Raw genomic sequence first — 143,557 nt, 5'->3', positions numbered from 1 at the left:
AAAATCCTCACCTTGAAGCCACCGGGATCCCATATGGGCGCTGGTTCTAATCCTGGCAGCTCCACTTCCCATCCAGCTCCCTGCTTGTGGCCTGGGAAAGCAGTCGAGGACGGCCCAAGGCCTTGCAACCCTGCACCCACGTGGGAGACCCGGAAGAAGTTCCTGGATCCTGGCTTCGGATTGGCATAGTATCGGCTGTTGCGCTCACTTGGGGAGTGAATCATCGGACAGAAGATCTTCCTCTCTGTCTCTCCTCCTCTCTGACTTTCCAATAAATAAATAAATAAAATCTTTTTTAAAAAAAGAAAATAAATAGATATAAAGGAAAGGAAGACAGTACCTTGACTTAAAGGAAAACCAGAATGAAAGAAAAAGTTTTATGTTTGTTTTATTTTTAAGGAGAGAATTATGTTCTGAGAAGAAACAGGAAAATTGGACAAGAGTCAAGAAAGAACAAGGAGGACACAGCATTGTGGCATGTCGATTAAGCTACCACCTGTAATGCGAGCATTCCATACAAAGAGTGCTAGTTTAAGTCCCAACTGCTTCACTTTTGATTCAGCTCCCTCCTAATATGCCTAGGAAAGCAGCTGAAGATGGCCCAAATATTGGAATTCTGTCACGCATGTGAGAGACTGGGATGAAACTCCTGATTCCTGGCTTTGGGTGAAGTTTCTAGTCCAAGCTGCTCCACTTTCAATCCACCTCCATGCTAATGGCCTGGGAAAGCAGTGGAGAATGACTCAAGCCCTTGGACCCCTGCACCTGCCTGGGAAACCTAGAAAAGACTACTGGTTCCTGGCTTTAGATGGGCTCTGCTTTGGCCATTGCAACCATCTGGGGAGTACACCAGTGTATGGAGAATCTCTCTATTTCTCTTTCTCTCTGTAACTGCCTTTCCAATGAAAATAAATAAATCTTGAATCTGGTGTAGTAGCCTAGTAGCTACGTCCTTGCTTGCACATGCCAGGATCCCATATGGGTGCCATTTCATGTCCTGGCGGCACCTCTTCTCATCCCTCTCCCTCTTTGTGGCATGGGAAAGCAATGGAGGATGGTCCAAGGCCTTGGGACCCTGTACCCTGGAAGGAGTTCCTGGCTTGGACTCAGCTCCGGCTGTTGCAGCCACTTGCAGAGTGAACCAGCTGATGGAAGATTTTCCTCTCTGTCTCTGCTTCTCTCTGTAATTCTGACTTTCCAATAAAAAATTAAATAAACAAATATTTTTTCAAAAACAGAAAAATATTTATCTTTAAAAATTTAATCAGTAAGCATATTGGCCAAGTTTAATGCCAGACCTGAGAGAGCAGGTGAGCATCTCAGGAAAGAATTGAGAGCCAAATAAATAAATCTTAGAAAGAAAGAGATAAAAGAAGAAAGGAAAGAAAAAAGGAAGAAAGGAAGGAAAGATAGGTAGTTTAAGGTCCTGGGCCTAGAAGAGAAGGGGAAGTCTCTGTTCTGAAATTTAAATTGGAAGCGGAGGTGTGGAGGAGTGGGAACTTGAAGAAGTGGAAGCAAATGACTCAGGCTCCTCAGACAGCGGGACTTGCCAACAGAAGAGGGATTGTCTCTGTCTGAGGTTGGAGAATTTGTAAGCAAGGTCTGGAAATGTTGGAAGTCTCTGCACAGCTCAGGAGAGACGTGATAAACAGCCGAAGAATGACCAAATGAGATGTTTACAAGAAAGAACCTCTTTCAGCTAGAATCCAGCGATGTCCCATCTGGGCCTTGACAAAGCAGGTAGCTAATAGAGGAGAAACAGAGCCAGGAAATGTGTAAAGGCCCTGGGAGAGAGGGAGGAGGGGTGAGCAGAAAAACAGACTTCATGAGCGGTCTGGAGGGAGAGCCCGCAGATGGAGCAAATGGCCAGGGGAGTGGTGGGGAAGAAGATGAAAGGCGAGTTCTGGGCATAGATTTGATAAGACTTTGGGTATCAGGATAAGAAATGGCTGCTCTGTTGACAAGTAATGGAGAGATAGTAAAGGTTTTTGAACAAACAAATGACAGCACGTCAGAGGATTAACCTAGGTCCGTAGAATAAATGCAATGGCCAGGTTTGAATGAGGTAAAGTCCTATCCACTGGAATGGTGGCAGCAAAAGAAAGCAAGGGACCAGCACTCTGATGCCTTTTGAACACATTTCTCATTATTTCTCTTGAGTTTCGCTTACAAATCCTTGGCTCTTTTCAAACAAAAATGATATGTCATGATGCCAACACTTGGGATTTTCCTGGTAGAGTAAAATTTCCATTGTGTGTGCTTGGTAGAGGAAGATAATAAGAAAGGCTCGCTGTATTAATTCATTTCATATGCTCTTTTTTTTTTTTAACTTGTTGGCCAGATCTTTTTAAAAATTTACTCATTTTTTATTGGAAAGTAAGATTTAAGGAGAAGGAGAGGAAGATCTTCTGACCACTGGTTCACTCCCCAAGTAGTCATGACGGCTTGAGCTGAGCCGATCTGAAGCCAGGAGCCAGGAGCTTCCTCTAGGTCTCCCACGTGGGTGCAGGGTCCCAAGAGTTTGGGCTATCCTGGACTGCTTTCCCAGGCTACAAGCAGAGAGCTGGAAGGGAAATGGAGCAGGCAGGATATGAACCAGTGCCCACATGGGATCCTGGTGCGTACAAGGCAAGGACTTTAGCTGCTAGGCTAGCACTCTAGGCCCTCATTTCATATACTCTTTCAGACTTGGGTTTCAGGATCTCTGAAAGTCCCCTAAGACATTTCATTCTTTTCTGATCCAAATTCTTCACGTTGGGATTCATCTGACAAGGGAGGCAGAGCCACAGAGGTTTTTTGTTTTTGTTTTTTAATTTTATTTTGATGATGTTTACACAGTTGATTAGGGTGGGAAGGGTCCAAGACTAGGGGAAAGCAGGTGAGACCACTATTTCCACAACTTTGTGATCTTCTTCCTATATCTGGGGGGAGGGAAGAGACAAGGGGAGAACACACCTAGCTTTCCAGCTGTCTCAGTACCCAAGAATGGGGAACGGCCACCCGACGTCATCTCAGGCTCCCTGATGTGGAGCATGCTCTGAGAGTTCTGCTCAAGGGTTTTGAGTAGTTCTGATATGCTATCGATCTTACAGATCCAAGGATGAGGAAATCCTTCCAAGGTCCATTGGAAGGCACATTCCACGCCAAAGTCTCCGTTCGCCCGGACATTTGGGCCTCACTGAGGCAGAGCCCTGAGTCTGCAATCAGGAGCCCTGTGTCCTTGCTGTACTTCTGGGAGAGCTATTTTCCTAACCAGATGTTCCAAAAATTGTAGGGGTTCAGTTTCCTCTGAGGATTCAGAAGACGATCCCAAGTTTCATAACTGCTTCCTCTGGGCTTCTTGAAGGTGGAAAAAGCAACCGGTCAGGTTCTGCCCTCCAGTTCCTGCTTTTATCAGGAGCTGGGAACATGAATGAACATTAACTGTATCTGGTACATAACAGGGTATCTATCTGGAACAAAGAATTCCCGATAACTTCATTCAATCCTAATCAGACTCACGCCCTGCCGAGGGAAGGCCGCATCTCGAAGCTCCTCACGCCTCCCTGTTCTCCACAACCCCTTTATTCTCTGTACTCTCCCCCTCCAGCCAATTCTCTGGGCAACTAAATTCCACTGACTTCAAGGGGTCTAGCACACATTCAAAATACAAACATCCTTTGAAAGAAAAAAAAAAAGAAAGCAAGAAATACCCTACGGTTCCAACTTCAGTGAAATTATAAGAGAGATTCCTTCGTTGTGTTTTTTTTCCCTTAGTTGTTGAAACATCAGCAGAGGAGAGAGCCAGGTTTCATCTACACATCCAAATAACAGCTGATCTCACCTCCCATCTCACTTTCCTCCCCTCATCAGCAAAGAGACAGAAGCTTGGCAACTGAAACCTGCACACATATTTCTAAAGCCCCAAGATGCCTTGCATTTCTCCGTGACTCCATGGCCCAGGGTGGAAGCCATGCCAGAGCCCACTACCTGCCAGATTTGTTTAGGTTCTTTATCTAAAGCACCTGCCATTTGGCAGTGGCAGTGCAGGTTGCTGTTGGCTGCCAGTTGTACCACTTTGGGGACGTACTAGTGTCACAGAAAAGGCCATACTTTTCCCAGACAACCACTAGTCAATGACTGGGCACAGTGTGAATATTAGAAAGGGCCTGCCTATGGCTTCTGCCCACTCTGGCACTCTCTTCACAGAACAGTGTTTGTTCCTGAGCTCTCCGCTGGACACTTTGCAACACTGACGAATAAGCATCATGACTTGTGGTTCTGTATGTCAACTTGTGCTTCCTAAGACCGTTCCCTTCAAAGGTATTATCTTTGCACCACTATCTAAAGGTTTTTCTCTGTCTGTTTTTTATTTTTCTTTAACTTCCACAGCCAACCAGCCTCTTGCACAGCTAATTTTGTGTGCCAGACCGCATGAATTGATACAGATGGTTCCAGAAGTAGCTTGAAAATATAAGCATTAGGGGCCTGACGCGGTAGCGTAGTGGTTAAAGTCCTTGCGTTGAATGCGCCAGGATCCCATATGGGCACCGATTCTAATCCCAGCAGCCCTGCTTCCCAACCAGCTGCCTGCTTGTGGCCTGGGAAAGCAGTAGAGGATGGCCCAAAGCTTTGGGACCCTGTACCCGCATGGGATCCCGGAGGAAGCATATGAGAAATTTATTTGTATCCCCACATTTGTTGCAATTCAATTCACAATAACTAAGATATGAATGTTTATCAATTAATGCCTAAATATCCAACAATAGATTATTAGATTAAGAAAATGTGGCATATGTACATGATGGAATACTACTAAGCCATAAAATATAAAGAAACCTTATCTTTTTCCACAGTTTGGGACCAACTTTTGCAGTTTGAGATCATTATGCTTGGTGAAATGAGCCAGTTTCAAAGATAAATAATGTATGTTTCCTCTGATATGTGGCAGCTAATATAAGGCACACACACACAAAATAGGAATGAAATGATAATTTTGAGATACGGTTGTCATTTTTAACCCATGTTTAGACTTCTGTGGAACTGTGGTCTTCCTGCTTTTTACTTTCTGAATATTATGATTAATGGAAAATTAAGCCTGTTAGTGTAGATTAAAATTACCTGGTTTGCAGTAACTGATGGAAAAGTGGGACAGACTGGACTAGTCGGCTATACATGCCGGCAAGCACGGGAACCAGGGCAGGGGCAGGCCTGGTGGGGGTTATTGTGGGTTGCTCTGATTAGGCTGCAGCTCCCACTGGTTTATGTGAGGACCGAGAATGTGCTCAGCAGAATCAGGCTGCACTGCAACACCCATTGGTTCCAGTGGAAGACAGGGTTGAAAACAGAACTGACCCAGAAATTGCAACCACCAGCTGATTGGGGCGATGGACTGTGCCGGGCCCTATACTTGCAAGTACACACAAGAATCTGGTCTGGGATCACCTCAGACGAATTTTCTTTGGGGATCTCCCCAACTGAACTGTCGAACTCAGAACCCTAACCATGAAGAGAAGTGCAGATTCCATGGTCTGTCATGGAGTGCAAGTGTCAGAGCTGAGCCTCCTTAGAGACTCAGACGGAGCAGTGGACAGCATAACCAGGTGCACATGGAAGATATGGCAGTCCATCGGAACCTGCAGAGGATACCTGGCACCACAACAGAGGACAGAACAAGTCAGTCAACTACCCCAGCAAAGAGCTGGCAGTGAAACACTGGGCAAACAAAGACTCTAAGGTGGACTATGTCAGCCAGTGGATTCTGCAGTGACTTTTTCATGCTTGGAATGGTGAGATTGGCAGCAATTCATAACTGCTGAACTATCAAAACCACTTGAGCAAGACCCTCAGAGAATGCCCCACATCTGGGACCTGGGATGGGTGCGAGGCTGGGTAGAGCTTCTCTCTTTGTCTCCCCCTTTGCCCCAGATACAGAAAAAAAAATGTGGGAATAATAGTCTTACCCACTTTCCTGTAGCCCTTGAACCTTTGTGCCATAATTAACTATGTAAAGATTGTCAAAAATAAAGAAAAAAAAAGTTTTCTCATAACCTTGCAGGGAATAATTTAAATTGAAACTGTGTGATTCTTGCTCTCCAGTTTGTTCAGTTTACATAAATAAGTTCTAAAAAAATAAAATTTGGACCCCCGAAAAGCAAAAAAAACAAACAAACAAAAAACTGATGGAAAGGAGAGGTAAGGAGGGATAAGGGGGGGAGCAGGGGAGTGAAGGAAATGTGGTTATCTTCTTGGAACGGTACCTATGGAATGCATAAGAACTGTTATCTTTATATTCATAATAAAAAAGAACTCCCCCCCCCCAGATAGGCACAGATAGTCTCTATGACAAAATAGTGGTCCAGTTGCTAAAAACGTCACTGACAGCAAAGTAAGAGGATGATTCTGTGGCACAAGGATTCAGACATGTGGGGCAGGCTGAGCAACTCAATGGACACAGGAACAATGGAATTGGCTGGCTGTTATTAAGTTGCATTAAATCCTGTCAAGAGATAATGGAAAGCTGAGAGCAGTTAACACTGAAAATTAGCAGTGGAGACCGGAGGGCTCTTTGATGGCTTATACAAAGGCCCTTCTTTACAACAGCAAAAATACTGAAGACCAAACTCTGGACTTCATAGGTGCAGATCTGCAATCAGGGTTAGGACTCAAATTGGGAACAACTGGGACTGCGACACATGAAAGGGTGGCTGTCCTCAAAGATCTGGGCTCCCTACACGTCTCTGGATCCTCAGAGCCTTAGGAGGGACACTGCTCCCTGTTGAGAGCCAGCATGCCTTCCACGTGAGAAGACATAGTCTCCCCACCCAGGATCTCCTGGCGGACAGTTTCTTCTTAATCAGGATTAAGCCCGGCACAGTTCAGCAAGAACATGCTGGGCCTGATAAAGAGGCAAAGGAAGTCTATCCCTAGAGAGTCTGCGAGAATTCATTCACATGTCATGATAAGAGTTGGGGAGTACATATGAGATTGGACTTTGAAGATACCTAATCAGGGACCTGGAACACAAGAACAAATAAGGGAGACTATTTTGACTTGTGGGCACAGACATTCACTTTCTGGTAGGGACATGCCCTGGTGACTCCTACAAGCTTGAAGGAAAAGATAACCTCTGCTGAGTGAAGGCTAAATGTTTGAATTGTCATAGCAGGTGGGAAGGATTTGGTGCCTGAGTGAAGTGGGCATATTAGAGTCGATTCTAAGGTGTCAGAGCCCCACTAAAGGATGGTCAATAGTAGGCCCAAGGAAACCCTATTTTCCAAGGCTATTTTAATGCACTGGGGAGAGAAGTACCGAGCAGCTGAGAGGTGGCTTGCTGTGTGCTGCAAGCCATAGCTAACAGGGGAAGTCGCTGTCCCAACCACAGCTCCCTTATTACAACAGGAACGATGGAATCCTAAAGCAATGGAGGCTAACGGCAGCGTCTCACTGCCAGAAGCGTGAGGATGGAATTACAGTGATTGTAGCAACCAGAAAAATCACAGTGATAACCAAGGAGTTCTGACTCAGAGGGAGAATATAGTTACCAGAACCTGGCATGTCTTGGGGGCAAAAATCACTGGGTCGTTACAACAAGGAGGCTGTTGAGTTTAAAAAATCAAAAAATGCAGGAATAGATGGGCAGAACCTGATGATGGAGGTCATAGTTTAAAATATATATAGTAATATATTTATACATTATATGATATATATTATATATTTATATACATCATATACACACATACTTATATGTTTAAGATATATTTATTTTTATCGGAAAGGCAGATTTTACACACACACACACACACAGAGCAAGATCTTCCATTTGCTACTCCCCAAATTGTTGCAATGGCCAGAGATGAGCTGATCTGAAGCCAGGAGCTTCTTCCAGGTCTCCAAGATCTGGAAGGTCTTCCAAGGCCTTGGGCCATTTTCTGCTGCTTTACCAAGCCATAAGTAGCGAGCTGGATCAGAAACAGAGCAGCCAGGACACAAACTGGCACCTGTATGGAATCCAAGAGCTTGCAAAGTGAGGATTTATCCAATTGAGCCATTGCACCAGGCCTACCTAGTACTGTTTTATGCATTTTATCTAGAATTAAAGCCCTAGGATTATAGTGAAGGAGATTAATTGTGGAATAATTTAAATCTTCAGTCATTCAAATTTAATTCCTTTGGAAACAAGTTCCAATGTCTCTTCAGTAAAATAGATTTTGCACAGGGCAAGCGAGGTGGCATTCAGGATGATTTTCCACCAGCAGTGCTGGCATCCCATATGGGTACTAGTTTGTATCCCGGCTACTCCATTCTTTATATATATATGTATGTATGTATATATATTATATATAAACTTTTTTCCATTTTTTTCTTCACTTTTGACAATCTTTACATAGTTAATTATGGCACAAAGGTTCAAGGGCTACAGGAAAGTGGGTAAGCCTATTATTTCCACATTGTTTTTTTCCTGTATCTGGGGTAAAGTGGGAGACAGAGAAGCCCCACCCAGTCTCCCACCCATCCCAGGTGTGGCTACTCCATTCTTGATCCAGTTCCCTGATTATTACCTGGGAAAGCAATAGAGAATGGTTCAAGCCCTTGTGTTCCTGTACCCATGTGGGAGACCCAGAAGCAGTTCCTGGTTCTTGACTTTGGATCTCTGACCATCTTGGCAATTAAAGGTGTGGACCAGCAATGAAAGATCTCTGTCTCTGTAAATTTGCCTTTCAAATAAAAATAAATAAATTTTTAAAAAATAGGCTTTGCATAGGAAGGGTCTAATTCCTTGCTGAATGCTACGAACAAGGAAATCAAGTGATGGATTCTTTCATTCTTCCTTTCTTCATTTATTTGAAATGCAGAGTTAGTAGGAGGAAGAGAAATTTTCCATCCAACGGTTCACTCCCCAAATGGCCACAACAGCTCATGCTGAGCCAGGCTGAAACCAGGAGCTTGGAAACTCCATTTGGTTTTCCATGTAGGTGCCAGATGCCCAAACACTTGGGCTGTCCTCCACTGCTTTTCCAGGTGCATTAGCAAGGAACTGGATCAGAGGTTGGGCAGCCAGGACTCAAACCAGGTCTAATGTGGGATATAGCCCCTTTACCTGCTGTGCCACAATGCCAGCCCTCTAGTGCCTCTCACGTTCTGCATCTCATCTGGAAGAATCATGGGGTCGGCGAATGGTGGAGCAGCTGCTTCCCTAGCAGAACATGTTTTTCTTTCCTGGGCTGTGAAAGAGAATGGTTTCTGTCAACTGAATAAGGAAAAGTTGGTCAATCCACCAAGTAAGAAACCACAGAAAACACACAACTTTCTCACCCCAGCTAACCAACGACTTCTTCCTCTTTCCTGGGGAGTGGCTAGTTTATCCTGGTACATGCTAGAAACCCTACAATGGCACATTGTGCTTGGTCTTTGCAAGCTGTCATTATTTGATTTTATTTCAAAATGATTTTCTCTTTGACTGCAAAGATGAACTAGATAAATTCATATATGCAGGTAAGCAGGCATAAACATACACACTGTGTAATTTAAAAATTGTTATATACAAGGTTCTTTTTTTTCCCCTCATGGAAAGCAGCTGTATTGAGATAGAATCAATAGGCAGTGACCTGCACCATCGTGAAGTGTACAATTTGATATTTTGACTTATGTACACGATCGTCTATGAAATTCTCAGCACAATCAACTCTAATGAGAATATCCATCCACCAGAGAACTTGAAACTATTGGGAGAGGATACAGAGCCGATCTGTTCTGCCTGAGGTTTGACTTCTTATCAGCCCACAAATTTATACTCTGAGAATGAGACAAGATGAGTCATTCACAAAAAATTTTTGCAACAAAGACAGACAGAGGAAAAAACAGTTTCCCACCTACTTGGCAGGTGCTCAATAGCTCATTAACTTCAATCGTGTCACCACCCTGTCACTTTTCTTTCTTCCTTTGTACTCAGTGCTCAATTAGACTGTGGAAGACTAGGAAACAAGTCCCTCGGGCATCCCTGGCCAGCCTCAGCCTCCATGTGTGGATCAGGAGGGACTTCCTGTCCCCTGCTCCCTAACAGGCCTGGTCTTCCACAGACCATCCTCAGCCCCTCCCAGGGCTAGGAGGCCTGAATTCCTCCCCTCGCTCAGTTTTGCCTGCAGTCTAAGAGAAAGAGGGATTTATCCTGCAGGCCTAAAGCCCATCACCTTATCTGAATCCTCGCTCTTCTCTACTGCTCAGCTGTATGGAGCACACACCTGCCGGGTTCCAGGCACTGCACTGGGCTCTTGGACTATGGCAGAAGTCAAACCCAGTGGTAACAGCTGCTTTTGTAAGCTCACGTTGGAGTGAAAGTGGGAAACTAAATGCTGCCTCCCGAGGTAAGTAACATTTGTGTGACTTTCCTTTAACAGCTGGCACCTCACAGCTGCTCTCCCATGTCTGTTCCTTCCCTTAACCGTTGCCATATTTTGTGTCCATTGCTTCCAAAGTCCCTTGTCCCTCTCCTACCCTAGAGCTCAGTCCTCCTTTTATTGACCATCTCTTGTGCCTCTGTTCCCGGCTTTTCACGTTCTTTTCCTCGTTGGGTTTCCCTGTCTCTGCTGTGTCTTCTCCGTGTCCTCTGCACGTGGGAAAGGTCTTGCTTTTTCTCTCCCCTGCCCTCTCCTCCTTCAGTGCCCCCTTCCCTCTCTACTTCCTTGGCCACTTCCAAAACCAGAGAATATTCAAGTCCCTTCTTCACACACTGATCTCTCATTCAGGCACCAAGCCTGTTTTTCCAACCGCTTCCAGGATTTCTGCACGTGTGCTTCCTAGCTTCACTCGGGATGCAGAGACCAGGCATGAGCTCCCTAGGATATCAGCTCTTCTTCCCTGCAGTCAATCGCGCCACTCCTCCCTTGCCTTCTCTACCCCATCTTGGAGGACTCAAGCTCACCAGGATTGGGGGATGCCAGCCCTTGCTAGCTACTAAGAAGAACCCGTCAGCTACTCAGAGGAAGCTATACATTAAAATGAATAGTTACAAAGCAAGTTTATGGGAATTTGTGAGGATGATCTCAACCTTTGGCAAAGAAGCTCAGAAAGTGGCATTGGACTTCAAAGGAAGGCTTATCACTGCTGGGTGGAAGCCTTAGGACAAGGAAGGAATGTGCATGACATGAAGGTGGTCTGAGGGGGAGTGGGGGGCGCCTGAGAAAGAGGACCGAAGCAGCAGAAAGAATGGGGAGATGGATCTAGACCTAACTGTTGACTCTGTATCCTGGGCATAGCCCACTCAGACAGGGTTTTGCTTCCATCAGTGAATTGATGAGGAAGAACAATGCGGAACGGCAGAAACTCAAGGTCACGGCAAATAGGAGCCTAAAAAGATACATGCACAAACAAATATCCTGGACCAAGAAAAGACTATGAGATTAATGAAATTTGGTAAAGTGTGGTCTTTATTTCTTCTATTTCTTTTTATTTATTTGTGAAGCAGTTAGGAGACAGAGAAAGATAGAGATCACCCATTCGCTGGTTCACTACCCAATGCCTACAGCCAGGGCCGGGTCTAACTGAAGTTAGGAACCCAGAGTCCCAGCCAGGTATCCCACATGGGTGGCAGGGACTCGAGTACTTGAGTCAGCACCTGTGGCCTCCCTGGGTATATACTGGCAGAAAGCTTGAACAGAAGCAGAAGCAGGACTCAAACCTAGCTTCTCTAGTATAGGATGCATGTCTTGCAAAGTTCAGCTTAGCCACTGTGCCTCCATGTATACCCCGGATAAAGTGTGGCCTTTATTAATAATAATGTATCACTATTGGTTCATTCATTGTGATAAATGTGCCACAACAGCATAAGGTATCCATTGTGAATCAGGACCTGATGCAATAGCCTAGTGGCTAAACACCTCACCATGCATGCTCCTGGATTCCTTGTGGGCTTCAGTTCATGTCCCAGTGGTCCCACTTTCCATCCAGCTCCCTGCTTGTGGCCTGGGAAAGCAGCCGAGGACGGCCCAAAGCCTTGGGACCCTGCACCTGCTTGGGAGACCCGGAAGAAACTCCTGGCTCCTGGCTTCAGATTGGCTCAGCTCCGGCTGTTGCGGCCACTTGGGGAGTGAATCATTTGATGGAAGGTCTTCATTTCTGTCTATCCTCTCTGTATATCTGCCTTTCCACTAAAAATAAATAAATATATTTTTTTAAAGTGTGGAACAGTGGATGGAATGAAGGAGGAGGAGGAGACATAGGAGGAGAAAGAGAAGGAAAAGAGAAAAGTGGAGTTCAGGCCAGGTGGAGCTGATGGGGTGGTTGGGGCTGGCTCTCAGGGGACCCTGACATGTAAGCACCACCCACCTTGGCTGGCTCTCACTCTCACATACGCCCCATGCTTATGGTGCCACCTGGTGCCCAGCCTTTGAACCTCCAAAACTGCGAGTTAAGCAAACTCTTTTCCTTTATAAGTTCTTCAACCATAGGTATTTCATATATAATAGTAACAGCAACAGAGAAATATCAGAAACAGTCCCAAAAATGCACAGAGAAAATATTCAGCTCTACACAGAAATGAATAGATGCAAATTAGAAGAACTACAAGATGGCCAGCACTGTGGTTTACCAGACGAAGCCCCCTCGTGCGTTGTCTACATCTGCTGTGAACACCTGTTCAAATCCTGACTGCCCTACTTCTGATCCAACTCCCTGTAATACACTTAGCAAAGCAGTAGAGGAAGGCTCAGGTACTTGGGAACACTGCATTCTTGTGGGAGACCTGGAAGAAGCTCCTGGCTCCTGGCTTCTACCTGGCCTAGTTTTGGAGAGTAAACCAGCAGATGGAAGATTTCTCTGTGTGTAACTCTGTCTTTTAAATAAATGAATAGGTCATCTTAAACATTTTTTAAAGACTTATTTTTTTATTGCAAAGTCAGATATACACAGAGAGGAGGAGAGACAGAGAAGATCTTCCGTCTGATGATTCACTCCCCAAGTGATCACAACAGCTGGTGCTGTGCTGATCCGAAGGCCAGGAGCCCAGATCCTCCTCCAGGTCTCCCACATAGGTGCAGGGTCCCAAGGCTTAGGGCCGTCCTCGGCTGCTTTCCCAGGCCACAAGAAGGGAGCTGAATGGGAAGTGGGGCTGCTGGGGTTAGAACCGGCACCCGTATGGGATCCCAGTGCATTCAAGGCAAGGACTTTAGCTGCTAGGCCACGGTGCTGGGCCCCCCATGTAACATCTTAAGTTTTTTTTAAAGATTTTTTTTTTAATTGGAAAGAGTTGCAGAAAGAAAGATCTTCCATCTATTGGTGCACTCCACAAGGGGCCACAATGACCGGAGCTGAGGCAATCGGAAGCCAGGAGCCTGGAGCTTCTTCCATGGCTCCTACAAGGTTTTGGGCCATCCTCTGCTACTTTCCGAGGTCACAAGCAGGGAGCTGGAAAGGAAACGGAGCATCCAGAACAGGAATCAGCACTCATATGGGATCCTGATGCTTGAAGGGGGAGGATGAGCCAATTAAGCCATTCAGCCAGACCTAATAAATTCTTTTTTTTTTTTTTAATAAACCACAAGGTATCATCTTTCTGCCTATCACATTGGCAAAATATTTAAGGTTTAAGTTTCTGGAGTTTGAAAACTATAAGAAAAATATTTATATATACATTCTCAAAGATTCTTGGTAGGAATGAAAATCAGTACAAACTTTTTGGAGAACAACTGTCATCTAAAATACAGATATCCTTGGAGTTAACAATAATCCTAATACTAGTGCATCATACGCATGTACTTTTAAAATTTTTAAACTATTTATTTTTATCTGAAAGGCAAATTTGCAGAGAGAGAAGGAGAAACAGATCTTCAACCCAATGGTTCATTCCTTCAATTGCCACAATAGCAGGATCTGGGAGCTTTATCTTGGTCTCCCACGTGAGTACAAGGGGCCCAAGGATTTGGGTCATCCTCTGCTGCCCTCCCAGGCACATTAGGTGGGAGTTGGATTGGAAGTAGAGCAGCTGGAATTTGAACGGGCACCCACATGTGATGCCAGCACCACAGGCAGAGGCTTAGCATACTATGCCATGACGCTGACCCCATGAATATAAATGTAAGGCATGTGTGTGTGTGTGTATACACATATATATGAATATATATTTCTTCTGGGATATTTTCTAACAACAAAAATGTATAGGTTCAATCAAGAGAAAATAAATAAACCATACTATATTCATACTATAGATGGCATAAGGAAGGAAGTAGAGTTACATGTGTCAAAATAAAAAGATCTCCAAACATAGATCACTGAGTTTAAGGAAGAGACAGAAAGGAGACAAGCACAGACCCGTTTGCATAATAAAATCTCACTTAGGCAATTAAACATATGCACCCACTTACTTACAGGACCAACTATAGAGTTTGTCGCCCATTGCAGAACAAGATGCGAGGCTCTTATTCAAAAGTTGGTCATTTTGAGAGTCACTGACAACAGAGGGCCAGAGTAAGAGCCTGGGGCCTGTTGGAGTGAGGGCTGCTACTCAGCTCACACGCCCAGGGAGCTGGTCCCCTGCACAGCACTCCGCATGGAGTTCACGCTTGTCCCTTCACCTGCTCACTCAGACTTACCTATAACCCCAAGTTATACCCATAACCTCCAAGTTAATACACCCGGAGCTTTCACCACCATCCAAGGTCATGCACAGAGGAACAGAAAGATTTGAGACTCAAGACTGGCGGTGGTCAGACAAGGCAAGATCCTGCCTTGTTGTTTCAGCTCTCACCCCATCATACACACTTCTTGTAGTCCGTGTAGTGGAGGTTTTTCATGTTTTTCAGAGAAGGGAAGCAATTTCCATGTTTCAAGTGCTGAAATGCTGCCTCCCACAGCTAGGACCGGGATGGGTCATACAGAGCCCACACCAGTGTGAAGTCAGCTTCGCTCAGGCGTGAGTTAGAGCGCTGCTAGGTTGTAACTTCACTGTGAGTGAGCCAATCTTCGAACGGAACCGTGCTTAAAACAGCTACGGTATTGATCTGTTGAAAATGTGGAAATCAGACACTCGTAAGAACTTAACCCTGAATTTCCCACCGGAGCAATGATTCTGTGTTTGCTAATTCAGTGTTTGTGACAACTTTACAGAGCATAATGACCGGAATTAAAACAAAACAACACAACAACAACACAAACCCTGTGTGTGTGTGGGGGGGGGTGTTGTACAGACACTTGTCTGTGCTGTGTATATATGTACTATCTGAATATTTTCTTGCTGTAAGTATACGCTTATCTTTTTCAAAACGTAATTATTTACTCAAAAGGCAAAGTGACAGGAAGGGAGACAACACAGGGACGGAGAGAGGAGAGAGAGCTCTTCCATGTGCTGAATCCCTCTCCGAGTACCAACAACAGGCAGGAGCTCCACCCCGGTCTCTCACACGGAGGGCGGGAGCCCAGGCACCTCCGCCGTCATCTACTGGATCCCAGGCACAGCAGCAAGAAACTGGATCTAAATGTGGAGGAACCGGGACTTGAACCAGTTACCCAGATGAGACCAATTCCATAATCCTACCTTTATTTTCTTTTTTTTTTCCTACCTTTATTTTCTGAAAGTAAATTTAAAACCACGTTATTTCTTAAATTCCTCTCCTCTTTTCATTTTCTAGTACTGCATTAAATTATATCCTTATCACCTCAAACCAGAATTATCACAACCATCCATCCTTCCTTCTGAGCCTTTCTCTAAACTTTCTGGAAAATTCCTGCCAGATAAATTGTTCGAAAACATCACTGTCATATGTCATTTTCCCCCACAGGAAAGTCTCTAGAGTTCACCTATTCAGGGAAATTTCACTCTCACATTCTCTCATAAACCTTACCTCTTGGGCCCAGTGCAGTAGCCTAGTGGCTGAAGTCTTTGCCTTGCATGTACCAGGATCTCACATAGACGCCGACCCCATATGGATTCTAATGGCACCGCTTCCCATCCAGCTCCCTGCTTGTGGCCTGGGAAAGCAGTCGACGTCGGCCCAAAGCCTTGGGATCCTGTACCCGCCTGGAAGACCCGGAAGAAGCTCCTGACTCCTGGCCTTCAATTCAGCTTATTTCCACCGTTGTGGCCGCTTAGAGAATGAATCAATGGATGGAAGATTTTCCTCTCTGTCTCTCCTTCTCTCTACATGTCTGACTTTCCAATAAAAATAAATAATAAATAATTCTTGAAAAAAAAAAAAACAACTTACCTCCCTCTTCCTGACTCAGTTCCGAATCTTTGCCTATTCCCACTTCATCTGCCCGGCCACACCTGCTCTTACATTCCAGCCTTTGCCTGCCGCCTCTGAATCCGGGTCACACTTCTGTGTCTATTCAAATCTTACGCATTCGCTAATCTCACTGCTTCAATGGAATACCTAAGTTATTCTATAACTTTCCCACCTCTGAATTCCTACAGAGCTAAACCACACTGTTAGCATTTTATTCTTATGATATTTTAAATGTCTAATTATTCTGTGTATGTTTATTTAGAAAAGTGGTTACACTTACTGTGATGATTTCAAGTGCTATTTTAATTACTTTACAAATATTACTCACTTCATTTGCATAATGATCTTTTGAGGCAAGTAATATTTCACTTCTATTTTTTTTTTAAAGATTTATTTTTATTTTTATTGGAAAGTCAGATATACAGAGAGGAGGAGAGACAGAGAGGAAGAGCTTCCATTGGTTGATTCACTCCCCAAGTGGCCACAATAGCCAGAACTGAGCCAATCCAAAGACAGGAACCTTGAGCCTCTTCCGGGGCTCCCATGCGGGTGCAGGGTCCCAAGGCTTTGGGCCATCCTCGACTGCTTTCCCGGGCCACAGGCAGGGAGCTGGATGGGAAGTGGGAGTCCCAGGATTAGAACCAGTGCCCATATAGATTCCCAGCACGCTCAAGACGAGGACTTTAGCCACTAGGCTACTGTGCCAGGCCCATTTCACCCCTATTCTGAATGAGAATGGTGAAGTGCAAAAAACTCAATGCCAAAGTTGATACAACAAGGAATAGAACTCATACTCTGACAGTCTGACTCTAGAATCACGTTCTGGACTAAACGCAAGACTGCCTGCTCAGTCGTTACATGGGATCTTTGAGGAGGGGATTCCTCTCCCCTTCCTTCTCCTGAGAGTCCCATTGCACGCACAGGGGCATCTGATCGGGGTGGCAGCATCGGGATGCCTTGCCTGCGTCCCATTCCTGGCTCTGGCCCCTGCAAGCAGCTTCCTGCTGCTGTAGACCTTGGAAGGCAGTGTTGACGGCCACTTACAGGGGAGAAAGGGATTGAGTTCCAACTGCAGGCATTTGGTGAGTAAGCCAACAGATGGCAGTGCTATGTCTCTGCCTGCCTCATGAGTAAACACACACACACACACACACACACACACACACACACAGGTTTAAAGAAAGACTTATCAACTGCCTGGAGTTCTCTTGGCCTCCTTTTAATGGGAGGCTGACACTTACGGACCTGGGAATGGCCTTGGGAATGGACCTGGGACTGGGGAGTTGGACATGAGCTAAGCAAGGGTCCCTGAACTTGCTAGCTGCCTTCCTTCTCTCTGAACACCCACTCCACATCCTTCTGCAGAGAGAAGCCAGGCCAGGCGAGGCCAAGCCCTCCAAGAACTCCAGTCTTTCCCCCTGGCTTTCCTCTCATTGGCTGAATGCCAAGAGCTCAGTGCGAGCGAGTTCTACAGCCACAAGAGGGCAGGGTGGAGCTAAACTCCTCCACAAGGAGTCACAGAGACACCAACGGCAGCAGCCTGGTTCTGGCCGCTCTGCCAAGGTGCCCACGCTCCACCTCGTGAAGTCAGTCCTGGGTTTCACTACTGGCAATACTACTTACCTAATAAATCGAGTGCCAGGATCCCATAGGGACACAGGTTCATGTCCTGGCTGTTTCACTTCCCATCCAGCAACCTGCTTGTAGCCTTTGAAAGCAGCACAGGATGGCCCAATGCCTTGGAACCTTGCAGCCACATGGCAGCTCCAGAGAGGTTCCTGGCTTCGGATTGACAAACTGGGAAATAAGTCAGTGATAGAAAGTCTTTTCCTTTCTCTGTGTAAATCTGTCTTTCCAATAAAAATAAGTTAAAAAAAAAACTTTTTAAGAGATACAGATCTGCCTACTGGTTCACTCCTAAAGTGGCTGCAATGACCAGAGCTGAGCTCACTTGGAGCCAGGAGCCTGGAGCTTCTTCTGGGGCTCCCACGTGAGTGCAGGGTTCCAAGGTTTTGAGCCATCCTCAACTGCTTTCCCAGGCTGCGAGCAGGGAGCTGGATGGGAAGCAGGGCTACAAAGCAGGAATACAAATACACCTATATAGGATGCCAGCACTTGCAAAGTAGGATTTAGCCACTGAGTCATAATACCAGGCACCAAAATAAATAAATATTTTTGAAAAATAGTTATGGAGAAAGTATCCTCTATCTGATGGCTCACCCTCCAAAAGCTCACAATAGCAGGTCTGGGGCAGGCTGAAACCAGGGTCCAGAATCTTCTTCTGAGTGTCCCATGAGGTTCAAGGACATAAGCACTTGGGCCACTCTGCTGTTTTTCCAAGCACATTAACAGGGAGCTAGATTGGAAATGGAGCAGCCAGGACTCAAATCTGTGTCCATATGGGATGCTGTCTCACAGGTGGCAGACTAACAATGCCACAACATCGACCCTGAAGCTTTCTTTAAGAAAAGTACTATTTTAGGTGCCTGGTGCAATAACGTAGTGTTTAAAGTCCTAGTGTTGATTGCGCCGGGATCCCATATGGGCACCAGTTCCATTCCTGGCAGCCCTGCTTCCTGTCCAGCTCCCTGCTTGTGGCCTGGGAAAGCAGTCGAGGACAGCCCAAAGCCTTGGGACCCTGCACCCGCATGGGAGACCTGGAAGAGCTCCTGGCTCCTGGCTTTGGATTGGCTCAGCTCCAGCCGTTGCAGTCAACTGGGGGGTGAACCATCAGATCTTCCTCTCTGTCTCTCCTCCTCTCTGTATATCTGACTTTCCAATAAAAATAAATCTTTACAAAAAGAAAATTATTATTTTTCCTTCTTAAATTTTATTTTTATTGGAAAGGCATACTTACAGAGAAAACGATTCATCCAGTGGCTCACTCCCAAGATGCCCACCTTGGCTGGAGCTGAGCTGTTCTGAAGCCAGGAGCTTCTAGGTCTCCCACGCAGGTGCAGGGTCCCAAGGCTTTGGACAATCCTTTGTTGCTTTCCCAGGCCACAGGCAGGGAGCTGGATGGGAAGTGGAGCTGCCAGGACATGAACCAGGATCCCGACACTTGCAGTGGAGGCGGATTAGTCAACTAAGCCATCACACTGGGTCCTATTTTTTATTTTCATCTGCTTGAGAAGCAGAAGACCAACTAAACCAGGAGCGTAAAACTCCATGTGCGTCTTCCGTATGAGTATCAGGGAGCCCAGCACTTGAGCTATCACCAGCTGCATCCCAGAATGCATTTGCAGGAAGCTGAATCAAGAGCTGAGCAGCTGGGGCTGGTGTTGTGGTACAGTGTGTTAAGCCTCCGCTTGTGAAACTAACATACAGAGCTGGAGCACCAGTTCAAATCCCAGCTGCTCCACTTCTGATCCAGCTCTGTGCTAATGCACCCATGAAAGCAGTCAAAGATAATTCAAGTAATTGGGCTCCTGCATCCATGTGGAAAAGCTGGATGAACTTCTAGACTCCTGGGTTCAGCCTGGTGCTGCCTTGGCTGTCACAGCCATTTATGGAGTGACCCAGTGGATGTATCATAATTCTCTCTCCCTTTCTCTCTGCCTTTCAAATGAATTAATAAATATTTTCTTTAAAATTTGTTTTTATTTGAAGGGCAGATTCACAGAAAAGAGAGAATTTTTCCACTCAGTGAATCCAACTCCCCAAATGTTCATGATGGCCGGAACTGAACTGTTCCAAAGCCGGGATTCAGGAGCCTCCTCTGGATCTCCTGTATGGGTGCAGGGGCCCAAAGACCTGGGCCCACCTCCACTGCTTTTCCAGGTTACAAGCAGGGATTTTGATTGGAAGTGGGACACAGACTGGTGCTCATATGGGATGCCAGCACTGGCAGGCAGAGGACTAGCCTGTTGGGCCACCATGCCGGCCTCTTCAAACAAATCAATAAATCTTTTTTTAAAATAAGAAGAATCCAGGGCACAGTGGTTAAATCCTTGCCTTGCATCTACCGGGATCCCATGTGGATGCCAGGCTCTGCATCTGATGGTTTTGTTGCTAATGCAGTGATGACACTGACCACCCATCAGGCAGCATGGACAGTGCCTTAGCACTTATGAACTTCCCTAAGCTTCACAGCTCCAGGAGGAGTGGCTGCCATTGTCTGCATTCTACAGACGAGGCAACAGATGCACCGGAACACAACTTACCAATAACACAGAGAGGCAGGTTGCCATCTGGCCAACTTCTGCAGCCTTATCATGAAGGTACAGGAGATGATATGTACAAAGCACCTGGCCCAGGCGGGTCCTTGGTGAATACCTCCCCCGCGCCCATGAATTAGCATTAGGTTTGACTGTATCAAAGAGAACATCTAAGGAAGAGTGGTTTCAAGACAAGGTGTCTCTTATGTGCCAGAAGTCCAAAACAAGCAGATTGCGCCGGGTGGGTGGCTCTGTCTCCTGAGGGCCTCAGGCTTTTTCCAGATCTCTGCTCTGCCACGCTACCATGTGGTTTCCCTCCTCAGGGTGGCCTCTGGAAGCTGGATTTCTATGTCCAGACACTGCATCCGGGTGGCCTGCAGCAGGAACCAGGATGCAGCAAAGGCATCTGGGGAGACTCCTCAGCTGAGTCCGCCTGCTTGAAAGAGCTTTCTAGGAAGGCCACACAGCCATTCCTGCCTGCATTTCACACTGTTCTCATCTATGTGGAGTCTGAGAGAGAAGCTGTTCAGCTGGACCCACTTTCAGCCTCAGTAGCACAAGGTTTATGTTAGTAAGGAAGTGCCAAAGATTGGATTCTTAAGAATAAATTTAATGGCACAGTGTGGTAGCCTAATGGCTAAAACCACTTCTTGCACATACTGGGATCCCGTATGGACACCAGTTCATATCTCAGCTGCTCCACTTCCCATTCAGCTCCCTGCCTGTGGCCTAGAAAGGCAGCCGAGGACGGCCCAAAGCCTTGGGACCCTGCACTCGCATGGGAGATTGAAAGAAGCTCCTGGCTCCTGGCTTTGGAACAGCTCAACTCCAGCCATTGTAGCCGCTTGGGGAGTGAACCACTGGGCAGAAAATCTTTCTGTATATCCTTCTCTCTGTATATCTGCCTTTCCAATAAAATAAAATAAAAAAATCTTTAAAAAGAACAGATTTACTTTATTTACATGAAAGACAGAGAGATCATCCATCTGCTGGATCACTGCCCAAATGAGCACAACAGGCAGAAGCTGAGCCAAGCCAGAGCCAGGAGCCAAGAACTCTGGGTATCCCACTGTGGATCATCCTCTGCTGTCTTTCTGAGTGCAGTAGCAGAGAGTCAGATCTGAAAAGCAGCATCAGAATCCAACCAGCACTCTGGTATGGGATCCACATCAAGCGGTGGATACACCTGCTGCACCAAAACTCCCACCCTGACAGACTGACTACTGAGTAGAAACTGGAAATTTCCTTTCTCTAGGCATTCAGTAGCAACAGCCCCTCTTGCAACACCTATATTTCCATCTTGTCCTTGATGTCTTTCTGAGATCTGGTATGTGAGTGTTCATACCTTCATTCCCTTACAGCCACTCACTAATACTAACTATTGGCCAGAAATTGCAGGAAGCACCTGAGATGCACCAATGGAAAAAAAAATGCTCTCAGGCTTCAATCAGCTGCTCGTCTGTGGAGGGGAGAAATGTTCTTTAGGGATATAGCTGTTCTTCATCAGGAGGTTATGGTTTTCATGGACAGGGTGCAAAGGGGAATTCAGGAAGGTTTCCCAGATAAAGTGACACCGAACCAAGAGCTGGAGGACTAGCAACAGCAAGCCCCATGAGAAAACGCAAGGACCAGGCAAGTTACCTGGTAGCGCTTGGAGTGCTCCAGGAATGTCAGCAGTTCTGCAAACCCGGGGCCCAGGCTTCCCAAGGTTCAGATGGCAAGATGAAACTCAGTGGGTAGGAAGGGACTGCACGGCCAACGGCCAATTGGGCTGCTGCTGCTGCTGCTTCTTTTTAAAGATCTATTTATTTTTATTGAAAAGGCAGATAGGGCCCGGCGCGGTGGTGCAGTGGTTAAGGTCCTTGCCTTGCATGCCCAGGATCCCATATGGGCGCCGGTTCTAATCCCGGCGGCCCCACTTCCCTTCCAGCTCCCTGCTTGTGGCCTGGGAAAGCAGTCCAGGACAGCCCAAAGCTTTGGGACCCTGCACCCACTTGGGAGACCCGGAAGAGGCTCCTGGCTTCGGATCGGCATAGCATCGGCCGTTGTGCTCACTTGGGGAGTGAATCATCGGACGGAAGATCTTCCTCTCTGTCTCTCCTCTCTGTATATCCACCTTTCCAATAAAAAATAATAAAAATAGATCTTAAAAAAAAAAAAGAAAAGGTAGATATACACAGAGGAGGAGAGATAGAGAGGAAGATCTTACATCTACCAATTCACTCTCCAAATGACTGCAATGGCTGCAGCTGAGCCGATCCGGAGCCAGGAGACAGGATCCTCTTCCAGGTCTTCTATGCGGTTATAGGATCCCAAGGCTTTGGGCTGTCCCAAACTGCTTTCCCAGGCCACAAACCCAGAGAGCTGGATGAGAAGCAGGGCTTCCAGGATCAGAACCTGCTCGTATATGGGATCTTGAATTGTTCAAGCCTAGGACTTTAGCCACTAGGCTACCGCATTGGGTCCCTCTTCTTTTTAACTTTAGCTCAATCCATAAGGAATAACATGTAATATTTCTCTATGTCTAGCTTACTTCATTCAACATGATGGCCTCTGGTTCCAACAATTGTGCTGCACAATTTTTTATGGCTGAATAATATTAATGAAAATAAACATTCATTTATTTCAAAGTCAATTTTAGCATTGAGGAAGACACAGAGATAGAGACAGAAATTCAAACGGCTGCCCATATGGGACACCGGTGCCATAGGCAAAGGATTAGCCAGCCTCTTCCTCTATCTAAATAATAATAATAATAATAAAGCAGAAGTTGGACTAGCTCACTGATTGCTGGGGCAGCTGAGGACCACACATGCCAGGCTCTAGCACGGTCACACAAGAGCATGCGGAATATCTAAAACAGACAGGTGCTCAGACAGGAAGTGGCCTCAACAAGTGCCCTGGACCCTGGGACTCAAGCACTCGGAGCACACTGGAGACACAGATCTTGACAAGGTGCTGACCTGATTAGTAAACATGAAATCACCACCTCACAAGAACTTCAGATTTCAAGTGTATACATCCTTTCATTTGACAGCAGGTGTGTTGGATTCCCACCTTAGGATAGTTCTCCATTTGGGAACCCTGTGTGTGCCACTCAATTTCCAGGGTGATTAATGCAGATGAGAGTGAACTGCTTCCACAAGGAAACAACTGTCTGTGTAACTGTAGAGTCAAGTAGATGAAAGACACAACTGTTCTGAACTTTCTGGCCAAATCCTGGGCAACATTCAGGTCTAGCTAGCTTAGAAAGTGCATGATGGCTGATGAAAAAGCCCATGTGGAAGCTGACAGCCATTATCACACCTGTAAGAAGACACTGGATGGGCCCTCATCAATTATATTTCATTCATTCATTGATTCAACACATATTTATTGAGTTTTAAATCCTGGAGATATTTTATTTTTTACACTACATAATGATGCCAGTCAATTTAAGTATAATAAAAGCCACAAAGTTAACATGACATTTACTAGGAGTCACATTCAAGATTTTTTTTTTAGATTTATTTTTATTATTTTTTCATTGAAAAGGCAGATATACAGAGAGGAGAGACAGAGAGGAAGATCTTCCGTCCGATGATTCACTCCCCAAGTGAGTGCAACAGGCCAATACTATGCCGATCCGAAGCCAGGAGCCTCTTCCTGGTCTCCCGCGTGGGTGCAGGGTCCCAAAGCTTTGGGCCGTCCTCGACTGCTTTCCCAGGCCACAGGCAGGGAGCTGGAAGGGAAGCGGGGCTGCCGGGATTAGAACCGGGGCCCATATGGGATCCCGGGCGTGCAAGGCGAGGACCTTTAACCACTTGCGCCACCGCGCCGGGCCCACATTCAAGATTTTAAAAGAAACTGGTAGAGGCTGGCATTGTGGCACAGTGAGTAAAGCAACATCAGCATCCCATATAGATGCTGGTTCAAGATCCAGCTGCTCTACTTCTAATCCAACTCCGTGCTAATGGTCTGGGATAGAAGCAGAGAATGACCCAAGTGCTGGGGCTCCTGTACCCGTGTGAAAGCTCCTGGGTCCTGGCTTTGGTCTAGCTCCAGCCATTGCGGCCATTTTGGGAGTGAACTAGCTGATGAAAGATATTCTTTCTCTCCCCCTTCTCTCTGTATAATTGTCTTTCAAACAAATAAATCTTAATAATAAAATAATAAGTTTTATTTAATTTTTAATGGAAAGGCAGATTTATCAAGAGGAGGAAAGACAGAGAGGAAGAACTTCCCTCTGTCCATTGATTCACTCTCCAAGTGGCCACACTGTCAGGAGCTATGCCAATCCGAAGCCAGGAACCTGGAGCCTCTTTCGAGTCTCCATGTGGGTGCAGGATCCCAAGGTTTTGGGTCATCCTTGACTGCTTTCCCAGGCCACATTCAAGGAGCTGGATGGGAACTGGAGAAGCCAGGACACAAACCAACGCAAATAGGGGATCCAGGCATGTGCAAGGCAAGAACTTTAGCCAATAGGCTATGGCACAGGGACCCAAAATAAATCTTAAAAAAAAAAAGAAAAACCTTAAATATGTGATGAATGCCCACTGAACAGATGTAAAGTGATGAGCATGATGCACCTGGCCCCAGAATTCTGCTCAGTGCTTAGTTTGCCTCCCTTCAACTCTCTTCTTTCTGCCTCTTCCTGGCGACCCGAGCATTTTTTTTTTCCAGTCTGCCTCTGATCGGGACTCTAGGGGTCTCCAGACAGGAAAGAAAACTATAGGGCAGGAAAAAACACATGTCGTGACTCTCCAGGACACCAGAGGAAGGGGGAGACAGGAGATGAGTTTGGGGGAAGGCACAATCAGTGCAATCTTCAGATGTTGCTGAGTCTACCCCTCCCACCTGCTTGAACACTCTGCACATTTCCTTGCAAAACTGCTCCAGCGTCAGCCCCTTGATTGGTTGTTACTCTGCCTTCCCGATTGGATGTTATTCTGCCCCCACCCCTACTCTCTGGTTAAATCTGTACTCCCATCTCAGTAGTGGGGGAGAGCCGGTTTGTGTATAAAAGAGCCAGCTCTCACAGGTGTCCATGGCACCTCTCCCTGCGAGGCTCACTGCTGCAGCCCTCCGGTCTTCAATAGACTTTACTTTGTTCACTGTCCCTGCCTAGGTGGACAGTCTTTGGCCTAAGAGAAGAAATGAGATTGCCCTTGTCGTCCGGTGACACCTCCACTGCCTCCTTCCTTGTTATCTCCTTATCAGTCTCTTAGGACAGGAATTTCTCTTTTTTTTCTTGCCTTCCACTTTCTTCCATCTATATTTTTTGTCCTTGCTGCTTCAGTTTATTATAGTATTGAATTTAAATATGTTTAAATTTAAACATAATTGTTTACCTGTAATTGTTTACCTCTGAGTTACAAGTGTTTCATTTAAAAATCAAAGAGGACCTGATGTGATGGCTCAATTGGCTACTCTTCCCCACTTCAAGTGCTGGAATCCCATTTGGGTGCCAGCTCGTATCCCAGCTGCTCCACTTCCCATACAGCTTCCTGCTTGTGGCCCGGGAAAGCAGTCGAGGACGGCCCAAAGCCTTGGGACCCTGCACCCGTGTGGGAGACCCGGAAAGAAGTTCGGATCGGTGCAGCACCGGCCGTTGTGGTCACTTGGGGAGTCAATCATCAGATAGAAGATCTTCCTTTCTATCTCTCCTCCTCTATGTGCATCTGCCTTTCCAATAAAATAAATAAATATTTAAAAAGGAGAGAGAGAGAGAATACACATTGTCTTCTTCAACATGGAGGAAAACAAATCCCTCTGCTGTGGAGGGAAACGGTGCCGTTACAGGGAAACAGTGATGTGAAACTCCAGAAGAGCCCCAGTTCTCGCCCAGAGCCATACCTCTCGGGGAGATGGCTGTTCCCTCCTTGCAGTAGAGCAGTGAGGCAAATTAATTATCCAGTGTCTGCAGACATAAACAAGAGAAAAATCGATTTAGATAAATCTTCAGGGTGCTGAAAGCTGGCAGACACTTTACCTTCACAGATTTTCTTTGGCAGATCAGTTCTCAGCCAGGTGAGTCAGAGGGACCATTCCCTTTGAGTTCTGAAAAAAAAAAAAAAAAAAAAAAAGGATGTGTGACCCTTTTCATACTCACCTTTTTGTTCATATCTTTCACAGAAGTAACTGTCAGCTGCCAACACACTATACCTCCCAGATAACACAGAGCAGCTTAACGTGCTGTGCCACAATGCTAATCCACGGTTTTGTTACAGTAATGTATATATAAAAAAATCAGCTAAGTTTCAAGATGCACTTTTTCCCCTTCTAAAATATGATTTTCATGTTTTGTCTACTTAGAACAGTACTATCAAATTTGTATTTAAAATGAATTGTTTCACACCTGATCCACCATGATTTTAGTAGTACTGTTCACAACAGCCAGAAAATGGAATTAACCAAGGTGCCTATCATCAGATGAATAGATTAAGAGCAAATATACACATATAAAATACACACACACACTGAAATATTATTCAGCTGTGGGTAGTGCTGTCGCGTAGAGGGTAAAACTGCCACCAGTAGCACTGTATCCCCTCTGGGCAACGGTCCTAGTCCAGACTGCTCCACCTCCAAACCAACTCCCTACTAACCACCTGGGAAGGCAGCAAAGAAGAGCCCAAGTGTCTGCCCCGGCTCCTGGGCTCGGGTCAAATCAGGTCTGGCCGTTGTGACCATCTGGGGAGTGAACCAACACGTAGTAGATCTATCTACTTATCTATCTACCTATCCCTCCTTTCACTGTAACTCTTTCAAATAAAAAACTAAATACATTTTTTTTTAAAATTCAGAAAAAGAGAGGGAGAAGGAAGAAAATGTCTCATTCCCCTCAAAACCCACAGCAGCTGGGCTTGACCAAGCTGAAGCCGGGAGTCTGGAACTCATTTGAGGTCTCCCACCTGAGTAGCAGGGATCCAACTACTGAAGCAGCATCACCTGTTGCCTCGCAGTGCATGCGTTAGCAGGAAACTACCACGGTGGACAAAACTGGGACAAATACTCCTGAGAAGCATTCCAGCGGGCATCTTAATGGCTAAGCCAAACTTGGACACCAGGAAGTACAGTCTTATTCGCCAGTCTGGTTCTAGCGTGTTGTATCTCTGAAAACTCTTTACACTAATTTACTAAAGTCTTTAAAGAAAAATTTCAACATCTGGTACGGTAGTCTGGTAGCTATAATCCTCTCCTTGCATGCATTGGAATTCCATACGGGTGCCAGTTTGTGTCCTGGCTGCCCCACTTCCCATCCAGCTCTCTCTGCTTTTGGCCTGGGAAAGCAGTTGAGGATGGCCCAAAGTCTTGGAACCCTGCACCCATGTGGGAGATCTGGAAGAAGCTCCTGGCTTCTGGCTTTGAATTGGCTCAGCTCCAGCCACTGTGGCTTCTTGGGGAGTGAAATCAGTGGATAGAAAATCATTCCCTCTGTCTCTCCTTGTTTCTGTAAATCTGCCTCTCCAATAGAAATAAATAAATCTTTAACAAAAAAAAGAGAGAGAGAGAGAGAAATCTTTCAGTCAGCCTCCTCAAGTGTCCAGTCTGATGACATTAAAATAAGCTAGCCCTCTTTGTCCTGCTCCAACCTCTTCTAAATATTAAAAACTGAGTATGGCTAAGGGCAGAAGTGCAAGGAAAACCCAGGCTAACTCCTTCATGAGATCATGTAACTTACAAAACTCTCTGCTCACCCCCTTGTGGTATAAATGAATTAATTCTGATGACCCTGATTTGTGTCAAGTGAGCTTAGGTTTCCCATATTTAAAAACAAAACAAAACAAAACAAAACTTATCAAGTTCTATTCTGATAAAAAAAAGTTTAGGCCACATTAATTGAGCAGACTTTCTCTTGAATTTGAGAATTTCAAATTTCTGTGTAAATTTGAGAGAGAAAGACAGAATCCCCTCTGCTGCCCCCAGTGGCAATGACCAATACCAAGAGCTGGGAATTCAATACAGGTATTCCATGTGGGTGGCAGGAAACCAATTCCTTGAGCTGTCACGACTGCTTCTGCATGTCTGCATTGGCAAGAAGTTGGAGTCAGCAGCCAGGAATAAAATGCAGGTATGCTGGTATAGGATGTGGGGGCCTTAACTGCTAGGTTAAACACCCACTCCTTCCCTGAAAATGTCAAGTGTTCTGCGTTCTGATGTCAAGAGCACCTGTGTCTGGTGAAAGTGCTGCGGATGCAACTCCACCACACCAACCCTCATTATCCTGGAGAGTCCCTTCCTGGCTGCTGTTTCCTCTGTGTGTACGCTATGGGACATGCACCTTCATTCACTCAATCCACATTTACTGAGTATGTGCATATGCAAGGCACTTGGGGAGATATCAACATAAATTGTACTAATAGCAATCATTTAGCCAAACTCTGTATCCTAGATCCTTTCAGTGCAAAGCAGAGGGATGGACCCCATTTCAACTGAAGGAGCCCTACATTTAAGGAATTTTTATTTGACAAAGATTTCTGGTATATAATGTGGTATACACTGTATGGAATCCTAAATGCTGGGCCCGGCGAAATGGCTAAATATTTAAATCTTCACCTTGCAGGTGCCAAGATCCTACATGAGCTCCACTTCCCAACCAGCTCCCTGCCTGTGGCCTGGGAAGGCAGTGGAGGATGGCTCAAGGTCTTGGGACCCTGCACCTGCATGGGAGACCTGGAAGAGGCTCCTTGCTCCTGGTTTTGGATTGGTTCAGCTCTAGCAGTTGTTGCCACATCGGGAGTAAACCAGCAGATGGAAGATCTTTCTGTATCTCCTTCTCTTTGTAGTTCTGCCTTTCCAATAAAAAGAAATAAATCTTTAAAAATTAATAATAATCTATGGGTTGAGGGAGACTGGCCTTTTGGCACAGCCGGTAAAGCTTCCACCTGTGATGCCAGCACCCCATAGGCACACATGTTCAATTCCTGGATGACCTATCCCCATTCCAGCTCCCTATGCAGTGGAAGATGGTCCAAGTGCTTGGGCCCTTGCACCTGTGTGGGAGACCTGGAAAAAGCTCCTGGTTCATGACTTGAATACGGCTCAACTCTGGCTGTCACAGCTGTCTAGGAGTGAACCAGCAGATTGAAGATATGGATCTCTTTCTAACCCTGAATTTCAAATAAATAAATGAATTTTCTTTTTTTAAAGATTTATTTTTATTATTTTTTATTGGAAAGGCGGATATACAGAGAGGAGAGACAGAGAGGAAGATCTTCCATCCGATGATTCACTCCCCAAGTGAGCCGCAACGGGCCGATACTATGCCGATCCGAAGCCAGGAGCCTCTTCCGGGTCTCCCACGCGGGTGCAGGGTCCCAAAGCTTTGGGCCGTCCTCAACTGCTTTCCCAGGCCACAGGCAGGGAGCTGGAAGGGAAGCGGGGCTGCCGGGATTAGAACCGGCGCCCATATGGGATCCCGGGCGTGAAAGGCGAGGACTTAACCACTTGCGCCACCGCGCCGGGCCCAATAAATGAATTTTCAAAACAAAAAAACTGGAGGGGGGGTCGTGGTGTGCAGGCCAAGCTGCTACTTGCAACACCACCATCCCACAGGTCAGCGCTGGCCTGAATCCCAGCTGCTCAGCTTCCCACCCAGCTCCCTACCAGTGTGCCTAGAGTTTGTGCCACATGTGTGGAAGACACAGATGGGAGCTCCAGGCTCCTCCCTGGCCCAATCCTGGATGGTTACCTCACGTGGGAAGTGAACCTGTAGAAGCAAGGTGTTAATTCTCTGTCTCTTCCTGCTTTCTCTCTCTCTCTCATTCAAATAACATAAATCTTTGTTTAAATCAGAATTAAAGTTGGACTGAGCTAGGTGCAAATGTACCCACCAGAAAAAGGGGCACATATGTGAATGAACAGAAACAAACACGGCCTGTTCTCTGTGCCCCTGGGAACTGCTTATCACTGACCAGTGTGTGGTTTGGCCCAGCTGCCCTCCATTTGACCTAATCACACCAGAAACTTCATTCAGTCAGGTAAGGGCAGAAGGCAGAATCTGAAAGACTGATCTTGGTGGCTACCAAAATGCACACCTAAATTACTTTGACATTAAAGAAAAAATGACATTGTTTAAATCACAACTTCAGAACAGCTTGATGGCTCAATTGGCTAATCCTCCATCTGTAAGTGCCAGCATCCCATATGGGCACTGGTTTGAGTCCCGGCTGCTCCACTTCCCATCCAGATTCCAGTTGATGGCCTGGGAAAGCAGCGAGGGTGGTATTAAGTGTTGGGCCCTTACACCAGCATGGTGAGACCTGAAAGAGGCTCCTGGCTTCGGATAGGCTCAGCTTTAGCCACTGTGGCCGTTTGGGGAGTGAACCAGCAGAGGGAAGATCTTTCGGTCCTTCTCTGTAAATCTGCATTTCCATAAATCCATAATTTTTTAAAATAAATAAGTAAATAAATAAATCGTGTTTCCATTTTCTTCTCCAGCTGCATCCCTAGTAGGGCTCCCTTAACGCGGTCTGAGACCAAGAGATCTTGATGACAAAAATGATCAATAAGAAAAGACGGTTCTGGAAAGCCCAACCGGACTGCAAGGTGCAGGAGACGCCGAGTCTGTGACTCCCGGATCCGGCGCCGTGCTTTCCTGCACCGCGGGATGGAGGACCCCTGCAGGCTCGCAGACCCCGGCGAGCTCCTCGCTGCTGCGCCTGTCGCCCACCGCCCGCCCGGGCGCGTGGCTCCTCCAGTCCCTGCCGGGCCACCCTCCTATCCGCATGCCAGATGCTCGGCTTCCCCTGAAAAGTTTCTAGACGGGAGGGACTCTTTTCTTCCACTGTAACCTTCCACCACACGGGAGGGGAAAGTTAGCCGAAACTGGCGACGCGCAGGGCGGTGCAGGGAGTCCGCGTTCGGACCACTCGGGGCTCTCTTCCCTGACAGTGGATCCCAGGGGCCACCTAACTGGAGTTTTCTTTCTCAGGTTAATTGTTCCAGGTGCACGTTGATGCTAAAATTACAAATAAATACATACTGGCACAAAGCAGATTCCGCTAGACGGACGGTTCTTCTCTCCTGACTTGTAGTTCTGTGAGTTTTCGTGTTTATCCCTGGTTCCTGAGTCCTTAGCATGGGAAATGACGTCTGAAGTCCTGGGGAGGGAAAATACAGCCTCGAAACTGCACCTGAGCAGGCAGTTGGCCGAATTACCTAGAGAAGGAACCCACATACATGCTAAATGGTTAGGAAAACCCTATAGACCAGTGTTCTTCAAACTGTGGGTAACAATTGATTTGACAAAAGATTATTAGGAAGGGAGGAAGCATAGCAGGAACCAAATGGGGAGGGAGGAAGAATCTGGAATCAAAGAGAAAAGGAAAGGATTAGAGAGTGAGAATGAGTGTACTGTGACAAACCGACAGTGTGGGTTGGTGTGTGGTGAAAGGGGATGGAGAATATTTCTTGTGGGTTTGCTGATGGAAAATGCTTAAGAAACCCTGTCTGTGAAATTAATTTTAGGATATTTATATTCAAATGGCTTGAAAAGTCATTGAATTTATTCTATTATATATATATTTTTAAAAGATTTATTTTCATTTTCATTACAAAGTCAGATATACAGAGAGGAGGAGAGACAGAGAGGAAGATCCTCCATCTGATGATTCACTCCCCAAGTGACCATAACAGCCGGAGCCATGTTATGCCGATCCGAAGCCAGGAGCCAGGAGCCTCTTCCAGCTCTCCCACACAGGTGCAGGGTCCCAAGGCTTTGGGCTGTCATTGACTGCCCTCCCAGGCCACAAGCAGGGAGCTGGATGGGAAGTGGGGCCACTGGGACTAGAACCAGTGACCACATGGGATCCCGGTGCATTCAAGGCAAGGACTTTAGCCGCTAGGCCACCATGCAGGGCCCAGAATTTATTCTGTTATATTCTAATAGTCATTTTATTTTTTAAAATAGTCATTTTATTTTTAAAAAAGATCAGTTGGTTAATTTGAAAGGCAAGAGTTACAGAGAGAATCTTCCATCCATTGATTTGCTCCTTACCTGTGGCTGCAGTGGCTAGAGCTGGGCTGATCTGAAGCCAGGAGCAGGGGCTTCTTCCAAGTCTCCCATGTGGGTACTGGAGCCCAAGTTTTAGGGCTGTCCTCTGCTTCTTTACCAGGCACATTAGCAAGAAGCTGAGCGGGAACTGGAGCAGCCAGGACTCCCACTAGCATCCACTGTGGGAGTGTTGGCTCTACACTGCAACTTCACCCTCGAAACCACAGCACTGGCCTCAGTAGTTCCATTTTTTAAAATATTTATTTTTATTGGAAAGACAGATATACAGAGAGAAAGAGAGTCAGAGAGAAAGATCTTCCATCCACTGATTCACTCCCCAAGTGGCTGCAGCAGCCAGAGCAGCACCGATCCAAAGCCAGGAGCCTGGAACCTCTTCCAGGTCTCCCATGCAGCTGCAGATTCCCAAGGCTCTGGTTTGTCCTCAGCTGCTTTTCTAGGCCACAGACAGGGAACTGGATGGGAAGCAGGACCGCCAGGGTTAGAATCAGCGTCCACATGGGATCCTGGCACATGCAAGGCGAGGACTTTAGCCACTAGGCTACCTTGCCAGCCCCACTAATTTCATTTTTAGAATCATACAGACTTTATCTTTCTTGTATATCATCTTCCTGTCTCCACATTCACTATTAATGATTTGTGAGTAATCTGTCTCCATAAAACTATCATCTCAGCAAAGAAAACTGTCACAATGTGATGGCAACTGCCAAGCTTCCCTGCTTCCGTGGCTCCTCTGCCCTCCCAAGTTGGGCCTGCCTCCACCCAGGCCGCTTTCAGAGAAACTTGGGCTACTGGAATACCACGTACCCCAAGACCCTGGCCAGCCTGCTTTCATTTTTTTCTAAAGTTGTGTCTCTTTTTCCTTATTTAATTATAACATTGTTCAGCGTAGCTGTTGTACAGCAGGTCAGGCTTAACCATTTGGGATGCCCACATCCCCAACTGGACTTGTGTCTGAGATTGCTGCCTCACTTTCAATTCAGCTTCCTGCTAATGTGCGTGGGAGGCACAAACAATGGCCCACATACTTGAGATCTGGATATAGTTGTTGGACCTGGCTGTGGCCTGCCCAAGGCCTGGCTGTTTTGAACATTAACGGAGTGAACAAGAGAATGGAAGATCTCTGTGTTTTTCTCTCTGTTGCTCTGCCTTTGAAATACATATTTAGAAAAAAAAAAAAAAAAAGGTAGGGGCTGGCACAATGGCCTAGTGGCTAAAGTCCTCGCCTTGAATGCACCAGGATCCCATATGGGTGCTGGTTCTAATCACGGCAGCCCTGCTTCCCATCCAGCTCCTTGCCTGTGGCCTGGGAAGGCAGTTGAGGATGGCTCAAGGCCTTGGGACCCTATACCCACCTGGGAGACCCGGAAGAAGTTCCTGGCTCCTGGCTTCAGATTGGCACAGCACTGGCCATTGCTCTCATTTGGGGAGGAAATCATATCTGGCTTTGCAATAAAAATAAATAAATATTTATTCTTTAAGTTGGGTCAAGCGCAGTAGCCTAATGGCTAAAGTCCTTGCTTTGTATATGCTGGGATCCCATATAGGCACTAGTTAGTATTCCAGCAGCCCTTCTTCCCTCCCATCCAGCTCCTTGAATGTGGCCTTGGAAAGCAGTGAGAACAACCCAAAGCCTTGGGACCCTGCACCCGCATGGGAGACTTGGAAGAGGCTCCTGGCTCCTGGCTTCAGATTGGCAAAGCTCTGGCCATTGTGGCCACATGGGGAGTGAATCAGAGGACAAAAGATCTTTCTCTGCCTCCTCCTCTCTGTAAATCTTACCTTCCAATAAAAAATAAATCTTGGAAAAAACTATATGCCTTTAAAAAGTTGCTTTCATTTGTGACAGATTTACAGAAAGAAGGAGAGAAAGAGAGAAAGATCTTCCATGAGCTGGTTCACTCCCCAGATGACTGCAATGGCCAGAGCCGACCTGATCTGAAGCTAGGGGTCAGGAACTTCTTCTGGGTTCCCGGAAGGATGCAGTGTCACAAGGCTTTGGGACATCCTCTACTTCTTTCTCAGACCATAAACAGGGAGTTAGATAGGAAGTAGAACAGTGGGGACACAAAACAGCACCCATATGGGATGCCGGCGCTTGAAGGTGGAGAATCAGGCTGTTGAGCCACAGTGCCAGCTTCCCCCACCTCCACAAATCATAAAGAAGAAATAAATAAAGGAGATACCTTAAGGTGAAAAATCTGGGAATAAAGAAAAGAATCAGAGAGGGATGTTATGAATGTTTGAATGTTATGTTCAATAAAATACCTATATTATGATCTAGGCTATTTTAATAAGAGCTACCATTTTCAGAATAAGTGCTATAAGCCAGTCCTGACCTACACTTTTTTTTTTTTAATATTTTTATTGCAAAGGCAGATATACAGAGAGGAAAGACAGGGAGAAAGATCTTCCAGCTGATGGGTCACTCCCCAAGTGACTGCAATGGCTGGAGCTGTGCCAAGCCAAAGTCAGAAACCAGGAGCTCTTCAGGGTCTGCCATGCAGGTGCAAGGTCCCAAGGCTTTGGGCCATCCTCCACTGCTTTCCCGGGACACAAGCAGAGAGCTGAATGGGAAGCAGGGCTTCCGGAATTAGACCCAATGGCCATATGTGATCCCGGTGCATGAAAGGTAAGGAATTTAACCACTATGCTATTGCACCAGGCACTGACCTATATGTTTTAGAAGTTGTATCTCAAATACAACAACTGTGCAATGGCAGCCAATATCTAGTTCCAACCAGTTTACTTTGCTGTCTCTCATTCTTATCTATAAAAGTGTCCAACCTTTATGTCATATCATTAGTCTGTATGATTATGCTATGTTGCATTAATAAATTAATCCCGGAATGTCAGTTCCTTAGCACAAGAAATTTTTTTGTATTTGTTCTAGTAAAGTCCAGTTATGCTGAACATCTCACTCATGGTGACTTGCAAACCTAGGCTGTTACCATGCTATGAGCTGGTTCAGACCATAAACAGGGAGTTAAATAGGAAGTGGAACAGTGGGAACACAAAACAGCACCCATATGGGTGTTACCATGCTGTCATTGTACCTTCTCCCCAAATGGGAAGGGAAGTGCAGCAATCTTTAAATGTTCTGGGCTGGAGGGCCCGGTGGCGTGGCCTAGCAGCTTAAGTCCTTGCCTTGAACACGCCAGGATCCCATATGGGCGCCAGTTCTAATCCCGGCAGCTCCACTTCCCATCCAGCTCCCTGCTTGTGGCATGGGAAAGCAGTTGAGGACAGCCTAAAGCCTTGGGACCCTGCACCCGCGTGGGAGACCCGGAAGACGTCCCTGGCTCCTTGGCTTCGGATCGGCATAGCATCGGCCATTGCACTCACTTGGGAAGTGAATCATCGGATGGAAGATCTTCCTCTTTGTCTCTCCTCCTCTCTGTATATCTGACTTTCCAATAAATAAAACTAAAAAAAGATGTTCTCTTGACAGAGAAGAGGACTAGCACCCACCAAAACCAAAGGCAAATGTGAAGAACATCCCAGTAAAATAACAACAGAAGACTAAATCAATGAACAACCCATTGCTAAAATGACAGGACCAAATTACTACCGATTCATATTAACCCTGAATGTAAATAGGTTAAACTCATCAATTAAATATCATAAATTATTAGACTGGATTAAAAAAAAACAAAACCTGTCTATTTGTTGCCTACAGGAAACATATCCCACCAACAAAGATCTGCAGAAACTATATCATGGATTTTGACTTTTTTTTGTTAGTTTCACCTCTTCAAAACATTTTCTTCTGATTAAATTCTTCAATGACTCATAGATCATACAGAAGCATCATTTTCTTCAAGAAGGTTCTTGATTTTCTTTTCCATTTCTTCAGCAACACATTAGTCATTCAGCAGCATGTTATTTAACTTTATGCTGCTGTTAATTTGTTTTTCTTTTTTCCTGTTGTTGATTTTGTCTTGTGGCTTTTCATTTAAGCGGATGTATAGTAACTGTGTAGTGGAGACTGTCATATCTAGCAGCACGTAATTTAACTTCATGGCATTGTACATTTCTATTTTTCTTCTTATTGATTTTGCATTTTGGCTTTTCATTTAAGGCAATGTATAGTAACTGTGTAATGGAGCCTATCATATTCAGATGTGAGGATGCAATGCAGTATACATCTCTACCTCCAGACAAAGATGGACTCCCAATGAAACTGTTAACTATATCTTGACAATAGGATGCTGGACTTTGTCATTGTCCATGCCCGCAATGATGAACATATGACTGTGTATGAAGAACTATACTACAGTAATGATATAGGGGAACTCAGTGAGGGGGGAGGGAATTGGGGAGGAAAAAAGGGAAATCTCAGGATCTATGGAACTGTATCATAAAATGATAATAATAAAAAGGAGTAAATTTTTAAATATAAAAAAACAAAATAAAGGAATAAGTTAAGTAATAATAGTAGTAAGCCACTTGATAAGAGTGGGAATGATTGTTACTTAAGTACTATGTCTTTTTATTGGATAGGAAAATTTACAGAAAGGAGAGACAGAGACAAATATCTTCCAACTGTTGGTCCAGTTCCCCCAGGAGCCTCTTCTGGATCTCCCACACAGGTGCAGGGTCCCAAGGCATTGGGCTTTCCTTGACTGCTTTCCTAGGCCACAGGCAGAGAGCTGGTTGGAAGTGGAGCAGCTAGAACACAAAGTGGCACCCATATGGGATCCTGGCGTTTGCAAGGAGGAAGATTAGCCAATTGAGCCATTGCACTTGGCCCAAGAATTATTACTTTTTTGGGTACACATGTTTAGATGACATTTTGAGAGGTATAATCTTTTTTTCTGGGAAAAGAGGAAAGGAAACATTTTCTCTGATGAACCCAAGACTAGAAAGTGTTTATGGAGGTTCAAGCCAAAGAGTGTTTATAAAATTTTGTGTCTATATACAAATGCTCTTTGGGCGCGGGAGTCAGATAATCTGTAGCTTTCATAGCGATTTTTATAAAGGTCAAGCTTCATTTCTTTCTGCCAAGGAAACGCAGAAATCAGAGCCTGGTGAGAAGAGTGTGTGGAAAGACAACACTCACTTTCACACCTTGGTCACCGTACTTACACACAGCTTCACTGACACACAAACCTAGAAAGCCGGATTGTTTCCTGGAGGAGTGAAGTCATTTGCCTCCTGTCATATGATTTTAAATTGCTGAAGGCTGGCACTTTTACAGTTCGGATTTTACGCATTATCCTTATGCTTCAGGCAACAGAGAATGAATTACAAATGGGCCCTTGGCTGTTCCAATCCCTATTACACATATGCAAAAACAAGAGGAGACCCAAAGAGCTGCTTTTCTATACTACAAACCTTTTTTTAAAGGATGTTTATATCTATTTGAAAGGCAGAGTGACTGGGAGAGAAAGTGCTTCCAGCTGCTGCTCACTCCCAAAATGAGCACAACAGCCATGGCTGGGACAGGTGGAAGGCTTGCATCGTGGACATCTCCCGCACAGGTGGCAAGGAACCAAGTAGTCGGACCATTTTCCTGGGTTTCCCAGATGGATCAGCAGAAAGCGCATCACAGCAGCAGGCAGTTGAACCAGTGCTCTGAGTACCAGAAACTTTCAAAACTTAATTCTAAAGGATATGTAATTCTCACCTGTAAGGCAATGGCACTAATTCTCATCTTATTCAAAAGAATGAAATGATGAGTCTGGTACAGTCTGATCCTTGCCTGTGGGGCTGGCACCACACGACATATACACACCAGCTCGAGACCTGGTTGTTTCATTTGCTTATGGCCTACGAAGGCAGAAGATGCCCAAAGTCTTGGGCCTTTGCACTCATGTGGGAGATGTGGAAAAGGCTCCTGGTTCCCAGCTTTGGTTCTGCCCAGCTCTGTTTGTTATAACCATCTAAGGAGTGAGACAGCGAACAAAGTTCTTCCTCTCTCTCTTTCCCTCTCTCTCTGTAACTCTTTGCAGTAAAAATAAATACTTTTTATTTTAAATAAAGAATTCATTGATAAATTACCTGTTGTCCACCATTGTGATCTAGGAATTGTCTATGACCATAAGTTAGGAAAGAATGTATCCTAAGGGTCCAGCACAGCATCACCTCCGACACTGACATCCCATAGGAGCACAGGTTCAAATCCTAGCTCCTCCGCTTCCGATCCAGCTCCATGTTAATGGCCTTGGAAAAGCAGTGGAGGATGACCCAAGTTCTTGAGCTCCTGTCACCCACATAGAAGATCTGGATGGAGCTCCTGGCTCCTGGTTTTGGTCTGGCTGTTGCAGCCATGTGGGGAATGAATCAGCGGATGGAAGATCTTTCTTTCTGTCTATCCTCCTCCCTGTATATCTGACTTTTCAATGAAAAATAAATACATCTTAAGAAAAGTACTAATTTAATTCAAAGTTATACCAAGTCATGATCTGCTATGAAGTGATGCAGTAACTCACAGCAAAGTCTTGAAAACTAATGTAATTGTTACTAAGGCATCTCTTACAAAATATGTTTTGAAAATGGAGACCTTACATCATTTCTTCCTGAAACATGAACATTTCTTCCTTTAGAAGCCCATTCTGGAAACTTCCTCAAGCCTCCCCTCGTCTCCCGTGCCTCTGGGAAAATCCCCAACTCTTCTGAATATGCACAGCCTGCAGCAAATACTATCCCGGAACAAAATCCAGCCACAACCTTCTCTGTTCACCATTTTTGACTTGACACTGGTCAGACACAGATCCACACTCGCCCTTGATGGTGCCACACCTTCCCTGTCCAGCCAGGCATTTATTTCCACATCCTTTCATCCACTTACACACGTTGACTTCCCAGGCTTGTGGCTGTCAGTGTTTGCCATCTGGGAGATGCTTAGCTGGGGAAATTGTCTCCTTTCTTTATCTCTGGTGTTTTCCAAACTCCTTTTGAATTTCCAGGTTCGATCACCCTACGTGTGTGTTGTTGTGGGTGGGATGCCTGTATTTAAAGACACCTGGCATTGTTCCTCCTCCCACCATCCCACCAAGCTGCTGCTTTCTATCTGATCTGACCTTATCATCTGGTCTGTCCCACTCCCCAATACATCCTGGTCAGCCCCACACTGGGTGTGTGTGTTAGTAAAATGACCACAGGGCACACCCACAACTCAGCACCCATGGTGGCGTGGTGGAAGCATTTGTCTCCCTGTGGCGACACTCTCTAAGCTACAGGTAGTTCCAATTTTCAACTTGTGGCAGAAACCATCAGTCAGGGATGTAACTAAGTGTTTTGATAAACTGTAGAAGAGAACATTCTGCTGCCTAACAGTGAAAAGCCCAACCTGACTTCCTTTCTTAGGAACCCTGATGGAATTCAACTTTGCTAAGGAGGCTCCTGCAGACCCGGGGGGGGCTTTCAGTTTCTCTGTTATATCGGATTGGACCAGTGTTCTGACTGTTTCCAATATATTACAGAGGTCCGTGTGCATCGACTGCAAAGGATCTGACCCACCAGGTTCTTCGTTCTCCTGCTTTGATTTCTCATTATCTAGATGGTTCAAAAGAGAGGCCATGACTCTCGGTTCTACTACTTTCCTCTGGAAATCCATGTGTTAGATGACATCAGAAAATGCTCTGACGCTGTCCAGATTAAGCCAGGCGTTCCCTTTGTAGTACAGGGAACATGTTTCTGGAAATAGAACTGTTGTCGTGGGTACAGCACCCTTTTGAAATACCGCCCCAGTGTTGTAAGGTGGCAGAGTTTTTATTTTTAAATTTTTTTAGATTAAAAAAAAAACTCCTTGGAAATTTAAATGCCTTTGCCTATCATTTCCTCCAGCCATCAGTTGTTCAGCTGTTGGATTCTCTCTGCTGAAGTGTGATTTGGACTCTGTTCTCTGGTTGCCTAGTTTCTCTCTCTTTCCTCACCCCTTTCCTTGAAGGTGACCCCAGGCCCTCACAAACTCTCCTTTTCCCATTCAGTACCATATTCCTCCTTTATTTCTTTGCAGCAAGCATAGACCATAGTTCACATGCACATTTTGTTAGCTATTATGATGAGTCAAAACTGACTCCAAGGGCACAAACTAAATGACAGAAAAATAGGTTCCAAAGGAGTAAAGAGCCCACAGAGGGACTCACTCCACTCCATCTGCAGTTTCACCCCTCCCACTTCCCCTCCCTTTGACCACACGACACCTGGATCACCTCACTCTCATGGTCCTTAACCGTTCTCCCTGGGGGGACCCTGGCCCCGACCAGCTAATCTCCTCCACACACAGAGCAAGCCTTCCAAAAAAAGGGGAAGTCATTTTATTCCTTGTCTTAGAATCCTCCAATGAGGATCTGGCACCGTGGCCTAGTGGCTAAAATCCTCGCCTTGAACACGCTGGGATGCCGTATGGGAACCAATTCTAGTCCCAGCAGCTCCACTTCCCATCCAGTTCCCTGCTTGTGGCCTGGGAAAGCAGTCAAGGACAGCCCAAAGCCTTGGGATCATGCTCCCTCATGTGAGATCTGGAGGAAGTTCCTCGCTCCTGGCTTCGGATCAGTGGAAGATCTTCCTCTTTCTCTCTCCTCCTCAATCAATCTCTCCTCCTCAATCAATCAAAAAATAAATAAAAGAATCCTACAATGACATTGCTTTCACTATCAATAAAGCCAAACTTTGCTTCTCTTTCTTTGCCCAAAAGTCACCTTAAACAATGAGGACCTCTCCAACCACCTCGTGAAAGACAGTGACTTCTACACCCCCACTCCTGCATCAGACCCCAACTGCTCCTTGTCCCCTCCAGTCCACTCATCAACATACCATATATTGATATAAGACATGCGACATTGCACTACCCAAATTGGCCTCAACAAGATTTCCCACGCTTTTCTGAGGATGGAAATATCTCCACTGCCCTCTCTCTCAATGAACAGTCTCTAGCCTCCTTGAATTGGGGAAGGCCCAGAAAGGTAGTAGAAGCGACACTCTGTGACAGGTGAGGCTAGGCCAGTGGAAGCCATTTGCCTGGTTCTCTTGGGCCTTCTGTCTCGGAATCCAGCGTGTTGACAGTCTGAGGACACCCTGGCCGGGAGGAGAAGCCAGTTGTCAATATTTTGGTGAACTGTGGGTAAACCCTGACTTCACACTGCGCAAGGATGCCACTGCCTAAGGGACCCTGCGCAAGAACCATTCAGCTAAACCTAGTCACTTTCCAGAATCCAACAAAGGTAAGGCATATATGGTCATTTTAAGCCATTAAGTTCTGGAGCCATTTGTACTTGAAGCATAGGCAAAGGAACGATTTGCCTAATATCTCTAATTATGTCTCCTTCCCAGGAGTGTGTAAGTCTCATGAACTCAGAGATTTTCATTTTCTTTTTTGCTCTTGTCCCAGCATCTAGAACAGCGCCTGCCTGGCACAAGACAAGCATTCAAGAGACGTCTTTCGAATGAATAAATGAATGAATGATGCTTTTGCATTGGTCGTTGGTTAAAAGTGCAGGCACAGTCTCTGGGTTGGGTCTTGAGGGCTCAGAGCATACATTGTAACATATGTAATGCATATACAATATTTGTCAGTGGCTGGACAGCATAAAATAGGATTAGTTTTATGTAGAATCATCTTTTTTTGGGGTCATTGATTCCAAATTTAGTCTAGTGAGGCTTCATGACTATTATCAGGATTAGTAATTTTTTTTTTTTTGATTCAAACTATGACATTCTTCCTCAGAATGACTAGTTGGAATTGCTCATGTGCTTGTGGTCTCAAACGGATGAGAACAAGTGATGTCAGTGTGTGTATGTGTGTGTGTGTGTACCCGTGTGCACATCTGTGCAGGCCAGCAACTACACATGTGCATACTCAGGAGTGTCTACTTGCAGGACCTGCTTATATGGTCTGGTGGTTTGAATGGAGCCTGTGTATAAACAGAAGGAATCAACATGGCTCCTCACCTCCAATTCTTGCACCAGGCTCCTTGATTTAGCATGTGGCCTCAAGCAAATATCAACATCCAAAGAGAAATTTCAACATGGTATTATCACAGGAGGCAATCAAAAGACGATTTTTGGATACTTAGAGAAGAGATTAGCTTTTGTTGGGGGAAAAGTAGCAGGTGGACAGTCCTGAGTGGGTTAGTCCATTCTTTTGGCCCAATCCACATGGCACAAAGCAGGATTACTGGGTTTTTCACAATGGGGCGGCCTTTGCCGAGTCTACTCATGACGATTCTCTAGCAGTCCCCATGACAAAAAAAAACCCCTGGATAAGCAGTGGTGTATGACTTCTTTCCAGAACCCAGAAGGGTCTGGCAGGTCAAAATGGCTTGGAAAAGTTCTGCAGTTAAGGCCACAGATTCAAGGCAGCTGACTCTCTTGACAAAGAACAGGTGCCATTTTGCTCCCTTTGTTTCCCTGACAGTTGCTGGTGCCACTGGGTCTCCCCATCAGGCCGGTGGCACGAAGGGTCCCCCCCTTGATTGGGCAGATAAGCCTAGAGTTCAAAGTAGGGCTGGGGAGGGAGGTGGAAGACTCCCCAAATTTCCCTGGAAAGTCTAAAGCAAATAGACAGGGACTATTGTCTTTAGAAATCTCATTTTTTTTTCCTCACCAAAATGTAGATCTTGCTTCTGAAGCTGTTTAGTCTTTTCTCATGTGAAAAAAAAAAAAATGTTTTTCTTTATTTATTTATTTGCAGGCCCAGCCAAACTTGATCAGAAAAGAAGCCCGGGTGAGGGTTAGGATGAGCCCATGACGTGCCACACGCGGCAGCCAATGGTAAGGCCACGAGGAGGGGGACGGCGGAAGTGACGAGCCGTATCCCTCCGCGCGGCGAGCGGGCCGGTGGGGGGAGTCGGCGTCTCTCTCCCCCGCGCCAGCTCCCGTACACGGAGCCGCATTCCTCGGCCCCCCCACCCCCTCCCTCGGGGCCCCCGCCCCCCGCGGGAGAAAAAAAAAAAAAAAAAAAAAGAAGCCCCATCCCCAGTCACTCGAACCCGAGGGAGGCTTCCTTTCACCCTCGGGGAGAGGCGCCGGCCCCGGTCGCCCGTGCCTCGTCTCCCCCGCTCGCCCCCGTCCCCTCCCCTCGCGCCCACCCCCTTCTCCCGGCGCCGGGTGCGAGGGCCCTTTAAGGCGACGGCGCCTTCCTCGGGTCAGACGACCGGCGGCGACGACCACGGGAGGTGAGTGAGCGAGCGAGCGAGTCTCTCCCCACCCCCCTGCTCCCGGGGGTTCCGTTATCTTCTTTTTTTTTTTTTTTTTTTTTCCGCTCGGCGAGGCCAGACAATGAGCTGGGGGGCGGGGGGGAATGGGGCGGGCGCGCGCTCGGTGGCGGCGGCGGGGAAGCCGGGGCTTGGGGGACGCGCGCCTGCAGCCCACCGTGGAGCGGCGGCGGCGGCGGCGGGGCGCGGCGCGCGTGGCGGGCTGCGGGCGGCCGTGTGGGCGCGGGCGCCGACGGGGCCGCCCTCCTCTCCGGCCCGGCCGTCCCCGTCGCCCGCCCGTGTGCCTCCTGCCTTGCTCGCCCGCCCGGCCGCCCCGCTTCCCCGCTTCGCTCCCGGCCGGCCGGCCGCCCCCGCCCCCCGGCGCCGCCGCCGCCGCGTTGTGCGCGGGCGCGTGCGCGCACTCGAGCGCCCCACGGCCCCGCACACACCCCGACGTCCACACGCAGCGCCCGGCGCGGGGCGTCTCGGAGGAGTGGGCGGCGCGGGCGCGGGCGGCGGCCGGCCGGGAAGGGGGCGGCGGCGCGGAGGAGGAGGAGGAGACGGCGGGCGCGGCGAGGGGGCGAGGCCGAGGAGGGCGGGAGCGGTGCCCGGGGGGCCGGCGCGGGGTGCCCGGCGGCGAGCTGGAGGAGGCGGGCTGCGGGCTTGCTCGGGCGATCCCTTGTGTTATGTAATCCCTTCCCCTGCTCGCTCGGGGAGGAATCTCCCGAGCTTTTTCGGCCGCTACTTTGCCAAGTCGGCTCGCGCCCGGCCCCAGGTTGCAGGGCTCGCGCCGTGATTTATCGAACGGATGGGGCGGAGAATCTTTTATTTTCTGGTGATCATGTCCTGCCGCGGTGGGCGCCATGTTTATCCCGGGAACTATTTTTTTTTTTTTCCCCCGAGCTCTCTGCACTTACTACTGGAAAGGAGTCCTGTCATCGATCCACCTGCTTTCTCCCTGTCCTGGTTGTGGCTTGTCCCGATTGCAGCCCGCGACACTTGTGGCATTCCCTCACAAACTGTTCATAACACTGGACATGTTTCGGTTCACTTGTCTTACACACTTAGCTCAGGAAACAGGGGGAGGGGTACAAGGGGTGGAAACCGAGCCGAAGAATCTTGTTTTGGCCCACGGTCATTTTTTTTTCTTTGACCTGGACATTGAGACAGGGCTGGACCAGTTCTGTCTCAGCAGTGCAGGCGGTAGCTCGTCTCTTGCGCTCTTTTAGACACTTCCTTGCCACAGCTCAGAACTCCAAAATGAGCTTGTACTTATTAAATTTCTAACAGGGATTTTCATAACTAGAAGAAGGGGAGGGGAGGGCTGCTGCTTGGACTCGATTGGAAATGTTTGTTACAGCTGTGTTGCACTTGGGGCTGCGTGAGAAAGACCTTGAAGATTGTGCAAGTGCAGATTTGGGGGTTTAATCCCCGAAATTGCTTTGGGTCAAGTAGAGAGAGAGTGTCACTGGCACGTTTTTGAAGCACTGCTTCAGGTCTGACTGATGCTCATAACCACCCAGGTGTTTTACTAGTGGAAGGTTAAGGTGCTGAAAACAGCTGTTAACAGTAGTTCAGTGGCCACCTGTGTTCCTGCTCTCCTGAGCTGGGTTGATGGTTTGTCTCCCAATTAAAGGAGGGACACTTGGGATGAACAGGATTTTATGAAAAGTTTTCAGGTGAACCTGTGGTACTGTCTGGTTTCTCCAAGTGTGGTCGGCCAAGCCCTGGGGATACTTATCCCTGGGGTTTTTTGCTTGCTTGCTTGTTTTATCCCTGGGATTTTTGCTGAGAGTCTTGAGGTAGAGGTCAGAATTCTTCAAATCTAAGTTGTGTTATGTTTTTGCTGATATTGGCAGTGATGCTTCCAAAGTAACGATGAGTTACTGGTGCGAGGGCCGGTGCCGGATGAGGCGGGTGAAGCAGCTGCCTGCTCCACTTCTCTTCCAGCTCCCTGGAATAGCAGGAAAAGATGATGTCCCAAAGCCTTGGCACCCTGTACCCATGTGAGAGACCCAGAAGAAGCTTCAGACCGACTCAGCTCTGGAAGTTGTGTCATCTGGGGAGTGAACCAATGGAAGAAAGATATTTTTTCTGTCTCTCCTTCTCTCTAACTGCCTTTCAAATAAAAAAAATACCGAAAAACCCTACTGGTGGCATCAACAGAGCTAGGTGTTAGTACTAGACTGGGGTACTTAGGCATGTCCTTAATGAAGTAGCAGATAATTAAATCATAGGCTTTTTTTTTTTTCCTAAGAACTGGAAGCTGGCCTGCCATGGAGGTTGTTGGTTTTTCCTTCTTTTGGATTTATTTGAAAGGCGGAAAGGGAGAGATATGGGGAATAGTAATACTGAATAAGATACCTTTGGTCTGGTTTGACCACTTCCCAGATGGTCACCACAGCAGCTAAGGTTGGGTCAGGCTGGAGTTCCCAGGAGCCAGGAACTTTGTCTCAATTTCTCACATGGAGACAGGAGCTGGAGTACATGGGCCATCAGCCACGGCTGCCAGGTGTGATAATGATGTAGTGAGGACTCCTGCCAGCACTTGCTGAGGGATGGGGCATGACCATTGTGTCACAGCACTCACCCACTACTAAGACTTTTCCTGAAGTATTTAGCACAGATCATAGATTCTGGGTACTGCTATTAAATTTTCAAAATTCTGATGAAGTTATCTTTCGTGAGGGATTTATGATGATTTGTGAGCTGTTTGTGTCATGGACTGGCTTTGTACTTTGAAATAACGATTGACTACTGTTTTCCTGTTTGAATATTTGATGGTGCTTTCTTGAAAATGCAGTATGCTTGTCATTTCTAGGAAAGCTATTGACAATATTTGTTACCAGTGATAAGATTGATTGGAAGATAGAGTTTTTTTAAAAGTTGACAGCTTTCTGGAACCTAAAAGACTTTTCTTACATTATTAGTAATTAATATTTGTGATTTTTTTTAAGATTTATTTTTATTATTTTTTCATTGGAAAGGCGGATATACAGAGAGGAGAGACAGAGAGGAAGAGCTTCCGTCCGATGATTCACTCCCCAAGTGAGCGCAACGGGCCAATACTATGCCGATCCGAAGCCAGGAGCCTCTTCCGGGTCTCCCACGCGGGTCCAGGGTCCCAAAGCTTTGGGCTGTCCTCGACTGCTTTCCCGGGCCACAGGCAGGGAGCTGGAAGGGAAGCGGGGCTGCCGGGATAGAACCGGCACCCATATGGGATCCCGGGCGTGCAAGGCGAGGACCTTTAACCACTTGCGCCACCGCGCCGGGCCCTATTTGTGATTTTTTAAAAGGCATTTATTTTTATTGGAAAGGCAGGTCTATAGGGAGGAGGAGATAAGATGGAGAGAAAGATCTTCCATCTGCTGGTTTACTCCTCAAATGGCTGCAACAGCCATAGCTGAGTTGATGAGGAGCCAGGAGCTTCTTCCAAGTCTTCCACATGGGTGCAGGGTCCCAAGGCCTTGAGCCGTCCTCCACTGTTTCCCAGGCCACAAGCAGAGAGCTGGATGGAAAGTGGAGCAGCTGGGAAAGGAACTGACATCCATATGGGATCCTCGTGCTTGAAAGGGGAGGATTAGCCAATCGAGCCATTGTGCCAGGCCCAATATTTATGATTTTTAAAGCATTGTGTAATGCATCATTTGAAAGATGATGTAACTCAGTAAATACATATTTTCCATACAAGTTTTCTCAATGGCCAGTGCATGATGCTGCAGAATTACAGAAGGGTGAAAAATTCTTTCAAAATGCAGAGTAAACCAATGATTGAATATATGTCTATATTTTATTTTTTGAAAGAGTGAGGTAGCCTAGTGTAGCAGCTAAAGTCCTTGCCTTGCACTCGCTGGGATCCCATCGGGTGCTGGTTCTAATCCCAGTGGTCCCACTTCCCATCCAGCTCCCTGCTTGTGGCCTAGGAAAGCAGTTGAGGACAGCCCAAAGCCTTGGGACCCTGCATCCGTGTGGGATACCTGGAAGAAGTCCCTGGCTCCTGACTTTGGCTTGGCGCAGCTCTGGCCTTTGCGGCTGCTTGGGGAATGAATCGACGGAAAAAAGAAGTTCCTCTCTGTCTCTCCTCTCGGTATATCTGACTTTCCAATAAAAATAAATAAATCTTTAAAAGAAAGAAAAAGAAAAAGAGCAAGAGTTTCATTCCCTGTATGCCTGCAACACCCAGAGCTGGACCAAACTGAGGGCAGTAGCTCAGTACTCAATGTAGGCCTCCTGTGTTGGTGGCAGGGACCTCATTATTTGAGCCATTACTCACTGTTTCTCTTGCTGCATATTAGTGTGAAGTGAGAATTGGACGTGGAGCTGAAGACTCAATCCTAGGCACTCTGATATGGAATACGTATGTCCCAGGAGGTGCTCTAACTGCAGTACCAAGTACCCATCCCTGTGTGCATGTATTTTAATGTAGCAGAGTACAGAAGTTTCACTTGTAGAGTTTTGGATTCCAGGATGCAAGTACTCTTTATAAAACTATCATTTGTTAAGTTTTTAGAACTTATAAAGTTGTAGTTACCTGATAAATTTAAAATACTTCCTGGGGTTGGTTTTGTGGCATAGCACATTAGACCGCCGCCTGCAACACTGGCATCCTGGCAGTGGATAACCCAGTGCTTGGGCCCTTGCATCCCTGTGGAAGACCCAAAGGAAGCTCCTGGTTTCCTCCTGGCCCAGACCCAGCTGCTGCCCATTTGGGGAAGGACAGATGAGTAGAAGAGCTCTTCCCCTCCCCGCCCCTCTCTCCACTTCGTTCTTTTTCCTTCTCCTTCTAGCTCCCCACCACCCTACACCCATCTTTCTCTCCCTTTTTATCTGTAACTCTTTCAAAAAAAAAAAAAATCTAAAACAAATAAAGGGCCAGCATTGTGGTGCAGTAGGCTAAGCCTCAACTTCAAATGCCAGAATCACATGTGGGCACTTGTTTGAGTCCTGGTTGTTCCACTTAGGATCAAGCTCCCTGCTGATGCACCTGAGAAAGCAAGGTTGGCCTAAATGCTTGCCCTGCACCCACGTGGGAGGCCCCTCCAGAAGCAGCTCCAGACTCCTGGCGTCAGTCAAGACCAGTCATGGTCTTTGCGGGCATTTGGGGAATGAACTAGTGAATGGAAGATATTCTGTCTCTATTGTACCTCCTTCCAAATAAAGAAAAAATATATCTAAGAAATAAAATACTTTCCCTTTGACTACTGTATATCCTGTACTTAACCAAAGCAAAATCCAGCATAAGACTGGATATAGAAACAGCCGTGAGACTGCATCTATCCTTTACGTGTTTATTTGAGAGGTGAGAGGAAGACAGAGCTGCTATCAGCTGGTGTATTCCCCAGATGTCCACAGCAGCTGAGAGCTGGATGTGTAGTCCAGGCTTCCCATGTGGAATGCAGAAACCCTGTTATTGAGCCATTACGACTGCTTCCCAGTGTCCACGCTAACAGCTGGAATCAGGATCTGGGACCTGGGCATCCTAACTAGTGCATCTACTAGGCCAGACACCGTCCCTTGGTTGTTGTCTACTGAGTTGAATAAGATTTACAGAAATGTGAAATGGTAGTGCTTTTCTCACTCTTGGTGGGAGGGGTGATTACTATTTTTTAAGTGAAAATATTGTGGTGGGTTTTTTTTTTTGTATGTTTTTAAGTGTGCCAACATAAAGCTCTTTAGAGTTATTAGTAATTTTATAAGACCTAAAAATTTCAGAATTTTTTAAATTGTATAAATTTTATTTTGATAATTTTTACACATTTGATTAGATTGTGAAAGGTCAGGGGCTAGAGGAAAGTGCCTGAGACCATTGTTTTCACATTCTCTTTTTTCCTTCTTTTATCTGGTGAAAGGGGGGAGATAAAGGGAGAAGCCCCACCCAGCCTCCCACCCATCCCAGGGTCCCCAATGTGGGGAATGCTCTGAAGGTTCTGCTCAAGTGTTTTTGATAGCTCAACAGTTCTATATTGCTGCCAGTCTTGTCACTCCAATCACGAAGAAATTGTCTCAGACTCCACTGGTTGACATAATCCACCTTAGAGTCTCCGTTTGCCCAGAAGTTTTTTTTTTTTTTTTTTTTTAATTATATTTTGGCAATCTTTATATTGTTGATCAGGGTAAAAAGTTACAAGGGCTAAAGGGAATATTGAGGAGAAGCCCCATCCAGTCTCCCACCTACTCCAGGTCCCGGATGTAGGGCATGCTCTGAGATCCTTGCTCAATTGGTCCCAGTAGTTCACCAGTTATGCATTGCTGCCAGTCTCGCCACTCCACGTTTGCCCAGATGTCCACTGCTGACGCTTGGCTGGGGCAGTTGATTGATTTGTTCTGTCCTCCATCCTCTGTTATAGTACCAGCTGTCCTCTGCTGGCTCCAGCATGCTGCCATTTCCTCCATGTGCACCTGGATATGCTGTCCACTGCTCCACCTAAGTCACTGAGGAGGCTCAGCTCTGACACATGCACTCCATGGTCAGACCATGGAACCTACAGTTGGGGTTCTGAGTCCAGCAGTTCAGTTCAGTTAGGGGGATTCCCAAAGAAACTTCATCTGAGGTGATCCCAGACCTGCTTCTTGGTGCGTGCATGCCAGTACAGGGTCTGGTACAGTCTGTCCTTTGCCCAGAGCAGCCTATGCACTAGTAGTTGCAATTGCTGGATCAGTTTTGTCTGCAGCCCTGTCTTCTACACAAACCAGTGAGTATTGGAGTCAAGCCCAATCCTGCCCACTGCACATTCATCCCCCACGTAAACCAGTGGGAGTTATAGCCTCATTGGAACCACCCTCATAACCCCCACTGGGCCCGCCCCCTTGCCTGGTTCCTGTGCTTATCAACAAGTATGTACAGCAGACAAGTCCAGTCTGTCGCACATCCCATTTAGCTCTCTTTCATGTCAATGGACATTGAAGCCTAGTTCAACCCAACGAGCCCCACTATCCAGCCCACACACATGCTGGCGGGTGCCACTGTCTAGCCATGCCTGTCCCAGTCCTGTTTTTCATACTCACCAGTGGGAGTGACAACCCAAAAGGGAGGTGCCTACTGTTTACCTAATGGGTTCACTTTCACTCCTGGATCTTGTACTTTGCAACTGGCACTGCAGTTTAATTCAACGGTTTGCCTCCTGTGCCAGCATCTGCTAGCTGATGCTATGGCAAAGCCCAGCCAACCCTCACCCCTTGTGGCTTATGCATGTACTAGTAGGTACAGTCAGCCCAGCCTGGCTTGTGTCTGATCCAGCTGACATGCAGGCCAACAGGTATTGTAGCCCTACTTGGCCTGATATGCCCTCAGCCCAAGCTCTCAGGCTCAATAGTGGGAATAGTGGCTCAGCAGGGGAGCTCCCTGCATCCCCCCCCACGGGGTTCACCCATTCTCCCCTGGGTCTCACATGTACTGGTTGGGCACTGCAGCCCAGTCGGTCTGCCTCACCTCGGCGTTTGCCAGGGGGTGCCTGCCTCCATTTCCAGCTCACATTGGTCGAGGCTACAGCCTAGCCAGCCCAGCTAACCCCTAGTCCCAGACCTAGTATGAACTGGCTGGTATTGTGGCCTGACCTGGTGTGACCCACACAGCATTCTGGCTCTCGAATTTGCCAGTGAATGATAAAAACTAGCCCAGTCTGGCTTGTCCCAGACCTGATCCAAAGATAAGCCCATGGGGGCCATAACCTGGCCTGGCCTGGGCTGCTTCCTTTCTTGGTTCTTGAGCTAACCTGTGGGGACCATGTCCCTATAGAGGAGTTCCTCGAGCTCCTCTATCAGAACCTCTCCCAGTGTCTGATTCTACGCACACCAGTGGGTCCATGGGCCAGCCCTACTTAGTCTGCCTTTTGCCCTAGCAGGAACAGTAGCCTTTCCTGACTGGCCCTCACCCATTCTGGTTTTTACTGTTCGGTGCTACAGCCCAGTCAAGATTGGTCCACCCACAGGCACAGCTCACACATGGCTCAGCAGAGGCAGAGACCCACCTCAGTCCACCATACATCCACTTGGTTCTCACAATCACCAGTTGGTGCTGGAGTCTAGCCCAATCTAGCACACCCCAGGTCTTGTCCACACCTGTGTCGAGGGAGACTGCAACTCTTGCTTTGGCCCCCACGCTCAGCAGTGGGACATACAACCCAGCCACAGTTCTCACGCATGCCAGTGGTTGCTCTGACCTAACTTGGCATAGTCGCTCCCGTGTCTTGGGCCTTTGCCTTTGGATGCTGCAGCCTGACCTGGCCCAGCCAGTCCCCAGTCCTGACTCTTTGCTGGTGGGTGCTGCAACCTGGTCCTACTCAGTCTGCTCTCATTGCTGGCTCATGCAGACCAGTAGATATGGCAACCTAGTCCAGCATGACCTGCACTCCATCCTGGTTTCTGCACTTGCCAGTGGGCTATGGTTTGCTTAGCCCCACCCAGTTCGCTCCCTTCCAAAACCAACTCTCACACTTGCTGACGGAGAGATGGAGCTATCGTGCCCAGGCTGCCCAACACCCAAGCCTAGACAATATGCTTATCAGCAAGAGCTATGACCCATAGGGGAGTTTCTCAGGTTTCCCCATTTGTACCACTCCCAAACCCAGATCTCACGCATGCCAGTGGGTGTTTGGCCCTTACCCAGCATGGCCTGCCCCATTCGTCCTGACCTTTGTATGAGCTGGTGCCCCCCCAGCCTGCCCCACACTCTGTTTTAGAGTGCTCATGCTGGTGCTGCAGCCTGGACCTTCCTCGCTTGTGCTCAGTCCCAGCATTGGTGAACATCAGTGAGTTCCATGGTCACACCTAGCTCATCCCATCACCATCCCAAACCCTAAAGCTAACTAGCAGGACTTGTAGTTCCATAGGTTTGGCCCATATGTCCCTGACAGAATCCACCCCCTGGACCTGGTTGGTGTCATGGCTCGGTCTTATGTGAGCTATCCCTTGGTTTGACACTCACTATCATGTACTGGGATCCAGCCCTGCCAGACAGGCCCCCAGCCATAGATGCATGAGCGCTTGTGTGTGGTGGTCAGCCATGTTCCATGCTAACAAACCCAACCCAGGACCCCATGTGGACTGGTGCATCAGTCTGACCCATATAGATCTTCAGGTTTTTGCCCTCCAAAACACCAGGTCTTAGTCCCCTCACTTACCTGCAAGTATAGTGGCCCCATCATTGGGTGTCCCTCAGGACTCATGCCTCACCTACATGAACAATGGCCTTATCCATGGATATCCTTAGGCAGTAATTCCATACCCCCAAGACCCCAGAGCTTGCCACCAGGTAGCCACTGGGCAAAGCCTGGTTCCTTCCAATTGGTACTCTGGCCATCCACAAACCCAGGAACTTGCCCCCCAACCCCCACCCCACCTAGCAGCAGTGGCTGGGGAGCTAGGATCCCCAGCAGGAAGCTTGGTCCGGCACAGTACGTGGCTGTGGCTTGAGGATTCAGACACACGTGCCACTGCTCAGACTTACCTGGACTCCACTCACCAACAAGGCAGCAGTGAGTGGACCCACAATTTTAGAATTTTAGAGACCAAAATGTTGGTGAATCACTGGGTTTTGTCTTAACTCTTCTACCCTTTAGGTTATTCAGATCTGCTTCTATTAATCTGGTGAATTCACTGATGTTACTTGGAACTACTACTGGAAAAGGCAGGGACATAGGAAAGAGTCCTAGGGCAAAAAACACTTGTATTGAGTGCTGGCCAAGATACCTTGCTAACTAACCTTGGGAGATTACTTGGTCTCTAAATACTTTGAGTTTATCTGTAACAAGGGATACTTAAGACATAATTATTATGAGAATTCCTGTAAATACTGAATATGTCTATATGTTATTTTGATCTTTATTTTCCATATTTTGCGCTTTTAGTTGTTGCTGAAAGCAAAAATTCTTGATTTAAATTGCGTACCGTACAGGCTGTTCATCATGTCATTGTCATATCAGTATGGTAAGAATGGTAGAGTTTTGGTATTCTGGCTTGATACTAAAGCCATATACATAAAGTGTACTTTTATACGTAACTAAAGGGAAGGGTGTGTGCTCTGTCAAATGCTGTTTGGAATACTCAACATCCCATATCAGAAGAGGCAGAAAGACAATGGCTGAGACCCTTGTCCGAGCTGTTGCAAGCTGTTGAAAGGTGAATCAACCTCTGTCTCTCTCCCTTTCCTTCCTCATCTCTCTTCTGCCTCACAGAAATGAAGATCAGTGAAATTTATGAGGTACAGGGGGTTTACTGCTTACTTTTTGTTTTAGTAAGGACACACAATATTTTGGTGCTTCTTGATGCAGGAATTATTGTCAAGCAAATAGAAAGTAATCTGAATCTGGGAATAAGGTCCTGGAACAGTTAGATGCTGTGAAGGGCGAGATGAACCAAGCAAAAGAATAAATAAAAACCTACTGAGTTTTCTGTAATTAATCTTTTTTAAAAGCCAAAAATGTAGTTAATTTGAAAACAAATGCCAGTTGTTTTGAGGATTATTGTTTATTTTCCAACCTTGGAATAAGAGCGGTGGTGTTTAAAATTTTTGTTTACATATATGGTTTTTCTTGTTCCAGATGTTCTTTTTATCTTGCCTGACAGACAGGAATGTACTAGCAGTGAATCGAAAATGAAAAAACCCAGCAAATTCAAGGAGCTCTGAGCTTCAAAAACCAAGTATTTGTGAAGTTTTTTAATCTTCAGTTAAAGATAGATAACCATTTCATACCTCCAAAGCAGGCTGAAGAATTTGGCAGTATTGTTTTTGCTGTTTTTAAATAATAGGATTGCTTTGTATCTTGCCTTTCAATTATGTAGCCCTTTACTAATTAGCTGAGTATATAGAACTTGAGTATAAAATAGGCCACCATATTTGCTGGCATTTAAGTTACAATCTCCTTTTGTCCTAAAAGAATGTTTTAAGTCTATTTATTTACTTTTATTTGAAATCGGAGTTACAGAGAGGAGAGACACAGAAATCTTAAATCCACTGGTTTAATTCCCAAGTGGCTGTAACAGCCAGAGCTGGGCCAGTCTGAAGCCAGGAGTTAGGAACTTTTTCTGAGTCTCCCATGTGCAGGAGCCCGAGCAATTAGGCTATCTTCTACTACTTTCCCAGACACATTAGCAGGGAGCTGAATTGGAAGTAGGGAAGTAGAGCATCTGGGACTTGAACCAGTGCCCAGAAGGGATGCCCGTGTGGCAGGCTATGGACTGGCCTGTTAAAACATTGCAGGCAGAGGTTTGACCTACTATTCAGTGGTGCCAGCACCTCCTGAAAGGTATCTATCTGACACTCCCATATTTTGGGTGGGAAGATGTTAAATAAAGCCTAAAATTTGAGTGTATTTGCCTAAGAATAAATATAATCTCCTATGTAATTACAATACCGTTAAAACAGTTCCTAAACATTGTCTAGTATCTAGTCCATACTCAGATTTTTCAGTTGTCCCCAAAATGTCTTTTTTATGAACCAGGATACAATGAAGATTCACATACTGCATTTGGCTATGTCTCACTTCTTTTTATGTGGTATAGTCGTGTGTGTGTGTGTGTGTGAGAGAGAGAGAGAGAGAAACATAAGACAGAATATAAGAGATGGATATTTTGCTTTTTAAAAAAAAAGATGTATTCGTTTTTATCAGAAAGGCAGATTTACTGTGAGAGGAGGAGATTCAGAGAGAAAAATCTTCTGCCCACTGGTTCACCCCCCCCAAGTGGCTGCAACAGCCATAGCCAAGCCAGTCCGAAGCCAGGAGCAAGGAGCTGCTTCCATCCTGTGGTTCACTCCTCAAATGGCTGCAAAGACTGGAGCTAAGCTGATCCAAAGCCAGAAGGTTCTTCTGGGTCTGCCACATGGGTGCAGGGTCCCAAGGCTTGGGACATATTCTGTTGCTTTTCCAGGCCACAAGCAGGGAGCTGGAAGGGAAGTGGAGCAGCTAGGAAAGGAACCAGTGCCCATATAGAATTCTGACATGTGCAAGGTGAGGATTTAGCCACTAGGCTATTGTCCCAGAGATGGACATTTTCAAGAGACCTTTTAAAAGAATGTTTTGTATTCTGCATCTATTTTTTTTCATTTTTTGCTTTTTTTTCCCCTTTATTTATTGAAAGGCAGAGTTAGAGATTGAGAGTGATTGACTCCCTAAATGGCTCAGTGGCCAGAACTGGACTGGTCCAAAGCCAGGAGCTTATCTCCTATGTGGGTGCATGGGCCCAAGCACTTGGGCCCTCCTCCTCTGCTCTTCCAGGCCATGAACATGGAGCTGAACCAGAAGTGGAGCAGTGAAAACTTGACTTGTGCCCATATAGGATGCTGGTCTTATAGGCAGCGACTTTACCAGCCTTGCCCCAGTGCTGGTCCCTTGGCAATCTTTTTTTCTATTTAAACTTTTGGACATAACCTTTGACTTGAAATTTATAGTATTTTAGATTCAATTTAAATTCAGGCATAGCAGTAAAACTTTGAGAAAGGTCACAGAAATAATGTTTTTAGTGTATCATTTAGGTTTACTATGAAAGTTGAAACAGTTCATACATTTAGCAAAAGCAGTTCACAGAGAAGTTGAACAGAAACTACAACTAGAAAAATTTTAAGTTTTACTTTTATTGGAAAGGCAGATTTAAGAGAGAAGAGACAGACAGGAAGATCTGGTTAACTCCCTAAATGGCTACAACAGCCAGAGCTGAGCTGATCCAGAGCCGAGAGCAAAGTCGGCTATGTGCATACAGGGGGCCCAAACTCTCATTGTGGCACAGAAAAGAGGGTTAAGCTGCCACCAGCATTGTGAGCACTGTCTTGAGTCCCAGCTGCTTAATTTCCAATCCAGATCTTACTAATGCGTCTGGGAAACAGCAGAGGATGGCCCAAGTGCTTGGTACTTCTGCCTACCTGAGAGACCCAAATGGAATTCCAAACTCCAGATTAGTCCAGTCAGTGCCACATACCAGTCGGTACCTATGGGTGTTACATCTTCGCTCTTTCCACCTCACGAACCAGTCCTCCCTTATGCCAAATGGTACTGCCACCTTGTCCAGCCTAACCTGCATCCAGCTCTGGCTCTCATGCCCACCAGCAGGATCTGCAGCCAGCAGAGGAGTTCCTAGTTTCCCTCCTAGGCCCACTCCCCATCCTGGAACTTGCACATTCCAGGGAGTACTGAGATCCATTCTGACATAACTTGGTCCTGTCCTGGTCCTTGCCAGCAGATGCTGTGGTAAAGCCCAGTCAGTTGGCACTTAGTCTGGCTCTTGCATGCACTAGTGGGGGCAGTGACCTGCCCTAGCCCAGCCCTTCCTCAAACCCAGCTCACATGGAGATGACAGTTGCTGCAGCCCTGCCCAGGGTTTGTTGAAGTCTGGTCTGCCCTCAGTCCCAGCTGTCATACTCACCAGTGGGAACTGTGGCCCAGAAGCCTTGCAGTCCCCCAACCAGGTTTGTTTCTGGCCTGGGTTCTTATGTGTCCTGGTGGGTGTTGCAGCCCAGTCTGGCATGGCCCATCTTACCTCAGCATTCACTGGTGGGTACTGCAGTCTGGCTCTGCCCAACCTGCCCCCAGTCCCAGTTCATGGTAGGGAGTGCTGCATCCTAACCCAGCCTGATCCACAACTAGTCCCAGCTTTATTGTGAACTGGTGCGTGTTGCAGACTAGCCCAGCCTGGCCCAGCCCCAGATATGACCCACAGGTATTCTGGTAGGTACTATACCCCAGCCTGGACTGGACTGCCCCCAGCTTCAGTTCATGCACTCACCAGTCACGGCTGCATCTTAACAAGGGAATTCCCCAAGCTGCCCCATCAAACCAGCCCCCAATTGCAGATCTTGTGCACACTGATGAATGTTTGGCTCACCTCCAATCTCCACCTTCACCAGTGGGTACTGTGGCCTTGCCAGACCAGCCCACACCCATTCTGGCACTCACTGGTGGGTGCTACAGCCTTGTCTGACCAACCCCTAAACCAGCTCTTACGTGGATTGCCAAGTGCCACTACCTAGCCAAGCCCATCCCACACCCACTCTTGCTCTTGCGTGTGCTAGCAGGTACTAGAGCCTTCCCCAGTCTGACACATCCCCAGACCCAGCCCACATACATGCCAAAGGATGCTACAGCAGTCTGCCATGTTCAGCCAGGTCTAGCCTTGTTCCTGGTTCTTGCTCTCACCAATGGGAACTGTAACACAGCAGGGGCATCCACTTAGCATCCCTACCATGCCCATTACCAACCACAGATCTTGCACGTGCTGGTGGTTGTTCCAACCCAGCCTGGCATGCCCTAGTCCCCATTTTGACCCTTACCCATTGGATATTGCAGCCTGGCCCAGCCCGGCTGGTCTCAAGTCCCAGCTCTCCCAGGTAGGTGATGCAGCGTAAGCCTGCCCCACATGGCCCGCACCCTGTTCTGGCTCCTGCACATGGTGGTGTGCTACAGTTTGGCCCAGCCTGGTCCCTCCCCAACCCTCTCAAGCCAGTTCACACACCTCCTGACAGGTGGATCAGCCTTGCTGGTGTGGCCTCACAGCCAGCCGTGACTCTAGTGCTCACCAGCGGAAGCTGCAGGGAGTTACTCAAGTTCCCCCATCAGGCCCACTCCCAGACCTAAATCTCACCAGTGTTAGCAGGTGCTAGGCCTCTAGCTGGAGTAACCTGCCCCATTTTCAGCCTTTGTGTCTGCACTAGTGGATGTTGCAACCTGGTCCACCCGACACCAAATTCTTGGGTTTGCCTGCCAGTGCTGCAACCTGAACCAGCCTGGCCTGATCCCAACACCAGTTTCTTTTAAGTGTCAGTGAGTTCCATGGTCATGGCTAGTTTGGTCCATCGCCACCCCCAGCTCCTGAGCAAAACAATGGGTCTTGCAGTTCCACAGGAGTGAGCCCACAAATTCACCACAGAATCTGCCCCCAGACTCAGTTGTTTTACGTACTAGTTAGTGTCATGGCCCACTCTGCCCTGACACTCTTTGGAGGGGACTGTGGTGTAGCATTGCCAGGCAGGCCCCCAACCCTAGATTTCATGTGTACTGTTGGATGGTGGTCAGTGCTAACTAGCCCAGTTTAGGTCTCCCACGTGGGTGGGTGCATTGGTCTTCCAAAGAGATCCTCCAATTTCCGTCCTCCAAACCACCTGGTCTCAGTCCCCTGGCTTACCTGCAAGTACAGTAGTCTGGTTGGTAGAAATCCCCCAGAAGTCATCCCTCAACTGCAATGTACTCCCACACAACTCCATACCCCCTTTCTTGAGCAATCCACAGCCTCCTTGCCTGCGACCGCACAGGTTTTGAGCCTGGTCCTCTGGGGGTGTGGCTGCTGGCCTGAGGCCCTGGCTACCTACCAGGGCCCATGCACACTTGCAGCAGGTCCCTAGTCCCTATCTGCCAGCATGCTGGCATCTGTCCTCACATATTTGTGTGTGTGTGTGTGTGTGTGTGTGTGTGTGTGTATGTGTGTGTATAGAGGTAACTATGCTGGCTCAATGGTAAGCAAATGTAAATTTGGCATTAACCAGACCCAGTGTGCCCACCAGCTATTAGCTGCTTTTCTCCCAGCATGTAACACTGGCCTAATTACGAGGCAACCTGGGTAACTGCCTACAGCTGAGGGGTGTTTGGGTTTTGTGAAATTTATCTTTTCCTGTACAAAATGTGGCCAATTGAATAACTGATAGAAACTTTATTCTATTGAGAGGATATTTTTAAGATAAATTATACATAGAATGCATAGTATGCATAGAATGTGGGGGTGATTTTTTTTTAAATATACTTTCCTTTTTCAGAATATATATTCAATTTCACCAAGTTTTATCCATTTTGGCATGATGACATTTTGAGCCAGATATTGTCAAGGCTGACTTTTGCATTATAGAATGTTTAGTGGCACTCCTGGCCTCTACCTGCTAGGTGAATTGTTAGTAACACCCCTATCTCATTCCCACTCCAATTACAACTACTGAAAATGCCTCCATACATTCCCAGATATCATGGGGGTTGGACAAAATTGGCCTCCTTTCATACTACCAAATTAGTTAGCATCCACTGGAAAGTAGGAAAGTTATTTCATGACATCTTGATAAACTAGATTTTTCTACACATGTGGCGTGCAGTTGTCAGTTGCCTTCTGCAGGTGGATTGCACAGCTGGGGTTGTGTCTGATAGATGTTGGAGCTCAGAAGTTTTGTTGAAGGTAGAAATGGGCTCTTCAGTTGAAAGTCAAAGTGTTGTAGTCTTTTCTGCTGTATCTAAATCTCCACATCCCCTCCCCATTCCCCAGTGGAAGCAATTTTTTTTTTTAGATTTATTTATTTTTAATACAAAGGCAGATATACAGAGAGGAAGATCTTCCATCCGATGGTTTACTCCCCAAGTGGCAACAACAGCCGGAACTGAGCCAATCCGAAGGCAGGAGCCAGGAACCTCTTCTGGGTCTGCCACTCAGGTGCAGAGTCCCAAAGCCTTGGGCCATCCTTGACTACTTTCCCAGGCTGCAAACAGGGAGCTGTTTGGGAAGTGGAGCTGCCAGGATTAGAACCGGCACCCATATGGGATCCTGGCACGTTCAATGACTTTCCATCGCTACACTATCGTGCTAGGCCCTGGAAGCAATTCTTACTGGCTCTGTACAATAGCTGAGTTTTTGTTGGAAGTAGTTGATAATTTTTTGTTGTTGTTGTTATCTTTGAGATCTTATGTCTATAGTGTGCCATTCAAGAAAAGACAGCTTTTTAAATTACTAAAAAATTTGATCAAATTAAATGTGTCCTCTTAGTTGGCCTTTGATTATCCTCAAAAAATCTTAATCATATGCAATTTTTTCCAATAAGGAATGTCTGGCTATCTTTTTTAGGCAATACGAAAGGGAATGGGGGGGGGGGGGCAGAGTGGTAGCCTAATGGTTAATCTTTGGTTTGCATGCACCAGGATCACATATGGGTGCTGGTTTATGTCCCAGCTGTTCCACTTCCCATCCAGTTCCCTGCTTGTGGCCTGGGAAAGCAATAGCAAATGGCCCAAGGCCTTGGGACCCTGCACCCACATGGGAGACCTGGTAGAGGCTCCTTGCTCCTTGCTGATTGGCTCAGCTCCGGCATATGAAAGATGCTTGTCTATGTCTCTACTCATGCCTGTAAAATCTGACTTTTCAATAAAATCTTAAAAGGAAATGGGAATAGGTTAAGAGTGGAAGTAACAGGACTTAACTAAATGCAAAATTTGGGACTGAAATAGTTGAATGATTCAAGAAATTTTTCTTTTTAATCTTTATGACAAATATTTTATTTGTGGATGTGGGATTATCCTGCACATTGACATCAGAGTAAAATTGAAGCCCTAATAGCCAAGGATTAGTGTGGAAGTGATTATGTGGGAAAAAGAGCAAAAAGGGCTCATGTAAATTGTTGTCATGAAATTTTGTTTCCCACCCACATTGTTCTTGGAGAGAGATGGCAGGAAGTATATGAGAAGATTCTGGAACAGCTTGTCAGTTAGATCAAGGATTTTAACAGACCATGCTAGAGTTGGATCAGGACTCAGGAGCCAGATAAAGAAGTATTTTTTGTCCAAAATTGGACAGAATGTCAGTAATGATAACTGCCTGGACCAAACCTGAGTCTTCAATAATGATAATTCGACAAGCTTATTAGTCATTTGGGGAAATTCTCAACTCATTATTTTGAAAACTGGTGAATAAAGGGCAAGAACCCAGGCTTTTCCCATATGAACTGAAGCACAGGGCAATCAAATAGGTGGAATGGATTTAATTTGAGAGACACAAAATGAGCTTCCATTTACTGGTGGTTCACTCCTCATGCCTACTGCTGTTGGCTGGGGTTGGGCCAGGACAGAGTCAGGAGTGGAAACTCCGTTCACTTCACCCATGTGGGGAAACAGGAGTATCCTGCCTGCCTGCCAAGGTCTGCATTAGCAGGAAGCTGGAGTCTGGAAGTGGAAATCAAGCCTGGCACTCCATAATGGGATATGGGTGTCTTCACTGCTAGTCCAAATGTCTGCCCCGATTTTGTGCTTTAGGTGTCACTAATGCACACGAGAGTGATAGATTTGGAATGGTGGTGTCTACCTGAGTATGTCTCCTGGTAAAACACTGCTACCCCAGTAGTAGTCTTGGGAAAGGAAGAAGTTAAATCCAGCCTCTATATCCAGCTGTCAGTCTTCAGGGTCTGTAGAGGACAGAGGCGCATGATGCCATATGTATGTGACCATCTATATCCCAGCTGTGGGAAGCTGCAGGAAGTGACCTGGTTCTTTCAAACACAAATTAACAGGAGGAAAGACTTGATGAAGAAATATCTATAGCTTAAAAAGAGACTGAAGAACCTAAATGATCAAAATGTATGGACTTATTTGCATCCTAGTTCAGAGTTTTTGAAGTATGATGTTTGAAAGAATGTGAAATTTGAATGTTGATTAGATATTTAAGAGGATACCAGTCTTTTTTAAAGTATATTTTAGAACTACACATCAAAAATGTTTGTAAGTATGATGTTAGGGATTTGTTTCAGAATAATAGGGAGATGTATAAATGAAAGACACTCAGTTCTGAGTTATTCTTTTTAAAGATTTTTTAATTGGTAAGTCAGATATACAGAGAGGAGGATAGACAGGAAGATCTTCCATCTGCTAATTCACTCCCCAAGTGTGCAATTTTTGGTGCTGAGCCTATCCAAAGCCAGGAGCTGCTTCCAGGTTTCCCACATGGGTGTGGGTTCCCAAGGCTTTGAGCCATCCTCCACTGCTTTCCCAGGTCACAAGCAGTGAGCTGGATGGGAAGCGGGGGCCACTGGGATTAAAACTGGTGCTCATATGGGATCCTAGTGTGTGCGGAGAGGACTTTAGCCACTGGGCTACAGCACTTGCCCAAGTTGATCATTTTTGATGTGGGCAGTGAATACATTTCTGAATATGTTTATATTTAATTAAATCTATTGTTAATAACAGCAGAAACTGTCTTGACTTAGACACTCATGGTAGTAGTCTAATAAAAATTTCCCTCTTCACTGGGTTACAGCATGATTCTCAGATTGTCTATCCAAGTTTTCCTCCTGATTAGCACTGTGCTGATCTTTAATGACTGAAGTTCACATTGAAAGGCAGTTCAGATAGGAGACACAGAGATCTTCCATCCACTGGTTCACTTCCTACATGGGCGCAGTGGCCAGAGCTGGGGCAGTCTGGAGCCAGGAGCTTCCTCCATATCTCCCATGTGGGGCATCCTCTGCCACTTTCCCAAACCAGGAGCAAGGAGCTGAATTGGAAGTGGAACAGCTGGAACACCCAGCTGGTACCCATATGGAATGCCAGCACCACAGTTAGAGGGTTTAGTCCACTGTGCCACAGTGCTGGCCCCAGAAATTCAGTTTTTTTTTTTCCAATTTATCTGCTTAGATTTATTTGATTTTATTTCATAGCCTTCATTATTATTATTATATTTTGATACAGTTCCATAGGCTCTGGGATTTCCCACCCCGCATCCCCAAATCCCTCCCCCCTCATTGAGTTCCTCTATATTATTACTATACTGTATAGTTCTTCATAAACAGTCGTATGTCCATCATTGCGGGCATGGACAATGGCAGAGTCCAGCTTCCTATTGTCAAGATATAGTTAACAGTTTCATTGGGAGTCCGTCTTTGTCTAGAGGTAGAGATGCTTACTGTATCACATCCTTATATCTGGATATGATAGTCTCCATTGCACAGTTACTATATATCCCCTTAAATGAAAAGCCAAAATGCAAAATCAACAACAAGAAGAAAAATAGAAATGTACAATGCCATGAAGTTAAATTATATGCAGCTAGATATGATAGTCTCCACTACACAGTTACTACACATCCGCTTAAATGAAAAGCCACAAAACAAAATCAACAACAGGAAGAAAAAAAAAACAAATTAACAGCAGCATAAAGTTAAACAACATGCTGCTGAATGACTCATGTGTTGCTGAAGAAATGGAAAAGAAAATCAAGAACATTCTTGAAGAAAGTGGTGGTGCTGTATGATCTATTTGAAGAAATGAAACTTAAAAAAAAAAATCAAAATCCATGATGTAGTTTCTGCAGATCTTTGTTGGTGAGCTAGGTTTCCTATAGGCAACAAATAGATGGGTTTTAGTTTTTTTTTAAATCCAGTTCACTAATCTATGACATTTGATTGATGAGTTTAAGCTATTTACATTCGGGGTTAATATGAATGGGTAGTAATTTAGTCCTGTCATTTTAGCAATGGATTATTCATTGATTTAGTCTTCTGTTAGAACATCTTGCAGTATCATTTGTAGGGCAGGTTTGGAAGAGGCAAATTCTTTTAACTTTTCTTTACTGTGGAAGAATTTTATTTCATTTTCAAAGACAAAGGAATGCTTTGCTGGGTACATTATCCTGAGCTGCAATTTTTTTCTTTTAGAATCTGGAATGTGTCACTCCATTCTCTTCTGGCCTGTAGAGTTTCCTATGAGAGATCTCCTGTGAGTTTAATTGGCATTCCTTTATGTATCAGTTGATGCTTTTCATGAGCACATCTAAGGATCTTTTCCTTATGTTTGATTGAAGAGAGCTTGATAATCATGTGTTGTGGTGAAGATCGCTTTTGATCAAGCCTGTTGGGAGTTCTGTGCTCCTCCTGGATCTTGTTTCCCAATTCTTTCTCTAGATTAGGGAAATTTTCCCTTACTATTTCATTGAATAACCTTTAATCCCAGCTTCTCTTTCTGCACCTTCTGGGACTCCCATAACTCTTAGATTTGGCCTCTTAGTAGTGTCTTTCAATTCTTGAATACTTTTTTGGGCCTGATCCAGCTCTGCTTCCAGCTTTTTCTGAGATTCTTTCTTCTGCTTGCTTCATTCTATTTTGGAGACTCCTGATTGTACTTTTAATTTGCTCCACTGTATTCTTCATTTCTGATATATCAGCTTTCCTTTGATTCACTGCTGTTATTTGTTGTGTAACAGATTCCTTAAATTCCTTGAACGCCTGCTTTATGTACTTCTCATTGTTGATAAGAAGCTTTATAACAAGTGTTTTAAATTCTGTATCCCCCATTTTCTTGATGTCTTCCTCAGTGAACTCTGAGGTTGGCATAGGGTTTTGCTCCTTTGCAGGGGAGTCTTCAGTAATATTCACTGTGCCTTTGTTTCTTCTTTTGCTCTTGGTCATTGTACTTCTGGTTATCAGATTCTTCTCCTTAGGGCAGTTTTCTAAGCTATGTCACCCACAGGTCTACAATATGATTTTACTTATTGCAGTTGGTACACAACTTTTTGCTTGCAGTCACTTGTGCCACTCCCTCCAGCGATTTCCAGGTCTGGGTTCTTCTTTTTTTCTTTTTTTTTTTTTTTTCTTTTTTGGCATTAATTGACATGGTATTGATTAATAGTATAGTTTTTTTTATTTTAAAGATTTATTTATTTATTGGAAAGTCAGATGTACAGAGAGGAGGAGAGACAGAGAGGAAGATCTTCCGTCCGATGATTCACTCCCCAAGTGACCACAATGGCCGATGCTATGCCGATCCGAAGCCAGAATCCAGGAACTTCTTCCAGGTCTCCCACATGGGTGCAGGGTCCCAAGGCTTTGGGCCATCCTCGACTGCTTTCCCAGGCCACAAACAGGGAGCTGGATGGGAAGTGGAGCTGCCAGGATTAGAGCCGGTGCCCATATGTGATCCCGGTGGCTTCAAGGTTCTAAGCTTTCCTTGTTGTCTGTCCATTCTAGATTTTGTTTGTTTGTTTGTTTGTATGTTTGGTTGTTTGTTTTGAGGGGTTACTGGAGCGAACCTAATGGTCACGGTGAGGGAGGTTGGTGACCCAGAGCCAGAGCCAGACAAGGACCAGAGAGAGCTCGCCTCCCTACTCCTGTAGAAAGTTTATTATTACTCTGTTTCTGCAGATCGCTCAGGGCTCCTGGTTGTCTTTCCAATGGCGCTGGTTTCTGCACGGCAGAGTTTGGACTTCTTCCATCCCCTGTGGAGGCTCCAGATGGGGGGTGGGTGGCACTCCTATTCCCTGTGGTCTCCTTAGCAGTTGGGATGTAGTCCTTGGTGTCCATGTTGATGGTCCTTGGTGAGGATCTGGGAGTCTTCAGGGTTGGGATAGGAGCCTCCCCCTGACCTCCCGCTCCACTCTGGGGTCTCCACCCTGCTCCATACGCATGACCTCCTGTTAAGAGGCTTTCAGGGTCACTCCCAATTCTTCCCTTATGCCTATGTAGCTTTACTATTGTCTAGTGCCGACTTGAATCTGTTGTCTATGGGTTATCAGATTTGATCCTGATAGGCTATATTTCACGTCTTCCTCTCACTTTTTAGGGAGATGGAAGATTTCTCTGCCTTCCCTCCCCATTACGGAGTAACATAGCTTATTAAGAGTGTTTTAGGTTTTACAGTTCTTTGATGTAGATCATAAGCATTCTGACTCACATTAATTGCTGTTTTATAGGTTACAACGTATTATTGCGTTGGATACATGTTGTCAGAGATTGCAATAATATTACAATGTATAGGTATTATTTTCCAGATTAATAATTTTTCATCTCAGTTTAAGGCAAACATGTGGTATTTAATCTTTTGGGATTGATTCCTTTCTCTTAGCATAATGGATTCCAGTTGGGCCCATTTGGCCACAAAGAACTGCAGCATTTTTTTTTATAGCTGAGTAGTATTCCATGGAGTATATGAACCATAGCTTTCTTATCCAGTCCTCTGTTGATGGGCATTTCGGTTGCGTCCAGGTTTTTGCAATTACTGATTGTGCTGCTATAAACATAGGGGTGCGTGTTGGTTTCTTGTAGAACAGGTGTTTTGGATATATTCCTAGGAGTGCTATTGTTGGGTCATATGGTATGCTGATTTTCAATTGTTTCAGTATCCTCCATACTGAGATCCATAGAGGCTATACAAGTTTGCAGTCCCTGGGTTCTTCTTATGTTAGACTTCCACCATAATCTCCACAGCCCCAACTCCTGGCTTATCACTCTCCATTTCCTGTGATACTGTGCTGAGGCTGCACCATTGTCTGTACAACCTTTCTCCTACTTCCTGTTTGAGTAGGTCCCAGGATTAGGCAGACACCAGGTGTCCTCTACAGCTAGGTTGTTGGTGGTGCTGATTTTGCCAGAAGCTGTTGGTTGTTAGGTCTGAGGGCCACACAGACCTATTTTGACCTGTACAATGCCAAAGTCAGTATTATTTTCCTGTGGCACCAGCGCAGTGCACTGAATTCAGTGAATTTGCTCCCAACTCAGCACGTGTGTTGCTCACTGTTATCCCTGCAGTCTTAGTTTTTCACCCCATTCAAAATGGCACCCAATTCAGCTCTAGGGGGCTGACTGGGTTGTGAAATTCACCCTGTTCCTACACTGCCCATATGGGACTTGCTGCTCTGTCTCTGTTCCTGGTCAAATCAGACAGACCAGCAGGACGGGCAGTTCTTTGTTTGGGTTCACCTTCCTGAGCTCCTGGTAAACATCCCCTTCCCACCTGGTTGCTGGTGTAGTTCCAGCTGCCAGTGGAGTTTAGATCGTGGCTTGCTGAATGCCACTGGGTTATCAGTCACTGCAACACCATACCATTGTGTCTGTCACAGTTAGTAAATGTGTTCAAAGATACAGGATCGTAAGGATGTGGTTATGATCATCCTAGGATGCTGCTCAAAGTTAGCTACAAGTTTTCTGTCCTGGGAAAGTCAAGTCAGAGTGCCAGAGCGATGGAAGCACACCACCAAGAAAGCGAAATTCACAACTTTATCCGCGGTTATTCAGAAAAGTAAAAATATTTCTAAGTTAAATAAGGATTGAATTTCAAACATTCAGAATCCAAGCCTGTTGAGTGTATCTGTCCCTTGTAGCAAAATCATAGGGAAAAGATGAGAAAGATTTGTTATATGAGGAGGTTAAACATGAATGGAATAATAGTTTGGGAAGAGCTGTACATTTTGATACTGTGTAATTTCTTGTTTTCTTTGATCAAAAATAATTGAAATGTGATTAAATGCCATTGGCCATTTGAAAGAATATATAAAGAGGGCTCAGCGTAATGGTCTAGCAGCTAAAAGTCCTTGCCTAGTACACCCAGGATCCCATATGGGCGCCAGTTCTAATCCTGGCAGCTCCACTTCCCATCCAGCTCCCTGCTTGTGGCCTGGGAAAGCAGTCGAGGACGGCCCAAAGCTTTGGGACCCTGCACCCACATGGGAGACCTGGAAGAAATCCCTGATTCCTGACTTCGGATCGGTGCAGCTCTGGTGTTTGTGCTCACTTGGGGAGTGAATCATCGGACGGAAGATCTTCCTCTCTGTCTCTCCTCCTCTCTGTACATCTGGCTTTGCAATAAAAATAAATAAATGTGTTTTGTTTTGTTTTGTTTTTTAAAGGCTATATAGCGAATGATGATATGTCCTGAGTTTCTGGGAAGACATTAAATGCTATATTTCACGACACTGATGAAGATTCTGATAGTTGGGAAACTATGAGAATGCCAAATTTGCAGGATTTTTTTTAAGGTTTGTCAAAAAGTATTTAGGTTGCTACTTGTATACCAACATGGCTTGTCTTTGTTACTCTAAATTGTAGATGCCAAAGTGACATGAGTTTATTACATTTGAGATAACAATGTTGGTCTTGAAAACTGTTTGAAAAACTTAGCTGTAACATCTTGGAGAAATAAGTTGTGTGCCTTCTGTAAAATACTGCTTTGTTAGCAGACTTACTATTTTCTGTATTGACAGACCTTTCTGTTAACTCTTATCTATGCTGGATAATACATGAAGATAGTTCCCAATAAAATGGAGTTTTCTTTGTCTTTTTAGTTTTAATTTATGTTGTTTGTCCTGGCAGTACATAACACCTAAGAAGAAGTAGTAATTTTCTCACTTGATTAAAAAGTAGTTAAAGGTCCTCGCCTTGCATGCCCGGGATCCATATGGGCGCCAGTTCTAATTCCAGCAGCCCCACTTCCCTTCCAGCTCCCTGCTTGTGGCCTGGGAAAGCAGTCGAGGATGGCCCAAAGCTTTGGGACCCTGCACCTGCGTGGAGACCCGGAAGAGGCTCCTGGCTTCGGATCGGCATAGCATCGGCCCGTTGCACTCACTTGGGGAGTGAATCATCGGACGGAAGATCTTCCTCTCTGTCTCTCCTCTCTGTATATCTGCCTTTCCAATGAAAAAATAATAAAAATAAATCTTTAAAAAAAAAGTAGTTAATACATAAACATCAGATTTCTCTTTCATCTCTTAGCATTTCTTTTTTTTTTTTTTTAAGATTTATTTATTTTTATTACAAAGTCACATATACAGAGAGGAGGAAAAAGAGAGAGGAAGATCTTCCATCCGATGATTCACTCCCCAAGTGACCGCAGTGGCCAGTGCTATGCCAATCCGAAGTCAGGAATCAGGAATTTCTTCCAAGTCTCCCACACGGGTGTGCCGGGTCCCAAGGCTTTGGGCCATCCTCAACTGCTTTTCCAGGCCACAGGAAGGGAGCTGGATGGGAAGTGGAGCTGCCAGGATTAGAACTGGCGCCCGTATGGGATCCCTGCGCGTTCAAAGGCGAGGACTTTAGCCGCTAGGCCATTGTGCTGGACCTGATTTCTTATAACTGTTTTTTTGTTTTGTTTTGTTTTGTTTTGTTTTGTTTTGTGGGAGGAACATAATTTAACTTTGGTCGGATGAAAGAAATCTTCAGTATCCTTTTTTTTTTTTATTGGAAAGGTGGATATACAGAGAGGAGAGACAGAGAGGAAGATCTTCCGTCCGATGATTCACTCCCCAAGTGAGCGCAACAGCCGATACTATGCCAATCCGAAGCCAGGAGCCTCTTCCGGGTCTCCCATGTGGGTGCAGGGTCCCAAAGCTTTGGGCCGTCCTCGACTGCTTTCCCAGGCCACAGGCAGGGAGCTGGATGGGAAGCGGGGCTGCCGGGATAGAACCGGCACCCATATGGGATCCCGGGCATGCAAGGCGAGGACCTTAACCACTGCACCACCACGCCGGGCCCATTCAGTATCTTTAAAAAATTTTTTTTCACAAGATAAAACATGAAAAATGTATTTGAATTAATACTAGCCATTTGGATATGCTCCTTTTTTGTATTTTGACAATCTTTACGTAGTTGATCAGGGCACAAAGGATCAAGGGCTATAGAAAAATGGGTAAGGCCATTGTTTTATTATTATTATTATCATCATCATTTCTGTATCTTGGGTAAAGGGAGAGAAAAAGGGAGAAGCACCACCCAGCCTCCCAACCATCCCAGGTCCCTGATGTGGGGCATGCTCTGAGGGTCGTGCTCAAGTGGTTTTGATAGTTCAACAGCTCTGTATTGCTGCCAGTCTTGCCATTGTAAGCATGATGTAATCGCTGCAGAGTCCACTGGCTGAGATAGTCCACCCTAGAGTCCATTTGCCTAGATTTTCGCTGCCTATACATGCCCGAGGTAGTTAATTGATTTGTTCCGTTCTCCGTCCTCCGTTGTGCTACCAGGTTTTCTCTGTAAGTTCCGATGGGCTGCCATTTCCCCACGTACACCTGGATATGCTGTCCACTGCTCCATCTAAGTCACTGAGGAGGCTCAGCTCTGACACATGCACTCCATGGTCAGACCATGGAACCTACAGTTGGGGTTCTGAGTCCAGCAGTTCAGTTCAGTTAGGGGGATTCCCAAGGAAACTTCATCTGAGGTGATCCCAGACCTGCTTCTTGGTGCGTGCATGCCAGTACAGGGTCTGGTACAGTCTGTCCTTTGCCCAGAGCGGCCTATGCACTAGTAGTTGCAATTGCTGGATCAGTTTTGTCTGCAGCCCTGTCTTCTACACAAACCAGTGAGTATTGGAGTCCAGCCCGATCCTGCCCACCGCACATTCATCCCCCACGTAAACCAGTGGGAGTTGTAGCCTCATTGGAACTACCCTCATAACCCCCACCGGGCCCGCCCCCTTGCCTGGTTCCTGTGCTTATCAACAAGTATGTACAGCAGACAAGTCCAGTCTGTCGCACATCCCATTTAGCTCTCTTTCATGTCAATGGACATTGAAGCCTAGTTCAACCCAACGAGCCCCACTATCCAGCCCACACACATGCTGGCGGGTGCCACTGTCTAGCCATGCCTGTCCCAGTCCTGCTTTTCATGCTGTCCAGTGAGAGTGATAATAAACCAAGAGGGAGATGCCACTGTTTCCCTAATGGGACAGCTCCCACTCCTGGATCATGCATTCTCCAGGTGTTTCTGCAGTTTAACTTGACAGAATTAGCCCCCAGTGCTAGTATCTGCCAGCTGATGATGTGGCAAAGTCGAACCAACTCTCACCCACTCTGATTTATGCTTGCACCAGTAATCTAGCTCACATGAGTCCCACAGGTATTGTAGCCCTGCCTGTTCTGGTCTACCCCCATCTCAACTCACGCTTTCCAGTACTAGTGGCTGTTCAGCAGGGGAGCCCTCCACATTCCCAGTGCCGACATTGCCCCTCCCTCCCTGGTTTTCATGTGTGCTGGTTGGGCACTGCAGCCCAATCTGGCATGGCCCACCTTGCCTCAGCATTGGCCAGTGGATGCTGTAGCCTGGCCCAGCCTGGCCCATCCCCAATCCAGCTGATGCTGGTGAGAGTTACAGCTTAGCCCAGCCCAGCTGGCACCCAATCCCAGCTGTAATGTGTACCTGTGTGTGTTTCGATCAAACCCGGCTCAACCTACACTCTGTTCTGGTTTTCAGATTTGCCAGTGGGTGATGTGAACTGGTTCAGCCTGGTCTGCCCCCAACCTATGCCAAATGTATGCTGGTGAATATCTTTGCCTGGCCTGGGCTGCTCCCTATCATGATTCTTGCGCTCATCTGCAGGGACTGTGTCCTGACAGAGGAGTTTCTCAAGCTCCTCCATCAGAACCTCTTCCACTGCCAGATCTCACACATACCAGTGGGTGCATGGACCAGCCCTACTTAGTCCACCTCCTGTCCTGGCAGTAACAGTGGCCTTTCCTTGCTGGCCTTCAACCCATTTTGTTTCTTACTGTTGGATGCTCCAGCCCAGCCAAGGCTCTTCCATACCCAGACACAGCTCATACGTGGCTCGGTATGGGCAGGGACCTAGCCTAGTCTGTCCTTTGTCTAGCCTGGCCCGGTGAACCCAGTCTTAATCCATACTTGTGCTAAGGAATATTGCAGTCATATCCAGACCAGAACGCAGCCCCCACTCCAGCCCCCTGCACTCACCAGTGGGAACCTCAACCCAGCCAGGGTGTCCTCTTAGCTCCCTGACCATCCTTGTTCCCAGCGATAGATCATGCGCATGCCAGTGGTTGCTCTGACACAACTTGCATAGCCTCTCACCTGTCTTGGCCTTTGCCTTAGATGCTGTGGCCTAGCTCGGCATCTCATGCAGACCAGTAGGTGTAAGACCCTAGCTCAGCGTAACTTGTGCTCCATCCTGATTTCTGTTCATGTTTGTGAGCTAAGGTTTGCTCAACCCTGCCCATTCTGCCCCCTTCCATAACCAGCCCACACATTGGCCAGCATTTGGAGCTACTACTTTGCCCAGCTTGCCTGACCCCCCAGGCCTGGACCATGTGAGATCATCAGTGAGAATTTTGACCCACTCCGAGACCCAGATCTCATACATGTCAGAGTTTGTTATGCCAGTGCCCTGCATAGTCTGGCCTTCCATTTTGGCCTTGTATGAACTGGTGAACATTCTGCAACCTGGCCCACTCCACACCCTACTTAGTATGTACAATCGGGTGCTGCTGCTTTGACCTGCTAAGACTGTTGTCAGTTCTTTTGCCTGTGAGTGATGGCAGATTCCATGGTCACACCTAGCTCAGCCCATCACCACCCCAACTCTTGAGCTAACCAGTGCATCTAGTATTTCCACAGAGTTTGGCCCACACATCCTCCACAAAATCTACTTCCGGACCTGGTTCTCTCCTGTGCTGGTTAGTGTCATGGCCCTTCCTAATATGGTTGACCCATCCCCGATCCAACTAGGAGCTAGCTCTGCTAGACAAGCCCCCAGCCTTAGTTTTCACATGGACTTTTGTGTGGTGGCCAGCATTGTTCAGTGATAACAAGTTCTACACAGGACACATAAATGGGCTGGTGTATCCATCTCACCCATACAGATAGTCCGGTCTTTCTCCTCCAAGCCACCAGATCTCAGTACCCTCACTTATCTTCAAGGAAAAGTTACTCTATTGTTTGGATTCCCTGAGGATAGATTCCTAACCCACATGTAACATGGATGTACCTGGCAGCAATTCCATACCCCTAAGACCCCAGAGCTTGCTGCCAAGCAGACAGCAGGCAGAGCCTGGTGCCAAATGGCACACTGGCTAGCCAGGCGCAACTCATCACATGGTGGTCATTGGCTGGAGCTGGGGCCCCAAGCATAGAGTCTGTCCCGGCCCGGGACCTCCCAGCAGCCTGTCTGGAAGTTCTCTCCACCCAGACCCCAATGTCGCACCCTCCTGGTCCCACACACCACATTATGTTGGCAACGGGTGAAGCCTTGGCCTGCCTTGTTCCCAAGAGATCCCTTCCCAGTGTACTGCCTCTTGAGCCCAGGCAGGCCTGGGCCCAGCTCACCACGTGGTGTCCATGCCTGGAGCCAGGGCTCCAAGCATGGAGTCCGACCGGCCTGGTCAGTGACTGTTGAGGAAGGTGATTGTTAAGGAAGATTTGTCTGCCGATTGCGCAGGGTATGCTTGTAGCTGATCAGAGCTGAAAAAAGATCTTTGAAAACTGCCTACAGAGCTATCCTCATGGTTAACTCTTATTCTGGTAGATGACTGGCACCTGTGCATTGTCTGTTGACTCTGGGCTCTTATAGGGATAAAATCAGGGGAAAAAAGTTCAGAAATACTGTTTTGAGTGATAGTAGACTGAAAACATAAAAGCATGTGTTTTGTAGTCTTTAGCTCAAAGAATGTTTATAACACTGATTTGATTGCTTTTTAATTAAATTTATCTGACTTTGTCTTGCATATTTGAAGAGTAGAAATGAGAGTTATTCCTTAAGTCTTTTTATCCTAATGCCCTCCTTTTGTGGTTTTAATTTGGAAAGACAAAATAGTTAAAATAAAAAATCGGAGACCAGTTAGAATCAATTCAAGCACTTTACCAATTAAAACTAGTTTCTCTGGACCGGCGTTGTAGCACAGCAGGTTAAGTCAGCACCTACAACGCCAGCTTCTAGTATCAAAGCATCATTTCAGGTCTCGGCTGCTCTGCTTCGCTGGTGCATTTGGGATGTAGGGGACAGAGGCCCAAGTACTTAGTCTCCTGCCACCCGCATGGGAAATAGTTCCTGGCTCTTGGCTCCAGCTGTTACAGCCTTGTGGAGATGGAACCAGCAGCTGAAAGATCTTTCTTTTTCTCTCTCTTTCTCCCTCCTTGCTTCTTCCCAACTATCCCGCTCTCCTTCCCTTGCTCTGCCTTCAAAGTAAATAAATGAATGAATCTAAAAATAACAACAAAACAAACAAACCACCACAGAAAACAATCCAGCAAACGACAACAAAAGAACACTATCTTTAATTTCCCAAACTGCTCTTGGTTGTTGACAGAGCAGGACATTTTAAAGTTTTCACAGGAAATAACGCCATCTGCTGGGCATTTCCAAAACTACTGCTATCACGTTGTAAAAACCTAGTTAATAGAAAGGTTAGGTTGGTTTTGGGTTTTTGACTTATGAATGGGGTGGAAAAGTTACTAAGATACCAAGGGCATTGAGAGCCTTTGCAATCAAGGCTTATTTGAACATTGGATAGTAATGCCATTCCCATGACATAAGAACCATGGACTACTAATACTGCAGGGCAGAATAGCAGTAAGCTCTTTATTTGCAATGTGAGGGTATGTGTTTTGCTTTACACAGAGGTGTATAACCTAGGCAATGGGTTTTTAAATAGACATTTTATTCTTTTTTAACGTAGAGACCAGATCCCATGCATTCCATGAGACACCCACACTGTTCTTGCTCCCCTGCTTCTTCCCTTCCCGCTCCTCAGCATTATTTACAGTCACCATGTTAATTCACTCTGCTCAAAGACTTAGTTTGCAGCTAATCATAGTGTCCACCAAGTTAAAAAAACACAAGGAGAATCAAGATGTCGGAATAGGGTAAGGGCACGTTCAAACAGACGGAAAAACATTTAATCAGGATGAAGCAGAGAGGACATATTTTAGGAAATAGGAAAGGATAAAACAACAGCAGAGGGGTACCTGGAGACTGACAGGCACAGAAAAGCAGTGGACACAACGGTGTGGTGTTACAGTGACTGATACTCCAGGGGCATTCAGCTAACGGGGTTCTGAACTCCACCAACAGCCGGAACTCCACCAGCAACCAGGTGGGAAGGGACTTTCACTGGGAGCTTGGGAGGTGAACCCAGACAAAGAACTGGCCATCCTGCTGGTCTGTTTGATTTGACCAGGAACAGAGACAGAGCAGCAGATCCCAGGTGGGCAGTGTGGGAACAGGGTGAATTTCATAGCCAAGTCAGCCCCCTAGAACCGAATTGGGCGCCATTTTGCATAAGGAGGCAAAGGCAAGGGAAAGGAATGAGCATACGCTGAGCTGGGAGTGAACTCATTTCTGACTCAGTGAACTGCAGCAACGTGGCATTCTGCAGGTTCCACCCAAGACAGATCTGGGTAGCCCTCAGATCTGACAGCCAGCAGATCAAGAACTGAAGTAGTGGTACATTAGGAGCCATTTTGCACACTGTGGCAATAGCTTTAGGACTGCAGGGGACAACAGAGAACTGTGCATGTGCTAAACTTGTGGCAACTCGCTGAGTTCAGTGGATTGCACTGGTCCCGCAGGAAAATAATACCAATTGTGGCATCCTACCGGTCAGAATAGGTTTGTGTGGCACCCAGACCTAACATCCAACAGGTTCCGACAAGATCAGCGCCACCAACAACCTAATTATATAGGACACCTGGTGTCTCTAATCCTGGACCTGCTCCAACCGGAAGTAGGAAAAAGGTTGCAGAGACAACAGTGCAGCCTCAGCATGGTATCACAGGAAGTGGAGAGTGGTAAGCCAGGAGCCGGGGCTGTGGAGACCGGGGTGGAAAACTGACATAAAATCCCAGACCTGGAACTCACTGGAGGGAGTGGCACAAGTGACTGCAAGCAAAAAGTTGTGTACCAACTGCAATAAGTAAAATCATATTGTAGACCTGTGGGTGACATAGCTTAGAAAACTGCCCTAAGGAGAAGAATCTGATAACCAGAAGTACAATGACCAAGAGCAAAAGAAGAAACAAAGGCACAGTGAATATTACTGAAGACTCCCCTGCAAAGGAGCAAAACCCTATGCCAACCTCAGAGTTCACTGAGGAAGACATCAAGAAAATGGGGGATACAGAATTTAAAACACTTGTTATAAAGCTTCTTATCAACAATGAGAAGTACATAAAGCAGGCGTTCAAGGAATTTAAGGAATCTGTTACACAACAAATAACAGCAGTGAATCAAAGGAAAGCTGATATATCAGAAATGAAGAATACAGTGGAGCAAATTAAAAGTACAATCAGGAGTCTCCAAAATAGAATGAAGCAAGCAGAAGAAAGAATCTCAGAAAAAGCTGGAAGCAGAGCTGGATCAGGCCCAAAAAAGTATTCAAGAATTGAAAGACACTACTAAGAGGCCAAATCTAAGAGTTATGGGAGTCCCAGAAGGTGCAGAAAGAGAAGCTGGGATTAAAGGTTATTCAATGAAATAGTAAGGGAAAATTTCCCTAATCTAGAGAAAGAATTGGGAAACAAGATCCAGGAGGAGCACAGAACTCCCAACAGGCTTGATCAAAAGCGATCTTCACCACAACACATGATTATCAAGCTCTCTTCAATCAAACATAAGGAAAAGATCCTTAGATGTGCTCATGAAAAGCATCAACTGATACATAAAGGAATGCCAATTAAACTCACAGGAGATCTCTCATAGGAAACTCTACAGGCCAGAAGAGAATGGAGTGACACATTCCAGATTCTAAAAGAAAAAAATTGCAGCTCAGGATAATGTACCCAGCAAAGCATTCCTTTGTCTTTGAAAATGAAATAAAATTCTTCCACAGTAAAGAAAAGTTAAAAGAATTTGCCTCTTCCAAACCTGCCCTACAAATGATACTGCAAGATGTTCTCTTGACAGAGAAGAGGAACAGCACCCGCCAAAACCAAAGGCAAGCAAATGGGAAGTATATCCCAGTAAAATGACAACAGAAGACTAAATCAATGAACAACCCATTCCTAAAATGACAGGACCAAAGTACCATCTGTGCATATTAAACTCTGAATGTAAATGGCTTTAGCTCAATCAAATGTCATAGATAAGTAGACTGGATTATGAAACAAAACCTATCTGTTTATTGTCTGGAAGAGACATACTTCATCAACAAAGGTTAGCGGAAACTATATTGCATGGGCTTTGTTGTTTTCTGTTGGTTTCATCTCTTCAAAACACTTTCTTCTGATTAAATCATTCAGTGACTCGTAGATCATGCAGTGGCATCATTTTCTTCAAGAAGGTTCTTGATTTTCATTTCTTCAGCTACACGTTAGTCATTTAATAGCATGTTATTTAACTTCTTGATGTTGTTAATTTCTTTTTTCTCCTTGATGTGGATTTTATTTTGTAGCTCTTCATTTAAGGGGATGTATAGTAGCTGTGTAATGGAGACTGTCATATCTAGTAACATGTCATTTAACTTCATGGCATTGTAAATTTCTATTTTTCTTTCTATTGTTGATTTTGTATTATGACATTTCATTTAAGGGGATGTACAGTAGCTGTGAAATGGAGACTAACATCCGGATGCATTCCTGCTTCCAGACGAAGATGAACTTATAATGAAACTGTTTACTGTATCTTGACAATAGGATTCTGGACTCTCTGCCATTGTCCATGCCCGCAATGATGGACATATGACTGTGTATGAAGAACTGTATGTTAGTAATGATATAGAGGAACTAGGTGGGGGGAGGAGGTTGGGGAGGGGATAAGGGAATATGGATCTGTATCATAAAATTTTAATAATAGGGCCCGGCGGAGTGGTCTAGCGGCTTAAGTCCTTGCCTTGAACACCCCAGGATCCCATATGGGCGCCGGTCCTAATCCTGGCAGCTCCACTTCCCATCCAGCTCCCTGCTTGTGGCCTGGGAAAGCAGTAGAGGATGGCCCAAAGCCTTGGAACCCTGCACCCATGTGGGAGACCCAAAAGAAATTCCTGAATCCTGGCTTCAGATTGGCATAGCACCGGCCATTGCGCTCACTTGGGGAGTGAATCATCGGATGGAAGATCTTCCTCTCTGTCTCTCCTCCTCTCTGTATATCTGACTTTGTAATAAATAAATAAATAAATCTTTTTAATAATTTTTAATAATAAAATGTAAAAAGAAATGAATAAAAACACAAGACTACATTTCCATTGGAGTATAAACATGACCTAAAACCACTAATATGATCCCACAGTGACCATTTCATTCCCATCCTTATTTGTGTGTTATGTATTAGCTTCTAAGTGGTCTCAAATTAAGGTAGTCTCCAAAATCATGGTGAAATAGCTTGCAGAATTTTGTAGACTTCTAGTACAGTATAGTAAGGTACAGAACTTGAAGAAAGGTTCCATAATCACAAGAGAATTTTAATGCATAATTCCAAAAAAGATCAGCGTTAATGTAAAATAATTCAGAATGAGCAGAATATTAATTTTAAATAAAGACTGGGTCCAACCTATCTTTGTGTGACTCACTTCCTCAGTTTACTATATAGGTATTGTATCCTACCATAGGTATTGTATATTGAACTTCATTATTAAATATTTTCCTGTGAAAGGGATTCTCATATGCAAGAATGCAATTTGTAATTCTGAATCCTTGGCAATAGGAGAAAGTCTTGAGAAATGATAGGAGGAGCTTAAAGAGAGTGGGTTTCTAGTGGGGGCAAGAACATGATTCCATATTGTGTATACAATGATTTCTTCTAGGATTAGTATCTTACTTAAATTTTTCTTCTTGTAGCATGGCGGACACCGACCTGTTTATGGAATGTGAGGAGGAGGAGTTGGAGCCGTGGCAAAAAATCAGTGATGTCATTGAGGACTCTGTAGTTGAAGATTATAATTCAGTGGATAAAACTCCAGCAGGTAACAAAAGCTGTTTTGGTTTTAAGTTGCTGTTTCATTAAACTCAAGCATTTTGGTTAAATATGAGGTGGAAAATGACTTCAGGAATTCCAGAGATGCCTCAAGGTAGTTCCTTCTTTTCGGTGCTCAAGTTTATGAGTTTTCAGCTTCCTCATCAGTAAAACTGGAAAGTCTGTCTTTATTCTATGAAGAACATTGAGCGGTTGGATGAACTACTGATGGTTGAGCAGTCCACTTACCAGATGATGTGTGCACAGAGTGCACGTGGTGGTGTGTGTGTCAGAGCTTATCAGGTCTTTGTGGTCTGTGTGTGTTTTTGTTTTACTTGAACTTGGTTTCCTTTGTGAGCTGAGCAGAAATTCCTTTGCATTGCCTCCAAGGACAGTTTACAAATTTAGGTTAGCTTCTTTTTCATAAAGCTAATACTTCAGGGTCACATTCTAGGATACTCTGAATTCAGAAAGTGGAAGTGGTTCATAGTCCCAATGTACCATAATCTTCCCTTGCTTGATGCCTGAAGATGGCAGTGGTTTAGTCTGAAACAGGTCACAGTCCAGAATCTTGTGGATGGTTTACTGCGTGTAGTTACTAACAGTAGTGGCGATGATAAACCTTGGAGTCGTAGAGTTTGCTGGTGCTGTGTAAGCAAAACTGTGAAGTCCTGGTGCAGTGGCCCAGTGTTCTAACTTCATTAAGCAGGAAATGGAAGATAAAGGAATTGTATCTAAACGGTGGACTAAAGAACAAGTAGGAGAAATCCTAACAGTTGGGTCTATGAACGATATTCGTGTTTTGTCTTTAGGGGCCTGCAACAAGATGGAAAGGGAAAATTAGAGCAGTATCCTGTAGGGTCATCTGTCCCTGTCTCCAAGTGACTGTGCCTCCCCTTCCCCACAGTTTCTGTGAGCCAGCAGCCAGTCTCGGCTCCAGTGCCCATCGCTGCCCATGCTTCTGTTGCTGGGCACCTCTCTACATCCACCACCGTTAGTAGCAGCGGGGCACAGAACAGCGACAGTACAAAGAAGACTCTTGTCACACTAATTGCCAACAACAATGGTAAGTGGGATTATTGGGAAATTCCTCTTGGGTTAGTGGCATGAGAGAATAAAGGAGGTCTTAGGGACAGCTGTTCTTATTTAGTTGGCACTGGTGCGGTTCTTTGGAGAACAAATTTAATAGTCTCTGAGTGGATGTTTAGGTGCTGCTATTGTAAGATAGTGCTGGATTACTGTTGTCGTTTCAAGGCAGGGCGCAGCAGATTCTTTCTGCTGGCCATTCAAGGAGGCAAAAGAGAAGCCTAACATTATTCTGGGTGTGTGTGTGTGTTTGTAGATTTTGCTTTTGTTTTTTTTAATTAGGAGAAAACTGTTTGGCAAGAATTTTCTCGGCACAGTTGGTTCTGTAGTTGCTCTGGCATTTAATGTGGTTGTTGGATCCTGAGTATGGAAGGAGGATGAAGTTGGTGTTGACCTGAAGGGAATGGCAAAAAGTAGTGTTTGTATTCTAATTACTAAATAGAGGGAAAATCGAGTGTTGGTTTCTATCTCATTTGACTGTTTTTTCCACTCCAAAGATGAGTTATTGATAGGTTATATCTCAGTGTTTGTAACTTAAGTACATATTTTCATAACATCATCGTATTGCTAAAAGGGTCTTGTTTTTTATTTTATTAGCTTGAGAAACATATCACCTTTATGACTGAGAGAAAACATGTATTGTAGAAAAACTAGAAAGTAAAGGAAAAATCAAAAGAAAGAAAATTTTTTAACTAATCAGACCACTCATACCGCCTGGAGATGATGTTTTATAACTTCTGTTGTATGCGTGTACCTTTGTGTATGTCTGTATAGTACAGACAAGTGATCTGCTGTTTACAAAACAGGATTATAAAGATACAGCATTGCTCTGTTTACCTGCTTCTCCCTCTTAATATGTAGTAAGTACCTGCTCATTTTAACAGTCATATGACATTTTTGAGGATTCACTGTATTTTCTGTAACTGAACATTAAACAGTAAGTTATAAAAGGGTGTATTGGTATTTTAAAGCATTAAATTAATAGCTATCTGAATTTTGTTAACTAAAATTGTGTATCTTTACATGTTTTGATAGAGATGTACTGGAGAGCGAGCTTCCATTCATTGGTTCACTCCCCAAACCCCAGCAGTGTGCAGGGCTAGGCCAGGCCAAAGCCAGGAATCCAGAACGCAGCCCAGTTCCACCCTGCAAGTTTGGAACCCAGCTACTTGAGACATTACAGTGCATCTCTGGATGTACACTTCATAGGAAGCAGAGGTTCTGGGCCTCAGACCAGGCATTCCAGTTAAGCTGTGGGTTTCCTACTGGCATCACATGCTCACCTATGAGTTTACCATTTTTAGAGTCCACATAAAAGTGAAATCATGCAATATTTGTCTTTTTGTGTCTGGTTTATTTTAGTCGGTGTAATAGCATTAGTTCATTTTATTCTTTTTTTTTAATTTTTATTTTTTTTTAGATAAGACAATAGCTCATTTTATTCTAATGAAGTATTTGTTTTTTATTTTAAAGACAAATGCAGAGATCTTGTATATGCCAATTCATCTCCCACATGTCTGCAATAGCCAGAGTTGATCAGACTGACTCAGGAACTCGGTTCCTATCTCCCATGTAGGTAGAAGGCATTCAAAACCTGGAGCCATCACCTGCTGCTTTCCCTGGTATATGTTGGCAGGAAGCTGGATTCAGAAGCAGAGCAGGCATTCCAGTATGGGTGCACCAAATCAATGCCTGCCTCCTCCAGCTATTTTGTTTGTTTTTTAAATATTTGTTTATTTTTATTGGAAAGGAAGATCAGATTACGGAGAAAAGGTGAGACAGAGAGAAAGATCTTCCGTTCATATTGGTTCACTCCTTAAATGGCCACAATGGCCAGAGCTGAGTCGATCTGAAGCCAGAAGCCAGGAGCTTCCTTCGGTCTCCCATGTGGTTGCAGGGTCTCAAGGCTTTGGATCATCCTTCACTGCTTTCCCAGACCACAAGCAGGGAGCTGAATGTAAAGTGAAGCAGCTGGGACACAAACCAGTGCCTGTGTGTGATCCCAGCACATGCAAGGTGAGAATTTCATCATTGAGCCATCATCATGCCTTGCCCCTCTTTTATCCTTTTGAAAATATGAAGAATCATTCTTTATAGCAACCCTGTTCAGGTTTCCTAAGTTTTGATGTCCAGTTGAGAAGTTGTCTAACTCACCTTACTTTAACTTTTTTTGATTTTTAAAAGATTTATTTATTTTGAAAGACCTGTCTACAGCCGATGGGAGGGTAGGACTGAGAGATATCTTTTGTTCACTGATTCACTCCCCAGAAAGCCCACAATGGCCAGCACTGAGCCAGGCCAAAGCTAGGAGCCTGAGCAGCTCCTTTGGGTCTCCCACATGGATGACATTCTCCCTGTATTCAGCTGCTTGACATTAGTAGGGAGCTGGCTTGGAAGTGGAACAGCTGGGACACAAATGGGTACACCTATGGGATGTACATAGGTACAGGTACACCTTCAGGTAGCAGCTTAGCATGCTGTGTCACAGTGTCACTTCCTTTACTGTGAACCTTTTAAAGACTCCTTAGATGCATGAATTCCAAGGTTTTGCACTGAAACAATCTTATATTTTAATTCCATTTTCCATGTGTTAACAATAATCTTTTTTAAACCGAGATTTGTTTATTTATTTGAAAAGTAAGAGTTAAAGAATCTTCTGTCTGCTACATCACTCCCCACATGACTACAACATCCAGGGCTGGGCCAGGTGCTTCATCCAGGTCTTGCAAGTGGGTGACACAGGTCAAGCCCTCAGGCCCTTGTCACCCTTCAGGGAGATCAAAATGAAGTTCCTAGGTCCTGGCTTCAGCTCGGCACAGCCATGGTTCTTACAGCCGCTTGGAGAGTGAAGCAGCAGATGGAAGACATCTTTCTGCCTGCCGCTCTCTGTATCACTGTTTCAAATAACTAAATATGTCTTTTTTAAAAAGGGTGTGGGGGGGGGGTCGGGTGTTAGTGTTGTGGTGTAGCTGGTAGAGCTACTGCCTGCGACACTATCATCCCATCTGTGCTCCAGTTCAAGTCCTAGCTGTTCCACTCCAGTTGCACCTGGGAAAGCAATGAAAGATGGCTCAAGTGTTTGGGTCCCTGCTGCCTGCATGGGAGGAACAGGTGGAGCTTAGCAAGCCCCATTTGGGAGGTAGACCAGAGAATAAAAGATAACTCCCTCTCTGCTTTTCAAATAAATCTTTTTAAAAATGTGTTAAGGACATGATTAAAAAGGAAAAAAAAACTTTTAAGAAGTCACAAACTTAAGAAGGTTTTACAACGTGTATTACTTTACAAAGGATCAATGTCTAGGATATATAGTGTCCTATAATCAATGTCTAGGATGTAGTGAAAGAATGATTTGGAAAGAATGGGCAAAGGACATGAACATAAATTTAATGGAATATGAAACAAGAATGATCAACATCCTTGCGAAAAAATTTACAACCTCAATAGTAATTATGGAATGGCAAGTTGATACGACAATAAATTAGCATTTCAGGTATTAACTTTTTTAAGTGCCCTCATTTTATACCATTTTAATAAAATCCAGAACCTAGCACAATGGTTCAATTGGCCAATCCTCTACCTCCATGCACCGGGATACTATATGAGCACCGGTTTATGTCCCAGCTGCTGCACTTCCCATTCAGCTCCTTGCTTGTGGCCTGGGAAAGCAGTGAAAGATGACCCAAAGCCTTGAGACCCTGCACCCATGTGGAAGACCAGGAGGGAGCTCCTGGCTCCTAGCATTGGATCAGCTCAGCTCCAGTCATTGCAGCCACTTGGGGAGTGAACCAGAAGATCTTTCTATTTCTCTTCCTCTCTGTAAATCTACCTTTTCAGTAAAAATAAGTTAAATGTTAATAAAAATCCGGGGGCTGTTGCAGTGGCATATAAGCTAGCCTCTGCCTACAACATCAGCATCTCATATGGGTGCCTGTTCAAGTCCTGGCAGCTCCACTTTCCATCCAGCTTCCTGATCAATTGCCTGGGAAAGCAGCTGTGGCGAGCCCAAGAGCTTAGAAGAAATTCCAGGTTCCTGGCTTCTGACCAGCCCAGCTCTGGCCATTGTGGCCATTTACGGAGTGAAGCAGTGTATGGAAGATGTCTCTTTTTCTGTGTGTTTCTCCTCTATATAACTCTGCTTTTCAAATAAAAATTAATCTTTAAAAAATGAAATTTAAAATAAAACTGACATATGTTGTGGATGTATATAAAACTAGTTTATTTTTTAAGATTTTTACATAGTTGATTAGGGTGCAAAGGATCAAGGGCTAGAGGAAAGTGGGTGAGACCATTGTTTTCACATTCTTTTTTTTTTATCTTCTTCTGTCTGGTGAAGATGGGGAGATAAAGGGAAAAGCTCCACCCAGCCTCCCACCCATCCCAGGGTCCCTGATGTGGGGCATGCTCTGAAGGTTCTGCTCAGGTGATCTTGATAGTTCAACAGCTATGCATTGCTGCCAATCTTGCCACTCCAATCACTATACTGGCTGACATAGTCCATCCTAGAGTCCATTTGCCTAGATTTTCACTGCCAACTCTGCTAAGGTAGTTGATCAGTTCTTTTCTGTCCTCCGTCCTCCTTTGTGCTACCAGGTTTTCTCTGTAAGTTCCGATGGACTGCCATTTCTCCATGTACACCTGGATATGCTGTCCACTGCTCCACCTAAGTCACTGAGGAGGCTCAGCTCTGACACATGCACTCCATGGTCAGACCATGGAACCTACAGTTCTCTCCGTGGTTGGGGTTCTGAGTCCAGCAGTTAGGTTCAGTTAGGGGGATTCCCAAAGAAACTTCATCTGAGGTGATCCCAGACCTGCTTCTTGTGCATGCATGCCAGTACAGAGTCTGGTACAGTCTGTCCTTTGCCCAGATCAGCCTATGCACACACTGGTAGTTGCAATTGCTGCTGTCCTGTCTTCTGCACAAACCAACGGGTATTGGAGTCAAGCCCAATCCTGCCCACCGCACACTCAGCCTTCACGTAAACCAGTGGGAGCTGCAGCAAAACTAGTTTTTGTTTTGTTTTCTTTTAATGAAAATGGACTGAGCATTTGGCGCAGTGGTTAAAATACTGCTTGGGATGTCCATATTCCATATTGGAGTGCCTCAGCTCACATCCTGGCTATGCTTATGGTGTCAGCTGCTAATGCACACCTTGGAGAGAGTTAGTGATGATGGCACAAACACTTGAGTGCCTGCCCATCCATGTGGGAAACCCAAATAGAGTTCCCAGCCAGTATAGGAATCTGAGGAATGAACCAGTATATGGTAAGTCTTTCTTCTCTGCCTTTTAAATAAAAACATGTAATAAATGGAAAATTAAAAATTAAAAAGCAACAGTAATTGTAAATTCAGGAAAGTGACTGCGTCTTGGAGGGAGACCACGGATTGGAAAAGTGTAGGGAAATGTAGTTAACATTAATAACAGACCAGTGCTGAGATGGGTGGCGAGTTCAAATGTGTTTGTCATTGTCTCTGGCAGTTGAGACACCAGCTGAGAACTGGTTTGTTTCCTGGCTCTGGTCTCCCAGTCCTGCTTCCTGCTAGTGGAGTTTCTGGAGGCAGCAGTGATGGCCTAGGTAGTTGGGAGCCTGCCATGCATATGGGACACCTGGTACCCTGCATTTGCAAGTATTTGAGGAGTTAAGCTCAGATAGGAGTTGACTCTTCCCTGAGTGCCTCTCAAATACAAGGTTTTTTTTGTTTTTAGATTTGTTTCTTTGGGGCTGGTGTGGTGGCTCAATCGGCTGAGCCTCTACCTATAGGCATAGGCATCCCATATGGGCACCAGTTTGTGTCCTGGCTGCTCCAATCCAGCTCTCTTCTTCTAGCATGCTCCTGGCTCCTTTAAAAGATATATATATATTTGGGGTGGCGGGGAAGACAGTTTATAGAGAGGAGGAGAGACAGAGAAAGATCTTCCATATTCCACAAATGGCCAAAACAGGTCTGAAGCTGTTGGAGCTGTTGGAGCTGTTGGGAGCCGTCAGTCTCTTCCAGGTTGGCCACATGTATACAGGGTCCTAAGGACTTGAGTCATCCTACTCTACTTACCTAGGCAAGCAGAGAGCCTGATAGGAAGTGGAGGAATCAGAACACCAGTCGGTACCCATATGGGATTCCAGCACCACAGAGTGGAGGACTATCCAGCACTAGGTCTGCAAATACAAGGTTTTAAACAAAGTGCCTGATAGGCATTTTCAAGTCTTTTTTTTCTTTTTCTTTTAAATATTGTTTACACAGCTGAGAGGGATACTCTTATTGGCCTCTGATTAGAGTGGGAAGGGTCAGGAGGAAGGGGGTGGGACAAATGTTTCAGTTGTTTTTTTGTTTTTGTTTCTCCTGTATCTCAGGGAGTACATGAGCAGGACTCAAACCTAGCCACTCCATTATGACCCAGGAGTTCTGCTCATAGCTGTACACGTAAGGAATTGAAATAGATGTTCATAGTAGCATTGTTCATCATGGTCAATAAGTGCAAAATACTAAGTGTCATCCAGCTGATGAATGGGTCAGCAAAATGTTGTCTATCTATATAGTGGAGAATTGGTTGGCCATAAAACATATTGTGAGAAATGCTGCTGAATCTTCTTCCCTTATTTAATGAGTTTAGGATTGTGATTCCTACTTTGAGAGCAAACTTAAAGGTGGAGAACTGGTTAGATATCCTTCTAAAGGCTGTTATTAAAACCCAGAATTCCAATTGCTTTTTTCTTCCTGTGGAAATCAAACTGTAGACGTTTGAATAGTTATACACTATGTGAACAAAATTAAGATTATAGAAACCATTTGAAAGGCTTTAATTAATAAACATACTTTGATTTACCCAGTGAGTCTTGCCATATGCTGGCATTTACTTTGCATTGAGCTATGGACATAATTTGAGACTCACATTTTGTTTGTACCATATTTTGGGAAAAGTCCTAACAATCCACCAAAATTCAGACATGACCTTGATTTAAGAATATTTCTAGAAAGAACCATATGAACATTCTTCATATTATTTGAGTATGTACAATTTTCTTGGGAATCTAGCCTGTCTTTATGCATTTTAATTTCACTTAAATGCAAAAACAAAATTATACTCTATATTTAATTGGGAAACTGAGCCAGTACTTATCAAAGAATTTTAAGGCTTACAACAAATAGTAAAGGAGACCATTTATTTTCTTTTGCCATAAATGTTGCCGTAATGAATCAAAAATGCATATTATTCCTTGATCAATACTTTTCAACCATAAATTTTAGAAGAATAAAAAGATATTGATAAGGAACCTATAGATGGTAAGAGGTACACAAGATTTGTTCATCACTTGAACTTTTGAACCATTTTTTTTTTAAGATTTATTTTTATTATTTTTTATTGGAAAGGCTGATATACAGAGAGGAGAGACAGAGAGGAAGATCTTCCGTCCGATGATTCACTCCCCAAGTGAGCCGCAACGGCCGATACTATGTCGATCCGAAGCCAGGAGCCTCTTCCCGGTCTCCCACGCGGGTGCAGGGTCCCAAAGCTTTTGGGCTGTCCTCAACTGCTTTCCCAGGCCACAGGCAGGGAGCTGGAAGGGAAGCGGGGCTGCCGGGATTAGAACCGGTGCCCATATGGATCCCGGGCGTGCAAGGCGAGGACTTAACCACTTGCGCCACCGCGCCGGGCCCTTTTGAACCATTTTGTACCTAATTCAAACAAAGGCTTTAAGAAGTACAGTTGTAAATTTAAATTCTGACTCAGTATTTGATATTGAATAATTACTATAAAATCTTTAGGAGTGATAATGTGATTCTTCCTCCTTTTTGTCAGTCCTTACCTTGTAAAAATACAGATTGAAATGGTTACAAATAACATGATCTGGGACTTGTTTCAGTGTAATAAAGAAATTATAAATGTAGGAGGTTTAGTTGTAATAAGGTTTACCATAAGTAAATATTGAAGCTGGATTATGCTAATTAATGAGATTTCATTATGGGTTTTTGGCTTGTTTGTTTTGTTTTTAAGATTTATTTATTTGTATTGGAACGTCAGACCTAAAGAGAGGAAAGACAGACCGAAAACTCTTCCCATCCACTAATTCACTACTGAAAGACCACAGTGGCCTGAGCTGAGGTGATCCGAAACCAAGAGCAGCAAGGAGCTTCTTCTGGGTCTCCCATATGGGTGCAGCTTCCCAAGGCTTTGGGCTGTGTTGTACTGCTTCTCCAGGCCACAAGCAGGGAGCTAGATGGGAAGTGGAGCAGCCGGGACATAAACTGGTGTTCATATGCCATCCCGGTGCATGCAAGGTGTGAGGACTTTAGCCGTTAGGCTACCATGCTGGCCCCTGGTTTGTTTGTTTTAAGGATTTTAATCAGACCCTAATCAACCAAGTAAGATCATTAAAAAAACAATTTTTTAAAAAAACAAACAAACAAAAGGATTTTGATCAGAAAGGTAGATTTCCAGAGAAAAGGAAAGGTGAAAGCTGGATCTTCTATCCTCTGTTTCACTCCCCAAATAGCCACAGTGGTCCAAGCTGAGCTGATCCAAAGCAAAGAGCCTCCTCGGGGTCTCCCACATGAGTGCAAGGTGCCAAGGCTCGAGCCATCCTCTGCTGATTTCCCAAGTCATAAACTGGAAAATAAGTGGGAAGTGGAGCAGCCAGAATACAAACTGGCACCCATACAGGATGCTGGCAGGTGCAGGTGGAGAATTAGCCCATCCAGCCACAGCACCAGCCCTCATGATAGGATTTTATATGTGCTGGAACGTCACCATAATAAATTTTTTTTTTAACTTTTAAAATACATAATAAGTAAATTACCATTGTAATATAAAACTTGTTAATGTGTGTGCTTATTTGTCAACTATTATAATGGCCAGTCTGCTGGCCCAGTAACTGAAGGCCTACTATACTAATGGGCTCTTAATTTCTGGAAGAGTGCAGGACACAAGGCATTTTTGGCCAATTGATGTCCACTCTTTGGACTCTTTGTAGTTAACACTGACAGCATCTGTGAAATGGAACATACCATTCCAAAGGATCCATCCCATTCTCAGGATTTTGGGGCAAAAAGTTGCGGCAATATTGCTTGAATCTTTGGTTTAGGTATATTGATTGGCTCTCTGAAATTTTCTGTCCAGTTTTAAGTATTTTTTTAATAAATCAAGAAGCTTGATATTAATGACTTTGTAACCAAATGTAATTGAAATAGAGGACTTAAAAATATTAGGTAAAGGGACCCGGAACAATAGCTTAGTGGCTAAAGTCTTTGCTTTTCATGCACCGGGATCCCATATGAGTGCTGGTTCGTATCCTGGCTGCTCCACTTCCCATCCAGCTCCCTGCTTGTGGCTTGGGAAAGCAGTCAAGGACGGCCCAAAGCCTTGGGACCCTGCACCTAAAAGGAGCTGTCTCTTAGCTTCAGATAGGCTCAGATCCAGCTGTTACAAAGTGAACCAGTGGATGGAAGGTCTTTGTCTCTTCTCTATAAATCTGACTTTCCAATAAAAAAAAAATTTTAATGCAGGTAAAGTTAACTTCTTACAAATAAGGTTTCAGATATTATAATTATTATAATATAAATATTTATAAACGAGTCATTATCTTCTGAAGTATCATTTTAATTTGGTGAAAGTTAGTGTTTGATCAAGTGTTGTGTTTTCAGCCCTCATGATGCTTAAAAAAAATGTGGAGTAGCCTGACGCTGTCTGCCTTGACCTGCTGAAAGACAGCGGCTATTTGAAGATTTGCGTTTCCTGGGAATTTCTAGGAAGAAGTGCCTCTCTTTAGATTTTGTATACTTAATCTTTATTGATGAATATTCCTCTATCAAAAGGATTTAGAGGAATTCACAAACAAGTTACACTCTGACCATATAAATTTACTAATATATGAATAATCTTACACATTCTTTGGTTTCAATTATTTGGTGTGGGGTGACTGGCCATTTAAATGTTCCAAATCAAGATAATAGCTACTTAGAAATCTAAAGGAGTCTTCCATTCCTAGTTAAGACATCTGAATGGGGTGTTAGTGATTCTTCCCTACTCACCTGTTTTTGTATTAGTTGTAGGTTTGGGTGAAACTTAAATTTCTAGTCAGCGTTGTGATGTTAAACCTGAGATGAGTGGCTGTCTTGGATATTTTGATATCTAGGACACTATTTCTTATGTAAGACAGAATGTTTTGTAAAATGTGGATTTTGCATGGTTTGTAACATTCCTTCCTCCCCTGCTTTTTTCTTTTGTCCTGTAGCTGGTAATCCGTTGGTCCAGCAAGGTGGACAGCCGCTCATCCTGACCCAGAATCCAGCCCCAGGTCTGGGCACAATGGTTACTCAACCAGTGCTGAGACCTGTCCAGGTCATGCAGAATGCCAACCATGTTACTAGTTCCCCTGTGGCTTCTCAACCAATATTCATCACAACCCAGGTGAGTAGGACTGACTTCTGGGGTTGGTGGAGAAGGGGAACATTGACCCTTGGGAGGCTCTGTTCAAGAGTCGTTTGGCATTGATAGAAATGGTTCCTGAGACTCGCCTCTGACTGGCTCTGCTGATTTTTGTAGAAAGCCTAGCATAGCTTCATGGCTGGGCTATTTCTCTTTCACATCCCTTAAAGAACCTTTAAATGCTTTCATGAAGGTCTGGGCAGAGATTAGTGGGAACGCTTACATTAGGAAGGCTGGACCTGGAGCTCTAAAGCTTCTCACCCTTTGCTTTGGGGCTGCTTCTCTTGCCATCGGGTGAGTTAACTGGCTTTTGGAGATCTATGTATGAAATTGGAGACATACCTGGAGATCTCTGGAAAAGGAGAATGATTTCTGTGTTATATAATGTGATGATTTAAAGTTGAAAACCCAATTCTGAGTATGGAATTTAAAGGTGAGTATTTTTCCTGGGGCTTCCTGAGTTGACTCATCTTATAAATTTGCCGGAGATTTAAGGCCCTTGAGGTTGAGTTTGATAACAATTTCTTAGTGTTGTTTGTATGTTGAATCATCATCCTGAGGAATACTATTAGTGTCTATTTGGGCTTTTTTTTTTTTTCATCCTTCTATGCTAAAAAGTAGTTTGGAGGCCAGTTTGTGGTTATGTTTTTTTTTTCAATTTCAGCTCTCATTTAAAAGAGTAAGTAGGTTATCATTTTTTGCTCATATGCACCAAATATCCAGTTTTGGTATTTTATCACTCGAAAGTTCACCCAATCTCTTAAATTTTTCTATCTCAAGTGATTTAAAAGCTCTTAATCCTAAAGAGAGAGCCATTAGGTGAAAGTGTGGGAATATTTTTGCCTATAGATCATGTGCATTCTTTGCTAGTATTAGTAGATTCCACATTAAAGATAATTTTGCTTTTTAATACAGGGATTTCCTGTAAGGAATGTCCGGCCTGTACAAAATGCAATGAATCAGGTTGGGATTGTGCTGAACGTACAGCAAGGCCAAACGGTTAGACCAATTACACTAGTCCCAGGTAAGGAAAAATGTCTATCCATTTGGAATAAACTAGCATCCAGATTTGTTTTTATTGCTTCAAATATTCTAGGTCACTTTAAAAATGTACCAAAAAAATTCACAGTGATTCAAGCCAAATTACAAAAAAGAGAGAGAAAAAAAAAATCTGTTTCTAACCTTTGGCCAGGGTGGTGGCTTTATTTATTTTTCTGTTTAGCTTTTCACCACCCTTCATGAGGCAGTAAAATAGAGGTCATCGAGTCATGAGTCACTCTTACTTTATCCTGAAGGAAAATTACTAATGCAGCTACCAAATTCTGTAATCATACATCTGCTCAGATGGTGGGATTACAACCTTTATTTTGCTTTAACTTTATGACATCAGTTTTAGATTTTAAACAAATGTATTTGAAAAATACTAGCAATGACTGAATAGAATTTTTTTTTTACAAATCCAAGGTTTTTGTTTAAAAAACAAAAATATAGGTTACAAAAAAATAGGTTTTTGTTTAAGATTTTTTTTTTTAATTAGAAAGTCAGATATGTAGAAAGGAAGATCCTCCATCCGTTGGTTCACTCCCCAAGTGGCCTCAACAGCCGGAGTTGAGCTGATTCAAAGCCAGGAGCCTCTTTTGGGTCTCCCACGCAGGTACAGGGTCCCAAGACTTTGGGCCATTCCCAGCTACCCTCCCAGGGCACAAACAGGGAGCTGGTTGGGAAGCAAAATCGCCAGGATATGAACCAGTGCCCATATGGGATCCTGACTCATGCAAGGTGAAGACTTTAGCTGCTAGGCCCAAAAATGCTTTAAAATCTTAAGATCTTCCCCCAGTGTAAGTTTATTGTAATTTAAGCAAAAAAGTAAATAAAAGTATCTTAAATTAATTGCTTGTAAAGGTACCTCTGTACCTTGTTTATTGGATTACTTGTTCTAGATACTACAAAGGTTATTTTAGCCTTCAGTTGGAACAGCTTAGTTTGTCATGTCTGGTATTTCTTAAATATTTCTCAGTGGGATTGTTTCCAGCTGAGCCAAGAGCCATTCTGCTTTGGGACCATCTACTAGAATGGCCTGGTCTGTCTCTATGAGTTTACATACAAGAATAGAAGACTCCATTTGTAATCTGAGAAAGAAGCATCCCTATTTTCAGCATCAGGTCTGCCCTGTGGCTTATATGGCACCCATACTGCCTCCTGCAGTAGTGATGTGAAGCTACTGATTGTGTTTAAGGCAGTGTGGTAAGGTGTTTGGAGCAGGGTGGCAGGGAGGACTAGAGGGGACTCTCCTGCAATTTTAATGGTTTTAGAGGAGTTATTTTCTATTAGGGGAGTTTGGACATACATTATTTCTTAGATTTTAGAATCTGTATTTCTCGCAGTAACCTCTGTCAGTCACCAGTGGGGAAATAATCTTCTCCTGTTCTAGCATTTCCAGTCAAAGCAGGGAGAACGTATTGTAGGTGAGCTTATTGATGAGTATTTGGTACTTCTCTTTGTCTCTCTTTTAAAGCCCCAGGTACCCAGTTTGTTAAGCCGACCGTTGGAGTTCCACAAGTGTTCTCTCAGATGACACCAGTGAGGCCAGGCTCCACGATGCCTGTAAGGCCCACAACCAACACCTTTACCACCGTCATCCCAGCCACTCTGACCATTCGGAGCACCGTCCCACAGTCCCAGTCCCAGCAGACCAAGTCCACTCCCAGCACGTCCACCACTCCCACTGCCACACAGCCGACCTCATTGGGACAGCTAGCTGTTCAGCCTCCAGGCCAGTCCAACCAGACCTCAAACCCCAAACTCGGTAAGGCTTGGGAAGAGGGTCTAACAGAGTGGGGGTGAGGGCGGGGCGGAGAGCAGGTAATTACCACCTAGTCAATGTAGCTCCCTCCTTCCCCTCTCCACCTGCAGTGAGCATTGCCAGCTTTGTCACTGTGAAGCGACCTGGGGTTACAGGTGAAAATAGCAATGAAGTGGCCAAATTGGTGAATACCCTTAACACCATCCCGTCCCTGGGCCAGAGCCCTGGGCCAGCAGTGGTATCCAACAACAGCTCTGCCCACAGCTCTCAAAGAACCAGCGGACCTGAGTCTTCAGTGAAAGGTACAATGCCTTGAGAACCTCTCTGAGCAGCCAGTCATTGAAAAGCTTATGAAACATAGTTATTTAGAACATGGTAGCTACAATCTGTTCTCACAGAAACTAATGATTCTGTGGGATAGAGGGGACAGCCACTTGGGAAAAGTCTAACTGAATCAGCTCCAGGGAATTCTGTGTATACTTGTGCTTTGTGGTGAAATGGATTGACTGATCAGAGATGGTTACAATAATCAAAGGTGGCTTCATGGAAGAGGTGGGTTTCTGAACAAGATTTTAAAATTGGGATTTGGATAGAGGCTTGCAGGAGGAGAAGGTTCTGCCCAAGGTGAGGACTTGCAGTGATCTAGAGCAGCAGTTGACAAACTTTCTGTGAAGGGCCCGGTGTATTTTAGTATTTGTATGTAATGTGGGCCCTGTTGGAGCTGCTGGTCTATGTGTGCCCTGCAGTGTGGAAGCCGCTGTAGGTGATCCATATGTGAGTGAACGTGGCTGTGCTCCACTGAAACTAAAGATCTCTGAAATTCCAGCTTCATGTCATTTTCCATGTCAGACAAGTTTATTCTTTTATTTCAACCATGAAATTAAAAAAAAAAAAAAAACATAAACTATTGAAGCAGTTTCACCCATACCTTTGACCAGATACTTCAAAATGGATCAAGACTTAAACTTGCAAGAGAAACTGTAAAGCTCTTAGGAGATTGGTCTTCCCGATTCATTCTCTGTGCTTACTACAGAGTTCCCAACAGCCCTTCTTTGGGGACCGAGCGCCCAGAAGTTTGCAGCCTCTTTGATCCATGGGTGCCTCTATCAGGGCTCTCAGGGAAGAATTCACCCATTTTCAGTGACAAACAAGGTTGCTAGTTACAATCACCTTGTGTTTCGGATTTGGATTTATCTTCATAGGACAACAGCAACTGCTTAAGAAATAGGATGTTCTAAATCATCCCTTTAACAGCATAATGAATATTTCAAAAGGATCAGTCTCTGAAAAAATGGATCAAGCTACTGAAGTCATGATATACTAGACATGTTTGTAAATAAACTTATGGCTTGAATGCTTAAAAAAATGTTTGGAGAAAGTAAGTGGGGAAATCATACTAAACGTGATGATGATTCCTCTTTTTTGGATATGACACTAAAAACAGGCAAAAAAGGAAATACATAAATTGTTGCATCAAAAATGTTAACCTTTTTTGTGCAGTAAAGAACTCTTATCAGAGTGAAAATATAACCCACAGAATAGGAAAAAATATTTGCCAATTATATGTATGTATCAGGTTAATATCTAGAAAAATAAAGAGCTCCTACAACTCAGGTAAATTGGCAATTAAAAAATGGGCAAAATGGCAGGTGTTTTAACCTTGTGGTTAAGCTGCTAGGTAAAACACCTGTGTCCCTAATCAGAGTACCCAAATTTGATACCTGGCTGTAGCTCCTGGCTGTACCTCCTGGCTGTACCTTCCTTCTAATGTAAACTTCCTGCTAATGTAGAACCTAGGAGACAGAGGTGATAGCTCAAGAAATTGGGTTCCTGCGACCAACATATGGGAGGTTGGATTGGGTTCCTTTCTCCCAGCTTCAGCCTGGTCAAGTTCTAACCATTATGAACATTTGGATAGTGAACCAGTGGGTAGAGCAGTCTCTCTTTCATCATCTTTCTCCATCTCTGTCTCACAAATAAATTTTTAATAGACAAAATGTCAAATAGATTTTGTCCCAAGAAAACTTTAATATGGCCAATAAGCATATGAGAAGATGCTCAGCATCACTATTATTAGAGAAACACAAAACCAGACTGTTTTGAAATAATATACTAGCATAACCACCATTTTAAAAATAATAAGACATGCTGGTGAAGAACATAAGACCATTGTGCACTGTTGGGACTATATAAAGGTGCACTGACAGGGGTTCGGACTGGGCCAAGCTGAGCACCTGCTGGCACATGCAAAGGCTGGGACTGAGGGAAGACCATGCCAAGCAGGGCTGTGGTACACATCAGCATGTGTGAGATCAGTGGCTGAGAGCAGGTCTGGTAGGGAAACTGGGGGAACTCCCCTACTAGGCCACAGCTTCTGCTGGGAGCACAAGGGTCAGGACCTGGGGGTGGGACAGGTCAGGCAAGGCTGAAGCACTCCAGGCCTGGTCTGTGGACAGCTCCTGCTGGCATGCACAAGAGCCACAACAGGATATGAACTATACCCAGCTGGGCTGTAACCCACCAGTACATGCAAGACCCAGAGTTGAGAACAGGCCTAGTTGGGCAACTCTGGAGACTCCCCTATTGGGCTGCAGCTCCCACTGGTAAGTGCAAGAGCTGAGACTATAAGCTGGGCAAGGCACCCTCTGGCTTGCAAGTGGTGGGCTAGGTTTGGGGGTGGGCCAGACTGGGCTAGGCTCCAGCAACTGCTGGAACTTGTCAAAGTCAGAATTGGTGTAGGACAGGCTGGGCTAAGCTGTGGCATCCACCAGGTCACATAAGAGCCAAGTCTGATGTAGATCAGACTAGGTCATAGCACCCACTGGTGAAAACCAGAATGGGTGTGAGCCAGTTTGGCTAAAGACACAGTACCTGCCAGTGAGTACCATGACTGGGAGCTGATCATGTCATTCTAGACAGCACTGGGACATGGGAGGGGTCTAGGAGCGGGCCTGGTAGGGGAACTTGGGGAACTCCCTTGTTAAGCTGCAGCTCCTATTAGTGAATACAGGAGCCAAAGCTGGGAGCAGGCTAGACCAGGCTGGGCTGCAGTGCCCATTAGCATACATATGAGCCGAGTCCGGGGGCAGACCAGGCAGGGTCAGTACACAGCACACACTGCCATGATTGAGAATCGGATCAGGTTGCAGGCCAGGCTGGGATTGACTGCAGCTCCTGCCACTTCACATGAGGGCTGAGTCCAAGAGTGAACCAGGCTGGGTTAGGCTGCTGCACTGGCTACAAGAGCTGGACTGGGGCCGGGCCATCTTAGCCTGGGCCTCAGCACCACTGGCATGTACAAATCTCAGGGGTGGGAGCAAACTAATAGGGGAACCTCTGGGACTGCCCTACTGGGCCACTGCTTCCACGGGTGAGCATGAGAGCTGGGACTGGGGGCAGGCCAGGCTGGGCAAGATGACAGCACCTGTAAGCATACTTGAGGGCTGGGGCAGGTTGGACTGAGCTAAGCCGCAGCACCCATGGGTTGTATGTAAGAGTCAGATGGGACATGGGCTGGGCCAGGCTAGGCCTCAGCAAATGCTGACACACACAAAGACTGGGGCAGGGTTTGGGGCTGGTGGAAATTCTTAGGAGTCGCTCTGAGTAGACCACAGTACCCGCTGGCATGCATGATGGCAGGGTCTGGTGGGCTGACTGGAGTGACCAGGTAATTTGCATCCACTAGTATGTGCATTGCTGGTGCAGGTGACAGACCTAACCTGACTCTGCATGGCTGGTACACACAAGAGTCAAGTGTGAAGTCACCCCAGGCAAGGTTTATTGGGGGATTTCCAAGACTGTTGGACTCCTGCCATAGGGAAAATCACAAATTCTGTAGACGAACCTTGAAGTTTATGTATCAGGACTGGGCCTCTTCAGTTGCCAATGCCTGTGCACTGAACAGTATGTCCAAATGCATGCCAGGGGACATGATGGCCAGCTGATCTAGGCCAGCAGGGGATGTCAAGTGCCTTTTCAGAGGATGAAAGTAGAACAGATTGAAGCACTGTCCTTGCCAAGCTATGCCACATGTTCCTGGGCCTGTGGATGCACTAAGGTAGACCTGGTCAAGTAATAGACCTTGGAAAGATTTTCTCAACCCTGAACAACAAAACAGTGTCTCAGAACTCTCAAAACCATTTAACCAATACCCTTAGAACATTCTTCCTCACATCAGGGTCTCTAAGGTGTCATCTAATGACCATCCCGCATCCCAGGTGTTGATGTAGTTTGACAGCCAGGAGTGGCCCCTCACTGTGGACACAGGAGGAAAAAAAAACACATTTTCCCACCTTAATCAGAGGCCACATGAGCATTCATCCCTTTCAACTATGTAAACAATATTTTTAAAATTGAAGGTTTTATAAAAATGTATGTAAAAATGGTGCAGATCGTATGGTGGATTTTATAAAAATAAAAATAGAATTACATGTGCTGGGAATTCCACCTGTGAGTGTATATCCAAAGGGATTAAAAGGAGGGACTAGAACAGATGGTTGCACACCCATATTCATAGCATTATTCACAGTAACTGAAGTGAAGACGATCCAGGTAATCCACTGATAATCAATAGGTAAGCACAATGTAATCCATGCATCCAGGATGAGGTGTATTGATCAGGCTAAAAGGGAAATAAATTCTGACACAGACTACAATATTGATAAACTTTGAAGACATTGTGTCAAGTGAAATAATCTAATCACAGAAGGACAAATACTGTATGATTGCATGTAAACCAGGCACCTAGGGCCATCACAATCAGAAACAAGAAGTAGAATGGTTGTTGATGGTGGGAAAGGAAATAAGGGAGTCGTTTAGTAGTTTCTACAGACATTCAGTTCTGCAAATGTGGATTCTAGAGAATGCCTGCTGGCAGCACAAGTGTGCGTCACACAGCTGTGCCATGCATTCTCACGTGGTTATCATAATAGCTATTGTACATTTTGCCAGTTTTTTTTTTAAGATTTACTCATTTTTATTGAAAAGATTGATTGAAAGAGACAGAAAGATCTTCCATTGCTGGCTCACTCCCCAAATAACCACAATGGCTGGAGCTGAGCTATCCGAAGCCAGGTCTGCCACATGGGTGCAGGGTCCCAAGGCTTTGGGCTTTTCTCCGCTATTTTCCCAGGCCATTAGCAGGGAGCTAGATGGGAAGTGGAACAGCCAGGGCACCAGTTCTGCTGTTCCACTTCCCATCCGGCTTCCTGTTTTTGGCCTGGGAAAGCAGTGAAGAATGGCACAAAGCCTTGGGACCGTGTACCCACGTGGGAGACCCGAAGAAATTCCTGGCTCCTGGCTTTGGATCAGCTCAGCTTCAGCTATTTGGGGAATGAACCACTGGATGGAAGATCTCTCTCTCTCTCTCTCTCTCTCTCTCTCTCTAAATCTTTTTTAATAAACTCTGTTTTTAAAAATTTTTCTTAACCAAACAACATAAGTCAGTCTTTCCTCAGCGGCCAAACAGAAACTGGGAGCCAGCTGGGTTGGCTTTGGTGTGCAGGCCACAGCTTGCTGATTTCCAACCTAGAGTTAGAAGAGTGTAGGAATGTGCTTCATAATAGTCTCATACTGACATAGCCTTGGACATGCTTGTGAAGGGGGTGTGTGTCCTTTTACCAACGCCTTCATTTTAATCACATCGATTTTTTTTTTTTTTTTTTTTTGCTCCTTTCAGTGACCTCTTCCATTCCAGTGTTTGACCTCCAGGATGGTGGACGCAAGATATGTCCACGGTGTAATGCTCAATTCCGTGTCACTGAAGCTTTGCGAGGTCACATGTGTGTAAGTGATATACCTGTGATAGGCACCCGGCTTGAGGGTTACCACATTGTCTATCTCATTCACTGGCCTGGAAGCTTTCTGAGGGTTGCCCTTTCTTTCAGTCTGTTTTTTTGCAATGTGATAGGAAATATTTAAAGAGCCTCAAATAAAAGGTATTGTAAGCTTAGTTTCTTAGCATAGGAGCACAGGTTTGTTAACAAGAAGTCGTTACCAGAGAGGCTGAAGCCAAAGTCTGCTATTGAGTGGTTAAGAGATCAAAGAAAGCAGGAGTGGACATACGCTGGAAGCCAGCAAGACCTAGAAACCCTGTAGAAAACTGAAGGACCAAAGTTGTTGAGCATACCTAGGACTAAAACCCTACCAAGGGATGTTACTGAAGTGAAGGAATTAGCATATCCTAGCTCCCAAGGATTGATATGTGTTTTCTTTCTTCTTTATAGTACTGTTGCCCAGAAATGGTTGAATACCAGAAAAAAGGAAAGTCCTTGGATCCTGAACCCAGTGTTCCATCAGCAGCAAAGCCACCGTCCCCTGAGAAGACAGCACCTGTTGCTTCCACACCCTCTTCTACCCCTATTCCTGCTCTGTCACCACCTACCAGAGTGCCAGAGCCAAGTGAGAATGCAGGAGATGCTGTCCAGACCAAGCTCATTATGCTGGTGGATGACTTTTATTATGGACGGGATGGTGGCAAAGTAGCTCAGCTCACAAATTTCCCTAAGGTCGCCACGTCTTTCCGATGCCCACATTGTACCAAGAGGCTAAAGAACAACATTCGGTAAGTGGTGAAGAGCCTGGGAAGTTACCTTGGACAAGAGGTTTAAGTTTTCTTGTGTATTTAAGTCCTTGAATTTGAAGAAGATCTTAACAATCCTACAGTCTTGCTGGGGGTTGTTAGAAAAACAATAGCTAGTTCTGCAGAAAGAGACACTATGATAAGCAAAAATAAAGTAATTTTATATAGAGTAAGAGAGACCCATGCATTTCCTCCATAGTGTTCTCCTCGCTTTAGGAACCCATTATCTTTCTGTGGTCCACACAGGAGGTTTGTGGGGTACTGGGGAGCACATAATGTTTGTTCTTTGATGCTATCATATATTTATCAAAGGATACTGATTTTTTATGTTTTCTGTACTTTGTGCTGTGCTACAGATTCATGAACCATATGAAACATCACGTAGAACTTGATCAGCAGAATGGTGAGGTAGATGGTCATACTATCTGCCAGCACTGTTACCGCCAGTTTTCCACTCCCTTCCAGCTCCAGTGTCACTTGGAAAATGTTCATAGTCCCTATGAATCTACTAGTAAGTTGGGAAACTGTTCAACTTTAGGGGGAATTACCTTGCTCTTCACACACTGAATGGCACTAGGGGAGCCTCTTCTGTTGAGTCACGCTGGATAACAGTATAGAAGAGATACTTTGCAAGTCAAAACCAGGTCCTATTAACCCTATTTCTTACGGCATAACTTGTTCAAACATGAATTGAGTTTGGTGCTAGATTCTGATTTGTTAGGGGCTTTGGTTCAGTGACTACTAAAGAGAAACACAGGTCAAGGGTTTGTTAGAATCTTATAGAAGGAGTTGTAGTAGATCTCCACTTCAGTTAGTATTCTCATGGGCTTTACATAGGATAAAAAAATACTGTGGTAAAGTACTTCATCATTAAGAATGTTTTCAGTGAAATCCTTGGTGTGTTTGGGGTTTTATTTACACTGTGCATCTCACATGTGAGGGAACTCAGGCTCACAGCAGTAAGTTACTTGCTTGAAAGAGTAATCTTTAGGAAAATGGTACTGAGATTTTGAACCCAGTCTTCAGAGTGTTTCTAACAACCTTTAAGGGATTTCCAGTTTTATTTTTTAAAAAAATTATGCAAATATAGGAAAATGTGAGAATGTAAATGTTATATTGTGAACGTATGCATTGCATGACACCAATGATAGAGGCTGTGGTTGTGGCACCGCAGGTTAAACTGTCTCTTATGATGCCAGCATCCCATTTTGGAGCTTCAGTTCAAGTTCTGGCTGTTCCACTTTTGACCCAAGTGTTAGTGTTCTGATTCACATGGGAGACCCAGATTGGAGTTTCAGACTCAGCCATTACAGCCGTTTTGAAAATGAACCAGCAGATTGAAGAGCTGTGTCTCTATCGCTCTACATTTTAAATACACAAACAAATCTTTAAAAAAGGAGGGCAGGAGGGAAAGACAAAGATAAAGATAGTTCTAGTGACCAGTTTTCACAGAAACTGCTACTTTCAGGATTTATGTGGATGGGAATTAATAAGATGTTTTTAGGTGATTGAAAGCATGTTGTATACTGAGAAGAATAAAGTTAGAAATTTGCATGTTATCTTCATATGCCTGCTTCAGATTAAAAATGAATTAAGACCTAAGAAAGTTTTTATGTCATATATTTGAGAGATTGAATGGGCAGCAGGCTTCAAGTTCACAAATGAATTGTTTTGCTATGTTCCTTCATTCCCTTGTGTCTGACTGCTAATACAGTGGCAGTTCATCTGAGGCACAGAATTGTCTAGAAGAGAAGAGACCTGTGTCTCCCCTACATCTGCTTTTTAGGAGTGAGGATTGGCTCCTGGGACCATTCCTGAGCCAGCTATTAGTTGGGGCCAGTGAGATCTCCATGACTGACTTAACACTAGCACTGCTCAGTAAAAATACACTGTGAGTTTACATGTCATTTGGATTTTGTCAGTAGTCATTGTAAATAGAATTTTTGAAAACAATTTTAATGTTCTATTAATGTCAAAAATAGAAAAGTACTTCACACACAAAAATGGAATTTAAAAAATTATTTTGGGGCCCGGCAGTGTGGCCTAGCAGCTAAAGTCCTTGACTTGAACGCGCAGGGATCCCATACGGGCGCCGGTTCTAATCCTGGCAGCTCCACTTCCCATCCAGCTCCTTGCTTGTGGCCTGGGAAAGCAGTCAAGCACGGCCCAATGCTTTGGGACCCTGCACCCGTGTGGGAGACCTGGAAGAGATTCCTGGTTCCCAGCTTCAGATCGGCGCAGCACTGGCCGTTGCAGTCACTTGGGGAGTGAATCATCGGACAGATCTTCCTCTGTGTCTCCTCCTCTCTGTATATCTGACTTTGTAATAAAAAATAAATAAATCTTTAAAAAAAAAAAAGATTATTTTGGTGCAGAGAACTTGTGAAATCCATGCTTATTTTTTTCTTTGCCTAGATTTTACGTTTTTGCACCAAAATAAGCTTGTATTTTATTGATTTGAAGGGAAAAATCTTTCATCTGCTGGTTCACTCCACTTCAATGTCTCCGACAGCCAGGGCTGAGCTGGACTGCAGTAAGAACTCCGTGTCTCCATGGTCAATGTCAGGGTCCCAAGGACCTAAACCATTATTTACTACTTCCCAAGTTTCCCATTTAGCAGGAAGCTAAAAACAGAAGCAGGGCTAAAAGTCAAACAGAGGAGCCCAGTGTGGAATGTGGGCTTTCTAAGCAGTGCCTCGGGCCAAATGCCTGCCTCTTAATTTGACTTTCCACTAACATTTTGAAATACTCTAATATAATCTGCAACAAGTAACAAACAGGAAAAATTCAATATCTTAACATTCTTCAATTTTTTTAAACGCAATTCTCTGAGTATGCCGTATTTCAGGTGTTCACTAGCCACATGTTGCTAGTAGCTTCCATACTGGAATACAGTAGAATTTAGGACTAATCCTGTGGGATTCAAATGGATAATGCCTTCAGTAATGACACCATAACATAGTGCCAAGGGAGCCCGAGCCAGCTTCCTCTAGATGAGGACCCAAAATTCTTCATTCTCAGTAATATAAGTCACTGCCACCTCCAGTAAGAAATACTTGACTTGTGCTGATACTTGATCTAATTGGCTTGGATGTTAGCATTCCACTTATGTGGAGTTTCCCTTACAGAAAACAGATATGCTCTCGGTGATTTTTTCCCCTTGGTTTCCCACTGCTCTGTTACCCTTGGTTTTGAATTTTGAGTAGCTTAGGGCTAAAAATGAATTGTTGACCTAAGCAGGTGAACACCTTCCCTTAGCACATGTCATTTTTGTTTTGGATTCTTTTATAACTCCCTTTCAGATCTTCTCAAATTCTACCTGGAAATAATGTATTTTTTAACCATGTTGCTTTCTTTTTAATTTAGAAAATTTTTTTCCTTCATCTTCTACAGTGAAACCGAAATAACAGAAGTCATGAGATTTCACTCCCTTAAAAACTTATTAATCTTTAAATATGTTTTTCTATCTATAATCATCAGTAGTTTTATCAAGACCTAAGAATTAATGCAAAGCCCTTAAAATGATCTGATATTTAGCTTATTCTCAAATTCCTTGAAGGTATCTCCCAAAATACCAGTGGATCATTGTATTTCATTGTGGAAATCTTCACACTTGTGTAAGGATATTCTGTGGCTTTTAGGGACCTTCTGGATTCTTTCACAAAGAGTGGCTCAAAGCTGCTTTTTCGTTTCATATCTAGTCCAGGGATGTTAGCCTGGCTGGAGGTCAGGCTTCCTGTGAACCTCTGGAAATCATAATGGAGCTTGGCAAGCTGTGCACATTTGTCAAGGGGGGAACCATAGGGCTTTACTTAGTCCCATAGGAGTTCAAGACTCAAAAATAATCACAACTCCTCATATTTTTTTCCTTAACATACATTTATTTATTTGAAAGGTAGATTTATAGAGAGAAAGCAAGACAGAGAAGTTATGTCTTCTGACTCACTCCCTTGGCTGGCTGCAGCAGCTGGGCAGTACCAGGCCAGAGCCAAAAGTCCAGGAGCTTCATCTGGGTCTCCCACATGGGTACGGGGCCAAAACATTCGGCCCATCTTCTGCCTTGCCCGGTGTATTAGCAAGGAGCTGGATTGGAATTGGAACAGCTGGGACTTAAAGTGCAGGTGGCAGCTGAACCTGATACTCCACAATATCAGTCCCACCAGTTCTTGATTCTTTATTAAAAATATATTTACTTGTTTGTTTAAATGAAAGGCAGAGTTACAGAAAGATATTCCATTTGCTGATTCACTCCCCAAACATGTAGGTGGAAGAGCAACAGCCAGAACTCATACCAGTGCTCATATGGGAAGCCAGTGTCACAGGCAGTGGCTTAACCCACTGCATCACAGTGTCAGCCCCTTCCCTTTTTGTGTTTTAAGATTTATTTTATTCGGTTTGAAAGGCAGAATTACAGACAATAACGGTGGAGGGTAGATCCATTTTCCATCAGCTAATTTACTCCCCAAATGGCCATAGAGGCTGGGGCTGGGCTGAGGCCAGGAGCCTGGAGTTTGATCTGACTCTCGCATTTGAGTGCAGTGGCCCAAGGACTTGGGCTGTCCTCCTCTACTTTCCAGGGTACATTAGCAGGGAGCTGGGTTGGAAGAAGAGCAGCCAGGACTTGAACTGGCACCCATATGGAGTGCTGGTGCTTTAGGCAGTGGTTTAATTCCACAGCACCAGCCTTCAGCTATCAGTTTTTCCTGTCTTCTATAACTGCTCTCCTAAGCTCCAATTTTTTTTTTCAAATATTTTAATCCACCTTCTTAATACCTAGTTAAAAATAACAAATATAGATTACTTTTCTAATCTTTGCAACTAAAGTCTTACGTTGATAGAAAGGAGAAAGAACAGTACATTGTGGAGAGTGCAGGGTTGAGGAAACATTGCCTTAAAGGATTTAGCAATATTCAGATGTCAGGAGGAAAAGACTGTATGGGGAAAGACCAAGAATGAGAATTGGTTTATGACAAAGTCTTAGAATACGTAGAGTGATAAGGTTGGATGAATCTCAGAAACAGGGGATTGAGCCTTCCATAAGTTAGAGGACAAGGAGACAAGCTGGAGTTCTTGTTTTCTCATAGAGTAGATTGCTGGGTGTTGAGGAAGGGTGGATGATGGTGCCAGGAGGGGCAATGTTAGGAGAGCCAGTAGAAAGATTTGGTGCATTCTGCCTTTTGAATCTTTTTTATGAACTAGCTCCTTCACCTTTGGAGTTGATGAGTCAGTGGTGGCTATCCTATAATTTTCTTGGAATGAGATAATACCCAATGTTGTTTTTATTACAGAAACTGAAAGTAGAGCCTGATAATGTAGATCATAGGCAACGTTCCCTCAACCCTGCACTCTCCACAATGTACTGTTCTTTCTCCGTTCTATCAACATATAACACTTTATTTTCAAAGATTTAGAAGAGTAATTTATATTTGTCATAGGAAAAACTGTTGAGATTGAATGAGGTTGGACGCAGCAGCGTGGCCTAGCACCTAAAGTCCTCGCCTTGAACGTGCAGGGATCCCATATGGGCTCCGGTTCTAATCCCGGCCACCCCACTTCCCATCCAGCTCCTTGCTTGTGGCCTGGGAAAGCAGTTGAGGACGGCCCAAAGCCTTGGGACCCTGCATCCATGAGGGATACCTGGAAAAAGTTCCTGGATTCTGACTTCGGATTGGCATAGCATCGGCCATTGTGCTCACTTGGGGAGTGAATCATCGGACAGAAGATCTTCCTCTCTGTCTCTCCTCTCTGTATATCTGACTTTTCAATAAATAAACCTTTAAAAAAGCGAGAGAGAGAGAGAGATTGAATAAGGTTGCCCAGGGAAAACAAATTGAAAGAAGGTTGGAAAGCACCAAGTGCTTATATGTGTTCTAGAAAAGAAAAAAATTAGAAAAGTGAATGGAGAGGCGGGGAGACAAAAGAAAGGTACTGTCACAGTGCTTGTTGAGAGCTTCCCGACATGTCATGAACCTCCATGCTTAGCGCCTTTGCTCTCTTGGCGTCTCTGACTGTCGCACACACGTGCACACACACACCTTTTCTTCTTAACTGCTTATGTATGAAGGTATTTCAAAACATTTGTGGAGGGGCAGGAAGTTTATTTTGGTGCAAAAATATTTCTGAAACAATGCATATGAAGTGGTTTTTTTTAAAGGTTCACTAAATGTCTATTATGAAAAACCTGAAAGAATGTCATAACTTTTTGCACTGAAATAAATTTAATCTTTAATTCCATTTTTTAAAAAAGATTTATTTCTTTTATTTGGAAAGGCAGATATATATAGAAAGGAAGAGAGACGGAGAGGAAGATCTTTCATCAAATGGTTCACTCCACCCAGAGCCTCCTCCATGTCTCCCACACGGGTGCAGGGTCCCAAGGCTTTGGGCCGTCCTGGACTGCTTTCCCAGGCCACAAGCAGGGAGCTGGATGGGAAGCGGGGCCGCCGGGATTAGACTGGCGCCCATATGGGATCCCAGCACATTCAAGGCGAGGATTTTAGCTGCTACACTATCGCACTGGGCCCTAATTCCATTTTCCGTCAGCTATTTGGAGAAGTCTCATATCTTACAGCTTTTCCTCATTCTTCTAGGCAAAATTTATTGTTTCTTATCTACCTTCAGACATTGTTTCTAAATTTGTCGCACACCACTTTGAGAATAAATAAAACCTATGAACTCTCTTTCCAGGAAAGTATATATTTACTGTACGGCAAATAATTTCAGAGGACACCTGCATTCCCTGACGTCTGTTTCTTGAACCCACAATAAGAACCCCTGGCTTTTTCTTCCATTCCTTTTTTTTTTCTAATGCAGAATCAGACAGCTCTCATCCATTGGTTTACTCCCCAAATGTACACAGTGGCCCCTAGTTTTATGAACCAGAGCCAGGAGCCAGGTCTCTCTGTGGGTGGCAGGGACCCAGCTCCTTGAGTCATTATCAGCTACTTCTCAGGCTCTGGATCTGCAAGAAAGTGGACTTGGGAGCCAAGAATCCAACCCCAGCACTCCAAAGTGGGTCATGGACATCTTAGCCACTCAACCCAGGTCCCACCCTGGGACTCCTACAACAGGCAGGGCTAGGGTAGACCAAAGCCAGAGCCACAAACTCCATCTAAGTGTGCCACATGAGCTGTTACCCAGTGTCTGTCACATGCAAGAGGCAGAAGTTTGAGCAGAAATGCTGGGGAGCCTGGACTTGAACCAGACACGCCAAATATGGGATGTAGGCACCCCACACTGTGGTTTAATCCACTGTACCACTGTGCCTGCCTAAGTTTACTTTACTTGAAATTATTTCAATTTCATGCATTTTCTTTGGGAGATACTGAACATTGTCCAGTAAATACTTAAGGCTTTATGTTTGCAATTTCTAAATTTGCAGAGCTTAAAACTTTGGCACAAGAAAAACTGAAAGGTAAAATTTTTACCAAAAATTTAGAATTACATCTTTGTAAGCTTGACACAGCCAATTTCAAAGAATAATTATCTGGAAATTGTTTATCCTTGGGAAAAAATTCAGTAGATATTGTAGCAAAGCAAGAACATCTGATCATAATTGCCTTTGAGGGCACATTATTAATTTGTACTTATTTAGTGGGTATTTAGTAAATGGATGATATTCACTGTTAGTCCTTGAATAGATAAATGAAGTCTTGTAGTATTTTAAAACAATTCATATGACAATAGTATATATAAAGAATAGCACATATTGATTGGGGAGAGAAAAAAGGAAAGCCAGCTGGTTAGAAGTCGCACAGATTTATACTAGATTTTTGCCTTAAAAAATGGAGCAGTAAGAATTTCTTGGGACCTTTTGAAATAACAGTTACCACAAGTGTTAGAGTCCTCAACAGTTCCTGGATATTGAACTCAGACAGCCATGGGCAGTGGTGAGGAAGATTCTGAGTTAACTGATGTTAGCATGTCCAGGTCTCAGTATCCTGCAGGGCACTCAGTCTAGACAGGAGCTGTGATGGAGAGGTCTGTTACCAGCAGCACAGATGCTGAAGAATAGAAAGAACCTGAGGGTTAGCAGCTGTTAAAAACCAAGAAGCAGGAGTGAGGGAAAATAAAGATGATAAACAGCAGGATTCTGTCTTATTTTCAGATGGATTCATTGATTATTTTTCTTCTTACAGCCAAGTGCAAGATCTGTGAGTGGGCGTTTGAAAGTGAGCCACTGTTTCTCCAGCATATGAAGGATACTCATAAGCCTGGAGAGATGCCTTATGTGTGCCAGGTACTGCCCTTCCTGGGGAGTGTCAGCCCCTCCATTGCTTGCACCCACTCAGCTCAGGGACTCCAAGGAGTTACATGAAGTAGCAGACATTCTTGTGTGCAGGAGGAATGCATAAAAAGACATGATCACAAAAACTCGACACTTGCCCAGCTGTGGAGGGTGTCCATGTCCTAAGGCACTGTCCATCTCTTGAATTTGCCTTTTAGAGATGGGCAGACGGAGCTTTATTCCTCCCACCTATAGAATACAGATTATTCTCAGATTTTTCCTATTCCTGCCTGTTGTTAATCTTAGGTCACAACTATATCTATGATAAACATAATTTGCAATTACAAAGTCAGAAGAACCATTTGACTTACTCATTTAGGGAATTTTTTGTTGCCTTTGTTGAGGCCTTCCTTGCTCATTTTACCCTTAGCCTTATCTTCCCTCTTTGTGACTCAGGTGTGTCAGTACCGCTCCTCACTCTACTCTGAGGTAGATGTCCATTTTCGGATGATCCACGAGGATACCCGGCATCTGCTGTGCCCTTATTGCCTGAAGGTCTTCAAAAATGGCAATGCCTTCCAACAGCATTACATGAGGCACCAGGTACCAGGCGCTAAGCATTTTCCACTTTGATTTATGAATACTGGGCCCAGGGCTGAACTAGGCAAATCATCTTGGTAGAGAAGATAGTTTACGTGTGTTTATAAAAATGTGTTAAATCTGTTGGGTGTTGTGCGCTAGGCTGGATGCTGAAATGAGCCAAGTGAAATAGGACAGAACATTGAGTGAGTGTGTTCTGGGACCAGAGCAAGAATGTGCAGGAGAGGAGAGGGATGTTGGGTGTGGCTTACAGGGCTCAAGGGGTGGATGTCAGGCAGGGATAGACAGGTCTTCGAGACTTATGTATGCCATTAAAGGGAGTCCCTGGGAGGCCACTAAAGGAGTTTCAAGCTCTCGAATGATGTGTTCAGATTTGATTGTAGTTAAGGTTTTGCACTGACTATGCAAAGACAAATGGATTAAAGGAAGTTAGTTAAGACCAGGCACAAACCTTTTCAACGGTTGAGGTGAAACATGGTCTTACAACTGTTAGCTCTTGAAATGAAGAAACAGAGTCTTTATGAAAGACAGTGAGGAGACAACATGGTGTTTATAATGTGGAGATGGATTGGGAGAAGGTAGCAAAAAAGTAGTTGAGAATAGCACCTGAGATTCTTTCCTAGGCAGCTGGATGAAGCAGGGACTGTTTAAGGTAAAAATAGTATTGGAGAAAGTTTCTAGGCAAAATTATGAGTTTCAGGGTTCTGTGTTAGGAACATCTGACCATCAAGTGTAACTGGTTGATGATAGTTCTGAGGCCTGGAAGAAAAGTCACACTTAGAAAAGATGCTTGGGAATCATGTGACTCCAGGTGGCCTCATACTGTTTGTCCTGCCACCCCCTCCACCCCCTCCCCTGTCAGGAATAAGGGGAAGGTTGTATTATGGTCTTAGGAGGGAAGCCAGAAAAGTACTGGCATTAGTGAGGTTTCAAAGAAATGAGTGTGATGGGTGTCAAGCAGGAAAGAGTCGTACAGGCTGGCTGTATCCAGCAGTGTTGAAAAGAGCCCTTTTGTTGGGGCAGTAGGACCAGTAAATGAGAGGTTAGGAATCAGAGATAATTTATTTGAAGAAGTTTGTGAAGATGAGGGTGGCTGGTTCAGTGGAAGAAGTAGCAAGAATTAGATGGAATAGATATGGCCTTGTTTTAAAATGCTACAAGAGTGGAGCCACTAGAGCGGAGTGAAGGTGAAGAGGATGCAGAACAGAAGTGCACAGGTGCACACGGGTCTGATGTTCACTTCCACACACTGCTTGTAAGCAGTCCCGTAAGGCTCACCCTCTGCTTTGCACAGTTGTAATGACCTGAGCATCTCCCACACATGTGTTTCAGAATGGGGGCTTGGAAATCGCCTCCAGTGACTGAGGCTGTGGATCCTTGCTATCCTGAGGACTTCGTAGCTAGGCAGACTGAATCCTCAGACAGTCTGCGTGTATCAGTATGTTAAGTGGGGTTGGGAAAATCAGATTCCATTTGCATTTTTTAAAACCACATAGGTTATAATAGATATCAGTGTGTTTATTAAAGTGTGATTTTTTTTTTGATTGTGTATGTTGATTATTTCTAAATAAAAAAAGATTAATGTCTAGGAATAGGTGGCACTGTCTCCAGGAAGAGAGAAACAGAAATAGCAAGTAACACAGCACTCATCCAGGTGTCTTGGTGGCACAGTGGTGGTGACTGAAATTCTCCAGTGGTTGTGTCATGTTGTGTGTGTATTATCAACAAAAGGTGGGAAGAATGAGAGGCGGCAATCATCCTGTTCTAAGAGAAAATGCACTGGGAACCTATAAGGGATTCTTTGTGTTTCCCCTTTAGAAGAGAAATGTTTATCACTGCAACAAATGCCGCCTGCAGTTTCTCTTTGCCAAGGACAAAATTGAACACAAGCTTCAGCACCACAAAACCTTCCGTAAACCCAAGCAGCTGGAAGGCCTGAAGCCGGGCACCAAGGTACGGCTTGGCAGTGGCTCCTGCAGCCCTGGAGCTCTTCAGTGTTGCAAGGTCTGCTGTGGGTGGGGTCTGATTGTTTTTTCCTCTAACACTCAGGTGACGATCCGGGCTTCCCGAGGGCAACCACGAACTGTCCCTGTGTCCTCCAGTGACACACCTCCCAGCGCACTGCAGGAGGCGACGTCACTGACCTCCTCAGCGGACCCGCTGCCTGTCTTCCTCTACCCCCCTGTCCAGCGCAACATCCAGAAGAGAGCTGTTAGGAAAATGTCAGCGCCTTCTTCTACATGCTGGGCGGGCGGGTGGGCTCTGCGGGTGGTGTCAGTCCTATAGCTAGGGCAGTTGTGGAGCAAGGCCTGGTGAATGAGCTTCTGCAGTTTAGGGATCCCCGAAGGAATAATGCAAATTCTTTTTTCTTTTTGACAGGAGTGTCATGGGCCGGCAGACTTGTCTGGAGTGCAGTTTTGAGATCCCAGATTTCCCCAATCATTTCCCTACCTATGTGCACTGCTCTCTGTGTCGCTACAGCACCTGCTGCTCCCGAGCTTATGCCAACCACATGATCAAGTAAGTCGGGATGAGAGCCATCTTTCTCTTGGGAGTCCAGGTTCTCTAGCCCTGATCTCATTCCCTCTCTTCCCAGTCTCTTTCCTGCTTCCACTTGCATAGCTGTGTGTCTCCTAGCAGGGCAAGAGTTGGGGTCCCTCTGTGCACCTCACAGTGTGGTCCAAGGACCAGCAGCGGTAATTGGGAACCTGCTAGCCTATAGAGTCAGAGAGGGAACTTAACTAGATCCTTGAGTACCTCATATGTATATTCAAGTTTAGAAGCCTGCTTACAGGAAAATAGACCTGGGTGGAGATTGGGATGTGGCGGGCAGAGTAACTTGTGTGAGACACTAGGTCTGGTTGATAATGCTGAGTCAGACGGCAGGAACCCATAACTTGAACCACTTCTTTGTCTTCTCCAGCAATCATGTTCCACGGAAGAGCCCCAAATATTTGGCTTTGTTTAAAAATTCTGTGAGGTAAGAAAAACCTACTGGTAACTCTTCTTAAGCTTTTACATGAAATCACTTAATTATTTTGGTGCACGGTTCTGTGAATTAATTTGAGAGGAGAAAGGAGGGGGAGCACCTATGTCAAAGCATCAGACTTGGCTCTGGGCTCTGAGTTGCACTTGGGTTAATATCCTCTTGATTCTCTGTCTTAGTGGCACCAAGTTGGCCTGCACTTCGTGTAGCTTTGTTACCTCTGTGGGAGACGCCATGGCCAAGCACTTAGTGTTCAACCCCTCACACAGATCCAGCAGCATCCTGCCCCGGGGTAAGTCAGAGGGACGAGGCCAGTCAGGCAAGGGCAGAGAGGTGGGGCCCACGGCTGTGGGTCAGGCCCCTCCCTGTCCTCTGCCATCAGCCAGGAGCATACATTGCCTGGACAGGCAGCACCATCTAACCCCAGGTTTCTGTGGAGGGCTCAGCGGGATGCTCACTGTGGCGTGCATGTGTGTTTTGGTATCTAGAAGGCTCTTTCTTCACCAGCTAACATTCCCTTATCTCCTTCTCCATAGGACTCACTTGGCTCTCTCACTCAAGGTAACAGCTCCTCACTTGATGAGTTCCTGTTTTGCAATGTTTACATGACTACTACCTTCAACTCCCTTTCTCACTGAGCTTTCTTGTCTGCTTGTTCCCCACTTCCACCTTGCAGGCTTGGCCAGATACGCGACCGCATGCATGACCGGAACTTGAAGAACATGTACCCTCCTACTTCCTTACCCCCTAACAAAGCCGCCACTGTGAAATCTGCGGGGGCCACCCCAGCTGAGCCTGAAGAGCTCCCGCCTCCAGTGACCCAGGCACTGCCATCACCAGCCTCCACGGCGACCCCCCCGCCCACCCCTACTAACCCACAGCCTTTAGTACTTCCACCCTTGGCTACGGAGGGGACCGAATGTCCGAATGTTGACAACCAGGAAGAAGGGAGCCTGGCTACCCAGGAACCTGAGCCTGCATCTGGTGGCGGTAGCAGTGGGATGGGCAAGAAGGAGCAGCTCTCAGTGAAGAAGCTTCGAGTGGTACTGTTTGCCCTGTGCTGTAATACGGAACAGGCAGCCGAACACTTCCGGAATCCCCAGCGGCGGATCCGGCGCTGGCTGCGACGCTTCCAGGCCTCACAGGGGGAAAATCTGGAGGGCAAATACCTGAGCTTTGAGGCAGAGGAGAAACTGGCCGAGTGGGTGCTGACCCAGCGGGAGCAGCAGCTGCCCGTAAATGAGGAGACCTTGTTTCAGAAGGCCACCAAGATAGGACGTTCTCTCGAGGGCGGGTTTAAGATCTCCTATGAGTGGGCTGTACGCTTCATGTTGCGCCACCACCTGACTCCCCACGCCCGGCGGGCCGTGGCCCACACCCTCCCTAAGGATGTGGCAGAGAACGCCGGGCTCTTCATAGAGTTTGTGCAGCGGCAGATTCACAACCAAGACTTACCCTTGTCCATGATCGTGGCTATCGATGAGATCTCCTTGTTCCTGGACACGGAGGTGCTGAGCAGCGATGACAGAAAGGAAAACGCCCTGCAGACGGTGGGCACAGGGGAGCCTTGGTGTGACGTAGTGCTGGCCATTCTAGCCGACGGCACTGTCCTTCCCACCCTGGTTTTCTACCGAGGACAGATGGATCAGCCTGCCAACGTGCCGGACTCCATACTGCTGGAGGCAAAGGAGAGCGGCTACAGCGACGACGAGATCATGGAGCTGTGGTCCACCCGCGTGTGGCAGAAGCACACGGCATGCCAGCGCAGCAAAGGCATGCTCGTCATGGACTGCCACCGCACACACCTATCAGAGGAGGTGTTGGCCATGCTTAGCGCCTCCAGCACTCTGCCCGCAGTGGTCCCGGCAGGCTGCAGCTCCAAAATCCAGCCTTTAGACGTATGCATCAAGCGAACTGTCAAGAACTTCCTGCACAAAAAGTGGAAGGAGCAGGCTCGGGAAATGGCAGACACTGCGTGTGATTCTGACGTGCTGCTCCAGCTGGTGCTGGCGTGGCTGGGTGAGGTGCTGGGCGTCATTGGGGACTGCCCTGAGCTGGTGCAGCGGTCCTTCCTGGTGGCCAGTGTGCTGCCAGGCCCCGACGGCAACGTCAGCTCCCCGGCGAGGAACGCCGACATGCAGGAGGAGCTTATCGCCTCCTTGGAGGAGCAGCTGAAGCTGAGCGGTGAACAGTCAGAGGAGCCGTCTGCCTCCACACCCCGGCCCAGGGCCTCTCCGGAAGAGACAGTTGATCCTGAGAGCCTGCACCAGCTGTTTGAGGGTGAAAGTGAGACCGAGTCTTTCTATGGCTTTGAAGAAGCTGACCTCGATCTGATGGAGATTTGAGTGTGGGGTCCTGTGGGCATGTGGAGTTGGGGTGGGAAGTGAAGGGGGCGGTGGGACCCCAGGGAAGGGGCATACCAGGTGGGCTATTTGGTTTATATTTTTTAATTTTACACCACCACTCCCCAATATTGACTTACAACGTCCCTGTGAATTTGTGGATTATTAGGAAAACCAATAGTGATCACGTCTGAGCCGAGGAACTGGCCCGTTGGTCATTCAGTTCTGCTCAAAACAGGTTTTTGTGACTTTTTTTTAAAATTTAAATCACTGTGTTTGGTATTTTTCTGACAAAATCAAGGAAAAGGAAAAAAAAAAAAAAAACTCCTTTGTGGGCGAATGTTCAATTGTTCTGTTATCCCCTTACCTCAGCTGTATCATAGAACTTCCTGGAGTTTGTTTTACTGTGTGGCCAATGTCTTTGGGCATGATGCTATCTAACCATTGTCAATGTGAGAACATTTCTGAAGATGAGAAAGAAAAATATGTAGCGGAAAAACTTGGTGTATTATATATGGATAAAAACTTTTTTCATTGTGGTCTTAACACTTTTATATAAAAATGAAAATGGAAAAAACATCCCACTGAACTCTCTCTCTTCCTTCTCCTTTTCTTTCCTTCCCTTTCCAGAGATGTTGGTTTCTACAGCAACTCTAGATATAAGATTGTGGCTTTAAAAATGCATGAAACCATCTCTAATCATCCAGATGAGTAGATCTGTCTTTTCCTCACTACGCTCCTTCCGACAAAAGCAGTATTCTTTGCACTCGTCCCCCCCCCCCCCCATCCTTACCCCCTCCGTCACTCTGGACAAAGGATCACACATGTGTCACTAGCGAGCAGGAGGTACCGAGGTGATGAGAACGGTAGGGTGCCAGCCAAGCCCAGTCTGAGTCTTCATCTTGCAAGCCCGTGGCAGCCCCGGCCTCGGTGAGCTTCACTCTGGGAAGTGGACAGCAGGCCTGTTCAGGAGGTCGCAAGGCCCACAGCCAGGAGCTAATCACGCAAGGATAAAGTACCTAGCTGTAAGGAGAGCAAGCCCACTGGTGGAAATGCAGCTCGTTCCGGGGCTTCCTCCGTCTCTCTCAGCACTAAGAGGACAGACGCAAGGGTGTGCACACGGAGAAAGACAGGAACCTTTATTTTTCACTGCCAGCTTTGAGGAAAAAATTTTCTTCTACAAGTTGCATGAGGGATTTTTTTTTTTTTAATTTTATGTACTCGTGGGTATAAACCAAAACTTACTGTACCAGAGAAAAGGAACAAAGCCCACACCCCTGTCCCACAGCCATGCTACCATGGTGTCCGTCCTGTGGCAGCAGCATCTCCTTCCTGTGGGCTGAGGCCGCTGCCTGCAGGAGCTTCTCAGTACATCAAGTCTAAGTGTACATAAACAGAAGTTAATAAGAGGAGCAGTACTGGATTTTTGCCTAGGTAGCCCTGTTCAGTGTAGGCTTTCAGACTGGGAGATACTCCGGAGGGGATGGGCCTGGTGTGACCCTTGGTACCAGCCACTGGTCTCCTTCCAGCACACTATCATATAGTGAACTGAGCATGGCCAGCGAGGTGCACCTGGGGCACCTGAAGACCACCATGGACCCACCAGGCTTCTCTGTTCCTCAGCTTTTTGCCTGATGCCGTTATTGACTGTGGACTTTCAAGTCAACACTTTGCCTGTGAGAAAGTTCAAGAACTATGATGGGTCACTTCTGTCTACAACAGCTCAATTCTCCGGTAGTGTCTGCGGCAGCCACAGCTAGAGCCGAGCTGGGTTCCTGGCCCCTGCACACTGACTGTTGATGGGCAGCTTAGAAAAAAAAAAAAACCTTATTGGAGCTGGGTTTCTGCCAGGGAGCTGACTTTGCGGACTCGCCTGCATGGCTTAGTAGTAGAAGAGAGGGTTTTTTGTTTTGTTTTTGTTTTTTTTTATAATTCAGTTTAATCAATAAACACGTATTTATTGACTACTCTTCTGTGTTTAGACTGGATTTGTGGGAATTTCAAGTTAAAACTCATCTTCCTCCTGCTTAAATGTACAGGTTTGTCATCACAGTGCAGACGGACGGATGGTGTGCTGTCACTTCTCTTACCCGACTCGGTTCCTATAATGCTTTGAGTTCTAATGCTTCAACTTAAGACGGTTTGGATGAGAAACACATCTGAATCACTTAGGGCACTGTCATCAGACTCCCGGTGGACACCCTTCCAGGGCCGCTGCCCGCGCTCTCCCCTTCCTCGCTTTCCCCAGGTACAGGAAATAAAAGAGATTGGAGGCAGTTGTCTCATCCACTCTCCCCATTCCTCGACCCTCCCCACCCTACTTGTGGTCCCATGGACATTCATCCTTCTTAACTATGTCAATATCACCGAAAATAAAATGTTACTGAAAAAAATAAACCCCTTCCAGGGATGGAACATGGCTAATGGCAGCTGGCCTCACGCACAGCTACTCTCAGGACTTTCCCACGAACGCACACTACTGGGTTTTCTTAAAGTGCCAGGAATTGGGATTTGGATAATAAACATCTGTGAGAGGTGAAGTCTCCAGACAGTAGTACCTCTTTGTGCTGAGGACCTGGGTCCTGATGAGGAAGACAACCTAGGGCAGCACCCAACAGTCATGCCCTGGTGTGACACAGTTGGGACAAAACCACTCAGCAGACATTTTAAAAGATGTGTTTATTTTACAAAAGCAAAGTTTAGCTTGAAACCATCCAAATTCAAAAGTTAAGTGTGTACATCATCAGTTCTGGATACTATGTAGTTCATTCAAAGCCACTGTAAAAGAAAGCAATATGGCTGTGAAGTAGACTAAAGCAGCTGAACCCTCCACGCAGGGCACCAGGTGGCTTCCCTGCCATCTGTACTCACCTGATCATGTGGGCAATGTCCCAGTTGGTCTCTGCAGACAATGGTCCCTCTATTTCAACACCCTTTTCAGTTACCGTGGCAATTTGAAACTGGAAAACAAGTACAGCTTCTGATGAAAAAGGGGTGGAGGCTGATGTTGAACCACAGTGGGTTAGGCAGATGATGCCACTACTTGGAATGTCAGAGTAGCAGTTCACGTCACATCTGCGCCACTTCCTGCTAAGCTGCCTGGGAAGGAAGCGAGAGGGTGGCCAATTATGAGGGTCCATGTGGGAGACTCGTGGACTTGGACACTCCGTGGAGTTGCAGGCTCCTAGCTTCAACCTCACCTAACCCAGCCAGGAAGGCCGTCTGCGGGAATGAGCCAGCAGACAGAAGACCTGTGCGTGAGTCCGCATCCTTCCTCCTCCTCACCCTCTCCATCACTCTGGTCAAAGGACAAGGGACCTTTCCCCAGTCCAGCCACCCTACAAGAGCAGTCAGAAGGGGAGCCATCTGCTCTTGAAGGCGCATTGCCTGCCCACTGGCCCTGCTCACTCACCCTGTTGTAGGACCGCGCATCCCGGTAGTACAGCACTCGCATGCAGCGTTCCACCAGCTCCCGGGCCTCAGCCTGGCTCAGGACCGGCTGCTTCTCCAGAACCTCTCGCAGCAGAGGCTAAGTGGGAGAACCACACAGGGGCGTCAAGCACCGTGCACGAATGATGAGACATCTGGCCACTGCCAGAGAGTGGCTTACTGAGCTTCAGGATCCAGAAGGGGGAAGTTCCAGGGCGTCCCCTTGCTGCGCTTTCCTAGGAAAGCTGCAGGGTGCTGGCACCCCGAGCCCAGAATCTGTCAGGTCTGCACCCCTCAGCCCCACCTGTCTCCCGAGAGTCAGGGTGCTAACACCAAAGAAAACCAGCCGCCCAGCAGGCGGGTTCACGGCCAATTCTAACACGCGCAGTCTCCCCTCCCCGTTCATGTGCACATCCACCACCTTACCTGAGCCAGGTAGGCGCCATAGCCTGTGGCCAGCGAAGGGGCCTCATAGGCCACACCGAGCATGTCCACATAACCGAGGAAGCTAACGGAACACAACGATTCAAGGCAGTTAATTGGGGTTCCCGACTGAAGAGCGGGGCCACGGGGTCTGGGCGAGAGGCAGGATTTACTCAGGGAGGAGAAGCAAGGCACATGAAGAAAGCCTGGGGGGGGGGGGAGCGGGGAAAACGCTATTTCTACGACCTCTCTCCGCCGGCATAGCCTCCAATGACCATGGTGTTCCACAAGGGGTTCATCTTGGAGCGCCGGCTGTACATGGCCCTGGTCAGCCACGAATGAATGGCTCGGGGGCTGTAGCTGTGGCCGTCCCCCAACAGCTCCTCGTCGATCCTGCAGAGACGCGGGGCAGAGGCGGGATGGGAGGCGGAACCTGCACCCACCCCCGTGGGACGTCGCCCCCGCCAAGGCGCAGGCCTGCCCACGCTGCCCGCTGCTTACACCATCTGGCCGAGCACCTGCTTGAGGTACTGGAAATCCGCGTAGTCTCCCGAGGCGCCCAGCATGGTGCTGTCGTTGACTCGCATGATCCGAGAGATGTTGCGGAAACGCGCCAGCGAGCCGTACGAGCCCAGCATGTCTGCCGCAATCACCACGCCGCCCTCAAACTTGACGCCCAGGACCGAGGTCCCGGTCACCATGGGGTTCCTGCAGGGCGAAGAGCGTCCAGCCACCGCGGTAGCAAACGGGGAAAAAACAAAACAGAACCGACGCCCCTCGCCGAGCCCGGCTCCGTCCACACCCGCCGGCGGCCCCCCAGCACTTACTGGGTCCGCGTGATCGGGCTCCCGTGGACAGCGGACACCGGGTCCAGGGAGGAACTGGGAGTGGACGGGATGCGGTAAAACTGGCCGGGAGCCGGGCCCCCGGCCCAAAATCCGGCCCGCGACTCCGAAAGCGCTTCCATCTTAGTCACGGTAGCAGGAGACGCCAGAGCGCCTGCGCGAACGGAAGCGGAAGTGATCCTTTCGGTACAACACCTTTCTCCTTCCGGCAGGCCACTCCCAGCAGGCATATTGATGAGGTCAAGCCTCGGTCCGCTCGGCGACCGGTGGAGAACTTGGAATGTTCCTACATGGCTTCCCACTGCAGTGTGGCGTTGGAGGGAGTGATGAGGCGCACGGGGCACGAGGAGGGCAGCGGCACCGGGACAGCGCACACCTTACGGGGCCGGCTTGATGGAGAAGTGAGGAGAGCCGCCGATTGCGGTTCTGGCATCCTCTATGCTGCCGGTTCGAGTCCCGCCTACTGCACTTCTGACAGCTGGGGAGATTGGCCTGAGCCCTTGGGACCCTGCACCCTCGTGGGAGACCCCGAGGACGCGCCCGGCTCCTGGCTTCGCAGCCTCCCGATGGGGCCACGTGGGGAGGGAAGCAGCAGATGGCAGGTTCTGTCACACCCTATCTGCTTTCCGTGTTTGTTTTTGTCGAATAAATCTAAAAAGAAAAAAAAAATTTTGACACAGAAATTAGTAGTTCTTACACATGTAGATAATTATCATAAAGGCCGCCCAGATTGTCACTGAACCCAGCATCCTTTCTCTCTCTCCCTCTCCCTCTCTCTTTTAAATATTTATGTATTATTATTACAAAGTCAGATAGACAGACAGGAGGAGAAACAGAGAGGAAGATCTTCCATCCGATGATTCACTCCCCAAGCGGCTGCAAACGGCCGGAGCTGCACTAATTGAAGCCAGGAACCAGGAACTTCCTCCAGGTCTCCCACGCAGGTGCAGAGTCCCAAAGCTTTGGGCCGTCCTTGACTGCTTTCCCAGGCCACAAGCAGGGAGCTGGATGGAAAGTGGGGCTGCCAGGATTAGAACCAGTGTCCAAAATTAGAACCCAGCACAAGAAAAGTGAGGACTTCAGCTGCTAGGCTACCATGCTGGGCCCCTTTCTCTCTGTTTAAAAATATTTGTCTATCATAAAATGATAGCAATAATAATAAAATGTAAAAAAAAAAAGAGAGAGAGAAAAAAATATTTGTCTAAGCAAGAAGAAGAAACAGAAAACTCAGAAACAATGATTTCACCCATTTTTCCCTGACCCTTGATCCTTCCCACCCTGATCAACCATGTAATCATCAAAAATTCTTAAAATTTATGGCGCAGCATGGTAGCCTAGTGGCACACACTGGGATCCCTTATGAACAACAGTTCTAATCCCAGCCAGCCCCTGTTCCTACCCAGCTCCCTGCTTGTGGCCTGGGAAAGCAGCCAAGGACGGCCCAAAGCCTTGGGACCGTGTGTGCGAGACCCGGTGGAAGCTCCTGGCTCCTGGCTTCAGATCAGTGTAGCTCCAGCTGTTGCAGCCACTTGGGGAGTGACCCAGCAGATGGAAGATCTTCCTCTCTGTCTCTCCTCCTTTCTGTATATCTGACTTTGCAATGGAAATGTATAAATCTTTAAAATAAATATTTAAAAGTAAACAAATGCTTAGAAAGCCTAGAAACAGGTGCGAACATAACAGAATCTATGTTTAAAATAACACAATAGGAAAGCGCTGCCCCACAAAGAAGGGAAGTGGAGTGACCGCCTGGACACCGCCATCAGGGGAGACGGCTTGGGCTTTTAAAAAAGTCTTTTTCTTTGTTTTTTCTCATAATCAAGAACACAGGGAGGGGCAGGGGGACCCAGGTGTCTGGGCTGATAAAGAGGAGTCTTGTTCAAGTGACTGTCTTGTCCTCTGCTGGGAGCACGGCTTGTGGCCTCCCACTCCCGAGGTCTAGACAGGGAAGTGGCAGGGAAGCTCCCTTCGCCTTGGTTGTCCTGGCAACGCCAAGGTCTTGCTTTGCAACGCCTGCCTATCCAGTGTGTGCAGGTGACAGGAACTGTGAGATGGGGTTCAGGAAGTGGGCGCCCCCTCCTCCTCCTGCAAGGCCTGGCCCAGGCCTCAGATAACCCGCTCTGCAGAACCTTAGGCTAGGCTCGCCCCATCCTCTTCCCCTTCCCCACCTTCCAGCAGCTGGAAACAGTGCCTGGAGACCAAGAAGGAGAGTTCCTCTTTCACGCTGACTCTATAGCACGGCTTGCAATAAAATTGATGGGCCTTGTTGTAGATACACCAGCGAGACAGAGCCTCTAACCTAGTTAGTAAGATGCATCTGCAACCACCAGCTGATTGGGGCGATGGACTGTACCGGGCCCGTACTTGCAAGTACACGCAAGAACCTGGTCTGGATTCACCTCAGACAAAGTTTCTTTAGGGATCCCCTCAATCGAAATGCCGGACGCAGATCCTTAACCATGAAAAGACAGAGGACAGAACAAATCAACTAACTACTCCAGCCGTATGTTGGCAGTGAAAAACTGGGCAAACGGAGACTCTAAGATGGACTATGTCAGCTGGTGGATTCTGCAGCGATTTCTTCGTGCTTGGAATGGCAAGACTGGCAGTAATTCAGAACTGTTGAACTATCAAAACCACTTGAGCCGAACCTTCAGAGCATGCCCCACATCAGGGACCTGGGGCGGGTGGGAGACTGGGTGGGGCTTCTCCCCTTACCTCCCCCTTTGCCCCAGATATAGAAAAAATGTGTGGAAATGATAGTCTTACCCACTTTTTTGCAGCCATTGAAACTTTGTGCCTTGATTAACTATGTAAAGATGGTCAAAAATATACTATCAAAAAAATGGAAAAAAAAGATGCCACCATCCCACATGGAAGTACCTGGGTTCAATACCGGCTCTGCCTCTCACTCCAGCTTTCTGCTAATGCAGGCGCTTGTGGACAGGGGTAGTGGCCCAAGTGACTGTATTTCTGCTGTCCAATGCCATCTTGAAGATGGCAGTGAGTTCCCAACTCCCAGGTGTAACATTTGGGCAAAGAAACAACAGGGAAGCACTCTCACACTTGTTTGTGTCGCCATTTCCCCACCTTCCCATCCCCTCCCCCCTCCAATCAATAAGACAAAGGTAGAGGTAGATTTTAACCGATTCCTTTGTCCTTTAAAAAAAAAAAAACACTCTGGGCCTGGTGCGATAGCGTAGTGGTTAAAGTCCTTGCCTTGCATGCACCAGGATCTTGTATGGGTGCTGGTTCTAATCCCGGTGGCCCTGCTTCCCATCCAGCTCCCTGCTTGTGGCCTGGGAAAGCAGTCAAGGACGGCCCAAAGCCTTGGGACCCTGCACCCTCATGGGAGACCCAGAAGAGCTCAAGGCTCCTGGCTTTGGATTGGCTCAGCTCCAGCCATTTGCAGCCACTTGGGGTTGTCTGTATACCTGCCTTTCCAATAAAAATAAATCTTTTTAAAAAATACTCCATTTGTGACTACTTGGTGTGGTAGGGTGTCAGACTAATGCTTTGCCTACAGTGCCAGCATCTCCTGTGGGCGCAGGTTCATGTCCTGGCTGCGCCAGTTCCCACCCAGCCTGGTAAGGCAGCAGAGGATGGCTCCCTCACGTGGTGACCTGGAAGAAGCTCCTGACTCCTGGCTTTGGATTGGCTTAGCTCTAGCTGGTGCCATTTGGGGGAGTGAACAAGCAGATGGAAAATCTTTCTCTCTGTATTTCCTCCTCTCTGTAAATTTACCTTTCCGATAAAACTAAATAAATCTTAAAAAACAAACAAGCCTGGGTGGCCTGGCTCTTGTCACCTGCCTGAGCCAGGGCCCTGGGAACGCTGTCCCCTTCAGCCAGAGGTTAAGTAGCCATGTCCCTGTTTACAAGCCTGCAGTAAACAGGTGTCTGCCTCCTGCTTCTGTCCTTACATTTGAACTGTAGCCAGTACAGGTTCCTAAGATCCAGCGAGCAAGCAAGACCCGTTGGAATCTAAACAGGGAAAATACCAAACCAGCCAGTCCTGGGCAGTCACAGCACAGTGTTGTCAGGCTGGTCAAGCCTCTGCTCTAAGGTGAGGAGTGTAGACTAGACACTCAACTCAACCAGAACCAACAGCACCCATCTCCAACAACTCGTGTTTCCACTACTCTCTTGAACGGAACTTCAGTAGGCTAAGGCTCATTTCCTGACAGGCTCAGTGTCTGGCCGGAACGAAAGGAACGCTGGGCAGCAAGCTTTTCTGACCTCGCAGAGCGCCCTCTGGTGTCGCCTGGAGGTAACGTTCCAAAGCACGGCGGCGCGCTCGCCCACATTCCACCGTGGAATTTCTCTTCATTTGTTGATCATGTTTAGATTTTTTCCCCTCCCCACTTCCAGCAGTTTCTCCTCACTGTGGAGCTCTGTGCTAACACGGAGCCATGCTGGGTCTATTCCAGAGTTCGCGGACCCCAGCGTGTTCCGGCCCCTTACACCTTCCCCCTAAAACGGCCATCAGTTGTTGGACGGGGCTGAGCCCCTAACCCCGACTGGCTCTCACGCAGGGCAACCCCTGCCCGGCTGTTGCAGCCTTCGGGCCATCTGGGGCTCCGTAGGCAACACTTTGTCACCCGTTGTGTAGTGGCGTAAATGCCATTCACAACTTGGTGCCATCTAGTTGTTTCCATGTGATGCAAACGCTATGCGACCAGCAATGTCCCACAACCCTGCGATTCGTGTTCTATAACATACAAGCATAGAAAATTACACAGTAGAAAACAAACCTACCCATCAGCGAATTTTCTAATGCATAAATTGTAACAAATTTTATTTTAAATGTTAAAAGCAAAGCCTAACTCTTCCTTCCATTATCCACACAGTCCCTTCTATGATATCTACAAAAATAATTGGATTTCCCCCCCACACACTCATTCTGTTCACTGTGATTTAGAGAGGTGTTTTTGCTTCAAAGAGAAAATACAAGTTAAACAATACACGTATGTTTTCCCAAAGGCAACACTTGGGAGCATACAGTTAACCCAGCGGTTAAGCACATCCGAACTCTGGGGTATGGCGAGGGAAGCCGCCACAGGCAGTGCCTGGGTGTCAATTCCAGCCCTGGCTGCTCCACTTCTGATCCAGCTGCCTTCTGCTGCTCCTGCGAAAGCAATGGAGGATGGTTCGAGCCTAGGGCGCCTGCACCACTGGGAAACCCAGTAGAAGTTCTGGGCTCCAGACACATGATTTCCTTACTCCTCCAAGACTAGTACACCCTGCCCATTTACGGTTAGTCAGATTTCCTCTTAATCCTCCTAAATCACACAATAAGAGCAAAGACCAGAGATGAGAACGGCCTTGTCCTTCTTGAGCCAAGGTCCACTAGAGTCAACTTTCATACATCCAGGCAGAGGTCACTGAGCTAGAGGCCAGCAGAATGGAAGAACCGCTTTGGCTAGCGTGCATATTTGTAAAAACTGAATACTAGCAGACGGAATCCAACAGCACATGGAGTAATGCATTTTTCAAAAAGCAAAGCAGAAAGAGAAGTTTTATTTAACAACCATTTATAAAAAGAATATTAAAAACTAACAAGATTGAAATAGAGGGGATTTTTTTTAGCCTACTATCAGGTGTCCATCAAAATCTGATACAAATACCAGTGGCTGGTAAGATTTCAGATGGAGGTGTTGTGGGGTAGCATGTAAGGCTACCTCCTGCAGTGCCGCCATACCCTACAAACGTGAGCTTGAGTCCTGGCTGCTCCATTTGCAATCCAGATCACTGTTAATGTCCTGGGAAAAGCAGCGGGAGGATGGCTAAAGTGTTTGGGCTCCTGTACCCATGTGAGATACCAGGAAGAAGCTCCTGGCCCCAGGCCTTGATCTGGCTAGCCCTGCCTAGGAACGTCTGGAAAGTGAACCGGCAGATGGAAGCTCTCTCTCTCTCTCTTTCTCTCTCTCTTTCTCAGTGTATATGTGTGTCTCCTTTCCTCTTTGTAACTTTCACTTTCAAATAAACAAATACACATTTTTTTAAAAATTGGATGTAGTCTCATCATACTAAAATAAAGAGCAAGCGGCAAGGATTTGCTACAAGTTCCAACATTGGTTGGGACGCCCACATCCCACACTGGAGTGCTTGAGTTCAGTCTCAGCTCCATGCCCCATTCCAGCTCCCTGCTAACACACACCCTGGCAGGCAGCAGGCAAGGGCTGTGGTCCTTTGGGTCCCTGTCACCCACGTAGAAGACACGGAGACCAAGTTCTGGACTCTGCGCTGTTGCAACCATTAGGGGAGTGACCAGCAGGTGGAAGGTCTCTCTTTCAAAATAAGAGTAAGAGAAGAAAGTCATTATCACTGCTTCTGCTGGGCTGGCAATGCTATTCACAAGGTAACAAGGAGAAGGAAAGGGAAGGCAGGAGAGACAGAGAGATCGTGGCAGGAGAAAAAGGAGGAAAAGATGAAGAAATGAACCCTAGCGATGGCTAAAGAAGAATGAAAAATTGTGTATATAGGTAATTGATGATGATCTACATAGAATCCAAGACTAACTGCACATGCTGTTAAAACTAACGAAACAAAATTTCATCCAGAAGATCAGAAAGCATTGAAAAAGAATGAGAGCTAAAAACTTCAATTCAGCCTGTTAAAATAAAATAAATCATAAATCTTCATTAAATGGCACACTGAAAAATGTGTAGACACAGCTTTTATTCTTTAATATTTATTTATTTTTATTGGAAAGGTGGATATACAGAGAGCCACCACGCCACACCAGGACTTAATATTTCTATGACATTAAATACATTTCTTCAGCAAGATTCAAATCACAAAGGAAATCTGTTTACATCCCTGCCTGCAACGCCGGCGTCCCATACCAGAGCACTGGTTTGAGTCCTGGCTGCTCCACTTCCAAACCAACTTCCTGGTGGTGTACCTGGAAAAGCAGCAAAGGATGGTTCAAGCTCCTGGGCCCCTGCACCCGTGTGGGAAACATGCATGGAGTTTGAAATTTTGGGATTCCACCTGGTCCAGCCACGGCTGCTGCATCCATTTGTGGAGTAAATCAGTGGATGGAAGATTTGAAATTTCTCTCTCTCTCTCTCTCTCCCTCTCTCTTCCTCTCTCTCTCTCTTTTCCTCTCCCCCTCTGTAACTCTCTTTCAAATGAAAAAAAAAAAATATTTAAAGGAAAAAAGGAAAATTCCTGGAACTGGGGACACAAGGTACCTTGGAAGGCTACTGGGGTGCTGCAACCCGGAGGGATTTGAATACAAGCAGCTCCTGGAGAGCTTCCGGGATGTATGGAGACAAGACGCCCCTCCCCATGACAGATGCAGTTACCTGCAACGCTCTGAGAAAACACAGATGCCCACACCAACAGCAGCCCGGGGACGAACCCTCCCGACATCAGCCTTCACACGGACCAGAGCGAGAAAGCAGTCGCCGGGTGAATGGACAGTGTGTGGCAGATTCACCATTGAAACCATGCGATGAGCGGCGCCTCCACCGTGCGCTACCCGTGGACCAACCAGGGACATGAGAGCGGTGTGCGCCTAGGGCTTGCCTAGAGCTGGGCTTGGGGACCAGGAGTCCGCGCCAATGGATGCGGTGTCCTTCTCTTTGAGATGATGCAAGCACTCTCACGATTAGGTCGTGCTGATGGCTGCCGTAACTGACTCCTACACCTCACGGAACTCATTCCCCACGTGGATTAGAGTGTATGAACGGCACCTCCATAAACAGGCCTTGAACCTGTGACTCAGAGGCGGTCAAGGTCCTGACTCAAACCTCAAGAATTCTTGATTCAGAGAACACGTGGCTCTTCTCCAAGGACTTTGTTCCTTTGCACCAGGATCACATCTGACCTAACTGCCAGCCGTTTTTTATTTTTCATTACCCTTTCCTTCCTTCTCTTTGTTTTGTTTTATTATTATTGAATATTTGATTTTACTAGAAAACCTGGGTGTGAAGACAGATAGGTCTTATCCCTAGGTTCATTCCAGGGGCAAGGGCTGGGCCAAGCTGAAGCCAGGAGCCAGGAATGTAACCTGACTCTCCTGAGTGGTGGCAGGAATCCCTACCACTATGTGAGTGAGCAGCATTTTTAAAGATTTATCTATTTTTATTGGAAAGTCCCAAATCTTTGGGTCCCAAGGGTTTGGGCCATCCTTTGCTGCTTTCTTGGGCCGTAAGCAGGAAGCTGGATCAGAAATGGAGCAGCCAGGACTCAAACTGGACATTATATGGGATCCTTGCTCATGCAAGGCAACAACTTTAGCCACTAGACTACCGTGCCGAGCGCCCCAGGCAGCATTTTAGCCATAAAGCCTTCCCCACCTGCTCGGCTACCCTGTCTTTGCCTTCCAAGTCACCTGCTTTTCTTGAGTCCCTTGTCTCAAGACAGTATTTTTTTTTTCTTTTAAAACAAATGATGGGGCCCGGCACGGTGGCGCAAGTGGTTAAAGGTCCTCGCCTTGCACGCCCGGGATCCATATGGGCACCGGTTCTAATCCCAGCAGCCCCACTTCCCTTCCAGCTCCCTGCCTGTGGCCCGGGAAAGCAGTCGAGGACGGCCCAAGGCTTTGGGCCCCTGCACCCGCGTGGGAGACCCGGAAGAGGCTCCTGGCTTCGGATCGGCATAGTATCGGCCGTTGTGCTCACTTGGGGAGTGAATCATCAGACGGAAGATCTTCCTCTCTGTCTCTCCTCTCTGTATATCTGCCTTTCCAATAAAAAATAAAATAAATCTTTAAAAAAAATAATAATAATAAAAATAAATCTTTAAAAAAATATATTTATTCTTATTGGAAAGGTAGATTTACGGAGAGAAAGAGAGACAGAAAGATCTTCCATCCTCTGGTTCACTCACCAAATGGCTGCAACAACCAGAGCTTTGCTGATGTGAAGCCAGGAGCCAGGCGCTTCATCTTGGTCTCCCACCGAACGCGGGTGCAGGGTCCCAAGGCTTTGGGCCATCCTGCACTGCTTTCCCAGGCCACAAGCAGGGAGCTGGTTGGGAAGTGGAACTCCTGGGATTAGAACCGGCGCCTATATGGGATCCTGGTGTGTTCAAGGCAAGGACTTCAACTGCTAGGCAACCACGCCGTTCCCTTGCCTCCATTTTTGCCGAGTCACCCAGGGTGGTATGAACTTACTCTCCTAACACACTGAAGGAAGCTGGGTCTTCTCCCCAATTCTGGCTATTACAAATGGAACTTGTTTGGACATCGCTGTGCGGCTTTCTGTGTACACCCATCTCATCTTCCTAACCGACCCTGAGCCCATAGCTAGTATTTATGACTTTGTCTCTTTTGCTTTTTATTCCTTTGCCTTAATAATAGCTAACATGTAGCCAGTGTTTATTACAAGCCAGACCCTGTCTTAAGTGCTTTACAAGGCTTAGTCACTTAATTCTCATAATTATTATTGGAGATTTTGGGGATTACCCGCCTTTACACATGTGGAAACTACAGATGAAAGAGGTGTAGGGCCGCGAGGTGTGAGCCCTCAGACGTGCACCCCGCTTGTCTGGTGCCAGGGTCAGCCTCCCAGGCTCCGTGTGTCGCGACTAGAGTTAGAGAAGGTTGGGCTGCTCTCCTTGTAAACCACCGTTTGGGGAAGGATCTGAGCCAAGTCAGCTCACTCCAGCTGTACCAGCCTCACGTTGACTTGACCCTTTGGCCATGATGCCCCAGGATGCTGCCGGGACTTGTCCTGGGTGCCACCCAGCCTCCTCCCTGCCCCCAGACAGCAGGTTCCATCACCTCAGCCGACATCTTAGCCCCTCTCCGGCTTGCCCCCTTCATGGCCTAAGGAGTCCCAGTTGGCCTCCTGTAGCTCTCTCTGGTTCCAGTTCAACGGACCCCTTAGCATCTCCTCCTTGTGGATACAAATCTTTTTGGGCAGGGACTGGGATGGAGGGGTTGGGAGAGGAACCAGACCACGAAACCAGCCTAAGCCAGCATCAGGGAGTGCAAACACACATGTTGTGAACATGGATTACCGTCATAGCTGGGAGAGGTTCCACTGCCCCCTTTGTTCCTGAGCCCATGTGTGTTCTGGTTGCTGCAAGCCATGTTCCTGGAATGGTTGTGGGCTCAGAGCATAGGCTGTGTCCTGCGGCCAGTGCTCCAGCCACAGAAGGCTTCATCACAGGGGAGTTTTCTAGCAGGCTAGGGATGACATGCGTGGCAAGGTCCATGATTCCCAAAGACCTTTATGGGGCTGTTAAGAGTAGGACTCTGGAGCCGAAGTGTGTAGGTTAGGAGGCACCAACTCCTCAGCTGCCACTGACTCCAAGCAATTCATGAAGCTTCTCTGGATCGCAGTCTCCTTATCTGAACTAGAGATAATTATAGATTCTGGAGCCTGATCCTTGGCTTAGAGGCTTGGCCTCTGCCTGAGGCGCCAGTTTGAGTCCTACCCACTCCACATGTAACTGACCCCCATGCTTGTGGTGTGGGAAAGCAGTGGAAGATGGCCCAAAGCCTTGGAACCTTGCACCCATGGTGGAGACCTGAAGAAGTTCCCGGCTCCTGATGCAGCCTTGGCTGTTTCTTCTGGAGAGTGAAACAGCAGATGGAAAATCAATGCATGGAAAATCAATTCCTTCTTTGTAAATCTACCTTTCAAATAAAAATAAATAGTTTAACAATATATATAATGATAGCTGCATATAGTGGTTACTTCATACTGAGCACGTGATACGCTTGATCTGCCTTCCCAATAAAAATAATCCTTGCCTTGCATCCACCAGGATCCCATATGGCTGCTGGTTTGTATCTCATCTGTCCCATTTCCCATCCAGCTCCCCGTTCGTGGCCTGAGAAAGCAGTTGAGGACAGCCCAAAGCCTTGGGACCCTGCAGCCATGTGGGAGACACAGAGGAGGCTCTGAGCTCCTGGCTTCAAATCAGCATAGCTCTGGCCGTTGCAACCATTTGGGGAGTAAACCAGCAAACAGAAAAACAAAAGATCTTTCTCTCTGTATCTTCTTCTCTCTGTAAATCTGACTTTCCAATAAAAATAAAAAATAAATCTTAAAAAAAAAAAAAGGACAGTGACACCACACACAGATCTAATCCCCTGACGGTGCCTTCCCCTGGTAACTGCCAAAGCAACCTCCAGAGATAGCCCAGCTGTGGCCAGCTGGTTGGGTCAAGTCTGGGCCATGGGTGGCCTCTGACACTCCATTAACCTCTGGGTTCACGGAACAACGGGCATCGCTGAGCAAGACGCCTCACCCTCTCCGCTTCAGGAGACAAACACTGGAGACAAACAGGCTTTCTGAGGATCTTCCTGCGAGACCCACTCCCAGAAAGCCCCTTCCCCCTGACCCCTAGGCATGCTTGCCCCATGTCTGTCCTCCCAGCCAGAGTCCTGGTGGCCTCTCGCATAAATCAGTGTGGATCACGGAAGCAGATCTGCTCCAACACTGCTGAGCCAATGTGCTGACTCATTCTCTTGGAAAATCGGCCCACTGGAGACTTTTGTTGTTGTTTATGGCTGTTAACTCCATGGCAATCTCTCAAGGGCCTCTGCATCTTTTAAAATATATCTGTATTTATTGTTTGTTTAAAAAGCAGAATTAAGAGGTTCAGAGAGGGAAGGGTACAAGACTAAAGTCCTCTCCTTGCATGCACCAGAATCCGGTTTGGGTTCCAGTTTATGTCCCAGCTGCTCCATTTCCCATCCCGCTCCCTGCTTGTGGCCTGGGAAAGCAGTTTAGGATGACCCAAAGCCTTGGGACCCTGCACCCACATGGAAGACCCAGAAGAGGCTTTCAGCTTTGAATCAGCTCAGCTCTGGTCATTGTAGCCAACTGGGGAATGGACCAGTGAATGGAAGATCTTTCTCTGTTTCTTCTTCTCTCTGTTGATCTGCCTTCCCAATAAATAAAAAGTTACAGAAAGCAAAAGGGCCATCTTTCACTGCTCTCTCAGGCATATTAGTAGGGAGCTAGATCAGAAGTGGAATAGCCGGGATTGAAGCTGACACCCCTATGAAATGCTGATACCACAGGCAGAGGCTTAACTTACTGTGCCACACCTTGGTGCTGGCTTCAAATCATTTTCTGTTTGTTTTGGAAAAACAATTTTTTTTAAAATAGGCTGCCTTTCTGTACATGTGGGCAGGACAGCCCCATGTTACCTTTTTGTGTGGTGGGTTTGTGGGGAATTGGGAGAGTGGGCATACAGAGGGCCAAGGGGATGGAACTGGTGGGGCATGTGGGGACCAGGTGGCTCACATTCAGGCAGGTAGAGCAAGCCTGGGGATTTCCCCCAAGTGCTTGGTCCTGGACAGGGTGGGGGGAGAAGTGGGAAAGCCCTAGGTTAGAATGCTGGCCTGGAGTGCTGCTGGACTGGACCTGGGGAACTAGGAATGGGTCTGGATCTTGGGTCTGTGGAAAGGTAAGGTCCCTGACCAGCACATGTACCAGGAGAAGTCAGAGTTCCAGGCCAGCGCCCCACCACAAGACTACGCTCTGGAAAGCTGGACTGCAGAACCCGTGCACTGCTGGGCACAGGGACGGTGGATCGATCAGGGAAAGGGGATGTGTGGAAGAGAAGACCGCTGGAGGAATATGTTGCAGGTGAGGAATGACTTCTGAGGGTCTTTCACCAAAAAGGCCACTTGCAAGTAAGTGGGGGTGCTGAGGTGGAGTGGTTTGGCGGGGGAATGCTGGAGGACCTTCACGGGTCCCCAACCCATGTGGAAGACCAGAGCTGAGCTAGTTAGCAGGGTGCATTGCTGACCATCACTCAGCAGGGCACACTAAAGCTAGGGCTAGGGGCTTACCTGGAAGGGCCAAATCACAGTGCCTGCCAGTGAGAGTTGAAAGAGGGGATGGGTAATGTTGGGTTGGGCCATGAAACTAACCAAGGCACAGGAGAACCAGGTCTGGGGGCAGAATCTGGAGGAGATATGTGGGCTCACTCCTGTGGAATCAGAATTTTTGCTGGTCCGCTCAAGAACTGGGGGTAGTGATGGGCTGAGCTAGGCATGACAATGGAACACTCCAACACTCATGGGTGCTGAGATTGGAAACAGGCCAGGTTGGCCCAGGCTGCAACACCCACGAGCATACCCAAGATGAGGGTGTGGGCTGGGCTGGGCTGTAACATCTACCAACTTCCACAAAGGCCAAAGACGGAGGGGGTTGATTACAATGGGTAAGGACCTAGCACCCATGGACACATGTGAGATCTGAATCTGGGAGTGGGCCTGATGGGGGAACTTGGGAAACACTCTTGGTTGTGCTGTGGCTCTTGCTGACAAACATGTGATTCAGGCCTGGGTGTTGGTCAGGCCAGGCATGATAACCTCACCCGTTGGCAAGTGTGTGGGTTGGTTCTAGAGGGTAGGTGGACTGGGCAGGGCCAAGCCAACCTTAGCCCACTGACACAGGCAGAAGTCAGACTGGAGTGTGGGGTATGCTAGGCTAGGCTATCATACCTACTGGTTTGCATGAGCCAGGGATAGGAGCAGACTGAGCAGGGCTAGGCTGCAGCACCTGCCCATGAGAGTTGGGACTTGTGGGCGAGCCTGGCCAGGCCAGGCTGTAGCACCCAACAGTAAGAACCAGAATGCATGAGAACCAGACAGGCAATGCCACCATTTTTGTCAAGACAAGAGGTAAACTAAGTCAAACTGGACCAAGAACCCACTGGTGTGTGAACTGTACCACTGAGATGAGACCTGATAAAGGAGCTTGGGGAACACCTTTATTGAGATAGAGTCCCGGGCCCAGCGCGATAGCATAATGGTTAAGGTCCTCATCTTGAATGTGCTGGGATCCCATATGGGCGCCGGTTCTAATCCTGGCAGCTCCACTTCCCATCCAGCTCCCTGCTTGTGGCCTGGGAAAGCAGTCGAGGATGGCCCAAAGCCTTGGGACCCTGCACCCGCAGGAAAGAAGCTCCTGGCTCCTGGCTTCGGATCAGCGCAGCAGCGGCCATTGCGGCCACTTGGGAAGTGAATCATTGGACAGAAGATCTTCCTCTCTATCTTTCTTCCTCTCTGTACATCTGCCTTTCCAAAAAACAAACAAACCAAAAAAAAAAAAAAAAAGATAAAAGATACAGTCCCTGCAGGTGAGCACAAGAACCGAGACTAGGAACAGCCCAGACCAGGCCAGGTTAAGTTACCTGCTGGCATGAGTGCAGATCAGGTCGGAGGATAGGCCAGGCTGAGCCAATGCATAACACCCACAGACAGATCTGAGAGCCAGGATGGGTTGCAGGACAGACCTGGTTAGGCTACAACACCAGCAGTCTACATTATAACCGGGACTAGGGGGTGGCTGATCTTTGGCTGGGTTTCAGCATGCGCCAGCATGAGCTGAAACTTGGGGCAGACCGGCTGGGCCAGGATAGAGCACCCACCAGCAAATGCCAAGGTGAGGCAGGCCATGCCAGACTAGGCCGCAGTGCCCACCAGCACATGCGAGACCCGGAGTTGGGGGGGTGGGTGGCAGTACAAACCTGGTAGGGGAGCTGTGGGGATTCCCCTGTTGGGCTACTGCTCCTGCTGGTAAACATAAAAGCTGGGACTGGGAGCCGACCAGGCTGGGCAGGGCGACAACACCTGTCGGCCTGAATGTGAACTGAGTTAAGGAGAGAGCCAGGCTGGGCTAACTGTCTGTATCCACTGGTGCTGGCATGAGCCAGAGTAAGGGCAAGGCTGGTTGGATCTTGCCACAGCATCAGCTGGCAAGTGCTGGGACTGGGAGCAAGTCCTGTCGAGTTAGAATGCAAAACCATCTGGAAAGTGCAAGATTCAGGGTAGGGCCCCTCTCTGATGGACTTCAACTCCCACTGGTGAACAAACATGAGAACCAGGGCTGGGGTGGACCTGGCTAAGAGGCAGTGGCACTCTCTGGCATGAGATGATGGAGTCAATTGGTGTGAGTTAGGTTTCAACACCCAATGATGTCTACGGGAGCTGAATGGATTTTGAGACATACTGGACTAGTCCACTGCATATGCTGGCAGGCACAGGAACCAGGGCTAGGACACTGTTAGTGGTATTTATTGGGGCTCACTCCATCTAGGCTATAGTCCTCACTGGGTTGAGTGGGTGGTGGGCAGGGTTGGGTTGGGCCACAGCATCTACTGGTTTCTGTAAGAGATGGAGCAGGAGACAGACCTAGCTTAGAAACTGCAACCATGCCTCTGTGTGTAGGCTGATGTGGGTGACAGAATGAGGTGGGCCCTGTACTGGCAGGAACACATAAAAAATCAGGTCTGGGATCACCTCAGATAAGATTTCTTTGAGGATCCCCTCAACTAAACCACTGGGATCAAAACTCCAACCATGGGAAAAGGATTTGTGGTCTGACTGTGGAGTGCTTGTGTCAGAGCTGGCCCTCATCAGTGATTGCGATGTAGCAGTGGGGCCAGGCGTGGTAACCTGGTAGCTGAAGTCCTCACCTTGAACATACCAGGATCCCATATGCTGGCCAGTTCTAATCCCGGCAGCTCCACTTCCCATCCAGCTCCCTGCTTGTAGCCTGGGAAAGCAGTCAAGGACGGCTCAAAGCTTTGGAACACTGCATCTGCATGGGAGATCCAGAAGAAGCTCTGGGCTCCTGGTTTCAGATCAGCATAGCTCCGGTTGTTGTGGTCACTTGGGGAGTGAATCATCGAACAGAGGATCTTCTTCTCTGTGTATCTGACTTTGTGATAAAAATAATCTTAAAAAAAAAAAGATGGAGTAGTGGACAGTATACTCAGATGCACAAGGAGGATATGGGAGCACCTTGTTGTCTTCAGAGGACATCTGGTACCACAGCAGAAGAAGGAAAGAACAAATTGGTCAGCCACACCAGCCAAGCACTGACAGCAAATATTTGGGTGAATGGAGACTCTGGGGTGGACTGTGTCAACAGATGGATCTTAGAAAGATTTCCTCATCCTTGGATCAACGAGATTAACAGCATTTCAGAATTATCAAAACCACTTGAGCAGGACCCTGGGATGACATCGGGTGGGCATCCCCCGATCTGGGTCCTGGGGCGTTTGGGAGGCTGGATGCGGCTTCTCCCCTAATCTCTCCCCCGCCCCCAGATGCAAGTGGAACATAACAAAAACATAAAAACAACGATCACATCCACTTTCCTGTAGTCCTCGTCTCTTCCCACACCGGTCAACTATGTAAACATCAGCAAAAAGAAAAAAAAAAAGAATTTAAAATGCCATGAAAAAAAAAATAAAAAGCACTTACTAATTATTTGCAACCAAAAGGAAAAAACATACATTTTTATATATTTGAAAGAAAATCTATTAATCATAAAAATTCCTTCTTAAAACATGTTTTATATGGCAAGTGAAAAACTGGGCAAATGGAGACTCTAATATGGACTATGTCAATCAGTGACTTCTGCAGCGACCTCATCGTGCTTGGAATGGCGAGAATGGCAGCAATTCATAACTGTTGAACTATCAAAACCACTTGAGCAAGACCCTCGGAGCATGCCCCACATCAGGGACCTGGGGTGGGTGGGGGGCTGGGTGGGGCTTTTCTCCCTTTATCTCTCCCTTTACCCCAGATACAGGGGAAAAAACAATGTGGAAATAATAGGCTTACCCACTTTCCTGTAGCCCTTCAACCTCTGTGCCCTGATTAACTATGTAAAGATTGTCAAAAATAAAGAAAAAGAAGAAACAGGAATAGAAGGAAATACTGGAGACAATGCAGAGATGCAGGGAAAGCAGCAGGAACTCTGTCGCTATTTAGGGCTACAGAGAGCACCCACGGGAGAGGGCACTGCCAGGAGTGCCAACCTGTGAACAACACAGCTGCTCTCAGGCAGGGGACCACCACCCCACAGCCTCTTCCTTGCCCTGGGTTCTGGAGGGACCCCCGCCCCCACATGGCAGGAAATGTTCAATTAATCTGGGGAGCAGCAAAGACTATTCATTTGGTACCTGCATCTCTCATATGTTTTAGCCATTTGAGTTCCATTTTTGGGAGGGCTTATCGATGTCTTCTTAGGGGATATAGTGGCTTTTCAATACATGAAGGCAATGTGTAGGGAGCAGATCGGATATACACAATTCCTCTGCATTGGGAACATTCCAGATCATTCCTGCTAGTTATTTTTTTTAAATACAATCAACTGTGTCAACCACAGTTATGCTGCTGTGCTATAAGCATTAGATGTTATTCTCCTGTCCAACCACACCCCAGTACATTAACCATCCTGTCTGTACTCTTCTTCCTCCACACCCTTCTTGGGCTCTGAGAGGCACTTTCCTCTTGAAATAATTTTAAAGATACTCTATTTAAATAGAGAGAAAGGACAGTTTCTTTTTTTATTCTATCGTCAATGAGCACCTAGACTAACTGTGTCTTGGCGCTTGTGAACAATACTGCAAGTGTCTCTTTGATATACCAATTTTCTTTTTTCTTTTTTTTTTTAAAGATTTATTTTTATTATTTTTTCATTGGAAAGGCGGATATACAGAGAGGAGACACAGAGAGGAAGATCTTCCGTCCGATGATTCACTCCCCAAGTGAGCACAACGGGCCGATACTATGCCGATCCGAAGCCAGGAGCCTCTTCCGGGTCTCCCACAGGGTGCAGGGTCCCAAAGCTTTGGGCTGTCCTCTGCTGCTTTCCCAGGCCACAGGCAGGGAGCTGGAAGGGAAGCGGGGCTGCCGGGATTAGAACCGGCGCCCATATGGGATCCCGGGCGTGCAAGGCGAGGACCTTTAACCACTTGCGCCACCGCGCCGGGCCCCAATTTTCTTTTTTTTTTAAAAGATTTATTTATTTTTATTACAAAGTCAGATATACAGAGAGGAGGAAAGACAGAGAGGAAGATCTTCCATCCGATGATTCACTCCCCAAGTGACCGCAATTGCTGCTCTGATCCAAAGCCAGGAACCAGGAACTTCCTCCAGGTCTCCCACATGGGTGCAGGGTCCCAAGGCTTTGGACCATCCTCTACTGCTTTCCCAGGCCACAAGCAGGGAGCTGGAGCTGGCAGGATTAGAACCGGCGCCCATATGGGATCCTGGTGCATTCAAGGTGAGGACTTTAGCTGCTAGGCCACGCTGCCAGGCCCGATATACCAATTTCAATTGCTTTGGCTACATACCTGGTGGTGGAATTGTTGGATCATATGGTGGATCTATTTGTAGGTAGGCTTTTTTTTTTTAATTCCATATTGTTCTCCATAATGGCGATACTAATTAACATTCTCACCAACGGAATATGTGAGCTCCCCCTTTCTCCATTTCCTTGCCAGGATCTGTCATTTGTTGTCTTTTTGCGAACAGCCGTTGTGACAACTAAGGTGATTCCTCACTGTGTTTTCCATTTGCATCTCTCCGATGAACAGTAACACTGGCCAGCTTTTCATCTGTACCATTGGTACATATTCTTTTCTGAGAAAAGCATTCAACAAATTTGCTTAAATTACAATTGGAATATTTTTTCCCTGTTGAATTGTTTAGTCTTCTCATATGTTCTTGAAATTAATCATTTCTCACATGAATAGCTCGCAATTATTTTATGCTATCATGTATGTTGTCTCTTGAGTCTGATTTCCTTAGCTTCACAAAGCCTTTTAAAAAAAAAAAAAGAAAAGGTTGGGCCCGGCGCGGTGGCGCAAGTGGTTAAGGTCCTCGCCTTGCACGCCCGGGATCCCATATGGGCGCCGGTTCTAATCCCGGAAGCCCTGCTTCCCTTCCAGCTCCCTGCCTGTGGCCCGGGAAAGCAGCAGAGGACAGCCCAAAGCTTTGGGCCCCTGCACCCGCGTGGGAGACCCGGAAGAGGCTCCTGGCTTCGGATCGGCATAGCATCGACCGTTGTGCTCACTTGGGGAGTGAATCATCAGATGAAAGATCTTCCTCTCTGTCTCTCCTCTCTGTATATCCGCCTTTCCAGTAAAAAAAATAATAAATATAAATATTAAAAAAGAAAAGGTTTATTTAATAATTTGAACAGCAAAGTGGCAGAGAGAGATGATCTATTTGCTATGTTACTTCTCAAATATTCACCCCAGATACCCCAATATGGGATGTGGACTCTGCAGGCAGCTGCTTAACCCACTGTGCTAAAATACCCCTACAAAAGATCTTCACTTGTCAACTTTATTTTCTTCAAAATATTTACTTATTTTTGTTGGAAAGGTAAATTTACAGAGAAGGTGAGACAGAAAGATCATCCTTCTGTTGGCTCACTCTTCAAATTGCTACAATGGTTGAAACTGAGCAGATCTGAAGCCAGGAGCTTCTTTCAGGTCTCCCACATGGGTGCAGGGTCCCAAGGCTTTGGGCCGTCCTCACTGCCTCTGAGACCACAAGCAGGGAGATGGATGGGAAGAAGAGTAGCTGGGACATGAACTGGAACCCACATGGGATGCAGGTGGAGGATTAGCCAGTTGAGCCATTATGTTAACCCCTCTTACTTGTAAATTTTTGCTTTTGTTGTATGTTGGGTCATGTTCACAAAATCTTTGCTCAGACCTATCTTTGGAAACATTTCCACTCTGTTCTATCATTCAAAGTTCCTACTACTTTTTTCATTTCAGTTTGTAGGTGTTTAATTGTCCTGAATTTGTAATTTTGTCAATTTCCTGTGTTAAAAGACACCTTTTGCTACAAGTGACTTTTCTTTTGTACTCCCTTAATATTCTCTTTTGATAGGGCCCGGCGAAGTGGCATAGTGGCTAAAGTCCTTGCCTTGAATGCGCTGGGATCCCATATGGTCGCTGATTCCAATCCCGGCGGCACCGCTTCCCATCCAGCTCTCTGCTTGTGGCCTGGGAAAGCAGTTGAGGACGGCCCTACAGCTTGGGACCCTGCACCCGCGTGGGAGACCCAGAAGAGCTCCTGGCTCCCGGCTTTGGATCTGCGCAGTACCGACCATTGCAGTCACTTGGGGAGTGAATCATCTGACAGAAGATCTTTCTGTCTCTCCTCTCTGTATATCTGACTTTGCAATAAAAATAAATAAATCTTTTTAAAAAGTTCTTATTTGATAAATTAAATGTGTTTATTTTAGCAAAAAAAAGATGCTTTATAACTTATTTTTCATTATAGCAAAAATAGGCAACATTTGAGTTATCATCTTATCCATTTTTTCTTTTTTCCATTTCAGAGGCAGAAAAAGGGCTTTCATATGCTAGTTCACTCCCCAAATGCCCCCCAGAGGTCAGGTCTAGACCAGACTGAAGCTAGGAGCTGGGAACCCCAGCCAGCCCACCTGGGCAGCAGGAACCTGAGTCCCTCACCCGGATGGACATTCGTACCTGGGCACTCAACATAGGACAAGGGCATCTTAACTACTAGCCCAAACATCCAACTCCATCTTAGCCAATTAAAAAATAATTTTATTGAAAAGGAAGAGTGACAAGAAGAGAGGAAGAGAAGAAAACTAGAAAGCTTTTCTCCATTGTTTCTCTCCCCAAATGCTCACCCCAGGCAGGGCTGGGCCAGGCGAAGCCAGCAGTCAGGAATTCCATCCTGGCTTCCCACCTGAGTGGGAAGGCCCAAGCCCTTGAGCCATCTTCCACTGCCTTTCTGGGCGCAGTAGCAGCGAGCACAGTGGGAACAGGAGCAGCCAGGATTCGAACAAGTCTTCTGATACAGCAGGATGCTGCGCCACAAGTGGGAGCCACCTTGACCATGTGTCTGGATCAGTGCTACTGAGCGCATGCGCACACTTGTGAACAGGGCGTTTCCTGACCTGATAACAAGAACACGTGTGTGGGGGGGGTGGCTCACAGGATCTGGGGGGGGCTTCACTTAGTGCTGCACGCGTGCAGTTTAGCAAACAGCCTATGGGGACAGGAATTTCTATGGGCTTTCTTTGGAGATTCGGAGACGAAGGTGATGGGGCTGCCGGGGGAGTGGGGGGGAGGCGGGGAAGGGGAGAGGGATTAATGGGCTCTCTCAGATTTATATAGGAAGTAACTTAATAACCGGCCCAGGAGGGTGTGCTTCGGCAAGCCAGCCACCCGCAATGCAGGCTGGTTCCCCAAATGTTCCATGCCCAACTTCTCCATCCCTTGGCGTGGAATGAGGAAGAAAAGGCTGCTAATGAAGGCAGTGCACGCTGGGAGCAAGCGAGGTGGGGGAGGGAGGAGGGAAAGGGCGTGTTCTGCAGCTTCTGCTTGCTTTCAGGTGCTGCCCACCACTTCTGGCAGAGGACAAGAGTTCTGTATCCATGGCCACCTTCTCACCCGCCAGTCAGTCAGGTGGATCCACAATCCCTAGTTCATGACTCATAGGCTGCCAGAGGTCTCACAACCCCGAGCCCGGGGGTCATTCACAAGCGAGCTGCTCATCACGAGGAAACCCGTCGTTTGGGAAAGCAGGGCTGCATCTTGATCTGCTCTGGGCCGCCCAGGCCACCCTCCTTCTGGGTTTTGCTGAGTCATAACGTCACAGCAGCAGCCAAGGTTGTACCACGGCCAGGAGCAGCCAGAGAGCCGGTCCTTGTCCTGGGATCCCTCTCCAGAGCGTTGCTGTGCTACCCAGATCCCACACGCCACCACCCCATTCCACAGGGTTGCTGCCCACCCGCACTGGCCCAGCACACGCCCACCCGCTCACTGCTTCTCTGAGTTCCCAGTGAGCGGGTCACGTGTGTTTGCTTCTAACTACAAAGAGGCCTGCAAGGTGACTATCTGACCTTTTGCCTGCCTGTGGATAGAAGCAGGAAGTCCGTGCCGGCCAACCCCCCCACACAGTAATACACAAAACCTAGTACGTGAGGCAGCTGAGATTGCTGCATGAAGCCAAAGACGTGGCACGGGGAAGGGGAGATGGGGGAGGGGTGCTGTTCACAGGCACAAACCGTGAGGCTGCTGCCTGGATCCGAGTCCTGTGCCCTGCTCCTCACACCTGTGTGACTGTGAGCATGCTGCTTCCCCTTTCTGCAGCCCAGCTTGTTTATCTGCAAACTGGACCTGACCAGGTGACCAGCCTCATAGGGGTGTTGCAAAGACTAAGCGAGATAACATACAACGCTTAGAGGTACTGGCACCCCAAATGCTTTCTAGGAGGTCGGTGTGCTTTATTTCTCTGAATCTAAGTTCTTAGAAAAGCACTAAGAGGGCTTGGCACGATAGCATAGTGGTTAAAGTCCCCGCCTTGCATGTGCTGGGATCCCATATGGGCCCCGGTTCTAATCCCAGCAGCTCTACTTTCCATCCAGCTTCCTGCCTGTGACCTGGGAAGGCAGTCAAGGAGGGCCCAAAGCCTTGGGACCCTGCACCTGCATGGGAGACCCAGAGGAGCTCCTGTCTCCTGGCTTCGGATTGGCGCAATTCCAGCTGTTGCAACTCTTTTGGAGAGTGAATCATGGGAAAGATCTTCCTCTCTGTCTCTCCTCCTCTCTGTATATCTGTCTTTCCAATAAAAATAAATAAATCTTTAAAAAAAAAGGAAAAAGAAAAAGAAAAGTACTAAGAGCATAATAAACCTTCAACAAATGATAGCTTTTAAAAATAATTTTATTGGAAGGGCATAGGGACAGAGAGGGAGAGATAGAGCTTCCAATTTGCTGGTTCGCTCCCTAAATGGCCACACAGCCAGGGCTGGGCAAGGCTGAAGCCAGAAAACTGGAACTTTATCAGGGTCTCCTGCATGGATGACAGGTTCCAGGTAACTGAGCCATCTTTGCTTCCCCAGGCACATTAGCAGGAAGCTCAATTGCAAGCCAGGACTCGGCAGCTTTACCCACTGTGCAACCTTCATTCGGCCCACTAGGTGGTAGCTTTAATGCTATATTGTTTCCTATTTCTTCCGTTCGTGTTCGTGTTGCTGTGGGATTGCATCCTAGAAGTAGAATTCCTAGGTAAAACTGTCTGTACAGTGGGATCAGTGCCATGGCATAGGAAACTGAGCCTCCATCTGCAGTGCCAGCATCCCATATGGGCGCTGTTTGTGGTCCAGCTGCTCACTTTCAGTCCAGCTCCCTGTTAATGTTCTGGAAAAGCAGCAAATGGTAGCCCAAGTGCTTGGGACCCTGAACCCACGTGGAAGATCCGGAAGAAGCTCCTGGCTTCGGACCAACCCAGCTCAGACCATAGTAACCATTTGAGGAGAGAAGCAGTGGATGAAGATATCTCTCTTGGTCTGTTTCTCCTGTAACTCTGCCTTTCGAATAAAAATTAATAAATAAATCTCTTTTTTTCAAAGATTTATTTTTTTATTGCGAAGTCAGAAATATACATATATATACAGAGAGAGAGAGAGAGAGAGAGAGATCCTCCCTATATGAGATCCTCTCTATATATCCTGTATGAGTGCTGATGTGAGTCCCGGCTGCTCCGTTTCCCATCCAGCTTCCTGATAATGCACCTGTGAAGGCAGCAGAGGTGGTCCAAACACTTGGGCTTCTGTCACTTGTGCCAGCGACCAGGATGGAGTTCTTGGCTCTTAGCTTTGGCCTGACGCAGCCCTAGCTTTTGCAGGCATTCAGAGACTCATTCAGTGGATGGAAGATCTCTCTTCCTGTCTCTCTCTTATTTTGACTTTCAAATAAATAATTTTTTAAAAATTGTTCCTTATATTTTAAATCTTCAGATGTAGCTACTGTAAGTAACCACTGGAATAATAAAGGAAACTATAGCTCTACAAAATCTTTTTGGCAAGCATATAAACAGATATTTGTATGTACATTTTAAGGTTAATTTATTTGAGAGACATGGAGAGTCAGACAGACAACAGAGTTCTTATCCACTGCTTCATTGCCCAGATACCCTGGCCAGGACAGTGCCAGGTCAAAGCTGGGAGCTGTGGAACCATCCAGGGCTCCATGGGAGTGTCAAGTGCCTAATTATTCGAGCAGTCAGGGCTTCCTTCCAGGGTGTGCCTTAGCAGGAAGCTGGTGTTAGGAGACAGCCAAGAGCCAAACCCAGGTCTCTGATATGAAATACAGGCACAAAAATCACTGGGCTAAAGGCCAGTTCACTGGATTTCCATCTATAATGTTGCTGGGTATTGCTACATCGCTTTTTAAAAATATATCATCATGGGCCCTGTGCAGTAGCCTAGTGGCTAAAGTCCTCACCTTGAATGCATTGGGATCCCATATGGGTTCCAGTTCTAATCCGAGCTCACCGCACTTCCCATCCAGCTCCCTGCTTGTGGTCTGGGAGGGCAATCAGGAATGGCTCAAAGCCTTGGGACCCTGTACCCACGTGGGAAGCCCAGAAGAAGCTCCTGGCTCCTGGCTTCAGATCGGCTCAGCTCTGGCCATTGTGGACCCTTGGGGAGTGAATCATCGGATGGAAGATCTTCCTCTCTGTCTCTCCTCCTTTGTCTCTGCCCATCCATCCCACCCAAATGAGTCTTTTTAAGCTTTGCTTTCTGAGTAGCCTTTTGGTAAGCTGGGAAAAGAAATGAAGCTTTCATACTATGCGTTTTCCACATGGCCTGTTGGCATTTCTACCTGTGGAGTGGAACCCTGGAAGGGTACAAGCTGAAACCAGCAGGTCAGATACTACGGAGTGGGGCGGGAGGACGGACAAAGACTAAACCAATCCAGACTGGGCACAGAGGCTCCATCCCAGGACTCTCTTGGTTTCAGGCCAGCCCGGATGAGAGGCTCCTGCAGCCAAACTCCTGGGACACTGGGAACAGCCTCTGTCCCTCCTTCCCAGGCGGCCGGGAGGGGGTTCCCAGGTGAGAAGGCGGAGGCCCTGGGCTCCCCGGAGAAGGAGGGTTTTGTCTCTACCCATCCCAAGCCCGAGGAGAGAAACTGTAACTCCTGCAGCTGACTCGGGGACCAAAGGTCCTTCCCAGCTCTTCATGACGCAGCTTTTATTTTCCTTTGGATATTTTATTTACTGTTTGTAACATGTCCAAATGGCAAGTTTATTAGGGGTTCTGATGGTTTAATTTGGACCATTAACCAAGACTGATGCAATTCCTTTCTTCCCAGGGACCTTAGCTAGCCAAGTGAAGAGGAGATGATTGCACAAAAGCTGGTTTATGGTTCTTGTCTCAGCTCCTCCGGAACCTGGCTGGGCACAAGAGAGAGAGGTGGAGGACACTGGGAATGGCCCAGTGTCACCTGTGTCCCTGTAACCAAAGTGGCAGTTCCTCCTCCTCTCTGAGTGCATCTCTGGTTTTCAAACTCAGCGCAGCTTTGCTTCGCGTGCAATCAACGCGCAATCAACGGGCAGCATGGTGCGGGATTTCTGTTTGTGTCCCACAGCAGGGAGCCGTCAGCAGGAAGCCGTCAGCAGGGAGCCGTCAGCAGGGAGCCGTCAGCAGGAAGCCGTCAGCAGGGAGCCT

General features: G+C 46.3%; 2 protein-coding genes across 4 annotated transcripts; one reads left to right on the top strand and one right to left on the bottom strand.

Annotated features, from left to right (window-relative positions):
- The first annotated feature begins 43,106 nt into the window (after window positions 1-43,106).
- Window positions 43,107-114,200, top strand: POGZ (pogo transposable element derived with ZNF domain). Of its 3 annotated transcripts, XM_040999343.1 has the most exons (19): window positions 43,257-43,471; window positions 78,468-78,592; window positions 79,490-79,648; window positions 89,899-90,074; window positions 91,008-91,116; window positions 92,608-92,898; window positions 92,979-93,197; window positions 98,573-98,679; window positions 99,120-99,457; window positions 99,832-99,986; window positions 107,614-107,714; window positions 108,159-108,305; window positions 110,121-110,255; window positions 110,352-110,524; window positions 110,682-110,822; window positions 111,226-111,282; window positions 111,468-111,580; window positions 111,825-111,849; window positions 111,965-114,200. In XM_040999343.1, the coding sequence occupies exons 2-19, from the start codon at window positions 78,469-78,471 to the stop codon at window positions 113,631-113,633; spliced, it is 4,239 nt and encodes a 1,412-aa protein (XP_040855277.1). In that variant the 5' UTR covers window positions 43,257-43,471; window position 78,468; the 3' UTR covers window positions 113,634-114,200. The 3 variants fall into 3 exon arrangements, with proteins under 3 accessions (XP_040855279.1, XP_040855277.1, XP_040855278.1); XM_040999345.1 differs by lacking the exon at window positions 79,490-79,648 and having other exon boundaries at window positions 43,107-43,471; window positions 93,006-93,197; XM_040999344.1 differs by lacking the exon at window positions 43,257-43,471 and having other exon boundaries at window positions 78,199-78,592; window positions 93,006-93,197.
- A 2,092-nt stretch (window positions 114,201-116,292) lies between these two features.
- PSMB4 (proteasome 20S subunit beta 4) lies at window positions 116,293-118,470 on the bottom strand. Its single transcript, XM_040998884.1, has 7 exons — window positions 118,310-118,470; window positions 117,984-118,190; window positions 117,729-117,875; window positions 117,486-117,567; window positions 117,043-117,159; window positions 116,502-116,590; window positions 116,293-116,408 (listed from the first exon to the last, which is right to left on the bottom strand). The coding sequence occupies exons 1-7, from the start codon at window positions 118,447-118,449 to the stop codon at window positions 116,396-116,398; spliced, it is 795 nt and encodes a 264-aa protein (XP_040854818.1). The 5' UTR covers window positions 118,450-118,470; the 3' UTR covers window positions 116,293-116,395.
- Between the last annotated feature and the right edge of the window lie 25,087 nt (window positions 118,471-143,557).

This window comes from Ochotona curzoniae, unplaced genomic scaffold, assembly GCF_017591425.1.
Source record: "Ochotona curzoniae isolate NIBS_2020 unplaced genomic scaffold, NIBS_Ocur_1.0 scaffold_1037, whole genome shotgun sequence".
NCBI classification, from domain to species: domain Eukaryota; kingdom Metazoa; phylum Chordata; class Mammalia; order Lagomorpha; family Ochotonidae; genus Ochotona; species Ochotona curzoniae.
Note: the sequence above shows the minus strand (reverse complement) of the source record. Positions and strands in the feature narration are given on the sequence as shown.

Bases quoted from the DNA above. Each gene is read 5' to 3' on its own strand.
- POGZ (XM_040999343.1), top strand. From the start codon at position 78,469: ATGGCGGACACCGACCTGTTTATGGAATGTGAGGAGGAGGAGTTGGAG. The intron at 108,306-110,120 runs GTACCAGGCGCT...TTTCCCCTTTAG, and splicing joins AGCATTACATGAGGCACCAG to AAGAGAAATGTTTATCACTG. The intron at 111,581-111,824 runs GTAAGTCAGAGG...CCTTCTCCATAG, and splicing joins CAGCAGCATCCTGCCCCGGG to GACTCACTTGGCTCTCTCAC.
- PSMB4 (XM_040998884.1), bottom strand. From the start codon at position 118,449: ATGGAAGCGCTTTCGGAGTCGCGGGCCGGATTTTGGGCCGGGGGCCCG. The intron at 118,191-118,309 runs GTAAGTGCTGGG...TTCGCCCTGCAG, and splicing joins AGCCCGATCACGCGGACCCA to GAACCCCATGGTGACCGGGA. The intron at 117,160-117,485 runs GTAAGGTGGTGG...TCTCCCACTTAG, and splicing joins ATGGCGCCTACCTGGCTCAG to CCTCTGCTGCGAGAGGTTCT.